The 144,179-nt window shown below is 35.6% G+C and overlaps 7 protein-coding genes, 2 long non-coding RNA genes and 1 other non-coding gene across 26 annotated transcripts in view; 4 read left to right on the top strand and 6 right to left on the bottom strand.

Moving 5' to 3' along the window:
- The window catches only part of LOC141379847 (uncharacterized), a 118,614-nt gene extending 90,208 nt beyond the window's left edge, over positions 1 to 28,406 (bottom strand). For 2 of the 4 annotated variants that reach the window (XR_012396724.1, XR_012396723.1), the window contains exons 1-2: positions 28,138 to 28,406; positions 3,627 to 3,738 (exon numbers count right to left, since the gene is read on the bottom strand). This is a non-coding gene — a long non-coding RNA (uncharacterized lncRNA). Of the gene's footprint in view, positions 1 to 765; positions 3,426 to 3,626; positions 3,739 to 28,137 lie in introns of those variants that run through there. The other 2 variants (XR_012396722.1, XR_012396721.1) reach the window with 2 other exon arrangements.
- Positions 28,407 to 31,820: 3,414 nt separating this feature from the next.
- On the bottom strand, positions 31,821 to 34,739 carry nkx6.1 (NK6 homeobox 1). Its single transcript, NM_001002475.1, is given in 3 exon segments — positions 31,821 to 32,810; positions 33,588 to 33,760; positions 33,880 to 34,739. Coding segments are annotated over 3 exon segments (939 nt in total). The 5' UTR covers positions 34,400 to 34,739; the 3' UTR covers positions 31,821 to 32,564.
- A 3,399-nt stretch (positions 34,740 to 38,138) lies between these two features.
- Positions 38,139 to 43,915, bottom strand: rpl17 (ribosomal protein L17). Of its 2 annotated transcripts, none has more exons than NM_001243037.2 (7): positions 43,879 to 43,915; positions 43,369 to 43,418; positions 43,250 to 43,290; positions 42,302 to 42,436; positions 38,758 to 38,856; positions 38,418 to 38,609; positions 38,139 to 38,219 (listed from the first exon to the last, which is right to left on the bottom strand). In NM_001243037.2, the coding sequence occupies exons 2-7, from the start codon at positions 43,406 to 43,408 to the stop codon at positions 38,172 to 38,174; spliced, it is 555 nt and encodes a 184-aa protein (NP_001229966.1). In that variant the 5' UTR covers positions 43,409 to 43,418; positions 43,879 to 43,915; the 3' UTR covers positions 38,139 to 38,171. The 2 variants fall into 2 exon arrangements, with proteins under 2 accessions (NP_001229966.1, NP_001306579.1); NM_001319650.1 differs by lacking the exon at positions 43,879 to 43,915 and adding an exon at positions 43,662 to 43,867.
- LOC137488882 (small nucleolar RNA SNORD58) lies at positions 38,315 to 38,377 on the bottom strand. The gene has a single exon (XR_011008143.1). It is a non-coding gene; the product is annotated as a small nucleolar RNA SNORD58 (small nucleolar RNA).
- Positions 43,916 to 57,570: 13,655 nt separating the features above from the next.
- Positions 57,571 to 111,901, bottom strand: LOC103909450 (uncharacterized). 9 transcript variants are annotated; one of them, XR_012396717.1, is made up of 9 exons: positions 111,754 to 111,901; positions 111,556 to 111,663; positions 108,094 to 108,145; positions 106,751 to 106,924; positions 103,982 to 104,166; positions 98,780 to 98,863; positions 93,965 to 94,002; positions 92,406 to 92,510; positions 57,571 to 59,577 (listed from the first exon to the last, which is right to left on the bottom strand). It is a non-coding gene; the product is annotated as an uncharacterized lncRNA (long non-coding RNA). The 9 variants fall into 9 exon arrangements; XR_012396716.1 differs by lacking the exon at positions 98,780 to 98,863; XR_012396712.1 differs by lacking the exons at positions 93,965 to 94,002; positions 98,780 to 98,863.
- nefma (neurofilament medium chain a) lies at positions 87,195 to 91,800 on the top strand. The gene is made up of 3 exons (NM_001111214.2): positions 87,195 to 88,299; positions 88,940 to 89,064; positions 89,865 to 91,800. Exons 1-3 carry the CDS (start codon positions 87,271 to 87,273, stop codon positions 91,258 to 91,260), a joined length of 2,550 nt encoding a protein of 849 aa, NP_001104684.2. The 5' UTR covers positions 87,195 to 87,270; the 3' UTR covers positions 91,261 to 91,800.
- Positions 94,808 to 97,554, bottom strand: nefla (neurofilament light chain a). Its single transcript, XM_021469060.3, has 4 exons — positions 96,439 to 97,554; positions 96,239 to 96,363; positions 95,788 to 96,158; positions 94,808 to 95,703 (listed from the first exon to the last, which is right to left on the bottom strand). Exons 1-4 carry the CDS (start codon positions 97,480 to 97,482, stop codon positions 95,105 to 95,107), a joined length of 2,139 nt encoding a protein of 712 aa, XP_021324735.1. The 5' UTR covers positions 97,483 to 97,554; the 3' UTR covers positions 94,808 to 95,104.
- Positions 99,017 to 103,971, top strand: pgam2 (phosphoglycerate mutase 2 (muscle)). Its single transcript, NM_201024.1, is given in 3 exon segments — positions 99,017 to 99,525; positions 99,987 to 100,167; positions 103,643 to 103,971. Coding segments are annotated over 3 exon segments (768 nt in total). The 5' UTR covers positions 99,017 to 99,108; the 3' UTR covers positions 103,813 to 103,971.
- Positions 111,558 to 129,164, top strand: LOC556594 (MAGUK p55 subfamily member 4-like). Of its 4 annotated transcripts, XM_073935202.1 has the most exons (21): positions 111,558 to 111,668; positions 112,569 to 112,695; positions 112,880 to 113,001; positions 113,077 to 113,154; positions 114,482 to 114,613; positions 116,533 to 116,614; positions 116,734 to 116,819; positions 117,323 to 117,394; positions 118,256 to 118,452; positions 118,625 to 118,683; positions 118,788 to 118,805; positions 120,010 to 120,051; positions 120,151 to 120,171; positions 120,383 to 120,397; positions 121,423 to 121,464; positions 123,403 to 123,582; positions 125,475 to 125,555; positions 125,647 to 125,740; positions 126,165 to 126,273; positions 127,369 to 127,503; positions 128,720 to 129,164. In XM_073935202.1, the coding sequence occupies exons 2-21, from the start codon at positions 112,638 to 112,640 to the stop codon at positions 128,909 to 128,911; spliced, it is 1,815 nt and encodes a 604-aa protein (XP_073791303.1). In that variant the 5' UTR covers positions 111,558 to 111,668; positions 112,569 to 112,637; the 3' UTR covers positions 128,912 to 129,164. The 4 variants fall into 4 exon arrangements, with proteins under 4 accessions (XP_073791303.1, XP_073791306.1, XP_073791305.1 ...); XM_073935204.1 differs by lacking the exons at positions 111,558 to 111,668; positions 112,569 to 112,695; positions 112,880 to 113,001; positions 113,077 to 113,154 and adding an exon at positions 114,136 to 114,282; XM_073935203.1 differs by lacking the exons at positions 111,558 to 111,668; positions 112,569 to 112,695; positions 112,880 to 113,001; positions 113,077 to 113,154; positions 114,482 to 114,613 and adding an exon at positions 116,027 to 116,171.
- A 2,377-nt stretch (positions 129,165 to 131,541) lies between these two features.
- On the top strand, positions 131,542 to 135,968 carry LOC108180740 (serine/threonine-protein kinase pim-1). 2 transcript variants are annotated; one of them, XR_012396711.1, is made up of 8 exons: positions 131,542 to 133,259; positions 133,530 to 133,624; positions 133,776 to 133,826; positions 133,921 to 134,299; positions 134,414 to 134,590; positions 134,786 to 134,874; positions 134,973 to 135,307; positions 135,475 to 135,835. XR_012396711.1 is itself a non-coding variant. In XM_068216178.2 (7 exons), the coding sequence occupies exons 1-7, from the start codon at positions 132,614 to 132,616 to the stop codon at positions 134,982 to 134,984; spliced, it is 1,449 nt and encodes a 482-aa protein (XP_068072279.2). In that variant the 5' UTR covers positions 131,542 to 132,613; the 3' UTR covers positions 134,985 to 135,968. The 2 variants fall into 2 exon arrangements, 1 of the variants encoding a protein (XP_068072279.2); XM_068216178.2 differs by having other exon boundaries at positions 134,973 to 135,968.
- The last annotated feature ends 8,211 nt before the right edge of the window (positions 135,969 to 144,179 follow it).

The following is a 144,179-nucleotide window of genomic DNA, read 5'->3' as shown; positions in this document are numbered from 1 at the left end:
TAATTCAAATGATCATGACAGAGTGACTCTCCAGCTAACAATTCACAGATTCAAATGATCAGGACAAAGTGACTCTTTAGCTAACAATTTACAGATTCAAATGATCAGGACAGAGCGAATCTCCAGCTAAAAATTCACCGATTCGAATGATCAAGACAGATCGACTTTCTATCCATCAATTCACAGATTCAAATGATCAGGACAGAGTGACTCTCCAGCTAATAATTCACAGATTCAAATGACCAGGAGAGAGTGACTCTCCAGCTTACAATTCACAGATTCAAATGACCAGGACAGAGTGAATCTCCAGCTTAAAATTCACAGATTCAAATGATCAGGACAATGCGAATCTCCAGCAAACAATTGAATAATTCAAATGATCATGACAGAGTGACTCTCCAGCTAACAATTCACAGATTCAAATGATCAGGACAAAGTGACTCTTTAGCTAACAATTTACAGATTCAAATGATCAGGACAGAGCGAATCTCCAGCTAAAAATTCACTGATTCGAATGATCAAGACAGATCGACTTTCTATCCATCAATTCACAGATTTAAATGATCAGGACAGAGTGACTCTTTAGCTTACAATTCACAGATTCAAATGATCAGGACAGAGTGACTCTCCAGCTAATAATTCACAGATTCAAATGACCAGGAGAGAGTGACTCTCCAGCTTACAATTCACAGATTCAAATGACCAGGACAGAGTGAATCTCCAGCTTAAAATTCACAGATTCAAATGATCAGGACAATGCGAATCTCCAGCTAACAATTTAATAATTCAAATGATCATGACAGAGTGACTCTCCAGCTAACAATTCATAGATTCAAATGATCAGGACAAAGTGACTCTTTAGCTAACAATTTACAGATTCAAATGATCAGGACAGAGCGAATCTCCAGCTAAAAATTCACCGATTCGAATGATCAAGACAGATCGACTGTCTATCCATCAATTCACAGATTTAAATGATCAGGACAGAGTGACTCTTCAGCTTACAATTCACAGATTCAAATGATCAGGACAGAGTGACTCTCCAGCTAATAATTCACAGATTCAAATGACCAGGAGAGAGTGACTTTCCAGCTTACAATTCACAGATTCAAATGACCAGGACAGAGTGACTCTCCAGTTAATAATTCAAATGATCAGGACAGAGCGAATCTCCAGCTAACAATTCACAGATTCCAATGATGAGGACAAAGTGACTCTCTTGCTAACAATTCACAGATTCAAATAATCAGGACAGAGTGAATCTCCAGCTAACAATTTACAGATTCAAATAATCAGGACAGAGTGAATCTCCAGCTAACAATTTACAGATTCAAATAATCAGGACAGAGTGAATCTCCAGCTAACAATTTACAGATTCAAATGATCAGGACAGTGACTCTCCAGCTAATAATTCAAATGATCAGGATAGAGTGACTCTCCAGCTAATAATCCACAGATTCAAATGATCAGGACAGTTGTAAATTTCAAGGATTCACTCATTAAAATGATCTGGCCAGAGAAAGTCTCCAGTTAACGGTTCACTGATTCAACTGATCAGTTCAGAGCAAGTCTCCAGTTTACAACCTTTTGATTTCATAAGTCTGAGCATTAGCTACATTCTTACACTGCACAATGAATTCTCACTCTGCAAGTTTGGTACCCAGTACAGAAACTGCAAAAAGTTGTGCTAATACTACTCAGAACTTCAAAATTCTAGTTTAAATTAGTGCTTAAACTTGTTGGTGTGAAATATAAATTTAATCAGAAATAAAAACTAATAAATAAATAATAATCGTTACGGCACCAGATGGATAATTTAGACATCACAATGTTGCTGTGCATTCATAAACAAATGAATAAAGCCCATCAAACCAAAACATGCACCTTCATGCATTTCCCCCGACGATATCAAAAAGCAATCTAAGATTATATGCAGAGTATATGTTTGCAGTAAAGCCAGCGTAGTAGAAAAGCAGCACAAGCCCATCTGGAGTCTGATCAAGCTGTGTGGCTGTACACACCATGTCCGGGTGACTGCTCATCTGGCACACGGCGCACCATCATTTTTCCCTGTCACGGACAGAGAAGAGGGGGGCAAGAATTTGCGGAGGAACCCCACCGTGGAATGTTTATATTTCATAAACAAAATGATGTTTTCACCATTGGCTGGGACGGGTGGTTCCAGTTGCTGAATTTCTCCTATGCCTGACGCAGATTATTAATGCGCTCGAGTAACTGTTAATTTCACTTTGGGGGAATGATTTATGGGATGGCTAAGAAGAGAGGCATAATCTAATTGAGATCAGAATAGCTGTTTCTCCTGTAGTCACGGCAGTCCCATCCAGATGGGGCACTATGATTAATGCCTAATGAGCAAATAATCCATGAAATTAATATAAAACCATTTTTTAAACAACACGGCTCACTTTAGAAGGGAATAAATAAATAAATTGAGACGGAAGCGTTGCTCGCTTGCTTTCTTTGTGTGCGAGTGCTTGTAATCAAAGCAGGGAAAAGGTTCTCATTCGGTTAAGAGATTGGATTGTTTGCTCGCCCGGTTTACAGGCAAGAAAAGTGAGATTTGATGGTAGGGCGGACCCAAAATGCGACGGCTGGAACAATTACATACGCGTTTAATAAATATCAAAATGCCAAACATTATTACAGCCAAGTTGAAAATAATCAAAACAAAATTACTGCCGGTGAAACAAATTATTTTGTGTGAATGTCTGCCAGTGGCTGTATGTGAACTCAAAAAGACAATTGTATCAGAGTTTTAACTGGAAAATGAATCCAATTACATTAGGCACCTTAACAGAGGTTTAAAACATGGACAATAATATGCAATGAAAGTTGCACGGATGAAAGTTAAAATGCTGAAAACATTCTGCAAAATTAAACTTGAGACCAACCGTGATGCACTTTTGAAGATATATGTTTAACGAAAAGGGGATTATAATGAAGAAACGTATCCTGCATCAGAAATCTCTGACGCTTGTGTCAGAAAGATCCATATTAATAAATGCTGACACCTTTCTTAGCCATTGTCCGTATTGATTTTTCATGATGGTTTCATCGGTGAGCACTATAACATACTTTAGCAGTACCTTTAGCTTGACCAAAAATCATTGAAAGTCCTTTTTTAATGCTTCATTACTGAAATGGGCTGCTCACATCATTCAGCCGAGTTGCTAATGAGGTGAAGTGTGAATTTAGGTCGACAAAAAAAGACCTCCTCATGCAATTACGTCAAGATATTTATTTGCCTAACAGCAGTTTAACCCATGCTGGCCGGTACTGTTTACACTTCATATGCAGTTTTTCCCCATTTATACAGCTGGATTTGTTGCTTTTTTGGATGGTGAAGTGTGACTTTTCCAAAATGATCATACATTTCATTTTGTGGTGCACTTGGTGTCATTTAGCTAGAAATGAATAAACATGAAATTTTTTGCAATTAATTAATGCAAACTAAAAAGCACTATTTGTGTGAAATTACATTAAATTAATAAAATTTGTTGATTTCTAATCATTATTTAATACAGCTTAAACGTAAGAAATGTTATATAGATATATATAAAAGTCACATTTCATGTTATTAATAGTAAATTCATAACATTACCCACCTGTCCAAGCGGTCATCAGTCTGAAACTTCACATCCTTTTATTCAGGTGCACAGGACACGAAGACTTCAATTCACTTTGAGAGCAGGCCTGCACTTTCCACTCCATAAACACCTATAAGGATTAAATTGGACACACTTTAACTCATTGGCTGTAAATTGGTGAGACTTTGAGGTCACCAGAATTTACTGAGCTATTATAACACGCCAGTGTGGGACTTCTTCAAGAAACACACATACAACAAGACAACTAGCCTATTGCGTTGTTGTAGGCAAGGAACTACAATCCACTGATATTTCAGGAAAAAAAAGTATTATAAAACCACTTTATCACTTTCAGGGTCAAATATATTGAGCTTTCCACCATGCTTGTGAATGGAGGAGGAGATTGATTGTGTTCTTAACAGCGGTTTTACATTTCTGCATGTTCATGTTAAGTGTGTTCAGTCTCTTATTGGTTGTTGAAAGGATTCTGTCACATAAAATCCAATAATAACACTGTTTCAGCAATTCTGGTGAACCTGCTAAAAGTTTGTACAGTGTCATACCCCTAATATTGTAATATAAGATATTTAGTCACACTTTACAATAATGTGTCATTAGTTAATGTATTTACTAACATGAACTAGTAATATATAGCATTAAACATACTTCAACCTTTACTAATGCGTTATTAAAATCCAAATTCATGATTGTTGTTAATATACAGTGAGTTAACATGAACTAACAATGATCAAATGTATTTTCATTACCTAACGTGAACAAACATGAACAAATGCTGTAATAAATGTATTGTTCAATGTTTGTTAATGTTAATTGCATTAGCTAACTATAACCACCTTATTGTAAAGTGTTACCAGATAATCTGCTGTTTCAATCAATTGTTAAAGGAAAATAAAGGAACAGTAATACAGGTTTTGATCTCATTTTGATTTGACAGAATAATCTCTATTTTGTAGCGGCTTCATTTAACCCGCTGACCAAGTCTGTTTTTGTTCAACATTTAATTTTTCACTGTGTTTTAGCTAATGTTAATCTCGTTACTGATCTCCAAATCTCTTCAGTACAGCAGCATTGCTCTCCTCGCTCTCTCGTAGCAGCTTCTGGAATTAAGTTGAGAGCCATAAACTCGACTGCCATAAAAGAAGTAAAACAAATAAAAGCTGATTTCCAAGAAAATAAAGTAAATGCACATACAGAATGTACTTGACAAGATTGATCTGCAGGCTTGTGAATCTTTTTTATACTTTTTATATTTTTATTTTGGTGTGCACCTATACAAGCCGTATGTAAAAGTTCACTTTTCATATTCACTTCAAGATATATGGAAGTATTTAAAAAGACTTTTTAATTACATTAGATTTTATTAAATGCAGCATTATATATAATATAATATAATATAATATAATATAATATAATATAATATAATATAATATAATATAATATAATATAATATAATATAATATAATATTTTGTCATTATTATATATTTTCCAGTAATCAGGTCTTGTCTACTTGGGTGGGGAGTGAATGAGGGCTCTTTTAACAGCCTGGGCTGCTGTGAGACAAATTGCTACAAATTGTGAATTTTCCATTTTAGAGGATTACAAAGAGGCCCCATTGAGGCGCTTTCCACAGCACACACACTGGAGCAGCAGGACACCAGAGCAAAGCTTCATCAACAATGAAGCAGAGGGAATTATCTGAGTGACGACCGGCGTCTTTTCAGCAGGAGATCTCACAAGACACTGATCCTCCTTCATGAATCTTGTTGCAACTTTGCTACTTTTAAAAATACACAAATTGTGACTAATTAAAATAAATAAATAAATATAATAAAGCATAATTAAAACACATTTTGAAAACGAAATTAGATTTGTAGTCATGTATTTGAGTAAATCTTAATTTAGTTTTAGTCTGTAAACTACTAATGAATTTTTTTCTGAATTTAATATAAAAACGTGTAGTTCTAGAGCATTTTTAGAAGGTTATAGTCCCCTTGACTGTCATATCTGTGACCTTAAAACCATTAACTATAGGGTATATGCCGAATAGGACTTTTAATTTGCCAGTAACCTGGGTTAAGCGCTTCTGGCGAACTGTATGCCAATGTAAAATCGTCACGTTTAAGGGCTGTTTTCTTTAAAAATCAGCTATCTCCACTAGCTGAGTGATATCCAATATAAAGTGGGTCTCAGATTGTACAAGAAGCACCGCATTAAATTACATTTTTCCCCGCCATGTCTTTATAATATGAGCATTTATTTTACCGCAGTATCAACGGAGCTTCTGCACTAGCCTGTAAAAGGAACTGTATAAAATGGGAAAAAAATTACAATAACAGGTCACCGGAAGTTTATCAGTATGGGAAAAACACTAGCTCGGCATATACCTTATTAAATTAATCAAAATAGATTTAGAAAAAATATCATTTAAAATTGAAATCTCGCTTCAAATACTCGTGCAATCTTAATTATACTTTACCTATAATGATCATATTTGTATTATACCTAATGATTGTATTTGTTTAGCCTTTTTAAGCAGTATTTTAATTTCTGAGTAACAAACAATTGATTAAAAGTACTGAGTTAACAGTTTATAGATTATATATAAACACTGATGTTTAAGAAAAAAGATTAATACTATTATTAATAAGCCCCCTAAGAATGAAATCCTAATAGCCCCTGGATACAAATGTCATGTCATGACAAAGGAATAAAATCCTTTTAAAAAGGTGCCATGTTTTCGGACATGTTCATATTCTTTTTTAAACAACACAATATCAATGTTTCAGCTTCAGAAGACTTCAGAAAAAAATCCCTTTTTGATGGATTACCACTGATTTTCCATCACAGCAAATTGAAACAAAAACAGAACATTTTTTCTCTGAAACAATTTACCATGTCTTCTCCCCTTATTAAACAAGGAATATAATCTATACTATTCTCTTAAACTATTCAACTATTCTCTTGAAGCAGTTGTAATTGTTTTCAATTTAATCAAGCAATGATTTAATACAGGTTTTTATGATCTTAGCGTTGAGTGCTTGTGTTTTAAAAGTTTCATTCATTCATCCATTTTCTCATCACAGCGGAATGAACCACCAACTTTTCCAGCATATGCTTTACGCAACGGATGCCCTTTCAGCTGCAACCCATCTCTGGGAAACATCCATACACACCCATTCATACTCATACACAAGTATGCTCGAACCAGCAACCTTTTTGCTGTGAGGCAACAGCACAACCTACTGCGCTAGAAAGTAGATTTTACATTACACTCGAACAATATACATCTAAGTAACGGTGAGCAAATAAAAGTTTATTTATACTGTATATACACTTTTCACAGACATTAAGTCAAAGTGCTTTACAATAAAATAAAACCGAAAAACATGTAAAAGAAAACATATTAATAAAAGAAAACATATTAAAACAAGTTAAAATATCCAAGAACAGAAACATAAAAGTAAAACAAGCTCACCATGCTTAATTAAAACTTAATTAAAAGCTTGACCAAAAACGGTGTGTCTTTAAAGGTTTTTTTTTTTTTTTTTTAAGTTTAACTAATCCTAGAGTTCTCAGTCCTATAGAGGAAAGAGAGTTCCAGAGCCTTGGGGACACAACACAGAAGTCACGTTTAGTCTTAAGACGTATCAGTCCAATTTTGATCCACTTCAAATGTTGTTCACTGTTGTTAAATTTTGTTTAGTAAAAAAATAAAACATAAAATAATAATAATAATAAAACAGTTGTGGTGGCTATGTAGTTTTGGATGTTTTCCTCTAATAATAAAGATTTTAATTTCAAAAATACATGAATTGTTTAATTGTATTATACTTGTTTATTTAAATTTGTTTAATGATCTGAAACATTAAAGTGTGACAAACATACAAAAAATAAGAAATCAGTAAGGGGGAAATGCAAAAAAAAAACACTATTTTTACACTATTGTGTGTTTCAGTTGCACTTTTTTCAGTTGCACTTTCATGTGGTTTCTCAGCTGTGCTCCACATCTGCAATTGTAATTAAACTAATAACTCACCACGCAACTAAAATCCTGATTTACGAACTGCCTGATTTTTTAAATCTGTTCACACTTTGGTCGAGAGTAGGTTAATATTTACTCTCCCGGCTGTCTCACAGGCCTTCAAGACCTGAGAGAACAGACACAACTAGTGTTTCCTACAAGCAAAAAGTGAGAGAAAGGCGAGACCCAGGAGAGCTTGATTTATGGTCAAACTCACACTCTTTTATGTACCTAATCCGGCCTGGGAAAGTTGGTATACATGATAGAAAGTTGTCAGTTCCACGCAGATACGACGAGCGGAACAAGGCTTAAATTGTCTGGTTTTCTTCTTGTCAATTTGCTGGCGGGTTATAATGCTGTTTTCCCATGCTCGCCAAGGCCCCGTCGTTTGTTTAGCAATGTGGCAATTGGGTGTTAATGCCTCTTTAGTTATGTCACCCCTGTCTGTGGAGGAGCAGGAGAGACGCCTCTGCTTTTCCGCTCTCAATCCTGCACTGTTTCTGGGGGGAAATGAAGACTGCAGGGTCAGAAAGCGACAGCGCAGGAATCTAATGCTCTTTACTCTGTGACTGTGAAGAATCTGACAGATCCCATGTGGCAGCTGCTCTCTACACCTTGTAAATGGCTTGCACATAAGGATGCTTCGTTTACACTCCAACATGAAAAAATAATATAACAGTTTATAGTAAATACTATATTGTTTTTTTACCATAATGTAGTATATTACATATTATATTGTATATTTTATAGTACTTAAAACACTTTATCAATACATGTTACAGCACACCTTATTAACTATAGCAAACTGATACTGTAGTATATTTTAGTTATACACTCAAAAAAATATTCCTGTTGCTTGTTCAAATGATCTGTTTAAAATGAGCTGAAACAACACAATTTGTGTCATTTATTTGGCCAATTTATTTGTTTTATGTTCAGTCCACTTAAATTTGTAAACCATTGAGTTAACTTAAGTGTTTTGTCTTGGGACAACATGAAGGAATTGTGTTGGTCCAATTACCTGGTTAGGGAATTTGTAGTTCCCATGTTTTGCGTGGGATTGAATTAAGAGTGGGAAATGTTGACAAACAAAAGTAATCTTAGGATTATAAAGTTAATAGAAAAACTTTTAAGAGTTTAATCTTCACTTTAGTTTGAAGATTTAGAAGATTTTCATGTAAAGCTTTGAGTTTTGAGAGTACCACCTTGCAGAAGCACCCATGCTTTGGGTGTTAACAGCTTAGTTAGCAAAAATGCAGTTTGTTGCTTTGCTCAGTGAGCAATAACTGTCCTAAAATGAGTTCTGAGATCAGTCTCAATCAACTGTATAACTCATGAAATATGCTTAAAAATGGCTTTTTAGTTAATTCAGGATAACTTTAAGAGATTTTAAAATGCATTACACGTAATAGACATACATGGTATTATCAGACTTTTATTTGATATTGTCCTATGTTGGACCAACTCAATTGCATTTAATTGTGTAAATAGCTTTTTTAGTTGGTGCTAAGCAAATTTATTGGATGGAAATCCTGCCCTCAATTAAACTGAGTTCATCCAATGAGTTTTTTTTTTTTTTGAAGTTGTAGAAAAACTACAGTATTGTTATATGTTTATATTACTCGTTGTGTTATCATAGCATTTATAGAATTCCCACAACTTATTAATTCAAGTTTTTTACGAATGGTTTGAAAATATTTACTATTTATCACAACAGTTTAGTGTTGGGCTGAGGACAAAGTAGTGCAATTTAATTTTTACAATAATGACTAAAGGAAAAAACAAAAATGTCTGTCGCAATGCGTCACAACACAAAAAAGGTTCTTTATTGCCATTGATGGTTTCATGAAGAACCTTTAAACTACATGGAACCTTTCAGTTCTTCAATCAATTTATTTAAAGGTCCCATGAAGTGCTTTCAAATGTGCATTTTTTTCTAATGTTTGACTTAATCTCAACTGAAAAATTAAAAGAGGGTGGAACACCAGTAACTCCTCCCGTTTTAAAGCAATAGCCTATAGTGTTTGTTTGATCACTGTTCTGTCAGTGAGAGGGGTTGATCCTATGCGCATCAAATGAAAAGTAAACGAGAAGCATCTTGAAGAGGCGGGACATGTAAAATACCAGAGAGCATCTGATTGGTCAAGATTTGATAAGAAAAAAGTAGAAGGTGACGAAGAAAACGTTGATCAATTTAGGTGGAAGAGATGAGCTTTAGATGTTTATCGCAATTTTATATTTTCAAAACGCGAATTGTTAGTGTTTTGGAGCACGCTAACTTACAGGTACACTTAAAATTAACATACTGATACTAACATTTGAAAAACTTTATTTTAGTTTTATGGGATCTTTAAAATGAGAAAATATTATTTAGATTATTAAAATGTTCTTCAGACTAAGAAACAAACCGTTCTTTGAAGAACCCTTGACACAAAGATTATTTGGAGAATGAAAATGATTCTTCTGTATGACTGTAAAAACCATTGTCATTGACATCCATTATTCCTAATACGAATGTCAATGGCTGCTTTTCCTCAACATTCTTCAGAATATCTTGTTTTTTTTTTCAACAGAAGAAACAGTTTAGAACCACCTATGTATGAGTAAATGCTGAAGATTAAAAAAAATTGTATGAACTATCCCTTAAATAATAATAATAATAATAATAAAAATATTATAAGATAAAAACCAACCTGGCAGCAGTTGTTTACAGAATCGAGAACAAAACTACACTGACATGTTTTTGTACAAACAATGGTGTCACAGAAATATCAGCTTTACATTCATTCATTCATTTTTTTTGTTGTTGTTTAATCTCTTCATTAATCTGGGGTTGCCACAGTGGAATGAACCGTCAAGTTATCCAGCATATGTTTTACACAGAGGATGCCCTTCGAGCTGCAACCCATCACTGGGAAACACCAATAACATTCACACACATACACCACGGACAATTTAGATTACTTAATTTACCTATACCACATGTCTTTAGACTGTGGGGGAAACCAGAGCACCCGGAGGAAACCCATGTGATTAAGGGGAGAACATGCAAATTCCGCACAGAAATGCCAACTGACCCAGCTAAGGCTCGAACCAGTGACCTTCTTGCCGTGAGGCAACATAGCTAACCAGTGCCACAGTGCCGCCCATCAGTTATCCAATACAATGCAATACAATACAATATAATAGAAAATGCATTGTCTCATGGCAGTTTTGTTTTCAATGCAATCTAATTGCAATCTGTAACTTTTTCATTTAGTGGCTAATTCATATTTATTTGTACATTCTCATTTGTACATTCTAGCAAAGGCATAGAATTAGCATGGATGGAAAGGACGTGTCCCGCCAACATCCAACGATTGTTAAATTAATTTAATCACCTCCAATATTAAAAAAATGCTCTGTCAACTTTCATTAATGTATATGTACAGAAAGGGTTAGGAGGGAAGAGGGGTTAAATTGTGTTACACCAAAATAAAAAGCAAATCTGCACCCTTGCATTTTAGTACACTGCAAAAATATTTCAAAGATGATTCCTTGGATTTACTAAATGTTTTTTTAAGCTAAGTGGTTGTAAACAATTTATATGGGCTGAATTTAAACAAATTAAGTTGAATATTACTAAACGTTATTTGTTTGTATAAATTCAACAATATAAATTATAAATGCAAATTGTTTGCAACAATTTGCAGAAACCTTTCTCTTCAGTTTATGATTTGCTCAACCCTCAAAGAGGCAAGTGGTGCTCGCTGCAGAGCCATTTGGGCGAGCTGAGCTCCAGCGAGGGGGAGCTTGAGCTTGAGCTCCACCTTTTTTGCACTTCTTCTACGAGTGATGTCACTGGGGGTAGGGTTAGGGGTGGGGTTAGTGTACGCATTAAAACAGCTGACAGGAGGCAGAGCAAGAGCTCATGCTTCCCCTCGCTGGAGCTCAGCTCTGCTCAAATGGCTCTGCAGCGAGCAGGAGTAGAGTTAGAAGTGGGGTTTAAATGCCTCCTTATAAAATAGTATATTCATTCATTTATTTTATTTTCGGCTTTGTCCCTTTATTAATCCAGGATTCCAGGCACACCACATCAGAATAAACTGAAACTTATCCAACACATGTTTTACGCAGCAGATGGCCTATCAGCTGCAACCAATCTCTGGGAAACATCCATACACACTCATTCACACTTATATACTATGGACAATTTAGCTTACCCAATTCACCTGTACCGCATGTCTTTGGACTGTGGGGGAAACCAGAGCACCCGCAGGAAACCCATGCGAAAGCAGGGAAACATGCAAACTCCACACAGAACACCAATTGACCCAGCCAAAGCTCAAACCAGCGACCTTCTTGCTGTGAGGTGACAGCACTACCTACTGCGCCACTGCGTTACCCATAAAATAGTATATTGTCATACAAACAAAATTGTATCATCTGAAAAGTGTTTAATTTATACATGAAATAGTCAAGTTTCCAGTTGAGATCAAGTTATGTTTAAAGTTTTGGTGATCTTCAAAATATCAATGAAGATTTTTCTCTGATGGTTATTCATGCACAGCATTCATACCTTTTTTTCCAAACTCATACATTTCTATGTCAATTCAAACAATACAGTAATATACAGGCTTGTCATTGACAACGTTGAATTATGATACAGCTATAAGTAGTGCAATTGAGGAATCAGAAAAAAGGACTGCAGAGAGCCATAAAGGCAAAAAAAGGAACATAACATTTTAAAATTCATACCAATTTCGTTCTTACTTGCCAAAAGTGAGTGTATCAATTGGAAATGAATGTTAAATATTAGAAATAATCATACTACTACAGAGGAAACAACAGAACAGTTGAAGAGAGAGAAAAAAGATTGAACCATGAAGTTATATTACAAAGCCCAAGCCCCCTGAAATAAAGCACTCAAGTTCAGTTAATGTGGATGTCTACTTGTGGGCTCTAAATGATGGTGTTACAGCAACAGGAATGTTCATATATAATCTGTGTCTTTTGTTGGCTCAGGAGCTTTGACACAGGCTTTGGAGTGTAAACTTTTGACCCCTGTCCACAGTGGAGGAGCCGATGGTGTTTGAGCAGAACGTAATGGGCCTCATTTCAGATGGAATCATTTCAAGAGCAAACAGTGATTGTGATTCCTCATCCTGATTCAGCTCACACTCGCGGACGAACGAGATCCTGGCCTCATTACAGCAGCCAGTGTGACCATTCTGCCCAGAGCCAGAGGGACTTGACTTTTTGCCCTCTTCCACAAGGAGAGCTCTTTAATATAGATGTCATCTGGACAATATTTTGCCATTGGTGCATTATATAACCAGTTGACGGATATACAGTACATAAATTCCTCTAGAATTTTTCAGGACATTTTTCAAAATGCCTAAAATTGCTTCTCTCAAAATTTGTGGCAATATTGTTAGTGTTTTGCTGTGACAATGTAGACAACAATTTTGTAAAAGCTGTCAAACACATTTGTCTCTCTGGTTTATATAAGGGAAAAACTGAAAAAAACAGTATTTATCTTTTAACCCTATAAAGTGTATTAAATCATCTAATACACAAACAGCTTATAAATCTCTGATAAGCAATTAAATAAGTAATTAAACAATTAAATAAATACAAGTAAATAAATAAATACATGCATAAATAAAAGTTTAAATAACTGTATACATGCATAAATACATAAATATATGTTTAAATACAGGTATAAATAAATAAACTTGAATAAATAAAATATGTATAAATAAATAAAATGTATAAATGCATGTATAAAAATAAGTACATGAATAAATGAATAAATAAATAAAATAAATAAATAAACAAATAAACATGTATACATAAAATGTATAAATAAACAAACATGTATAATAAAATATGTATAAATACCTGGATAAATACATGCATAAAAAAAATAAATATTTAAATACATGTGCAAATAAAAAAATATATTTAGAAATAAACGTATAAATGAATATGTTTAAATATACGTACTGTATAAATACATGTACAAATAAATAAATACATATTTAAATACATGTACAAATAAATAAATACATGTATAAATAAATAAATAAATAAATACATAAACACGCGTAAATAAATAAATAAGTTTAAATACATGTATAAATGCAAGCATAAATAAATAAATAAATGTTTAAATACATGTACAAATTAATAAATACACGTATAAATAAATAAATGCATAAACAGGTATAAATAAATAAGTAATAAATAAATGTATAAATAAACATGTATTTAAAAAATATTTTAAAATACATGCATAAATAAATAAATAAATGTGTAAATGCATGTACAAAAAAAAACAAACAAAAAAAACACGTGTAAATAAATAAATACATGCAAAATCCTGTCTCATCCTTCATCCTTCAAGGGAAGTTCCACCTCCAGCCTGGTCAAGAAGGCTCACCAGCGCCTATTTTTCTTGAGGCAACTTAAGAAGAACCAGCTCTTATCAGCTGTCTTGGTGAACTTCTACCGCTGCACAATAGAAAGAATCCTGACCAACTGAGTCACAGTCTGGTATGGAAGCTGCTCTGTTGCTGAGCGTAAGGCACTGCAGCGGGTGGTGAAAACTGCCCAGCGCATCACAGGAACCACACTGCCAGCCATCGAGGACATCCAGAAGAAACACCGTCTGCGCCGACCACGCAGTATTCTTAAGGACTCCTCTCACCCTGCTCACAGACTGTTTTCACTCCTGCCTTCCGGCAGGCGCTTCAGTCTCCAGCAGACTGAGGAACAGCTTTTTCCCCAGAGCTGTCTCTCTCTTCTTTGACCCTCACTGACTTTTTTGCCCCCCTAATACACCCCACTCTCCCCTCTAACTTATACTCCTCACAATCACAGCACTATTTAACATTTGCACATAGAATTGCACATATTCATTGCACTTATTCATTTATTTGAACTATACATAACCACTGCACATGGACATTTGTAATTATGTTTATCTATCTGCACACTTCTGATTATTAATAGCAACCTGTACATACATCCATTTATTGTAAATCTCTGTTCATAGCTAATACAACCTGTATATAATGTTCATAGTACATCCATCTGTAAATATCATCATAGTTTTTCTAAAACTGCACTTTATAACTTATACCTGTATCCTGCACTTGCTGCTTTTGCACTGCTGGTTAGACCTAAACTGCATTTTGTTGCATTGTACTTGTACTTGTACTTGTATTGTATGACAAAGTTGAATCTAATCTAATAAAAAAAGTTATAAATAAATAAATAAACAAACAGGTATAAATAAATACATGTATAAATACATTCATAAATAAATGTTTTAAACATGTACAAATAAATACATGTATTAATAAATAAAATTCATACAGACATGCATAAATAAACATGTATAAATAAATAAATACATTTAAATAGATGTACAAATACATGCATAAATAAATGAATGTTTAAATGCATGTACAAACAAATAAATAGGTTTAAATAAATACATGCATATATAAACAGCTATAAATAATTAGATTAATAAATAAATGTATAAATACATCCATAAATAAATAAACAAATGAATAAATGTTTAAATACATGTACATATAAATAAACACATGCATAAATAAACAGGTAAAAAAAATAAATTAAAGCATGCATAAATAAATGGGTATAAATAAATAAATAAATAGAATAAAATATATATATATATATATATATATATATATATATATATATATATATATATATATATATATATATATATATATATATATATATATATATATATACATACATATATATACACATACATATATATATATATATACACATTCATACACATATATATATACATATATTTATACACATACATACATATACATACATATACATACATACATACATACATACATACATACATGTGTGTGTATGTATGTATGCATGCATGTATGTATGCATGTAAAAATCCATGCATAAATAAATAAATATTTAAACATGTACAAATAAATACATGTTTTAATAAATAAAATGCATACATACATACATACATACATACATACATACATACATACATACATACATACATACATACATACATACATACATACATACATGTATAAATAAATAAATAAATAAAAATAAGTAAAACAAGTTTAAATATATGCACAAAAAAAATAAATAAACACCACAATTAAAACTAAGTTTTATCATGTAATAAGTGTCATCTTATCAAAGACAGATTATTTAGAGGTTTATAGCAATAAAATTATTATTATTATTATCAATAATAATAATAATAATAATAATTATGATGATGATGATGATGATGATGATTATTATTATTATTATTGTTGTATAATTTCTGCAAGTACAATGCTATACTATTGTAAAAACATAATGCATTTTAATTTATGGCTATAAATAACAACTGCACCATATTTCAGTCCAGTCTGAGATGCTAAGGAAAACAGAAAAAATTGCTTTCCTCTTTGCATTTCCTCTATATTAAAGAAACGAGAAATTTAATGACGGATTAAGCTGCGACAATAAAACAACAACAACAACAACAACTTGCTTGATTTTTGATTTAGCATTAAATTCTGTGATCACAGAATTGCTTAATCTTAGAGGGTCTGGTATATTTTCATCAGGTTTTTTTTTTTTGTTCATTTGAGGTCATTTAAAAAACATATGTAACTGTGTGAAATGTGAAAAACAGTGCATGTGCAAAAACATGGTTTCCACTGAATTGTCCCTCTTTTTGCTTTTCTACCTCTGTCCTTTTGACCTTGCAATCTCCATTGCAAACCAGCAATGTCTTTTTCACCAGGAAGCCAGGGTTTGTGTTTGTTTTATTGACTGGCCCCAGACCAGACTTGTACCTCCTTAGAGTTAAATGGGTTTTCATTTTTTATTGGCAGGCCACTGACAGAGGTGTTTTATTGAAGCTCTTTAGAGTTTAACAGTGCGGGGCATCAATGTGTGCTAAAGCGATGCCTGTAAAATCAAACCAAATGAAGTAAAATAAAAGAATGAGATGTGAAACACCTCAAACTTAATAGGAAGTAAAAAAAACAGAACCATTAACCTCAAGTGATTAAACGGTAGCGAAGCCTTGTTTAGTTTTATCACTTTACCACACTTGGGTATCATGATGGTGTGGAGGATTGTTTCCCGCACATGGAATAAAAATATATAAATAAATATATGAAAATTATAGTATTGTGACTCATCACATTTCGCTCAGTAGTTAGCACTGTTGCCTCACAGCAAGAAGGGCCCTGGCATTTGTGTGTGGAGTTTGCATGTTTCAAATGTTCTGGAAAAACATCAGAATTGTGAGAATCTCAAAAACATTTTATTGCACAAATAAAAGTTATAAACTCACCATAAGAAAAAAGACAAACTAGTGATACAGGTTACAAAAAACAACTCAGCATTGTGAGAAAGTCTACAAACCTACAAATCCAGCATAGAACTAAAAAAAGTTTCAGAATTCTAGCTTCTTCTCTTACAGTTCCAAATGTTTGGCAATTCTGACTTCTTTTTCTGAATTGGGCAATTTAGAAAAAGGCAAATCGTTACCTTGAATTATAAGGTTCTATCTGACATTAATGTCAAAATTGAGTCATTGACATTCTTATTAAATGACAACTTATTTACATTATGGGATGTGTTTATCATTTGTTTACATTAAGACTTTTTATTTAAAAATCAAATGTTACACACATACTTTTTGCAATGTATGGCAAAAACGTTAAAGCTCAATATTTCTAAATCATTCAGAACGCAGATAGGACCTTATAATTCCAAGGTGACGTCATATGCAAGATATAACTTTGGGAGTGCAAGAGATTTCATTTGAACTTTTTAACAGTTTAACAATTGTCATAATTCTGGCCTTTTTTTAAATTAGAACTGCCAGTTTGTTTTTCAAAGTTGCAACCTGTGAACTTGAGGTTTTAGCAGATATAAGCTTTCCTTTCTTGCAATTTTGTTTCAAGTATAAAAAAAAATTAAAAGGACTGTCAGAATGTTGAGAAAAGCGTACACAAACAAAACAACTTGTATGAAATTTTGTGGTATGAACTTGCAGTTCCTAAAAAACAATAAAATTATGGGACAACTTGCATAAAAAAATACTTTATAGTAGTTTCATTCATTCATTTTCTTTTCGGCTTAGTCCCTTCGTTACTCAGGGGTCACCACAGCGAAATGAACCACTAACTTATCCAGCATCTGTTTTATGCAGCGGATACCCTTCCAGCCACAACTCAACACTGAAAGACACCCATACACTCTGGCATTAACACCCACACATACACTACAGCCAACTTAGCTCACTCATTTCAGCTAAATATATTTAGCTGAATTGTAAATATATTAACATGTCTCTGAACTGGGATTTAAACACACACACACAAGCAGAAAAAACTAAACTGTTTTTAGTTTTCGAGATGTGCATTTATATGTGGTTTCCAATTCTCTGTGACAGCAATAGTGATAAATATCTCTATGAAAAATAAAGAGGCATGAACAGGATCATAGCCTGCTGAACTTGAGGTCTCGTCGTTATTGATTATGGAAATATGCCTGACTATGACCTAGGGATTTTATGAGCCTTAAGCATTGATTAAAGACGCACCAAAACATCTTTGGCAGTGAAATCAGGAGTCCATTCAATTAGAGTCCATCCCCCACCGACTTAAAGTCTTCCTCTTTAAAAGCATTTCATTCTTTTATGTATTTACTCCATTGTCCAAATATTAAATTAAACTGATGGCGAATGACCTCTTGTGGAACATTTGACCTCCGACTTTTGACAGAAAGGACCGTCTGGGTCTCTGGTCATGTGGTGAATCGGAGGCGAGAGGTCAAAACAATGCACTTAAGATCTTCTCTGCTCATCGTCCTTCGTCCGTTTGCATGAGCCTGCAGTCTCGGATTTGGCATTCAGATCAATAGATTCACAAAGATTGACTTCATAAGTAGGTCATAAGAAGCATTTTAGATATTAGCGCCGGTCAGCAAGAGGCTGCGTGGAGTTCATGCTCTGGTCTCCCACTTAAGCTCTAACCCAAGCTATAAAACTGTGAAACATGTACATGAATCATCCAAATTCAATAGGCAAAAGGAGAAAAAAAAGCTGGATAATAGTCTCCTCCAGCTGATGATAAACAGTTCAACATTTGTTTGTTTGGGGTGCTCTATTTGGTTTATTTTGAATTGACTTTCTTGATGTTTCTTTGATTAAATGATGGAGTTTTAAGTTCATGTGTTCATTTGTTTGCATTTTGTTAGTTGTTATATCATTTTTTTATATGCTTTGTTACTGTTATTTGAGTTTAACAATATTTTAGCAGTTTGTTTGAGATTTGGGTTTAATTTTATCTTTCCTTTGCCCTGTAGATTATTTTTTGGAATTTTTTTAGAACTTTGCTTTGTTAATGTCTTGTTGTTTTTATAACTGGGCTTAAACCGTTTTTATTTTTCCATTTATTCATGTTGTCACTTTATTTTTCTTGCTTGCTTTGTTGATGATATAATAGCTCTGTTTTTTATTTAAATATTTTCTTTTTTTGTTAAAATATTTTGGTTTGTTTCTTTGCTGATGTTTTATTAAACAGATGTGTTTCTGAGTTTAACTCTTGTTTATAGAGTTATGTTATTGCTTCATTTTTCTGCTATTTAAATTGTTTCTTTTATTTAAACTCTTGAGTTTGTGTTAACCTATTTTCAGTTGTTTGTTTTGTTTTTAGGTCATGTGCTTTGTGGTTGTTTTTGTTTGTTTGTTTTAATTCAACTATGTCATTGCTCTGTTCATATTTTAGCTTGCTTTTATTGTGTATTGCTGCTACTGTCATTTAAAACTTACATAGTTCTGACCCTGGATGCAGTCTTGTTTCATGGATAAATATTTTGTCAACAGCCAAAATACATTATAAGGGTCAAAATTATATTTTTTTCATGCCAAAAATCATTAGAAAATTTTATTTTATTATCCATTAAGATATTTAGTCAATTTTTCACTGTATATGTGTAAAAGCCTCAATTTTGTTTAGTAGCCTAGTGTGCATTACTAAGCACTATAGGCCATTTAAAATGATGATCTCTATCTATCTATCTATCTATCTAATTTTTTCAAAACTCTGATGGAAACATTTTCAAATTGTATAAGTGTTCTATTTCAACAAACCCAAACATCAATGGAAAGCAAAGGCACGAAAGAAAAAACATTGTGTGTGTGTGATGTATATATATATATATATATATATATATATATATATATATATATATATATATATATATATATATATATATATATATATATATATATATATATATATATATATATATATATATTTCCATGCAACAAGGTTCAGGGTCGGTTTAACCCGATTATAACAAGACATTAACAAATCAAAGTTCTGAAAAACTGCAAAAAAAATTGCCCGATCTACTGGGCAAAGGACAGATAAAATGAAATACAAACCCGCTTTTAGAAAAGTCAAATCAATTTTTAAAAAATGACAATGGTTTTGTGGTCTAGGGCCAATTTCAGTCAATCCCTCTGTTAAATTGTGTCACATGCTTAAGTAAGCAACATCACATACAAGTGTTTTTAAATAAAATGACATTAATGTTAAGCTGACGACAGGTTTTTTGCTTTATTTCTTCCACAGCACGTAAACACTCAGCATCACACCCTAATTTACATCAGTCTGAACCACTAGCAAAAATGTTAAATACATGTCGAGACAAATGACAGAAAAATACGGCCGAGCTCATCAATGAAATTCACGCCGCGCGTTCGCTTAAAATTCCATATTTCAGGAAGCGCAGCGCGCGGGGCACAAGAAACCAGAGACGCAGCGTAATATCATTTCCATGTTCACTTTTTCATCATTTTTCATCAGACCCGATATTTAATGCTGTTAGCCGGAACGCACCGGCGGTCACAATGAAAAGCTTGTGAATGGCCGCATGTGTCAGACACACAGCCGCTATTGAGTGAGCTGTCCCGGTAATGGAGTGACGAGTCTGGGCACAGAAAGACACCCCCTGAAACACATTTGGGTAATATGCCAGGGCAGATCCTGTTTATCATGTGATTCATTCACGGACGGCCGCGGTACATTATGTACATAATTCACTGCTTACATTTGTCAAAACATGGGTTTGTATGAGGGCTAATGATCCGCGGTAAATTAATGACACCATAAAGGAGAAAAATCCACTGTTCACGCAGGCATGACAGGATCCACTGGCCCCGCTAAAGCATTAGACTTATAAGCGGGTAATCAGGCCCCGAAAACACCGCATTCGGCCAAACACAACACGGTAAACACGTGGAGAATGTGCAGGATTCACTTTACTGTTTTTGCGGTTCATAAAACTTTTTCTAGCAGATAAACCCCTCGTTTTCTGCTGGTTTCACCCGAGGCTTCCGAATAAATAAATAAATAAATAAATAAATAAATAAATAAATAAATAAATAAATAAAGAATACTTTGCCACCTTACTTTTACTGATTTAGACACTAACATTTAAATAAATTGATTAAAATAGGCTAAAAAAAATATTGACCGTTATACGGGCCCCTAGCTAGGGGGTTGATGGTTCGAAAGACCCACCCCTCACTGACAAAGGTCCAGAATTTATCCCATACACGAGCTCATTTGTTCTATTTTGACTGCTATGCCAAAATAACAAACTGAAAATAACCATAGAAAAAGGCTTTAAGACCAAGCAGAATCCTCTTTTGATGGTTGCTTCAGCATGACTGAGGAAAGTTAAATGTGCTGGCTAGTTTGTGTTTGCCCAATAAATGACAATAGACTAGTTTTTCATTTAAAACTTGAACAGCATCCTTTTTTTCTAATGATATGATGTAATACATTTTTATTAGAAAATTTGTTTTTGTCTTTTTTTTCCAAATTTTTAGGAAATGTTTTTTGGTACATCAAAAGTGTGGTTGATACTCAAAAAGTATTTAAACCTCATAATTAAAAAGAAAATGAGGCAAATAAATGCAAAAAGGTCCATAGTTTAGGAAAAAATAACCACCTCTTTCACCAGGCTGACTACGGACATGCTATAGCTGTATATCTGCACATATGGAAGGTAGACAGAGAAAACAGTACAAATGTTTAAAGATACCATATATTAAGTGTATACAGCAATCCATTGATTTGTATATATTATATGATGAAATTAAGTAATGCACAGTGTATTACATGATATCAGACATTTAAAGAATAAACAAGGTATTGAGAAGTAAAAACCTGTAAAGGCCATCTGAAATGTCCATCGAAAATAAAAAAATTTGGTCTCCTGTTTATGTTGAGTTATTTCACTTTAAAGACAATGAGAAGGATTTATCTTCTGCCCCCAACGTGAAATTACTAAACCTGCACACAGGAGCCTGATAAAACTGCTCATTTAAGAAGAAATATTCAGACTCATTTAGAGGTTTTTGCATCTAAACATACTAATAAATCAAACAATTCCTATACCTGGCATAAATATTTAAGCCAATGGCATTTATTGGAATTAATTAATAAATATTGGTTTAAGTAAAATGATTTCTTTAAGGTCTGTTATCATGTCTAACACATTTTAAATCAAAATATTGTCATCAAGAGCTTTTTTGATAAATGACAATTGGTCATTTACTTAAAGCTACTTTCTGTTGCTCTAATTTACATTGGTTTTGTTAAAAAAAAAAACAGCACATTTTTGCTTTTAATGCAAAAAAAAAAAAAAGACTATTAATAACAACATTTTTAATTTAAATATGGACACCAGTAGTTTCAAAATCATAAACCCTGAGAAACCAAGATTCTTCAAGTGGATGGTCTCTAATTTTTTTATATAGCTGTATACTCTCTACACTATTCTGGGACGTTGTAACCCAAAATTGGGGTTAAAATTGACAAACCCAATCATTGGGTTAAAAAGTGTCATTTAAATGCAATTGAAAAACTATCCCAGCATTGGTTTATGAAAATGTTGAACATTTAAATCGCTCGATTAAAAAAAAAAAAAAATATATATATATATATATATATATATATATATATATATATATATATATATATATATATATATATATATATATATATATAAACATAAACATAAACATATACATAATACATACATATACATAAAATCAAGTGACAATCCTAGTTTTTCTCACTTCTGATTAGATCTTTGGATCTGAATGACACTTGGCTTCATCTCGGTGTCTTCCAATGACAGGAACTCTATCAGCTGATTCCTGCTCAACCCATGCTACCCCCCCCCCCCCCTCAATCACTTTCTCACTCTCCACAATGTCACTATCATAGAATGATCGAGACGTCACACAGCTCCTCCACTACTTTAATTTCATTAAAACATTTAATACATCCAGCATGCACTTTATCACCTTTTTATTGTCTTTTTAATTCATGGCACCGGTCATAACTTCCCTCTTGCACATCCAGCCACACAATACAGCTCTAAATGCATGTATAATAAGGCTTTGATTCCAGTGGCACAGGGAAATCTATTACTCCGCTGCCATTTTCCTAAGTGTTTGTACCCTGCCATGACCCTGCTACTTTATCTGTTGGTTTTTATTTTCCGAGTGCATGCTGTCCATATGTTACTCTAATAGTTGCTATAATTCTTGGCCAATAGGGCTCATGTTTTATTGGGAGTGAGTTAAAAAAAAAAAAAGAGATGACAAAAAAAAAAAGGACAAGGCAAGAATGCATTTTAATAAAAAGCCTCTTTAGCAATACACTAATGGGCTGACATTGATGTATTTGCATAGAGATGAATTATACAGGCCTGGCTTGACGTGACTTTTAAAATATGATTGAGGAGGTTATTATTGCCGCGCTGTGCGACGTGTTAGCAGGTTATTTTAGCATGGCTATTGCTAATAAAATGCAGGACTCTGGACTGGGCCGATGAGGGCAGTTTATTCATGGCCCGAGCGTCTATTGAAGGTGCTCATTTTGTCATTATTCCCCTCCCCAACCCCACCATTACCATCAGCATCATTAAACAAAATGCCAATGCGCTGCTTTATGGCTTTGGAATAAGCATATTTTATGGATTCATATATAACTCACTATAAGGTTCCATTAGTTAATGATGCTTAATTGATTGACTGATATTAACAAACAATGACCATTTGTTAAAGAATTCACTCATCTTTTTTTAATAAAATTAAAGCTGTTTGGCATTTGTTTATGTTAGCACAAGTACAATAAATACTATTAACACGTTTGGCATTTAATGTAGTGTATTAGTTAATTAATATCAACTAAGATAAACACATGTACATGAAAGTGAATTGTTAGTACAGAAAAGCATCTATAGTTTAAGCTTATACAGACCACTGTTAGCAATGACAAGAAAAAATGGACTTGAGTCCGGGTAGTCAACCAAAACTTAAATTAAAAAAAATATATGTATTTTTAAATTGGTCTAAAATGCATTTTAAAACAGTGTTAATCGAATTTTTTATTTTGTTAATTCATTCATTCATTTTTCTTCTGATGAATAAAGGGACTAAGCCGGATTCGCCACAGCCGAATAACTCACCAACTTATCCAGCATATGTTTTACGCAGCGGAAGCCCTTCCAGCTGAAACCCACTGGGAAACACACTCAACTCATACACACTCATTTACACACATACACTATGGCCAATTTATTCAAACCAATTTACCTATAGTGCATATCTTTGGCCTCCCCACTTGAACACAGGAAACATGCAAACTTCACAAAGAACTCGAACCAGCGACCTTCTTGCTGTGAGGTGACAGTGCTAACCACTGAGCCACTGTGTCACCCCAATTTGTTAACTGAATATTAAAATAAAAATAGTAAATTATTGACTATTTTTTGAAATTATACAGATAAATATTGGATAACAAAACAATATTTTTTATTATTTTTATTATTTGAAAGTGAACTTTCCATTTACCAGTGACTAAGGATTAATTTAAGTTAATTAATTAAAAAATAAAACATAACTAAACATACAACAAATTCTTCAAATAATCTAATTTAAACGTCTTCTATTTAAATTTAAATATTTTTAATATTTTTTAAAAAGTTCAAATAAAACACAATAATGTAGAGATTAACTGTCGTTTTCTATCCAAAACCCTAAACTGAGCAACAAATCAGCATGCTTTCTGAATACTATTATAGCAATTTAACACATTCACAAATGATTTATTTATATTTATCAATTCATTCATTCAGCCTCAGCTAAGTCGCTTTATTCATTAGGGGTCACCACAGTGGAATGAAACAGCAGATGTCCAGCTGTAACCCAGCACTGGGAACACCCATACACTCTCACATTCACACACATAAACTGCGGAAAATTTAGTATCCAATTCACCTATACTGCATGTCTTTGGACTGTGGGGAAAACCGGAGCACCCGGAGGGAACTGAATATTAAAATAATTAAAATAGTAAATGATTGATTACTTTTTTTTATACAAATGAATAATAGACAATAATATAATATTTTCATTATTTTGATAATTTAAAATAAAATTTGCATTTTATCGAGTTACCAAGGAATAAGTTAATTAATTTAAAACAAATACAACTAAACATACAATAAAAATTCTTAAAATAATCTGATAGCCTAATTTAAATGCCACATATATTTTAAACATAACTATTTTTTCATCTGAAAAAAGAAGTAAAAATCAAACAAAAAATATGTAGATGAGCAATAAATCAACATGATTTCTCAATATTAACATAGCAAATATTACAACTCACAACTGCTTTATTTATATATAATAATTCATTCATTTTCCTTCAGCTTAGTCTGTTTATAAATCAGGGGTCCCCACAGCGGAATGAACCGCCAACTCATCCAGCGTATGTTTTACACAGCGAATGCTCTTCCAGCCATAACCCAGCACCGGGAAACACCCATATACTCTCACATTCACACACATACACTACAAATTAATTTAGCCAATTTAGTTCATCTAATTCACCTATACTGCATGGTTTTGAACTTGGGGGAGAGACTGGAGCACCTGGAGGAAGCCTATTTTGTTAAATTAAAATAGTACACAAATAAATACTTTTTAAATTATACATATGAATAATAGATCATAAAGTAACATTTTAATTAGTTTTATAATTTTAAAGCAAACTGCATTTCATCGAGTTACAAAGGATTGATTTAAATCAAAAATAACTAAACATACAATAAAACTTCTTAAAAGAAGCTAATTTTAATAATCTAATTTAATTTTCATATTTTTTAAATCTCGCAATAGTTAAATCAAAGAAAAAACATTATATACATATATTACAACTTGCATTTTCTTTCTATTTTCTACCAAAACACTACATTCACAACTGATTTATCTTCAATAATATTTTACAATATATTTCCCAGAGATGGGTTGCGGCTGGAAGGGCATCCGCTGCATAAAAACTTGCTGGATAAGTTGGCAGTTCATTCCGCTGTGGCAACCCTGGATTAATAAAGGGAATAAGCCGACAAGAAAATGATTGAATGAATATTTTACAATAGTTTAACTGTTTATAAAGCATTTCCCAGAGATGGGTTGCAGCTGGAAGGGCCTCCTCTGTGTAAAAACATGCTGGATAAATTGGCAGTTTATTCTGCTGTGGTGACCCCAGATTAATAAAGGGACTAAGCCGACAAGAAAATGAATGAATGAATGAATGAATGAATGAATGAATATAAAGCATTCTAAAAAGTTTAAGAGAAAAGTTTTTAAACATGAATCTCAGTTTAACATGTTTAACAGAACCCACCTGTTGTTGTGTTTGTTTGTTCACAGTGTACAAATTCTACTCAGATTAGTTTAAAACTGCTTATCTTGGGTTGTTTACCACAATCTGATTGTGAGACCTGATTTTGTTTGTAAGCCACTCCAACCAAAGGCTTTGACAGATCATGAGAACATAACTAGACAAGATTACATGAGATTATAAACATCGAAGTGTGTTCAAACCACCCAAGATGCCCTCCGAAACCCCAGCTCCTGGAGAACAATACAAATATTTACTCAAGAGACCTCAAACCAACTCTACACAATTACCTGCAGCTCCAGCATTACAGACTTCAGAAGAGCAATGATTAACCAAGCACTTCATTTGCTGATTTACAACTTTGCTCTAGATGCTTAAAAGAACAGGTCATCCAAAAATTAAAATGTACTCACTATTTACTCACCATCTAAAATTAATGAGATTTTCCCCCTTGTGTTAAAGATAAAAGATATTGAAGAATGTTGGAAATCAGGAGCCATTAACTTCCATAGTAGAAAAAAAACCCACTATGGATGTCAATGGCTGCTGGTTTGCACATTCTATGAAATATCTTTTGCGCTCAGAAGAAAGAAACAGATTTACAATTGGAGGGTGAATAAATGGCAAAATTTAAGTTTGACTGAACTTTCGCTTTAAGAGTGCTCGGATCATTTTTGAGCCAATCGCTAATCACCAATACATTTTAAGTCAATAATTTTCTTTCAGCAGGGATGAATTAAATTGTTCAGAATGCAATTGTACACAATATCATTATAAACTAGGTCTATATCTTCTATTATATAATCCTTAATGACGCTGAAAATCTATATTTTCCAAATGTAAATGAAATGAGAAAATGATCTTTACATTTATTCAAATACAGTTACTTCACAGAACAAATATAACGAATTTCTGATCAAATAAATGCACCTAAGAAACTTTTTACAGAAGATTCACACTCCTACCCTCAGGGCGGAGGTAAAGGAGTGTGAGATGCATGACTGCCAGACTCAAGAACTCTTTTTTTCCCATCGGCTATCATACTTTTAAATGGATAACCAGTGGACATAAACGGTTTCATTTTTTGCAAAGTAGCACACTATATTCTCCATCTTAGTTTGCACTATTAATATGCATACACTCGCACTCAATCTGCTCCGGCCATTATACTGTTGTTTGCACATAACCCAGTTGCACTAGGCACTTTTTTTGCAAATTAAGCAAAAAATGTAACAACTACTATACATCGTTTACGCCTTGTCAGCAAATTAATATCGTCAGTTTGATAGATTAAAAAAAAAACGATTATCGGTCAATTTTAATCGATAGTTGATCAATCGGAAAATCAGGTAAAGCAATGAAATCATATCAAAGCTCAATAAGGGTAACCCTTTGATGCATTGTAAATATAGCTGCAAGCTCAGTGCACCATTATAACACCGTTTTTTTTTTATAATAGGGGATCCCAAGGTGCTCTTTATCAGGCCTCTCCAAATGGCTGGGAAAAAGATAAGGCCTGAGGCGCATGTAAGCCAGCATTCATTCTCTACGCCTGCAGCCTCTTGTGACACAGTCTTGTATGTAATCTCTTGTAGAACATGACCACATCAATGGGGCTCTTTATCCAAAACCCACAGTTATCAGCAAATTAGTCACATCGCTACATGCTAAAAGACAACTTACCCAGGGCCACAGATGAAGATGTGTGTGGAGAAAAACCCACTGTCACGGAGCCTGGGAACTGCAGCATACGGGCTGGTGGATTATTTTCTTAATCTTGCGCCTTTTTATGCAGCAGAGGTGTTTGAAGATGTATTTCGAGTAGATTTGAATTCATTTGTTTTGTAAAAACTAAAAGCAGAGCTGTGTAACATTAGAAATTAAACTGAAAAACAAGAACGCTTGCAATAAAGAACTTAACACTGGAATTAAAAGGTCACACCGTATAGGAAGTTGAACTAATGACAGGAAGTACAATTTAATGAAATGTGATTTGAGGACATGCAAGTGCATCCTGGGAAATGAAGTGTTATTCCTCCTTGGTCAATAAATTATTTCATTCATCTATCCGTCACATTTGATTAGTTCAGTTGTGCAGTAATGTAGGCCTGTAGGTTAATAAAATATATTAAATAAAAATAAATATTGATATATGGCATTTGTAATATCTTTTGGCCAATTTCTCCTTTCTTTAAACTTCAATATAAATAATAAACTTAGAAATCCATATTAGCCTATACAGCTAGGCTACATCCTTTTTCCAGCTGAATTTGAATTTAGGATTTCAGGCATTCCATTCATTTTCTCAGTGGCACGCACGCACGCACACACACACACACACACACACACACACACACAATAAATAAATAAACAAACCACACAGATCAGATAATACACGTCTTCTCATAAGGCCTGTATGAAGCAACTACTATTTATTTCTCAACTAATTAACTCGACTTCCAACAAGTGTGTGATGGGAGAGCAGCACTGACCCGGGATCATGTGGCCAGCTGCAGCCCCAGCGCTGTTTCTGGATCTGTGCGACAACACTACATCAGCAGGCACTCAGCAGATGCTAAGATCTCTCCCCTGAGGAACAGACGCCATGTTCAGCACACCTGGACCACGCTGATGGATCATAATTCTACCCAGATCAGGGGGAACCAACCAGCAAGCCAGCAGAACCAGGTCTTCCCTGTCTGTGTCTGGTCCACCTGCTCAAATGCATGGCAAACGATGTTATATGAATGTTTATGTATGAGTAGGGCCTACTTTAAAATGCATATTAATGTGTGCTTAACCTTTTTATTGAAAATAAAATTAAATAAATCAAGAGTATTGTTGGCTGCTTGTTAAAACTGCTCATTAAAAATAAGCTGAAACAACACAGTTCTTGAGATTTCGTTGAGACAGCTTAATTGTTTTGTGTTCGGTCCACTTAAATTTGTAAAAACTAATAAGTTAACTTTTTTTATACATTTTTGATGTTGTCCCAATACAAGCCGACTGTATTTGTTTACAGTGTGGTTTAAAGAGCGTGTCTATCATGCGTCTTCAAAATAAACGAGAAGAAACTTTCTTATTATGTAATTTCTTATTGTGAATAATAAGCAGAATGCTCAGGGTCACTAATTAATCAGACACCGTTCAGCATTGTTATTCTTTTGTGTCTGCTCGTTTCGAGATGTCCTCGTTTGAAATGGCTTTGTACAGTATGAGAGAGTTGATGAGCATATTCATGAATGTATTTTAATGTGAAGCAATCAGAGATTAATTATTGCAGATGAGAGTTCATTAAGCTCTCACTCAACAGTAATTTGATACCTTATTGACATCAGGTCATTGGCCTACACATGTAGCCAAATAAGGACAGATTCATTAGAGTTTGACACATCTTCAGTGCTTGAGACAAAAATAATATTAAGCAATGCAACGAAAATAGCATTGATGCTTCTGTAAAACAAAACAAATCGGGGAACGGATTTTGAGAAAAGAAATAAACATGAAGTGTACGTAATGAGAAGTCCTAAAAGTTCGCAACAAATGCAATCAAAACAAGTCGTTGACATTGTTAAAAAATAATAAAATGGAGTCAAGAAAGACTGTTTAATTTTAATAAAATTAAACCAGCCAATTTAACTTTCTGCATTTACAAACTGACCATATGGTGCGCGCTTGTATATTTAGCTTTTTTTATTTAATTCAATTAAATTTAATTCATGTTTATTTATATAGTACTTTTACAATGTAAATTGTGTCAAAGTAGCTTAATATAGAAGTTTATAGTAAATTGAAACTGTGTCAGTTCAGTTTTCAGGGTTGAAGTTCAGTTTAGTTCAGTTTAAATTAATTGCAACAAATTTACTTTTTAATTGTGGTTAATGGAAGCTAAACACGACTCTCTTTTTCCCTAAACTTGTAAAGTACAAAATTATTATATCTGTGCAAATTGAATAATATTATTTGTAAATTTGCACAACGAAATCGAAAATTTAAAAAGCCTTTCCCAAAATACCCCCTTCTTTTTTGAGATGCTTTACTACTACTACTACTATTATTATTATTATTATAATTGTGCCAGTTAATCTCAGTTTCCCCATTATTAATTACAATTTCTGTTTCAAACTAGATATTTTTCTGCTCCACGCAAGCGTATGATAATGTAATAATTAAATAATGTGCCAAATGCCCAACAGCTAAAGGCTGTCTTTCCTTATTCACACTCTAAAAAGAAAAGTTATTTTTCAGAAAGAATATTTAACATCAATGAAATATTTCGATAGCACAAATTGTTCTTTACAATTATTTAAAAAAAGAAAAACGTCCCTTATGTTATAAAAAATTTAAGGAAAAAAATAGCACTTTCGAAAACTGAAAGGTTTCATTTAGGACCGAAATAGTTCTCATAATGCATTGGAATCTCCTTTTGTAACTTATTTTATTATTAATTATTATTATTAATTTATTATTATTATTATTGTTGTTGTTGTTATTGTTGTTGTTGTTTCCCAGATGAATAATAGTTTGAAATTATTTCGTTTTTATGAATCCTTATTGGCTAGCCTAATTCTGTAGTTAAGCAATTATCTGAGCATCAAAATCTACACAAAACGAATATGTAAATGACAAATTAAAGTTTTTAAATTAATGTTTATTTTTTCAATTTATCTGCACTGCTTAATGTTGCCTAGAATAGTTAACGATGCATCGCTTCCAATAAGTGATTTATATGGGTTGAGTGACCTGTGGAAAAGGACTGGACATGATGTCCTTCAAAAATACCAGCTCAAAATATTTTCTGATTATACAAGGCTGCACGGCATGCGCATCATCTAACCATATTTTTTCTGTTGGTTTGTTGAGAACAAATCGGTTGAATGATTTCCAATTTCCAAAGAACATGGTGATTTAATCGTGCGAATCAGCTGACATATTGAAGCTGTGACGCGATCAGCTGAAGACCGCCAAAACCCGCTTTCTATTTTCATTATTTCGTCAATATTGCAATATAACCTTTCTCATCGACATTTTTTAGTTGACTGAAATTCAGTAGACTATATTTTAATGTAAGTGCTCAGAGTAATGATTTCTTCGTAATAAAACAATTATGTAAAATATTAAGACAATACCTGAGAAGCTTATTTACTTTCTGAAAAAAAATTAACGAACAATAATACAAATTATTTAATATATATAGCTAATGCTTATGCAAAAGTGAAACAACTTCTTCCCGAAGCAGATTCATAAATTGGGTCACCCAAAACAAACTGCTCAATCATAAGTAACGTTTTATGAATGCCTGAAATCTCAACTGTGATTTATTCACAAAATAGTTATATTTGGATAACAAAAAGGAAAATATCCCATACGTTTAACATTTTATTAAATAAAAGTGCAATACACACGAACCTGCATGGCGCATTTTGCAGGATCCAAAACACTGTTACAAACTTAAAATATCATAAATTAATCATGGGGGAAAATAAAAGAAACATCCTAACATTGGGAGACGAACACTATGCATTATATTACAAATATACGGTTAGGTGTTTGTATTTACACTTGTTAAAGCCAGATAAATCTTTTGACTGAGCCTCAATTTGAGCTGTCGCTCATGTCTTTTGCCATTAGTGTGGTAAATTCTGAAAGGTGTTATATATTTCTATTGTTGTTTATTTTTAAAGATCAAATGGTTGAGGGAACTTACACTCAGAGAAAAAATAAAATAACTCGTGGTGATAAGCACCTACACAAATTAATGATATGAAAAAAATGCAAATCACAAAGCCTTAACCAAAAATTAAACTGAAGCGAAGTGAACGAATTCTGTCATGTTTACTATTCAAAATATTTTACACATAAATATTCACAGTAATATAATTCCTATGCGATACAACTCACGCTGTTAATTTACAAAAAAGTACCGTTGTCTTTATGTTGAAACGTGTCTATAGCAGACACTGATGCACGTTCAGTTCCACCAATAGTGCATATTCCTCTGATCTGCATCCTTCCTCTCAAACCAGAGCTCAAACTTGGTGGGGGAAAAGTAGCCTATATTAATTTTGACACTTCTTGAAGAATCTGACAACCCATTTCCCGTTTCCTTTTTACGAGCTCTCGTTTTCCGACGTGTGAATGATAAGAGCTGTGTTCGGTTTGTGTTTTTTCAGTAACTGTGTAATTTTTTCATCGTCCGAGTTTGGGTCTAAAGGTTTATTGTAGTCGTCGTCGTCGTCTTCATTTTCCGAAGCTCCTTTCAGCCTCTCGGTTTCTGAATCTTGTTTTTTCTTCGCCGAGGCCATTTCAGCCGCGTGCCGTTTTCTCCATTTTGTTCTTCGGTTTTGAAACCACACCTTTACGATTGAAAGCGAGATAAAATTTATTTTAATAAACAGATAAATTATGATTCATTACAAAATTAACAAATAAATAAATAAAATAAACTCAGCATGCCAAATGGACATTACTATAACAGTCTGTTCGGAAATTAAAGTGATTATTCCTGTCTTAACCTGCTGGAAAAATAAATCATTTTGAATCAGCTTTTGAGGAAAAAAAACTTAAATTAAAATTATTTTCATGACTAATCTGGAGAGCTGGAAAAATATTTTAAAATAAACTTTCAAGGAAAAAACAGGGAATTACATTAAACATATTTACAGAAAAAATACGAGCAGGGTTAAGAGGTTTTCAGATCTATAGCCTATTATTGCAATAATTGTAATAAATATTTGCAAAAGAGCATATTGCATTTTCATTTATTCATTCATTTTAAATTATTTTAACGCGTGAAATAGGCTAAATACAATAGTCTGTAATTGAACATTAAAACGAGACTGCTCCTGTAAATAGCCAACAATGATATAGAAAATAAATTAGTAAATAAAAGTCATAAATTAAAGCATTGCAAACTGTTGAAGAAACATATTATGCCGACCCTCCCATGCATCATCCTCCATCATCCCCCGAATTCTCTGACTTGTATGATAGATAGATAGATAGATAGATAGATAGATAGATAGATAGATAGATAGATAGATAGATAGATAGATAGATAGATAGATAGATAGATAGATAGATAGATAGATAGATTTCCTCGTTCCTTCGTCATAAACTATTGGGTGTCTTACCTTGACTTGACTCTCTGTCATTCCTAAAGAGTAGGCTAGTCGGGCTCTTTCAGGGCCGGCTAAATATTTCGTTTGCTCAAATGTTTTTTCCAGTGCAAAAATTTGCTGCCCGGAAAACGTCGGTCGCGTGTGTTTCCTTTTCCCATCTTTGTCGAGCAGAACTGAGTTTTGATCTGTAAAGGAAGACAATCCAAATTAGCTAATGATATTTTCGCATCCTTTAATGGTGATTATGTTTGTTATTATTGTTAATAAGTTATCATTCAGACGCTACAACAAAAAGTGCACTTACGTGGTGAGCACGCAAATCTGGCATCTCTCCAGTGTGGGCTTTGCATAACTCCAGGCCAGAATATCGGGGTTCTGCCGGGAAGCTCTGTCAGGGGTTTGGGATAGCGAGCCACCGCTACAGCCGCGGCACTAGGGCTGAAATAAAGCCCTGGAGGCGGTGGGGGACTCAGGCTGCTGAAACGGGGCAGTCCAGACAAGATTCCTGCGGGAGAACAAGCCACCGAGGGTCGGCTGAGGATGTCGTTTATTCCGTGAGGTGTGGCGATCGCGCACTGCTGGGCTGATGCGAGAGCTGAAAGTCCACTGGAGGTTTTGATCCCCGGGGACGAGACCGGGATCCCACCTGGATTCGGAGAGGTAGCTGTCGGTGAAGTGGAGGATGCTGGTCCAGTGGAAGATAACGGGTAGGCTGGGTAAAGCGGCGTCTTCATCTCGGTCATACTGTGTAAAGCAGCTAAAGGTGGGGTATTGAGTAGGAAAGCGCTTTGGCGAGACCCGTCCATTTGCCCCACCGCTAACATAACCAAGACACAAACTACAACTTTAACTAAATATCGCGCAAGAAGCAGGACAGTGACCCGGGAAAACGTGAAAACAAACGCAGAATACTAAATGAAGAGGAGAAACGAAAAATAAACAAAAGACACCTTGCGATATGGAGCCAAAAAAGTAATTTCTCTAAAAAAATCCCAATCAGTTGTACTGGAGCTTCATACTCATCTCCTCTGGCCAATATCCATTCTGTTCTTTTAGATCTTGCATGATACAACAGAGCGTCGTCCTTTCAAAAGAGTGTTTTTGAAATCTATAAATAAAAAGAGAGTCTTTCTGGGTAGTTCACATGAAGATCTGGGAGATAATAAAACATTTTCATCAACCTGCTGTCTTTTGCTGCAAAAAGTCAAAACTTTGAGAGCGTGCATGGGAAAGTAGAGGGGCTCGGCGCGATCTGATTGGCCGAGGGCGGCAGTGACGCGACTCGTGTCAGCTGAGTGTCTGAACTGAATTTAGGAGTCTGTCCTCATTGGTTCTCATTTGCACATTAAAAGAGCTGCCATCCGACCCACTATTAAATACAAAAAGGGGACAAAATCAATCTAGTCAATTTGAGATCTATTTCTTAAATAAAGGGACATCTGCATGCGTGCCGGTCATGTGAGGCGCTCGGATATCTGATGAGCTGGAAAGTCTCTGCGGACAGGCTTAAACACTCCGCAGATAAATCACGAAACAATCGCACATTCATGAAGCTCGAATAAATACCTAAATCATATTTTACTTCAGCTCCGATATCCAAGTTAAAATTGCTTCCCATCATCTTCTCAGACAATCCTTTCTAGCACTTTTCTGTCAGAGTACTATTATTGGCCTTTTTTGAGTTAATATAAATTAATAATAAATTAAGTCTTAAAGGTTCTGTTTCTATCAATGTATGACTATCTGCAACGGAAATAAACAGTAGCCTGTAACCTAAATTACTGCACAAAAGATAATGAAGCTAATTTGGAGACACTATATTATTTAATAAAATTATGCAAGACAATGAAATAAAAACTATTTTGTGAGATGGTATATCTCTTTCTCGTTTTCTCAACAAAACCACCTGATATGGCCTGATGCAAAATGTAAGTGTTGCAGCATCTAGTGGTAACAGAGTGAAATACCAGATGCTGGGAAATGACAACTGGCCCCGCTTTTCATCACATAAATTGATGTAGGCCTATTTATTTTGGTTAGGATGTACACAAAACCCTCCCTAAATTTTGATTCACTTAGAGCAACAATTATTTTTAGGTCTAAACATTAAAAATATAACAGATAAGTAACATTGCACATATATATGTGTGTGTGTGTGTGTATATATATATATATATATACACATACACACATATATACACACATGTATGTATATATATATATATATATATATATATATTTATATACACACACACACATATATATATATACACACACACACACACACACACACACACATATATATATATATATATATATATATATATATATTACTTGCACTAAATGTGCTTCATATTTTGGTGATATGATAGATTTGATGTGTGAACGTGTGTGCTAAATTACGCAGCTCAATAGGGAAAAAAGCTCAACCCTTTTTTTTTTTTTGCATTACTCGTCGATGGAAATAGTGGTGCTACGTTGCCCTCTATTGGTGATTGCAGCACTGTGCAGTTTAGTAAAAATCCACAATATGAGGGGTTCCCAAACCTTTCAGCCCACGAGGCCACGACCCCCAAAATAACAAGGCCAGTGGCTTGTGACCCCGGCATTCCTCGGAGGCATAAATGTACAAATATAGCATACACAGCAATATGCCTATATAAACACAAGCATATTGACAACACAAAAAAGTGTAACAGACTAACAACGAGGCTATAATTTATATAGTCATTTAATTCAATATTACCCTCACCTAATGAGACTGGTGGGCACAATGTTTTCAGCACAAGTCTATTCTTGGTTTAATTTTGAAGACCGCCACTCAGAAATCATTGGCAATATTCAGTTGTGACCTGCATTTATTTTAATGTATGATTGCCATAAAGGTGTCAAAGTTTAAACCGGTGCTGTAAGATCAGTTTGCTGCAGCTGACGCTATTGCTGTGGTTAATTTAACAAACACACATGTTGTTGCTTTTTAATGTAACTATTAACTACTATTTTTATCTTCTGTGGGTTATGGATAAAATACTGTAACTCAAAGTATAAAACTTCTTTGACTTTTGAAAATCACCAAGCGACCCCTTAATTGTTCGCCGGCACCCACTTTATGAACCACTGTACTACAAAATGATAATAGGAAATGCTAAATATTCAGGTTTTGGAAATTATTAAACGTGAAATCCCTTTACACTATAGTTGTGTTAAGCAGAACACATTTGCTTTCTGTCAGCTACGCATATTTCTTGAAATAGAAAGTTTCACTTTCAAATGAAAAATTGATACTTTGTTTTCAGATCTTTATAGAAGAAAAAATGTACTCTCTCTTATATGTGAAAAATCCAGCAAAAACAGAAAGACAAGCCTTAATATTGTCCATAGCTCTTGGAGTAGAAATACATTTCTCATGTGTAGTTTGATTTACAGATTGTCTGGCTCAAGTTTTTTGATCTGAAAGAAACTCCTCTACTAAATGACTAAAAAGCAACTTTAACCATAAATCTGACTTGAACAAATTAACTACATGGTCAAAAATAAATTCTTTTAACCAAAGAAAACAAATGAAGATCTTTGAGTGTCCTCTAAATCTTAAGAAAACAGTATCACCAATAAATACAGCAAAAACATTTTTCCTTTAACAAGGTATTCAAATTACAGGCCAATGGAATCCAGGACGTGATTGTGTTCTGAATGTTGTTTTGCACATTAGTTTATATTTATTGAGATATTTCTGTTATACAAACAGTAATATACCTGAACTGTTAAGTCATATTTTTAAAAGCAAGGGCTTTTAATAGCCATCACACTTTTAACAGCAGTAATAACAAAGGCTGCAGATCTGGATAATCTCTTCCAATTGTGACTATCCATATTTTTTACATCATCTTTTAAAAGCAACTCCTATCTGATTGTCAGCATTTACACAGCACACTGCAAAGGCACAATGGCCAGGGGGGAAAAAAAAAAGCAGGCACTGACTATCAGCTGATAATAAATGAGCACCCTTTTCTCTGTTCCTGTATTTAATCTGTTCGGGTTTTTTTTTTTTTATTCTATTGGTCATCTTTTAATTTAGGCCTTTTAAACCAGTTGGCATTTTAATGTAATGTCCATGGTGTAACTTTTTGCACGATGTGTGCAATGGTTTTATATTAGTTTATATTGGTTACGTGGCGGATATTGCGATCCCTCTCACCCTCATTAATTGTGCTACATGATGTTATACAATATAAAAGCTTTTTTAGTCCTCGTGTATGATATTTAAAGTTTGCAACTCTGGTTTTTAAATGATGCTCGGCTCACACTGGCAGGTAAAAATCCGATCTACCTGCTTAAACTGCAGATAGGAGGGCACATCAGATTACTATCGGATAAACTTCCACATATTAACAAGTCCTGAATCTGATTTGAGTAAATCGGAATCCATGTAATTTTTTCCTGCTTACATGTACATGGGCTTTATCCGATCTGTGCCACATGGAAGAAAAAAAAATAAATCGAGAGTTGATTTACTTGAACAATGCAGTGAGAATGCAGCCTAATTAAAAAAAAAAGACTGAGTCATGGTGTAGTACGAATGTTGGACTTTATTTACATTTACTCCCGAGCCATAAGCTTCTGCTTCTTCAGTTTCTTCTGAGAAACCTGCAGAAAGACAGAAAATGAATGATTACCGTGCATTCACCAACAGCAGATCCTAATGTAAGAGTCATTTACACAAATGCACCCAACACACAACAGCTGCTCAGAAACTCGTCTCTTCATTAATTCAGAGGTGTCCTAAGTGGTGGTCATCATTACAGCCATGTGTACTGCACTCATGAGGAATATTCCTCATCATACCTTTTTCTTCTGAGAAACTTCCTCCTCAGGTTTGGGAACGATCTGCTCCTTCTCGGTGAGGATCATCTCGATATGGCAAGGGGAGCTCATGTAGGGGTTGATGCGTCCGTGAGCGCGGTAGGTACGTCGCCGCATCTTTGGGGCCTTGTTTACCTGGATGTGCTCGATCACCAGAGAGTCCACATCCAAACCCTATAAATAAATGCAACAACAGGAGATTAAATACAGCCAAGCCAGGATGACCGTAGGAGGAGGAGAAAAAAGAAAAAAGTCAAACTCATAATTGTAAAAAGTCTATTGTAATTTGAAATGTAGACTTATCCAGCGTAAATGTTCATACCTTGAGCTCAGCATTGCTTTCTGCGTTCTTCAGCATGTGCAGGAGGAACTCTGCGCTCTTCTTAGGCCAGCGTCCCTGTGTCCAATCATGCTGCTTAGCCTAAAAATTCAGATGAACAAGGTTAACCAAGTTCTTTATTCAACTTTGACATTATGCTACAACAGTCCAAAAGCTTTTTTTTCCTTAAAAAAAAAAAAAAAAGTATTTAACAAAGATGTAGTAAAACGATCAGATTTCATAATATATACGAATATATTATATATATCTAGTTTCACATTCAAAGCATGCGATTTATTTTCCAAACAACTTTTATAATGCAATTAAAACAAATTTAGACCCTACAGGAAATGTTCTACCAAATATTCCGCCACTGTTGGGTTACTTTATAGTTCATAAAAAAAAATTTAAAATTTAACAATTTCTTAAATTAAATTAAATTAAATTCTTACGTTTCAAAAAAAATTAAATTACTTGACTCAACACTAAATATCCCTATAGACCAGGGGTCACCAGTTTTGTTTTTGGAAGTCCAGTGCCCTGCAGGGTTTAGCTCCAACTTGCCTCAACACACCTGCCTTGGTGTTTCAAGTATACCTAGTAAGGCCTTGATTGGCTTGTTCAGGTGTTCGATTATGGTTGGAGCTAAAATCTGCAGGACACCGGAACTCCAGGAACAAGTTTGATGATCCCTGCTATAGACCATTTTAAGGGATGTAAACAAAAACAATTGTCCCAGCGCATTTCCTGTTTTACATTTTTTTTATTTCTATAGCTTCCGAGAATCCACCGAGCCACATATTGGTAAATTATGTTATTATGGCTGTTTTGAATTGAGTTATGATTGAATTGCCTCGTTACAGTTATGAAACGGTTTGATAACAAGCAGGATGTGTTCATAGGCCAATGACATGACCACATTGAAATGGTCAAGAAATCTCACAAACAACATTTAATCCTTAAATTTTTAGGTAAACTAAAGAAGTTTACTAGAAAACAAAAAATTTCAAATTAATGAGACCATATTTCATGCACAAACATTCCTCTGCCTGCCTGAATGAATTTATCAATAACGGCTGAATATGTACATTATGGTACATACGGCAAAGACTTACAAAAAGTTACTTAAAGATTGCATTAATCAGTGGATAAGTCATTTAACTCTAGTAACTGGTAACTTTGTAATCAGTGTAGGGTAGTTGTACCTTTTTAAAATAGTAACTAAATGTGTTACTTTAGGGAAAGTAATGTGAATGTTGTTATTAGTGGGTTTTCTTTAAGATTGGCTTAAAATTGCAATATTGCTTATAAAGTAACCTTACCCAACACTACACCAAACATTGTTCCCATACTACACTCATTACAGATGCATCTTACATTAACTTGGGTAGTTTATCATTAAATGTTTTAGTGAAAGTCCCTGCAAACTTTCATTTTACTGTTGTGAATATCGGATTTAATATATGGATTTCAAAGACTTCTAGTGGAGTGTAAATAACTAAAAAATTGGTGTATAATGTCTCTGAAAAAATCCATTGACTGAATAACCCGTTTCTTTAGAACATTCAGTTCAGGTTTTCAGCTAGTTCTACCGTTTATACAATTTGACTTCAGAGGTTTAAGTGATCACAAATTGATCATTCAAGACTTTCCTACTATCCCTCAAATTTTTAATAATGTGTAAGACAATCCTTAACACAATTACTAACAGTTTCAACAATCTCCTTGTTTTCTTGGCTAGTGTTATGCCAATATTTGGCCCTCGAAGCAGATTAACATCTTTCCCATGACCACAGGATGTGTCGCACGACATGGTTTAAGAAATGAGAAGGTACTCTGCATCAGTTAGGATTAAATAACTTGTTACCAGCTGAAACAGTCATCCATGCTGTAATTATGGATGCACTATAAGACTTTTGAAAGCGCTGTAAGACTTTAGAAAATCAGTCACAATATATATATATATATATATATATATATATATATATATATATATATATATATATATATATATATATACATATATACACACACACGCACACGCACACGCACACGCACGCCTGACATCAGATGGCCAGAAAATTATATAAAAAAGATATATAATTAACTGAAATGTTGTTTGTGATGCAGAAAGTCCAGAGACGGATTTTTGTACACCACAATTTTATATTCAATTCACTTTAATGTGTGATATGACTAAAAAATAGGGGTTTCACGATTTCGATTATAATCGAAAACGATCGAAATTTATGCTCAATTTCGATTATCGAATCAAAAAATAGAATCGTCGATGCTGCGACGCCCCCCATGTCATGTCAGCTTGGCTTGCCAAGCAAGAAAAAAACAGGCTTGTTGCAGTGCTTGTTAAACTGCAGAAGCAGGAGACCCGTCGACAGAACTTAAACTCTCTCTTTTTTCATGTTGTTATGTTGACAACGTTCGTGTAGTCGACAAAAAAAAAAAAAAAAAACAGTTTTGCAAGCTCTGCTATGTATGTACGTATTACGTATGGTTCGTCCGATAGACAACACCGGCCTCGCAATCCTCCGCCCGCCCCTGTTGCAAATCCGCTCGCGAAAAGTACACACTCAGGCCCTGTTTACAGTCTTTGTTTTTAAATGGCATTTTAGAACGACGACGATTTGACATCCACAGTGGCGTGCAGCATTTCCTGAGCAGCCCTCCTTCCTCTCTACCTCTAAAAATGCACATCACGTGACCACACAGACACAGACGCACTCACAGCCATGCGCTCGAGACAGCAGGTCCAGGCAGTCAGAGGACTGCTTCAATCTTTCACTCACTTGTACTTAGTCATTTTAGCGCACACCTCAGATACTGTTGGCTGGTTCCTGTTGGTTGTGCGTGTTTTTTACCGACGCCATTATAACGACACAGATCACTGCCTATTCACGAGTCCCGCAGAAAAAAAGTGATTGACAGGTGGTAATTATGTGTGTATCTTGCCTTTATTCATTTACTGTATGATTTGTTCATGGGTAAAACAAAGACCATGCAGGTCAGGTAGTTTAAACGGTAGGCTAGAAATAATTAATTGGTCATTAATTAATTAATTATTCATAATCGAAAATCGAATCGAATCGTGCCTTTAGAATCGAAAATGTAATCGAATCGAGGATTTGGAGGATCGTGACACCCTTACTAAAAAGCGATCATAAACATTCTCAATTCAGATGAGCAGCGGCTCAGACCAGGAAACAGTATTCCAGACATCACTAATATATCATGACTTAACAAGCGGACTTGCGTAGTGTCAGTAAAGAGAGAAATAATGAATGCTAATGGCTTTACCACCCACAAAAATTAATTTAACATTTAAATCTCAATATTACTTTTACTGTTTAGTCAAGTAAATGGAACCTTGATAAACAAGAGTCTTAATCTTAAAAACCCACGAATTCTTGTACAAGCAGCTCAGAACAATGCATTTGTTATGTCCAATTTCAAATTTAAAGCATTTCATGTTGTGCTTATGACAACGCATTTTAAACAGTCATTGTTTAAAACGGACTGGACAAAACCTGACCTGAGCACAGCGGCCAACACCACCGTTGTAGCGACGGAAGGGAACACACTGGTGCTTGACGATCACATCCTTCAGGTACTTGTTAGCCTTGCGGATGTGCATGCCCTTGATGGCCTGAGCGGTTTCACGGGTGTTCTGAAGGGAAAAAGTTAAATATTAAATACAGTTATTAAAGAAAAGAAAGAATAAACATAACATTCTAAACTTCACTGGCACTAGGGCTGCTCTACTATTACCATTATGGTCAGAATTGCAATTATATCATTTTAAACAATTATTAGGCAGCCATGTGACCAAAACTTTTATTTAAATGTAGACATACAAATAGCTTATATACAATATATACCTTACAAGCACTCAATTAACACTTATGGCTACTCAACAATGTTCTTTCAAGTGATCATCACAGGACAACCGTGAAGATCTGATTCGTTCTCTCAATGAGAATAAGCTAATTTACTAATAACGGACGACTGAATCTAGGGATGAAATTAATCTCAGTAGAGTTTGAATTGTTTGAATTTTAAATGGAACTTTTTTAAAGATAAATTACTTTAAAGCAGAAACAATTCAGGCTAAACAGTTAAAATAAATAATTGACTTCTGCTCTTTACTGATCCAAAAACACCTCACATATACCTTGGGAACAGTAACGACAGAAACTTTAGAGGTAAGTTTTTAAAACAGCAGTAAACCATAAATGCCTAACCATCCTGGATTAGAAATAATCTCATTTGTACCTTAGACGGAGAAAATAATAACGCTTTTATAGACAAATACGAACCCCATTTACAATTATGAATAACTTGAGCAATTTTTATAATTACCCCAAGCCTTTCTGCCCACTAATCACCCAAACATTAGCATGGCAGTTAGCACGAGCTTCAGGAGTGTCAATGAATGTCATTCTTCACAGTAACTCAAGTGTTCAAGAGAGTTAAATCTTACCTTGAAGTGAACACGAAGGTTGGAGCCCCTCGACTTGCATGCTGTAAAACACAAACACAATTATTTAACCAACACAAAACCATACAGACATATGATTGAAGTAGCGGTTACACACTCACATTTAGTCGGGTTCTCTGGGTCGAGAGAGTAGCGGACCATTTTCAGAGATCTACAGACAAAAAGAAAAAAAGTTAATTACACCTTAAAATAAGACACGGTCATATTAGCATATGTACGACTAGCACTGTAACCGAGCGTATGTTCAGGGTCCGCACGTTAATGTTATAACGTTACTGCACGCGTCGACTCGTGCACATATACTGTCAGCTCCGATAATACTGTTCGTCTGTCTTAATACACGTTGTAACGTTAAATTTGATTCATTCGCTCTTAAGCACATGTATGTGAATACCTCCACGGGCTCTGGAAAATGGCAGAACACTGACGCTCGTCCTTCCAGAAAATATCATCATGATTTATACCTTATATCAATTCATACTCTCTGAGATTATTGTTTATAAGTTTACTAAACGTGTCGATGTGATATTTGGATGTATATGTTTATGATGATGGCGATATTAAATGGATTATTTTAAGCATCGCTGCAGTGGATTCATACTGCCACTTACGTTCTCAGGCCGCGGAAGGGAAGAGGAAGTGAAAGGCATTCTGGGAGAACAAATCCGCTCCGGCTTCTTCGCCCGTAGTAATGAGAGATTTCATAAAGTGTAGCGCCGCACAGTGGAGCAGTGATATCTCAAATATTGATTACACCTGCTTTAAAAAATATACATATAATAAAGTGCACTGTAGGCTTCTTTTAAAGATATATTTTATGAACATATGTCAGATTCACTGATCTATAATATAGTTGATAGTAGATGGATATGATTATCCATCAGATTTGGGTCTGAAAATGTCTTCAAAATATAAACTCACAAGGGAACTTCTATTTATATGCAGAAATTATGGTTAAAAATGATTTCCCTGTAATTCATAAAGTATGTCATACTATGCTTAAGGCTAAACCTAATGGCCTTGCTCATTTACAGTTTTTCTCAGTCACTATGGTCCCTTTCTCAGATCAGTTGAAATTCTTGAAACTCCCTGTTCAATCTTCACATCCCTGTCACTTGTGCACATCAGAAAAAAAAGTGTCTCGTTATGAACAAGTTGCAATTGTATCTGTACATCCATGCAAATGATTATGTGCAATTCTCTGATGTTTTCTACATTGTCAATTGCTTATGTCATGTTGATAAAAACGTATTATTTTGATCTCTGTTGAATGGTCTCATGTTGAATGGTCTCACCCCCACAGCATTTTATATCTTGTTCATGGCATAAGTCTTTATGCAAAATGACTGAACAAGTTGTCCTGTTTTGTCAGAATGCATTTTCTACATTTTCAGTAGACTTTTTTTTTTCTAAATCTGTTAACAATTGGTAAATTTCTCCCAGGTTCCTCTTGACTTTTTTTTAATGGTGTATCTGAAAGGAGATTGTTTTGTTTTTCTTTGTGCTATGCAGTGCTGTCTTTTCCGTTCTGTATCACAATGGCATGATCTGCCAACAAATTACAGTAAAAAGAGCAAAAAACAAACAAACAAAACAAACAAACAAACAAAAAAGGCATATAGTAAATTGCCAAAATTAAGTAATTTGACTGTCTTATCCGTGCAAAATGACAATGACTTGTCATTCTGATGGCATTGATAAGAAATTTAGTTTTCAGCGATGAACTAAGGATTTTGAGCAACATACTGGATTTTGTTGGTAATCCATGGTGTTTTCCTATTTGTATGCAATGTTTTGAGAAATGCACTTACTGTTTTGGAAATTTCAATTCTAATCTGAGAAATGCTCCAGAGTGACTGAGAAAATCTGAAATGAAATGCCACTTGTCATTTAAAGGGATTGGTAAAAAAGAACCAAAGTTTTTAGTTGAAGACCTTAGACTGACCCATTTACGACCTAAAATTTAGTAATAAAATGATAAGAAATGTGTTTCAGTCAAAGAAAAGAATCACTCCAAGGGGAAAATTTCTTTGGAATTCTTTAATCGATAAAATTAATTTGAAAAAAGCTTGGCTCTCAACTTAAAGATTTTGTGTTCCCAACAAAGTTAAAGAAATACATTTAAAAGTGTTCATAATATCTACCCCACATTATATTATGAGATTATATCTAAATTTGGTAATCCTTATTTAAACTGTGTATTCTCTAACACAAGTATCGAATCGATTGATCATCTTTTTGTCAAATGCCCAAATGTTAAAGTGTTTTAGTCTGATTTATTTGTCTTTTTTTTTACATAAAATTGTAAGTTTAACACAGATTTTTCCATGTGTGATATCATTTGTTACTTTTCTTATGAAAAAATAACATAGAATTTTAGGCAATTTATTTACTTTATTGGGTAAATATTATATTCACAAATGTAATTTTTTTTCATTCTTACCTCATTTGCTTAATTCTCTTGGTGACTTAAATTCTTCAATTACTACTTTACTAAATGTTTACAGCAAAAAAAAGTGTAAAAACTGTCAACTTTTAAAAGAACTCATTTTCATTTTCTTGTCGGCTTAGTCCCTTCATTAATCCGGGGTCACCACAGCGGAATGAACCGCCAACTTATCCAGCAAGTTTTTACCCAGCGGATGCCCTTCCAGCTGCAACCCATCTCTGGGAAACATCCACAAGCACATTCACACACACTCATACACTACGGATAATTTACTACCAATTCACCTGTACAGCATGTCTTTGGACTGTGGGGGAAACCGGAGCACCTGGAGGAAACCCACGTGAAGGCAGCGAGAACATGCAAATTCCACACAGAAACGCCAACTGAGCCAAGGGTCGAACCAGCGACCTTCTTGCTGTGAGGCGACAGCATTACCTACTGCGCCACTGCCTCGCCCCTTTTAAAAGAACTTTTAAACATTATTTAAATTGATAGTTTTGCCTCTGTACTCTGTTTTTATCATCATATTTTAGTTTTATATATATATATATATATATATATATATATATATATATATATATATATATATATATATATATATATATATATACTTGGTGTCATCCATTTTTTATGGTTAATATGATTGTATTGTTAAAACATAAAAAAAATAAAATATAAAATAAATGTTTTGAATGTGTATACATAGGTTATATAATTATTAATATAGCTATTTATTTAAAGATGAAATATAATTGTATCAGGTTATAACTAAAGATAAAACACTAAAACGACGATTATTTATTTAACTTTAAATATTTTGTGTATATATCTATGAGTACAATATAGATAATTGGCAAGCATATACGTTTGATGTTTCATTCTTACATGATTTCACCAATATTTTTATATTTTAATCTCACTAAAGTTCTTTGAAACATAAATATGTTTTCTCTGTGTATAAAACGAGACTATCCATCAGACTTTGGTTTACTGAAACATATAAACGTCTAAAAAATATAAAATAAATTTGTTTTCAATATAAGTCTCGAATCATTTATATGATTATTGGTATAAAAATGTTTAAATAAGGATATAATTTTAAAATAGAATACTGAAAGCTATTATTTATTCAACTTTAAGTCTTTCGTGACAGGACTTTGAAAATGACGTTGCTCATCTTTCACCACTAGAGGGCAGAACAGGACAAACTTCAATGCTAAATGCTTCATTTTTGAATCACATTTTCTAGTGCTTTCCCTGAGATGGGTTGCGGCTGGAAGGGCATCAGCTGCGTAATAACTTGCTGGATAAGTTGGCGGTTCATTCCCCTGTGGCGACCCCGGATTAAATAAAGGGACAAAGCCGACAAGATAATGAATGAATGAATTAATTAATTTTCTAGTGCTTTAATTTGATTTTACATTAAACAAATGTCTATTTCAAAGAAAATAAAAAGTAAGTAATCGTTTATGATAGTCAAAATTCTGATTATTCTTGTATTATTATTATTATTATTATTATTATTATTAATTGTTAATATAAAGTTTATATAATAGTTATTTATTTAAATTGCATGATTCAATGATTATCATATTTATTCATTAGTTTGCATTAATTATTCTATAATTATAAGACTATTTTAATCTAATTTGTATGCATTTGACTTTTTTTATGATAGATAGATGGACGGACGGACGGACGGACGGACGGAGACAGACAGACAGACAGACAGACAGACAGACAGACAGACAGATAGATAGATAGATAGATAGATAGATAGATAGATAGATAGATAGATAGATAGATAGATAGATAGATAGATAGATACAGTAGATAGATACAGTAGATAGATAGATAGATAGATAGATAGATAGATAGATAGATAGATAGATAGATAGATAGATAGATAGATAGATAGATAGATAGATAGATAGATAGATAGATAGATAGATAGAACTTAATATTATTGCTTTCTTTCAGAAAATGCTATGCTAAAGTGGTATTGTCTGTCTAATTGCATTTTCTGATTGGATTGTAAATAGCTTTCTATTTTACTTATTTACAGCTGTGTGAAATGATGTAAAAAGAGAAGTGCATTGATTAAATTGCATGATTAAATTGTTATCATATTTATTCATTAGTTTGCATTCATTATTTTATAATTATTAGATTATTTTTATCAATTTGAATGCATTTGTTTTATTTGCATTTGCTTTAATAAACACTGTGATTATTGTCTTATTTTTCTTAAATTATAAAATGTTTACCTAATAATATTTTGTACTAATTATCAATATTTGATCATTTATTTTGACCTTTTTATTTTAATTGACTTCTAATTTGAATAATTTTTTACTAAGTTTATTTTCTTTTTGAATCTAACTGATAGCTCCTTTTTTAGCCTTTTAATAGTTTGAATTTTTACATTTAGTTATAAATGTTACTTGTAATCAAATTTAATTGGATATGTTCAATTTTATTAACTTAAAATCCTAGATTAATCATAATTTGTATTCATTAATGTATAATGTATCATTGTACAATTTAGTTAGTATTTATATATTTATTTAATTGTAATGTGCTGAATACATTTACATTCTATTTTTATTAATTCGGTTATTTTATTTAATTAAAAAATTTCTGACTTTCTTCATGGCCCAAATAAGCAAAGAATATTAAAAGAGACTTAATTGTTCATTTATCTCATCATAAATCTGCACATTGACAAAGTAATCTGTGAAAATGAGACTACAGCAACCACTGTATTGCATCAGTAAGATCCTTTATTTGGCACAGAGCAGAGAGCACTAATGCAAGAGATCAGAAAACATATGAGATGTGTAGCTAAAATCAAAAACTGCAACCACATTTCCTGTCAAGAGGAATAATGTAAGCTCTGCTTTTCCTCAGTGTGTGAAATGAATCCCACTGCTGCATCAGTCAGACAGACGCAGGCTATGGCAAGCCATTTTAACATTTAATATATAAACTCTCTCTCATGCAATAAGCACTTTTTAGATTATACAAATATTAGATTATTTACCATTAAATACTAGTACTTATCAGCTAGTGCTCAATCTTTAAAGAATAGTGCATATCTTTATGGATTTAAAAGAAAGATGCCAAAACTTCTTTGTGAAATATAGTGCTGTTTTTATTAGATATTTCTTACAAAATATCTGTTTATTAGATAGTATTTATTTATTAGGAACTGTAATTATTATTATGAATACATTTTCATCAGCTTCTATCTATTTATTACATCCTCTTATCTGTTAAATAGATACTAGTTCTTATTATATTACCAAAGATTTAAATTTGTTACTGATAACAACAGAAAATTTACTCATCACTATTGAAATATAGTGCCTATAATATTTAATCAATATTTATTATTATCAAATGAATATCTAATGAATCTAATCAATGTTTCTGATATATTTAATGAAAATATAATTATGATGACTAAGATTAGGTGGCGCAGTGACGTAGTGGGTTACGATGTCGCTTCACAGCAAGAAGGTCACTGGTTCGAGCCTCGGCTGACTCGGTTGCCATTTTTGTCCAAAGACATGTGCTATAGGTGAATTGGGTAAATTGGCTAAATTGTCCGTAGTGTATGTGTGTGAATGGGAGTTTATGGGTGTTTCCCAGTAACGGGTTGCAGCTGGAAGGGCATCCGCTGTGTAAAACATATGCTGGATATGTTGCCGGTTCATTCCACTGTGAATAATAAAGGGACTAAGCTGAAAAGAAAATGAATGAATGAATGACTAAGGTTTAAAATGCAGGAGTCACATGCGGAAAAATGTGGATAAACCACACTACATTTTCATGCTACTCGTCCTTCATTTTTTGGTAGTATCTTTTCCATTAGGCCTATTCTTATTACTAGTACTTATTTATTACATCCTAGTTCTTATTCATTAGATAACAGTACGATATTTTTAGATCCTGATAACTAATAAAGTGAAAACAGAGTGAATGGTACGTCTGTGCTTTTTCATGCATTTAATGTAATGCTTATTTTGTTAACATACCATTTTTATGCAAGAGTCATTTTGAGTTCACTGTGTTTTGATTCTCCAGATTATTTTATCTTTATAATATTCAGCCTTTAGCATGTAATACAGCTGTGGAAATACTCATCTGAAGGTTTTGAGGTTGTTTATGGTCAATGAAAGCAATTTGCTAGAAAGTCAGGCCTGGCTTCAGCTTTGGAATGCAAGGAGGGCCAGGAAAAAAAATAGATTGTCTATTCAATCATTTATTGATTTACTAATCATTTGAACAGAAAAGCAAACTAACAAGAAAACACTTGAACCTTTTTTCTACCAAAAGTTTGATATTTGTACTGAAGACTACATCTCTGCGTGTTTTCTCACTTGTGTATGTGTTTGTGTTTGTATAAGAGAGATTTTTATGGGAAAATTATGCATGGCTCAGGGTAGAAAGTGCTTTGAATGTATATAACAGTGTTTACAATAATTGCAACAAAGAGCTTTGGATGTGCAAGTTGTTGGATGTTGAATGTACAAACAAACTTTGTTCCTGATAATACCACTCGGTGCTGCTTACTGTTTGTTTTCTTTCAGATTTTCTACTTATTTACAGCCGTGTGAAATGATGTAAGAGAACTGCATTTGATAGTTGCACGCTGAGACGCTGAGTGCTTTGGGTGTTGTGAACAGAAATCAATGTGCAATGCTGAATTAAATTCTCTTTCTTCTAAAGCGGTTTAATTAGATTAAAATCTTTAAAATTGCAATACTTTAATCTAGCCTGTATACCTAAAACACGTTTTTAAAGATCACCAACCAATTTCATGCTGCTTTCTCAGTTATAAATCACATCACAGAAATGTTGTTATCTGATGTTGGCTGGTTGGCTGGTGACTGGCTTTTTTGATAATTGAACTGTAAAGAGAATAAAGCCACTTCATTGTATTCATTTTAATAAAACACCCACTTCATTGCTTTATCACAGTTATTCACGCAAACATCAAGAGGCATAGGAAAAAAGTAGATACCCTTTGTCAATTCTCTTTAGCTTGAAGGTGTAGGGCTAAGGGTTAGGGGTAGAAACCCTATTAAATGAAGATTTTTCAGAAGCACACTTGAATATAAGGGGTAAGAAAATCTCCCACAATACACCATCTACAACGGCAGCATGGCTGCAGTCAGGAGATGCACAAATTAGTATTTTTTGTCATTATTACGAATTTTTACAACAAACAAGCACATGTTGTAATATATGCATAATCGCGTTCATGTTACCATCGTGCTTAAAAAAACCCGCAAAAATAAAAAGCGTTAAATTTCGCTATTTATAATCCATAATAATAACTCCTGTACAGCAGTCCCACAACATTCTGACACTCATTGACACTCTGATACCCTGTCAGTGGCTGGAAAGGACCTTTTTACAGTCTGGTATAATGTTAATCTTGTTTTGTGTGTTTAAATAGATGAATATGGCCACGGTGTAAATGCACAGTACTGTTACAATCGTATTGCCACATTATATCGTTATGATAACATAATATATGCCTTCAGTGATTTCCTGCTGATAAATATAAAAGAATAACGCAACTGGAATAACTACAGCAGTCTTTATCATCTGATCTCTTATGAAGTAAGAGATCGCGATGACATATAAGGATGATGTGTGCAGGGGTTGTAGTGGTGGCCCATTTCTTAAGGCTAAACTTTAAAGCCCTTCCTCTTCACACTCTATTTCAAGGGGCAAGGGGAAGGGGTAGAGGTGCAAAAATAGAATTGGGATTGGGCCTTATAGTTGGCTTTCTTTTGCATACCATCCCCTTAAAGCCTACTTATAGTAAGATGGGCGTACTTCAGAATACTGCAAAGAAGACCATCAAGTTGACGTCAATAGAGAAGGACTGCCACTCTGAACGCAGAAGCGAATGGGCAGACCTTGGTTGAAGATTATCAAAACCAACATTGTTCTTTATTATATTATCTTGCACAAATTATTTATTCACCTTAAGAATAGTAATATATGAGCTAGCAAAATAATCACTGTAAATTTAGATTTCACACAGACTTTAAAGGGGACCTATTATGCTTCTTTTAAAAAGATGTAAAATAAGTCTCTGATGTCCCTAAAGTGTGTATGTGAAGTTTCAGCTCAAAATAACATATGAATAATTTTATAACTCTTTGAAACTGTGCCTTTATAATTTTTGATGCAAATTGTGCTGTTTTGATGACTGTTGCTTTAAATTCAAATAACATTGTGCTCCAAGCCCTCTTTTTAAGAGTATAGGCAGAGCTACAAATGTGTCATTTTGGAGCAAAATTTTCAGATTCTACTCTAAAGCTTCTTCTTGTGACTTCGCCCCTGATCCAGCACTCACTGTTTTTGGTTGATCTGACGTGGGTGCAGTCATCAGATTAAAAAAAGCTGTCCAATATAGAATGATGATGATAGCTAAAAGAAATATATATTCTTTGTCTATGAAAAAAGGCATCACAACTACTTTTTAAATTCTGGCTTTCAGAATTTTTATAACACTTTACATTTAGAGAAACTTAGACACAATCTTTCTGATAACATTGATGGCTTCGAAGGCATCTGGAAACCCTTTTTTAATAATCTGTCAAATGCCAAGGATAACAGTTTAAAGGTATAACCCTGTCATTGTGTGCAAGATCACCATATTGCCTGCGTCCACTGGCCTAGAAATATATGTGTAACATTGTTAACCTCTGTATAAAACTGGAGGAACTGATGTAATAATGGTTTTTAAATCTTTTTTGTGTATGTGTATAATACTCTACTAAAAAGTGTTTCAGCAGACTGTTTTTATGAAGTGTGATTATAAAAATGTAAAACTAATACGGCTTGCCATTTATCTAATCTGTTTTCACATCTCTCTCTCTCTCTTGGTCTCTCTCTGTCATCGGGGCTCAAACTCACGCTTGAGAGTTTCGCGTTGTTCCCATTAAGATGGCTGTGTTTTTGCAGAGGTAACGGATCGGGCCGCTCTGGAGCCTCGTCCTCCGCAGTATCGAGCCGCTTCTCGTGTCTCCTGCTGGGAATCTGCTGAAGCTCTCATGCAGCTTCAATTACGACGCCCCTAGAGAACAAGCCGGGATGATGTTAGTGCTGCGACCGCCCTGCTGCATCCAGCATTACATTACAGCTGATTTGTCAGCCTTGCACTGCCTTGTTCAGAGCCACAACAATATATTGATCCATTAGACCTGCAGGCTTCAGATTTTATGCTGAGCTCATAATAAATCTGTTTTTTTTTGCCACTATAAATATAGTATTTTGCTATGCATTGGGCAACTGAATGTTGACGTAGCTTGAGTTTTTGCTCACTCATATCTTTTTTCTGCTCTATTAAATAGGAAAGCTCATGTATATTTCCATAGAAGCTTTTTTAATCTAATGCATTTGTCTTTTAGGAAGAAGCATCTAAATCTTGCACAATCTATTCTAATCAGATCTCCTGAAATATCTTCTGCAGTTTTCCATTTCATTGATGGCTCATGTTTGCTAATTCAATTTAAAACCAGGCCTGACTTATTTCATAGCACGAACTGACCAGAGCTTGTTCAGTAGATGTGAACTTACAGGCCACAAACCTATAGTATGGGAAAACCAATAGGCATTATAAGGTCAAGCTAATACAATCTTAAAATGAATGTTAACATAAATAAGTAAAACTAAACAGAAGTATAGCCTACATAAAATAATGTTATACACAAAAGAAAACATAATGAGGAATACTGGAAAATGATAGCCATTGCGTTTAAAGGCCTAGTGAAGTGCTTTGAAATATGCATTTTTATTTGATGTTTGACATAATTTCAACTGAACCACGATGTGAGGGTGGGACATACAGTAGCTCCTCCCCTTTTAAAAAAACACCCAATCGTGTTTTGTTTAGCGCTGCCCTGTCAGTGAGAGTGGTTGAGCTCAAGTGCTTCAAATGAAAAGCAAATGAGAAGCGTCCTGAAGGGGCAGGACTTAATTTGTGCCAGAACACGTAAGATCCGGATCCAGCACTTCTGAAATATGATCCGGCACCTCATTTTACTGATCCCCCTCCTCAACAGCCCTCCTCCTCCGTCGAGAGGAGTCTGGATGCAGATCTGGGGCAGTGCAATCTGAGCTGCATTCAATGCTTTTTAATGCACTTACCTAACCCCACCCCTAACCCTACCCGTCACAGTGACGTTGCTCACTCCATTGAGTGCATTGTGTCTGACATTGCATCGCTGAGTGATGCAATCTCAGCTTGCATCATAAAGGCTGCATCCAAATCCCCCTGTTCACTTTCATTTCTTCCGCGACTCCACAACCCTCTTCACTTTCATCCTTGACAGCCCTCCGCCATACACCACCAAACATCCCCCCTCCCCCCACCGCTCTCCACTTTCATGTACGACACCTCTCCATCCTCGGGTAACATGCCAGATCCGTCACCCCGATCTGTTCTGGGACCTCGCAATTCACAAATTAAGCACTGGGCGGGCCATATCAGACCCTGGAAAGCATTTGATTGGTTATAATGTGATGAGAAACTGTAGAATGTGGTGACGTGAATAAAACTGTTAGTCCATTTAGGCAGAAGTGACAAACTACAAACTACAATGTTTATATCAGTTTTACATCATCTAAATGCAAAGTTTGTTACTGTTTTGGAAAACACTAGCTTATAAATATCTTACAAAATAGTAATACTGATACTAACACCTAAAAACTGTATTTTAATGTGACCTTTAGGAATTTATTATTTTTATTTTTTAGGTTTTCACCTTTTTGTATAGGACAGTAGAGAGCATTGCCAGGAAAGCAGAGAGAGGGGAAGGATCAGCATAGGAGTGCAAGGCAGGAACTCGGGTCACGAGCACCAGAGTGTATGTGTCGACCCACTGACCACTACACCACTGGCGCCGACCAACCAATAGCATTTGAATTTAGTAAACTATCTCTTTAAAGTGTTTGGTAATAAAATCTCATATAAAAATAAGACTGATATATTTCATGAATAAATCATATTTATATTAGAAAACACATCAATGTTTCATGCTTCAGTAAATCAGTGAAATCAAATCATTCTTCTTTAACCACAAGAGTTCAAATTTATTGAAAAAAATATTATCTTTGCATTTTGCAGTAAGAAGCAATTTAGCCCTGTTTAATTTTTTATCTAAGTTATTTAGATCTGTCACCAGTGTTTATGATGGGCCCGCTTAGAGTTGTTTTCATCCCATACTCTCACAAATAAAGGTACAAAATCTTTGGGGTGGTACCTTTTCAAATACTACAATCTTGGGCTTTTTTGCTGAATGCAGATAAAAATTAATCCTTGAACATGATGACTACTGTTTTAATATGGATATACCTAGTACATCACTGTATTGAGCCTGCTCTCTCACAAAATGACTGGTCATCAACTTCGATGCTGATGCAACCCAAAACATCACTCACCCCTGATATCACCCACCACCAGACTCACCATCACTCATGGCATTCAATGCCTCTAATACCTGTTTGACATCCATTAATCACAATCTTTATCCATTGTGACTAACCTGAATACCACTATTTCAGTGGGAAAAAGGCATTGCTTAGCATAATATAAGCAGTGCAAAAATATAGGCAGATCTCCAGCCGCCGATGGGATTGTAACAAACAAACAAACAAAAAACACAATTGTAATCAATGACTGGGAGACTTGGATATTGAAAAATAGCTTTAGGTAAATTTGACCCTGTGGTGGTTCTGTTAAAGGGTTAGTTCACCCTCGAGAGTTCCCTAAATCTCAATAAGCAGCAATGGTCCCGAGATGATCAAAGTACAAAAAGGAACCAAAATCATTGTCACAATAATATGGTTCAATTGTAATCATACAAAGCTCCTTGAACACCTGAGGGAAAAATTTAAAAACGGCTTTGTTTGCCAGAGTCTTCCTTGTGAGCTCAACAGGGTACATGTTAACTATGAGCAATAATGCCATTAAGTTCCTGGTATACCTCAAATCAAATTGAAAAATTAAGTGAAATGACAAAATTTTGATTGTAATCTGACCAAAACAGTTCTTTTGAGCAGTTTGAAACAGCTCACCAAAGTTAAATTTGGAGATTTGTTTTGGATCCTGAACAACTTTGAACTATGCTTGGTCTGTAACAATTATGCAATCAGTCGGTGTGTACTGGAACTTCACCTTCTTTAAAGTCCTTCATCACTTATATCCACAGGTCAGAGAGGACATCAACATTTAAAACAACAACATCAAGTAAGCAATATGAATCACTTGAGGGTATGTACACTACGCATTACATGATGTATCAACTTAGTTTGAAGTATACAGAATCTTTAAATGTAAGCAGCGCAACACACAAACATTATATTGCCTGTAGTAAAATCACATGATCTGATAAAGAAGACATCGGTGAACAAACTAATTTTTTACAGTTTTTTGGTACATAAAAGTGTTCGTTATAGCTTCGTATGACTACAATTGAACCACTGAAGACACAAGTTTTTGGTTCCTTCTCTGGACTTTGAATGACCCTAGACTGTAGCTGTCTATGGAGATGGGAGAGCTCCTGGATTTCATCTAAAATATCTTCATTTGTTTTCTGAAGATAAATGAAGGTCTCGGGGGATTGCAATGACATGAGAATGAATAACTAATAACAGTGTTTTCATTTTGGTTTTCATTTTTTTACCCTTTAAGTTTTCCAAGTTAATTTAATCTTTGTTTCTATAACGTATTTAGGATGTAGATTGTGTCAGACCAGCTTAACATACTGTAGATTGAGACAGCTTTAGCCCAGTTTTCACAGTTGAAGTTCGGTTTAGTTCGGTTAAGTGTAATGTAAATGTCACTGCTGAACTCCCAAACACTGAAGAGCAAATTCAGTTATGCTCAGACGAGTTTGAACTGTTTATAAACAAACATGGACCGTTTGTGACAGCTATTTTCCCTTTATTTGTGCAAGCTATCCAAGATGAAGAGGCAAGGTTTGGATGGCTCTCTTCCAGTGAGAGATCAGTGGATTATGATTAAGAGTCTGGTGGCCGTCAGTGGGACTAGAGCAGTGATGGAGAGAAGGAGGAGGTGAGGTTTGCTCTTCTTGACTGCAGATGAACACGGAGGGATCCAGAGGAGGGGTGAGAGTTTTGGAAGACTCGGAGAGACTGCAGTGCTGCAGAAGCAGGGCGTTGCCTGTGAATATGAGGAGAGCGACGAATGCAAGACCATCAACAAATGAGGCCCTGTGGAGCAACTGAATGTAAAAGAGCAGATCAGACGAGAGGGATTTAAAGAGAGAGAGAGAGAGAAGCTGCATTAACACTTCAGAGCTGCTGTGAAAAGACTGGAACTGACATCTTTAAGTCACCAATTTAATTGCTTATTGATGATTTACGCTGACCTGTTTCACCTTTGTGGAATCAGTAACTCATTTGAATGGCACAGGGTGCATGTGTTAAAGAAATATGAAGCAATTACAAAATTATTAGCATTTTAATAAATAAAGAATATAACCGAATTACACAAGAAAGTTTCATTTAAAAAATAATTAAAGAAAAAAATGACAATAACAAATTACAAAAATTTACGAAAATAAATTAAAAAGGAATAATAAAAAATTAGAATAATAAATTAATGAAGAGTAACAAATAGCAATACAAATAAATTAAAACAATAGATAGAACAAATACGTTGACACATATCCATGGAATTTTAAACAATAAATTAAAAAGTATAATCTCAACAAATAAATATATAAATAATAAAGAATAATAAATTACAAACAAATAATAATTTCTTAATTAATACAAATTGGATTAAAAAAAACTATTTTTTACAACTTTTTATTGATTTTTCTTATTTCAAATAATGCAGTTGAATATAAAATACAGACCATTAGCATAAAAGCAAACTAAAACAAAATAAATAACTACAAACAACAAATAAAATCATATAAATTGAGTAAGTAAACCAAGCCAAAGCACATACAAGGGAAAAAATAAATAAATGTAATCATTTTTTTAAAAAGGTTTGGGGGTTGCTAATATCAGCTTTAATTATTATTTTGTCTTGTTACATGTTTGCTAGCATTGAGGGAATGAAATTGAAATGAAATTTAAAAATCTCCTCATTTATCAAGATAAATTTCAATCCTTCCATGTAAAATATGGGAGAATTTTTTCAAAAACTGAAACTTGTCCTAACTCTGAGATCCACTCAAAAATTGGAGGTCTACCGGAAGATTTCAAGTTTTTAACAATCACCTGTCGGCCTAGCTAGCATGATACAGCTCTGTATCCACTGTGATTCAGCTTTATTCATGTGGCTTAAGGGACAGGGATTACCAAGGACACGCTTGGGCAAAAGTCATACGGGGTCTGCAATATCTTTACAAGGTATTCATGCACCTCTCTCCAAAAATGTTGGACTTCTGGGCATTACCATAATACATGAAATAGGTGACCTGCTTCTTCTTGGCATCGCCAGCATTCTGGATTGTTTTTAAAAACCTAACACACTCTTAGGAGTCCAGTAAAATCTATGTAAAACTTTAGGACGTAAAATTTTTAAACAAATGGTTTTAACATCTCTAGACATTATTTTTAAATTCCCAGCAAATTCCCCCAGCTCTTATCTTCAAATGTGCATCCCAAATCCTTTTCCCATGTCTTAAACTTTACAATTTTTACAAATTACAACTGGAAACTGTCTTATGAACACTTATTTCATACATTTATTGAAAATGGAAATAATTGAATTTTTTTTATTTTTTTACTTTACTAAACAATTTTGAAAATTGCGTTTATAAACCAAACTTTTGATCGTTAGGAAAAAGTCTGCGACAAAATTATAATAAATATAGGTTTTAAATAAGTTAAGAGTTTGCAAAAGCATTATCTTACTGGTCAGAATTAAGACATATACCTCAAAAAAATCTGGGTAAAGTTGAACACAAAAAGACAATTACCTTAACTGAATGTACAGTGCTTAGCTTATATTAAGTACACCCCTTACAAATCTCTCTTTTAAATTCATATTTCTAATAGGAGGCTGTACAATATGTGTATGTGTATGTACAAAATTTGTGCAGATTAGTCAGTATTGAAGCCAAATCTGGAGCTTATCTAACAAAATAACTTATGATAACTGTCCAAAAACCAGTACACCCAAATGTATATGTTAGAAAAAAAATATTAAATACAAATTTTAAATAGAGTAAAAATCAAGAAAAGCAAAAAAATAATAATAATAAAACATTTAGTTGAAAATTTTTAGGTACATTTTTTTTTTGCTATATTGTGCTTGAATTTAATTGTATTATCTTTCGATTTCTAAATATTTTTGGTGACTAAAGTATTAAATATATCTGTTTAATAAATCAGTTTTGTTTAAATGCACCAAAATATATTACCTATATTCACTGAGAAATGGAAAAAAATCTTCATTATCAAAATGTGCTGTACTCAATTATGCAAAACACTGTATTAACGCTGAGATATTATAATGACCAAAATGAAAAATAAAAAATTCTCAACTCTTAATTTATTTCAATTACTTGTCAATGCAGTATTGCTTCCTCACTATGCAGCATGAAACTGAAAAAGTTCCTGCAGATCTAGAGGCATTTTACCAGCACAAGGGAAACAGGAAGCATTGTGTATCTCAATTACTAATAGCAGCATTTAGAGTTTTGAATATTTAATGAGAAGAATCAGCAAAGTCCAGTGCAGAAACCTGCATTCATCAGATACCGCATGAGACGCTCAGAGCTTCAGCCGGCTCTTCAAAACTACAGCAAGTGTGAAAGGCATTCAGACGAGCAGCACAAAAGCTCATGTCTCCCTAGAGAGAAAGAAAAAGGCTCTGTGATACCAGCGTGCTTCTGATCTCAAAGCAGCACGGAGTGAATTAAACAGCAGGCAAACTGTGTGGGATGAAAGAGAAAGAGCTCCTGCTTAGACTCTATTTATACATCGTTATACTCCAGAACTCTGACGCTTCTCTTTGGTGATGCAATAGAGGCAGAGCAAACTGACTGAGAGGACACTAAAAACTTGCAGATAATAAACTTGCAAATAAATGAAAAGAAATAGTATAATGTTCTGCACTGTTCATTAGTCTAAACAGTAAAGTTGGTGAACTCATTTGCACAGACATTCAGATGTTTTTGCAAGTGTTGTCTGTGATTCATTTTTGTTCATGTTGGATCATCAGATTTTGAAAAGTACACACAGTTCATGGAGATTGATAAATTACCTGTTTACATTTTTTCACTTTTCAAAACATATTATTGATAATACAATTATAAAAAACAGTGTTTCAAATTATAGTCAAAATACAGCTAATTAGAAATGTAAAAATAATTATTTTTAGGAAATGTCTGTTCTTAGCTCAAAACTGACAACACAAATAACACATTTATTATATACGCAACTTTAAATAACTGAATAATTAAATGTTGTATGTTGTTTGGTCTAATTTATTATTATTATTATTATTGTTGTTGTTATTATTATTATTATTATTATTACAATAAAAACTGCTGAATTATTTCAACCCAGCTGTGGGTGTAATAGGGACTAACTCAACTGCTGGTAATTTTTTTTTAATTAAATTAATTTAAATAAAATTTAAATATTAATTAAATTTAACCTAATTTTTGGGTTAGTCCATATTTTACCCAATTTGGGTTTAAATAACCCAGCATTTCTTACAGTGTATATAATAAATAATATGAATAACAATATATAATTCATTAATTTCCTACAGCTTAGTCCCTTTACTCATTAGAGGTCGCCACAGCGGAATGAACCACCAACTTATCCAACATATGTTTTACTGGGAAATAATAATAATATATAATAAATTATGTAAAATTATAATAATATATAATAAATAATATATAATAAATTATGTAAATATTAAAATACATTGTTATAGTACTTGGTGTTTTGTGTTGATGAAAAGTGAGTGACTGGGTGTAATATAATATAATATAATATAATATAATATAATATAATATAATATAATATAATATAATATAATATAATATAATATAATATAATATAATATAATATAATATAATATAATTCCTTACATTTATATAGCACTTTTCTGGACACTCAAAGCGCTTTACACATTGGGGAGAATATTCTCATCCACCACCACCTGCATGATGTGACAGCAGTCATATTGCGCCAGAGAGGAGACAGAGTGATGAGGCCAGTTATGATATGTGGATCGTTAGGAAATGGACAGGGGCCAGTGTGGAAATTTGGCCAGGACGCCGGGGTTAAACCCCTACTCTTTTCGAAGGACATCCTGGGATTTTTACTGAGAGTCAGGATCTCGGTTTAAGATCTCATTCAAGATACAGCACTCACTGACTGATTCCCCTTCACTATACAGGGGCATTAGGACCCACATAGACCTCAAGGTTAAGCGCCCTCTGCTGGCCTCACTAACACCACTTCCGAAAGCAATCTTGCTTTCCCAAGTGGTCGCCCATCCAGGTACTGACCAAGCTTAGCCCTGCTTAGCTTCAATAGGCGACCATGTGAGAGTTGCAGAGACCTATAGCTGCTAGTTTACATAATAAAATATCAAATAAAATAATATAATGGTATATCTAATAATTAAAAAATATAACAACAGAATCACAATTATAATCATAACTATTATTAGTATAAAAGCTCTTAAATATCATTACTGTTTTACTGTTAGTATTTTTTACAAGTTTACTTTAGTCATGAGAATGATGAAAGAGCTTTCTAAGATCATTAAAAAGCTAAAGATTCAAAAGAGAAATAGAGAAAAGACCAAATAGAATCACGAATAAGGCATCAAATCTGGCAAAATAAAATTTCCAATAATGAAAACAGGCGTGTTTTTACTGTTTTTCTATTGTTTTTTACTCCGCATCAACAGAAATCATTTACCTCAACACCTATGTAACAGAACAACACAAACAACAACTCTTAATAATCAGCTAGTCAATACCACCTTCACCTCATCCCATCCTTTTCTCCTCTCCCTCCCTTTTCCACTCAGCAAAAATTCCTCCCCTTTCTTTGCATTCCTACACGACAACATGCCTTTCCCCCAAGGTCACTTCAAACCAGCTCACAGCCCGCGGACACCTCTATAACCAATGCTCTTAGGGCAGAAAAAAATGCAGTTATGTATTGAGAAACAATTTTGGAGATGAAGCCCGTATCTCCCGCTGCCTCAGCAAAATCCCTCGAGTCTGCAAGTCAGCATTTTTGAGTCGCGTGTTCTTGTGTTTGGCCGACAGAGGGCAGCATTAACTGCTGCTTAATGTAACAGAGCACCACCAAAACAAACAGGCGCTCGGATGAACAACACACAGGAAGGAAAGCAGCTCTGCAGTGCAGAAAAGAGGCTGCACCATTATCAATTACACCTCCATCTCACATCGGATATCAGTGAGCGGCCCTGCGGACGCAGCACATTTCCTCCAGCCCAGACCGGCCCAACCAGAGCCAAAAACTAGAGCCGCAGGCCACTCACTGGGCATTTCTGCAGTACCTCAGTTCACTTTATAATAGAAATATCTTTATTTAAAATGAATTTCAACATTATACCCTGGTTTCACGGACATGGCTTAAAGGGATAGTTCACCCACAAATTAAAATGTTCACACACCTTTCAGTGGTTCCAAACCTTTACAAATGTCTTTATTCTGTATAACATAAAAGGAGATATTTTGAATAAAGCTGAAAACCTGACACCACTGACATCCATGGTAAGAAAAGCAAATAATTTAGAAGTCAATGTGTACAGCTTTCTTTAAAATATCTTCTTTTGTGTTCGGCAGATAAAAGTCAAACAGGTTAAGTGAAGGGTGAGTAAATGATGCCAGAAGTGCTGTTTTGTTTCAAGATGCATAGTAAAAAATCATATGAAAGTCAATGGCTGCTGCTTTCCAACATTCTTCAAAATATTCTCTTTTGTGTTCAACAGAAGAAAAAAAAACTGTTTTAAATCAAGTGGAGTAATTCTTTTTTGGTTGAACTCTCTTAAAATCCCACAATTGCCTTAACAAAGACCTTTTTCTGGATTAAACTAAGCTCAATTGTGGAACTGAGCCTATACATGTTGGAATAGTGAGATTAAAGTCTCAATTGGGAGATTAAAAAGTACATTCACAGTTACTTTTTTGTCTAACGACTATTTAACTAGATGTCATAACATCCGGTCTCCCTCAGTTTTTCTCAGTCACTTTGGTACATTTCTCAGATCAGAATTGAAATTCTCTTCATTCTTCACATCATTGTGTCACTTGTGCTCATCAAAAAGCAGTTTCTCATTTATTTGAACAAGTTGCAAATGCTTTGGTTCATTGCATGCAAATGATCATGTACAACTCTCTGATGTTTCCTAATTCCTACATTATCAACTGCTTATGGCATGTTGATCAAAGAGCTTTATAATAGGTATCTGCATAGTCTCACACTTGTCATTCTGACTACTGACATGTTCATTGACTCCAATTTTTATTTTTTAGAGATGAACTAAAGATTTTAAGAAAAAGACTGGCTTTTGCTTTTGTTTGTACGCATTGTTTTGAGAAATGTACTTGCAGTTTTGCAAATTTTAATTCTGATCTAAAAAATGTACCAACCGACTGAGAAAATCTGCAATGTAAAATCCATCACCCATATTATTTACTGTAAATAAATGTCTTCAAAATTAACTAATATCAATCAAATTGCACAATCAGTTTCAACTTAGCTTATGACTTATTTTTTATATAGGAAAACAGGTTATTTAAAATACTATTACAGTTTTTTCTCAGTCGCTTTGATGCATTTCTCACAACACTATTTACATTTGCAAAACAGTTAATGCATTTCTCAAAGCAATTAGTCATTTGTGCACATCCTAGTAGCAGTTTCTCATTCTTTCCAACAAATTGCAGATGCTTTTGGTCATGCATCAACTGTTTTCATACAACTCTCTGCTATTTATAACATTATCATTTGCTTATGTCATGTCAGTCAAAATTAACTAAACTTGTAAATGCTGTATAGTCATTGCATATAAAACTAATAGTCCTCATCTCATTACTTGAGTCATTACATTAAAAAAATGTTGAACTAGTTGTCAAAATCTGTCAAGCAAATTTTATAAAAACCAATTTAAATCTTTATTTTCTTGAAAATGTCTTTAAAATTGAACAATTTGATGAATGATTTACAGACCTGTCTATGTTGTAGGCTAAGTTCCAATATGTACTGCAATATTGTGTACAGTTGTGCACAATTCTACCCAAAGGGAGTTTGTTTGTTGTAAATAAGGGTGTGTTTATTCTTTTTCCCAATGCTGTGAATAAATTAGAATTGCAAAGAGCATCTGCAGTAAAAATATAAAGCATACATATTCAGTGTCTTGTACTCAGATACCTCACTAAGCAGTGATGTCTAACTTTACTGTAGTTTTCAAATGGCTGTGGAAACAGTATATAGCGCTGTCTTGAGCATTTTCAGGAAGTGTCACCAAAATCAGACTTTTTGGCAATGGAAAAAATGTACAGAGTAAACTGTCATAATGAAAACATGAAAAAGCCATTTGACTATCTAGTTCATAAACAATGGTGTCAGGACTTTTCATTTTGATGATACTGACACTTTGATTGACATCAATACTTGCTTTTGAGGAATGAACTATCAATTTTGAGCATGTGACGCGCTTTTGCAGGTTATCAGCTAGGTTTTGCAGATTGTACTAATAGTTTTGAGAAATGCATTAACTGTTGTGCAGAAATGCACTGGTGTTGTGAGAAACGCACCAAAGCGACTGAGAAACACTGTAATATGGTAAACCGACATAAATTACTATTACAAATTAATAATAATAATGATGATGAAAGTGAATTGATTAAGTTGATTTGGAAAACAAACAGTTGATGGTAACCATTAATTTCTAATATAGATAGCAATATTATGGAAAACAATGGCAACCATCAGCTGCCCAATGTAATAATTTTTTTCATATGATTAATGTTGGGATGACAGATAAACAGTGTTCCACATAATTTCTTCATGTTGTCCTCATACAAATTAAGTTAGCTTTTCACAAAATTAAGTGGACTGAACATGAGACCACCAGCCTGAACCGTTGATGCGCAAGGCAGGATGGAAATTCTGACCCTAGATAGATAGATAGATAGATAGATAGATAGATAGATAGATAGATAGATAGATAGATAGATAGATAGATAGATAGATAGATAGATAGATAGATAGATAGATAGATAGATAGTCATGTTGAAGTGTTTCACTGTTTCAGCACGACTCATGTCTCATTAAATCATATTATATTTCTCTGTTTCTGTTTGTTCTCCAGCTGTGTGTTGTCGTGGGCTGGTCAGGGTTTCTGGGTGCGACTCAGGGCTGCAATGAGACAGGCTGTCTGCCCCTTTCTCCCATAAAACTAATCACATCCATATATCTCCCTCACCCCACGAGGTGAGACAGCATTGCATTACAGCTTTTGATTAAATATCAGATACTGCGCCTGCAGGAAGGAGACAGAGAATGTAAATATCTAAAGTCAGTCCGGTGGCATCTATAGAAAATTCAATCGTTGATTCAAATCTCATTTACACACTCAGAAAATACTGCAAAATATATATTTTAGAGTTTTTATTATTAGATAGAGGTAGACAAGAAAGGACACGGTGATGCTGCAGTTAAGAAAACAGTCCATTTGAGAGAGCATTTGAGAAACTCTTGGCACATTGAGCTCGCCTGTGTAAACATTCATTATCTAATTGGCCCTACCAGAAACAAAAGCAAATGACAGAGGGAAGTGGGGGAAACTGCCCGTTCTGTAACCTATTGTTAGATGCTGCTGCCAGGCTGAGAGTCTTTACAGTGCATACAGACGCAATGGGGATATACATATAAGGCCGGCTCTTTAACAATTACGAGACAGGCCAGCACAGCAGGGCTAAGCACAGTATAGTACAGCACAGCACAATATAATACATACAGAAAGTGCAACACAGCTCAATACAATCCAGGACATCATAAAACTGCAGCAGTATAGAAGAAGAAATGCAGTGCCATAAAACACAGCACAGTACAGTGGCCACAAAAGGGTTTAATAAGTTCTTTTGTTGCTCTTTTCTTAGGGTAAAAATAAGTGTGCCAAACCTAAGCAGCGGTGAACACCCATACAAAGCCAACTTGGCTGAGAAATGAATATGTAAATATATGAAACAATATACAGATAACAATAGAAACACAAACAAGTTTACAGAAGTTAGAAAGCAGAAGTTAGAAGAATGTAATGATTTATATACACTTTCTGTACAGCACAATGGTCAATGACTATTGTATTGTGCTACATAGATAAAGTAAACCCAGGCTCATTCTGAAGACGTACCCCATATACATTTGTGGAGAGTGCCAAATATGTCTTATGCTGCCTTCACACCAAACGTGGAAGAAGCGTCAAGTGCAAGTGATTTACATTTTAAGTCAATGCAAAGACGCGAATAGGCATCCTGCAGCGCGATACATGCAAATGAGGCGACACAAATGACACAATTCATGTGAATGAAGCTGCGTGAGCGTTTTGCATGATTGAGTTGATTGACGCACTTAACGCCCGTTTCGCACAAATCGCTCAAGTTAATCTATCAGGAGCTTTCTCTTGTAGGGGCGTGCTTATAATGTAGCGCCTGTTGTTGGTGTCCCGGGGGGAAATCCTACTGCCGACACCGGACAACGGTAGATCAAACTGGGCTTGGCTCAGTCGGAAGCACCATTGAAAGCTCCAAACAAATCGACGCTGTTTTCCAGCCTTCAAAAAGCACATAAACACAGTTATTCTCGCAATAAAATCCATGTTAGCCATTTAGCAACGAAGCTAGAGTCCATGCGAATCCACATCTATTGTGAAGTGAATTTGACGTGCGAATGAAGCGGATTTGATGCTCGAATGAAGCGAGTAAACTCAAAATGTTTACGCACCTATTTACACACGAATAGCCCAATTTATCCGGGTGTGCTGCATCTGATGTAAACACAGCATTAGAAGGTATGTTTTTTGCAGTTTTTGTTTTCGCGAATCTACCAGAGGCCGCTGTGTACTCTTTTTGAAATTGAAATTTCTCTCGTTAGTGCCATTCATGCCTACCCATCTAGGGTAAATCCCCTACACGCCGCTGTCGACTGACTGACAGACTTACTGCTTGACTATCAGACCAAAAGTGTTTTCAAAAGCACCGATTGAGCCATCCAAAGGAAGGTAATCGGTCAGCTGGTAAGTGTGAAAGGGAACAGCGTCAAACTACCCTGTAGCGTTCATTTTAAAGAATAAAACAATGTAATGTAAAATATGTACCTCTGGCTACATAATTTGCACTCTCCAGAAGGGGTACATTTTAAGAATGAGCCTATGTTGCGACAACTGTATGAGCAATGCAGAACTCAAGTCACATCATATTTATTTATGTTGTTAATTACATTAAAGAAGATAGCTTTACAGTATTAAACATAAAAACAGTGTCAGTATTGCTTTAAATTAAAATTACACTTTAATTTCCACTATAAAGCAGATTGTATGTTTATATTTTTAAATGGAGAGGATTTCTACATTTTAAAAGATGGCGTGCCAAAGCTACACCTATCCCTTATGTAATCACCATAGTCCAAATGAAATTCAAAGATGTTTACCAGCCTATGCAAATTCCTCTGAAGGATAGCTTTAAAAAGACTTTAAAAGTTCACATAATTTATTATGTCTGTTAATGTAAACAATTGATGAAGAAACTGCATGAATATCAGTATATTATATCTGTGAAACAGCATCTCTCAGATTTAAAATATTGTGATGTGTTTATTACCTGAAGAAAACTCTAGGATACAATCAAGGCATTGGAGGGAGTTCAGAAACTGCTTTTACTTAGCGGATAAAAATTCAGTGAAATTGTTTTGTAAAGGTATATATAAGTTTTTTATTTATTTTATTTTTTGAGCACCAAGATTATGCACTTAAGTAAGAAAATGCAAAAAAAAGCATAACATGATCTTATTTAACTCCATCTTTAAAAACATGGTGCATGTTCTAGCATCACAATGTAAAATACAGGTAAAATCTTATGCTGCATGTGGATTAGTTATCTTATAATTGAATTAGAGATCAAATCAGAGTATTGTTTTGGGCTGAATTCCAAAACTGCACAGGAGAAGTAGATTTATTTTTTAAATATATTAAGTATGCACTGCACACTCTTTATCTACCAGCATTGTAAATGTTTTTATATGCATTTATATGCATGCGGTGTAAGGCCAGGATTGATTGTTTTATTGTTTAGATGATCATCTGATTTAGCCTCCTATATAGTCTCTAAATGCATTGGACCCGCTACCGTTTAAAGGAAGATAGTGAAAGATTTATGAACCCCATTCTTCTTATTTTATTATGCCTTCATTTGTGGTTTACTAATAAGCTAAACAAATGAACTATATTGTATAATCAATAGTTTATCCCTTTGTTTAATATAATTATTTATTAATCTTATTAGTTTTACAAGCTATGACCGAGAGTTGGGTCCCTGCCAAATATATCAACTCTGACCGGCAGGGCAAGTATGCTTCATATCTTTGAACTTTTTCAAGTTGCTCTATTTTTGGGGTTATTTGATGCAAAATAAATAAAAACAGGGCCTCATATTGCAGTTACATTGAAAAGTAACAGTACCAACCCAGGTTCATCCTGAAAACGTACTGATATATACATTTCTGGAGATCACCAAATGTGTCCCAGGAGGTACATTTTTTGTAGTCTTTCTTTTTATGAATCCACAAGAAGCTGCTGTGTATGCTTTTTCAGATCTCAAATTCACCTGCTGTTTCACCACCCTCCTTCTTCCCTAAACCCCTCCAATAGTGTTTTCAAAAGCACTGATTGACCAACCCATGCCTTTACTAAAACCAACCGACAGTTTTAAAAAGCAATCCAAAAAAAGAAAAGACCTCGCCTGATTTTTACAACATTTTCAGATTTTACCACATTCTCACCTTGTTATTTACTTGTTTACTTTATTTTTTGGCTTCTGTTTTTTTCTTAACTGCTTTCTGAAACCGTTCTTCATCATGCTCAAACCATGTCGTCATGTTCAACATGGTCTCAAGTCCGCCAACGTACATGGCAGGCTAACTGGAAAAACTGACAACAGTGGGAAAGCCGTCCATGCGAAGGTAAGCGGGCATGCTGGTAAGCGCAAAAAGGAACCTCATATCGCCCCGTAGCATTCATTTTAAAGAGGAAATGCAGCTATATGTACTTCTGGCTCCAGAAATGTATATAGGGCTATGTTTTCAGAATGAACCAAAGTTGAACAGTACTGTGAACATGAGAAACATGTTCAGTTCTTTTTTGCCTTTTTATGGCATAGATTAATTTGAACTGATAGGTTATTGAATCAATACTGGAACCTCAACAGCTATGCTATTTATTTGATTTTACTTAAAAACTGAATATGATAATTAATATTAAAGGGCACATATAGTTTACCCCTTTTTTCATGATTTAATATTAATATTATGGTTCTTCTGAGTGTGCCAGTTTAGGTTCAGTTCAAATCACAGTTCAGATGTTTTTATTATAATGTGTTCAAAAGTGTCATGTTGGGGGCGTTTACACAGTTTGCTGTTTTAGGGGCGTGTTGCTTTACAGTTTCAGCTTCCCGCACAACGTAACAAGGGGGCGAAGCCAACAGCTCCCACGCTCTGTGTTTGCAACAGACAGGCTGACAGACAGAGAGAGAGAGGCTAAGCTAAGCTAGTATGAGCATTCAGTAGTACGACTAGGACACAGACCAAGCAGAGATAACAAAATCATTTCTGTCTTTGTATAGTCTTGGTGTAAAAGTGCCGAGCTTGTACACTGAGACTAATAACCACAAACACTGAATTAACTTTGACTGAGGCACAGAATGCCCCGCAGCACGGCACACCGGACACTCTCAGTGACGCGGCAGAAACATGAAGTTTCCCGAATCGTCCTTTAGTGATATCGCTTTGACTCACACGCTGAAAATGGCGGACATGTAACAAAAAACTGAGGATATGATAGTGACGCACGGATGTCAATAAATATTGGTGGGCAGGCGGACCGCTGTCCTACGTAAAGTTGCGGTCGGTCTGAAAACCGCTCCAATTGGTCCACCGTTTTTATGTTGTTAAACTGAAAAAAAAAAGGACTGTGTGTGTTTATATCACCCCAATATGACGGTCTATACACTATACTTACTCACATGTCTGTCCAAACAGCTTGAAAAGTAGATTTTTCACCATAGGTGCCCTTTAAAATTGACATGTAAGCTTACCTTCTAGTGGTAAAAATGGCAGATTTTGTGGCTCTATTATAAATAGCATAAACAACATTTTTATTTTATTATATGCAAATATCCTTTGATTGGTTTAAGTATATTTATTTATAATTTTACTAATGTTATTTTTAAATGGACATTGAAACACTGTATTTTTTAAAACTGATGTCTCATTAAGACTTTTGTCTTTGCAGAAATTGTCTTGCACTTTTGACTCATCAATGATAATGACAACCATCTGCTCTGGATATGGGCCGGATCCAAGATTATGTGAACTTTGAGATAAGGAGACTAACAAACTAACTTGAGTGTAGATGCCAGTGTCTTTTTTGGAAGTGTTGCTATCTCTAGTTGGCCTGATTAATGGAGCCTAACAATCCTTTAGAGAAGTTGGATTTCAAAGTTATGTGTTTTTGTTTTATGTGAATGCTATTGCAAAGAGATTCGTCTTTAGTCTAGATTTAAACTGAAAGTGTGTGTCTCTGCTTCTTGAACTGTGCGAAGTTTGCTGTTCCAGAATTTAGGCACTAGATATGATAAGGGATCTACCGCATATAGTAAATTTTGATATTCTAGACATAATCAATAATAAGGAGAAAAGTTTTAGCACTCAGAATTTAAATCTGAATTTTAGATTAATTTCTGACAGATAATGTGACATTGAAGATTAGTAATAATGTGCATTACAAATTTAGAGATGAGATGTTAGAGAAGAGGTGTGACTGTTTTCAGATCCCTGCTTTCAAAAGTATACATTTTCATTCATTCATTTATTTATCACCACAGCGGAATGAACCACCAACTATTTTAGCATATGTTTTACATGGCGGATGCCCTTCCAGCCACAACCCTGTACAAGTAACTCTCACCTTCAAACACACTCATACGGCCAATTTAGTTCATCCAATTCACTTATACGTCTTTAGACTTTGAGGGAAAGCCAAGCACTTGGAGGAAACCCACATGAAAATGGGGAGAACATGCAAACTCCACACAGAAATGACAACTGGTCCAACCAGGACTTGAACCAGTGACCTTCTTGCTGTAAGGCGGCAGTGCTAATAACTGAGCCACCATGCCGCCCTCCCTTAATGCTGCTGCTGCTTATAAATGGTCAAAACACATGATTTTTTGTTACAATGGTCTCATATAAATGCCACCTTAAAAAACAAAAATACAAAGCAAATATCTCAACAAATCTATCTTTTAGATCTGGACAACTAAGTACTACTTCTGCGTAATAAAACACCCAAAAGAACACATAGTCCCAATAGGAATAACTACTCTCAAGCCCAGCAATGGCAGCATGTGGCAGAATGTGATTACCAGCCTCGACGTCTCAGAGAAGCACATTCTCCCTCTCATTTATCATTGCTTTATTGCTGTCATTTGTTTTAGTCTGCTGGATAAAGTCAGGCCTTCCACAGTCCTATGACACGATGACTGATCAGTAGGCATGTGTTTAGCCACATAAACCGCAGTCATGTTTAGAGAAGCAATAAAAACTAGATGCAATCATAAACATGATTTAGACCGTTGCACATAAATCGCAAGGATAAGATAGACCCATGAGCACGAGCCTGCTGGTGCATGAAAGTGTGTGTGCATGCATGTTTCTTGGTATTTTGTTTTTTTTGCTGAAAGTCATCTTTTGTTGGCTAATCTAATCTATGAAGGGTAAACGGACTCCTTTCTGTCCCCTGAGAGACACAATTTGTTGACACAGACATCAGCGAAATCCTCTCACCTGATGAAGGACTCAAGTTTGGATTGGTCAGAGGATGATCACATGATGGAGGGCTCCACCCATAGGGCTAACTTTGGGTCAAAAATAACATATTAAAAACTCGTTTAGATTTGATGCATTAGTTGCAGCAGATTTGACAGAGACATTAACTGCTATTTTTCATTATCAATATGTGAAGTATGATTATTAGAAAAAGAGGAAGGGGAGTAGGGAAATGCATGAGGAAGCTGCTGATGCATTGCAGATAAACTGCGTATGCTGGGCAACCCCTCCCTTTCCAATCCACACACGCACACACACACACACACACACACATGGTTTCTGGATGACATCATCACATCACGTCCTCCAACCTGATGTGGGCTCATAAGGGAGATGTGACTCAGCTTAGAGAATCATGCCTGCGCTTGTCTCTGTAAGATCTGGCAACCCTAGAACAATCACAACCAATCTCTAACTCTCTCATTTGATAGCTAAAAAAGTACTAAAGTAATATGATGTGAATAAGAGAAACAAATATGACACTGAAGACTGGAGTAATCCTAGCTGAAAATTCCTATGAAATTTGAAACATTTAGGTAAACTCTTTACTGGAAGGGGTGTTCATAAGAAGTCATGAAAGCTTCATATGAATGTAAAGGAGAATGTATGTATGCTTATAACAACTGTCATAAGTTGTGATTTGCTCAGTTATGTCATTTTAAAAGCAAAGACAACCATTACCATTGACATTACCAAGACAACAAAACATTTTATAAACAAAGCTGTATATGTCATAAAGCCATTCTAAATATATGTCATTATTTTTTTACCAACTTCAACAACAGTGATACAAACTGAATCTGTCATTAAAAATTTATTACACTCATATTTAATATAATAGTTTCCACTAAACACGTGATCAGAAAATTATTCATGACACAGTAATAATGAACTCATGACAATCACGTTTATGACAGATTTATGACAAGTTATGTTGTTTTTGCTAAGTTATTTTGTCATGTTGTCATTACAAAATAAAGACGAGCTGTGATGTATTTGTTTATGTTAAGTTGTCGTAACTAACAATGTCTTGTTTGCATTTGTCTGGTGTAAACACAGCATTAGGAGGTATGTTTGTTTTTTTTTGCAGTTTTTGTTTCCGCGAATCCACCAGAGGCCGTTGTGTACGCTTTTTAAGATCTCAAATTTCTCTCTCGAGTGCCATTCGTGCCTGCTGTTCTCGCGTAAACACACCAAAGGGCGCTGTCAACTGACTGTTTGACTGACTGAATGACTGACTGACTGACTGATCGACTGACCCTCCTCCTTACCTAAACCCAATCAACAATTTTCAAAAGCAATCTAGAAAAAGGAAAGCCCTCGTCTGATTTTTACCATGTTTTCAGATTTTATTTAAAATTGTTATTTACTTGTTTATTTAATTTTTTTGGCTTCTGTTTTTGTCTTACCTGCTTTCTGATATATGAGTGTCACAACAAAGGGTCTAAATACGTACTGTAGGACCATAAGATATTTCAGTTTTTCTTTTTTAATAAATCTGCAAAAATGTCAACAACTGTTTTTTTTTTTTTTTTTTTTGGCAATATATGGTTCTGTGTGTACATTAATGAGGAAAAAATAACTTAAATGATTTAGCAAATGGCTGCCACACAACAAAGAGTTCAAAATGTAAGGGGGTCTAAATACTTTCCTTACCCACTGTATCTATTAAAAACATCGTAAAATCATCTCAAGACTGAAGGAATCAGTATTTTTCTCCTCTTCACTGATGTTTGGAGTCCTGCATTACTCTGCAGAGATAGTGGATTTGAGCTACTCATCCCTTGCAGGCGTTAGGTCAGAGAGTACGTTCAATAACACCCGAGGAAAACTGCAAATAGTCATTCACGCTCCTGAGGGTGAGCTAAACGAACACAGTTTCTCCTGTCATCATTTTAGCCCAATAAAAAGCCTCTCCTGAGACGTTTAAGCAAGCTTTCTGATCTAACAGCTCTGTTTGCCTTTGCGATGCCCACGTGTAGGATAGATTGAGTGAGAAAGAGAGAGAATTGAGCTGATGGTTTAGAATTTGTCTGTTAATAATGCCATCAGAATAATGACACCCTTATTTGCTTAGTTTAAAGGAGCAGTTTGCCTGTAAATTAAAACTTTGTCATCGTTGATTCAACCGCATGTTGCTAAAATCTGTTTTTTTTTTCTCTATATCAGACTTTTCCATTCAATGACAGATCGTCACTCAACAAAGTGCAATAAAAGTGGGCTTTGTAATATGAGTCGTGCCTTATACTCCACATCCTCTAGAGCCATGCAAGGACCAGACTGTCAAACTCTTTATTTTTTTCATTATTTGGAGGTCTTAGAGGGTTTCTTAAGCCTGACTAAAACTGTGGGACTTTTAAAGGGACAGTTCACCAAAATTAAAAATATATTCACTGTTTTTACCCCACTGAAGTAAGAAAACATTTTACAGCTGGAAAACTGTAATCAATGACATCCATAGTAGAAAAAACAAATACTGTCAATATAGGCTCAGTCTGAAAACGCAGCCCTATATACATTTTGGGATATCGCAAATTATGTAGCCAGAGGTATGTATGGCTGCATTTCATCTTTAAAATGAACTATATGGCGCAGTATGACGCTGCGCCTTTTTGCGCTCAGCAGTTGACCACTTACTTCCGTGTGGATGGTTTTCCCGCTGTTACCAGTTTTTCCAGTGTCTTATCACGTACTTCAGAGGATTTGAGACACAGAGTGGAGTTGACTGTGACAATGAGATTTGAGTCTGTCAAAGAACGATTCCAGAAAGCAGGTAAGACAAAACAAAAGGCAAAAAATAAAATAAACAAGTAAATAACATGGTGAGAATTTGGCAAAATCTCAAAACGTGGTAAAAATCAGACTGCCACGGGGGCTTTTCATTTTCTGGATTGCTTCTCATATATTACGATCTCCAGAAATCTATAAAGGGGTACGTAATCAGAATGAGTCTGGGTGGAATATTATAGAAGACCATAGTTTCCAGTTTTGTGCCATGTGAAGGATAAATGGTTACAGAATTTCTAGTTTAGAAAGAACTATCCCTATAATAGTCTGCTAGCTTACCAGACTGTTCAGACATGATCCTCATGTCACAGTGTAAGATCTCAGTTGCCACAATGTTAGACTCTACAACAAACAAGATGTCAAATCAGACACACGCAAGAATATTCATCCAGAGATTCATCAAGTAATCAATTTAAAATAAAACGAAAGTCAATAAAAGCCATACAGCACATTAGACTTAACATTAGAATATAACTTCTTACACTTTTTAACAGTGACCACATTGCGTGAAGCTTTTTATATGCATGATAGTTACATACGGTCTATATGACCCATTTCAGCATTTTTCCTGTGGAGGTTTGCAGGTGATTTGCTCATTGTCAACATTTGTGCTAATTTTGGTTCTTGCTGATGATGGTTAAAGTCACATACACTCTCAGAAATAAAGGTACGAGATCTGTAACTGGGGTGGTACCTTTTCAAAGGGTACACTTTTGTAACTAAAGGGTTGATATTAATACCTCAAGGGTACATATTAGTACCTAAAAAGCACAAAAGCGTACCTCTTAAAATTTGTAGGTATGCTTTTGAAGTACCAATATAGATCCTTTAAGTACAAATGTGTATCTTTTGAAAAGGTACCACCCCAGCGACAGCTCTTGAACCTTTATTTCTGAGAGTGTACAGAAAAGTGATCTTCTGATAGCCAGAGTTTATATCAGGGGAAGGATTTAATTTTAAGAGACAATATTCGGCTCTTTGTGAACATACTAGCAAACATAGCTAACAAAGATGGCAGATTCTACAGGATTAAAGAATTTTTTTAAAATGATTTTCAACATTTGTCTCAGGTGATCAAATCGTGGCCAAAATCACAGTCTGAGCCCAACTTTACTCTGCTAATGAGTGAGACAAAATGTGCCTGGGTCTTTTACAATTCACAAAGTGTCATCACCAACTACTGGCTTGTCACAACCCATTAAGCGTACCATTAAGCTGTGGACCCTCAGTAGAAATAAAGTCCAATAAAACAAATGGACTGATAAACTTTTGATAAACAGTTTTTAGAGATTACATTTTTTATGTTCCATCCATAATCTATAATCAGACAAACAAACATTAGATTAAACAAATCAAATTAATTATTTTATTAGCTTTTAAGGAATCACAGCCTTGCTCATATCTGAACTATTGTTTATTAATTCTTTCACTTAGTCCCTGATTTAGCAGGGGTCACCACAGCAGAATGAACCACCTGAACTGTTGTTTTGTATTTTTTCAATTATGTATTTATTTTCAATAGAAAAGAAAAGAAATAATAAATAGATGAGGAATGAACCAAAGAACGAATGGCAAAAATGTTAATTATATAATTGCAAACGTTGGACATCTGTTTCTTTAAATCTCTATCATATATGGTTATATGTATATATTATTATATTGTCAATGAATAAATATATGAATGAATCAATCAATCAATTTATTAAACAATCAGTTAAACAGACCTACACCATAAATATTCAGTTCAGTATCAATCAAATTATCTTCTGCTCAGTCATTATTATTATTATTCCTTTGATGACATATACATTACCTAACAAAAGTCTTGTCGCCTATCTAAGTTTTAGGAACAACAAATAATTACTTCTAGCTGATCATTTGGTATCAGAAGTGGTTCATATGAAAGGCAAACGCCTCTAGATTATGCTTATTTTACCAATATAAATTATGATCATGCCTTGATTTTTAATTATTTAATTAGGACAGTAAGGTCTGACTTTGCTTAGACAAAAGTCTTGTCACTTAACAGAAATAATGTACAGTATAGAATATAAAGTCATGGTACAGTGGAAAAAGAATTAATATTGTCTATGACTCCCATGAGTTTGGAGGACTGCATCCATACATCTCTGCAGTGACACCAATAACTTATTAATAAAGTCATCTGGAATGGCAAACAATGCAGGACTCCCAAGTTCATCAAGAATCTTTGGATTCATCTTCAGTGCCTTCTCCTTCATCTTACCCCAGACATGCTCAATACTGTTCATTTCTGGGGACTGGGCAGGCCAATCCTGGAGCACCTAGACCTTCTTTGCTAGCAGGAACTTTGATGTGGAGGTTGAACTGTGTGAGTAGGAGCGCTATCCTGCTGAAGGATTTGCCCTTCTCTGTGGTTTGTAATGTAATGGGCAGCACAAATGTCTTGACTCCTCAGGCTGTTGATGTTGCCATCCACTCTGCAGATCTCCTGCATACCTCATACTGAATGTAACCCCAAACTATGACTTTTCCTTCCCCAAACTTTACTGATTTCTGAGAGTCTTGGGCCCATGCAGGTTCCAATAGGTCTTCTGCAGCATTTGGGATGCTTGGGATGCAGTTCAACAGATAATTCATCTGAAAAATCTACCTTCTGTCTTTTTTTCAAATGATCAACTAGAAGTTAGGTTATTATTTGTTGCTCTTACAACTAGGATCAACTACAAGACTTTTGTCAGATAGTGTATGACAAAATTTTCTGCATCGCTATATAAGCTACTCTGTCCTCCAGCATCATATCATCCTTCAAACATAATACAAATACGTGTGTTAATTTGTAACAATTTTTTTGTAACAGTATAACAGTCTGCAGTGTCACTTATCATTAAACGTAATACATATTTAAAATATTCTTAAAGAAATCTTTTAAACTTTATATTTTCAGCCACGCCGATTTACAAAATATTACTTCAGACCCTATAACATCTACTGCACTTTTTCTCCTGCAGAATATTAGCCGACATGTTGTCCAAGCACTTTTCCCTCTGCATTGATTGCATATCCACATGTAGTAAGTGTGTGTAATGAGTGTGTCTGGTAAAGGCTCGTATGATGCGGTTCTGCTTTCACATCGATATGCTGACTCTGCTAAGCACCTCCAGGGACTAATGAGAACATACAGTAATAAATCACAGCTAAAACAGACCAGCAGGGGTCTCTCTATCACTTACACACACATATTCTGTGCCAACACACACATTAACCCGTTCTCTAACGCGTATGAATAAAACATGGCCGGCAGAAATAGAAGTAAAAAAAACACACATTTGGAGGGCGAGGAATGGAAATTGTTTCAGTTGATGTTTGCTGGGTCATTGAATGAGTCATGAATTACGCAGAAGAATGTGTTTCCAAAAGCTTTAAGCGCTTCTCTTACACATTGTCTCCAGATTAATGCTGAGTCATGCGTTCTCTCTTCAGGACAGGAAATCGAGCAAAATAATTCCTTCAGGGCTGATTTAACAACACACTGTCCTCCAGAGATTTCAATCAGCTTTGACTCTATTTCATGCACCGCCATTCTACGTTTGTGCCAGAGTTTATCTTGCAATTTTTTTGCGACCCACATTTTTGTGTTTCACACATGTTGAACTTTAATACATTTAGAGTTAATTAAAATTTTTAAAAAGATTATATATATATTATATTATTATACATATATATTATTATATTATTATTATATTATTTATTATTATATTATTGTTGCATTTTGTTTTTACCATTTTTTAAGTATTTGTGAAGTTATTTACTATTTTGACCCATATCACTCTTTTTGGGCAGATTTTGTTGATAACTGACATCAGGTGTCGCCACAGCGGAATTATTTGCCAACTTATCCAGCTTATGTTTTTACACATACTTTTGCTGGATAAGTTGGCGGTTCATTCCGCTGTGGCGACCCCGGATTAAGCCGAAAAGAAAATGAATGAAATATTTTTTAACTTATTAAAAAATATATTATTACATCTAAAAACATATTAATAACGTGTGTATGTGTAGGCTTATGGACTGTGAGCAATTATTCATTAGGAAATTAAAAGAAAATAATATTAGATTTTTGCATTGGTTTAATATAGGTAATTCTCACATTTTATGAATGAATTAATAATTTTTTTTTTCCTTCAGCGCAGTTGATCAATTTAAAATTAACATGATTTAAACCTTTAACATGATTTTTTTTAAACATTGATTGTTGAACATAGCATGGTTTTGATTGAAAAAATATTAAGTTGTTGCTGTTTAATCAAGCAACAACTCCAAATGGACTCAGATGTGAAAATCATTCACTTTAAATCCATTATGACAGCAAAAATGCTTCAATTAAACTATTTTAATGATTACTGATTAAATTTATATCCATTAAAGCTAAAAAAAAAAGTTGTTGCATCGTCTCTTTTTCTACTATATCTGAAGTGGTTTCAGTCACTTAAACCAGGGGTTCCCAAACGTTTTAGCCTGCAACCCCTAAAATAACAATTGCAGTGACTCGCAACCCTCACTTTTCCTGAAGGTGGTTATAAACATTCAAACATTGCACACAACACACACCAGTAGGAACTATATAAACATAAACATATTGACAACACAAAAAAGTGCAAAAATGCAACTTTGATTGGTTTGATAACCCTGTCTGTTGTGATTGGTTCACTGTGTCAGAAACAAAATGACCATTACCGTATTTGAATTTCAACTGTTTCATCAGCTTTTCATCAGCTATTTCAACAATTGCATCAGCTTCAGTTAGAGACAAAACCTTCATCCTTTAAAAGTGCAAAATGTATTTGCTTTTTTAGGCCAGAAAAAAAGTGTCTTCCCAACATGTCAACTAGATGAAACAACCTCATCAACCAAAACCAAGCATGAACCAAATAAGAAGTTAAAGTTTAAAAAAAGTCCAAGTAGACATCTGCGAGGTTTCCAGCACTCTCTGTGCTCATGTGCATAATGCATCGCATGAGAAAACAGCAAATTTCAAATAAAATCCATTCGTTTGCAAAAAAAAGTTTTTACGCTTATTTTAGGTGATTTTGGACCGAATCAAAAAAAGGGTTAATGCGAATAATGGGAGATAAAAAACACATTTGCCAAAAACTCTACTGTAACAAACATTACACTGTAAAGTCTAGATAGGATTCAGTTGAGGATACGCTCATTAATAAAGCATCCTTTTAAAACAAACTCTACAACAATAATTAATATTTTTACAGTACTGTGGCGATTGGGTTTAGGATTGGGGTGGGGATAGACATTAATAAAATACAATTTATTGGGTAAGTTAATAAATAACAAATAATATTTAGTACTACTGTTTTTACATTACTATGACGGTTGGGTGAGGGTTGGGGCAGGGGTAGACGTTAATAAAATACAATAAATGGGGAATTTAATAAATAATCTAAAGAATTCTTATTACCTTCTGTCCTCAACTGTATCTGATCTAGCAACAACCACATTTGCCTGCTTTCCTCCATGTGGACAGCTTTTCAACTGTTACCAGTTTGTTCGGTAGTGTGACACATACGTGGGCGGACTTGAGATGCAGAGGGGAGTTGACCGCAACAATGGGGTTTGAGTCCGGCGAAGAACGGTTCTAGAATGTAGGCAAAACTAAAGCCAAAAAATAAAATAAACAAGTAAATAACAGGGTGAGATTGTGGTAAAATCTGAAAATGTGGTAAAAGTCAGGCTGCCATAGGGGCTTTTCTTTTTTGGATTGCTTTTGGAAATACTGCGGTTGGGTTTAAGGAGGAGGTGGGCAGGTCAATCAGTGGTCAGACAGTCAGTCGAGAGTGGCCTCTGATAGATTTACATGAGAACAGCATGCGTGAACGCAGAAATTTGAGATCTGAAAAAGTGTGCACAGCAACTTCTGGTGGAGTCACAAAAACAAAAACTTAAAAAAAAAACATAGCTCCTGGGACATATTTGGCGCTCTCTAGAAATGTATATAGGGGTATGTAATCAGAATGAGCCTGGGTTGTGTAAAACTGTTACGAAGGCAAAATTGTTACAAACTAAAAGTCATTATGGGCAATTCAGAATCAGCTCTTACTTTTGAGAGCCAGTAACTCCATTCACAAACAGCCATATTACAAAAAAGGTTTACATATACAAAGCTTACTTTTAAAGGCCTTATCTTATGTCTACATTCCTGCTGTAGGCAAAAATTCACTCACATGAGCATCTGCCTTCACTAATGCACCGTATATTCTGTACCTCCCCAAAGCATTGTTTATTAATAAATCACGGGCAGTTTTTTCCTGCGTACGTGCCTTATCACTGTCATGCAGATTTGGAGCTCGCTGCCTGTAATATAGGCAGATTCTGGCTGGATCTCCACTAATGCATCACAGTGGGCTGGTACAGTAAGGGCGTTCTCTGCAGCATTAACTGTGGCCTGCATTGAATTTTAAACTGCGCTGCATGAGCACAAAAGCACCTTGAGCGACAGGCACCCTGCTCCTCTGGGATGATTTGCACATTTTTTAAACGGATGGTCTTCAATGTGAGACATAAGGTCAATGAGTTCAGGAACTCTTCTTCGAAAGATTGCATGCAGGCTAAAAGCGGACACAGCAAATCCAATGACAAAGCAGATAGAGAAAGAGGCCTGTAATGAAATAGGAAATATCTCATTTTAGTCCTCTCAATTTCACCGTTCTCTCGATTCAATAGATTGAAGTATTGCGATGAATAATTTTGAATTAGTGGTGATGCTGTTAAGCTGTGCTGAGTTGATGGGAAATTAGCAGTAGCTAATGCCAGATGATTTAAGGTCAGAGTGACTTTCAGCAACGCAAAGTCTCAATCGAAGCACTTTAGTTGAATTATATATAAAAACTGCAGGTCTGGATCAATCAGATGGCAACTCAACACACTCACGATGAAGTTTATTGTTAAGTGTTTGTAACTCTTAGATTTTATTTATTTTGTCAGTTTTCTAAAATGTCAGATTCCTTAGAATCAATCTAAATCTGTAAAAATTGAATACTGTTAGATTTGATCAGCTAAAAGATATTAACAGGGTACGAACATAGCTGTAGAAAATGCCAGATCCAATGGTTTACTTACTATTAAGGAGCAACATTGATGAAGCTCCATGTTCCACACAAAAGAAGAATTAAGAAGAAGCTTTTAAACACATTGAATTTATTGATATTATAAATCTTGTTCTCATTCATTTAATTTGTTTAACTAACACATATTTATTCATTCATTTGCCATTGGCTTAATCCCTTATTGATCAGGGGTTGCCACAGCAGAATGAACCACCAACTACTCCAGCATATGTTTTACGAAATGGATGCCATTCCAGCCACAACCCAGCACTAAGAAACACCCAAACACTCTTGCACTCACTACGGCCAATTTATTTTACCCAATTTACCTATAGCACGTCTTTGGACTGTGAGGGAAACTGGAGCACTCCCACACAAACTGGAGGAAACCCACACAAACACAGGGAGAACATGCGGTCGGGACTAGAACCAGTGATCATCTTGCTGTGAGGCAACAGTGCTAACCACTGAGCCACCATGCCACCGTAATTAACAAATATCCATCACATAAAGTTGATTGGTTGATTAGTAATGTTAAAACTATGTAATCCAAATGGATGGATATTTTATGTGCAATCAGTATACAAAACTTATATTAGTTAGGCCTAAATATTTTTGGAGTGCACTCTTAAGTTGTGTTTTCATAACTGAAATTCATTCATTCATTTTCTTTTCAGCTTAGTTCCTTTAATAATCTGGGGTCGCCACACCGGAATGAACCGCCAACTTATCCAGCATATGTTTTATGCAGCGGATGCCCTTCCAGCTGCAACCCATCACTGGGAAACATCTATACACACTCATTCACACACATACACTACGGACAATTTAGCTCACCCAATTCATCTATAGCGCATGTCTTTGGACTTGTGGGGGAAACCAGAGCACTCATAGAAAACCCATGCAAACACGGGGAGAACACGCAAACTTCACACAGAAACGCCAACTGACCCAGTTGAGGCTCAAACCAGCGACCGTCTTCCTGTGAGGCGAACATGCTGCCCACTGCACCGCCATGCAGCCCCATTACTCAAATGTATAGTAATAAAGAAACTGATAATAATGACTTGGGATGTTTGCATTTCTTAAATGTCCCAGTCATTTTTCTCAGGTTTCATTGGAAAGGCAGAGGTTGGATATGCAGATTTGTCAAAAACCTTTAGCTGCACCACGCAAGGCATATAAAGACAGAAAGGCAAGTGATTTTTAAGCATAGACAGTTATTTGTTTGAAATAGTCAGCACTATCTAACACCACCCAGTTGATGATGAACACTTTGTCTGAAAACCTAGACGTAATTCATCAACCTGCACAAAAAGACAAAGTTAGAATTGCAGTCTGCCAAGAAAGGTGTACTGACAATTATTAAAGGGGACAGTTTTATGAATTTCTTTGTTTGGTTGAACACAAAACAAGATTCTCTGAAGAATGTTGGGGGAAAAAAGCAACCACTGTTATCTATAGTATACTGTTAACGATATTTTTTTGTAAATTACAAATTATTTAACTGTAAAATAAACTGTATTTTAATGTAGGACTGTTATGCAGCATACTACTGTATTTTTAAGTTGCATTGTGAAAATTACTGTACATTTACTATGTGTATATAAAATACTGCAAATACATATGCAGCAAGATAAATGGTGTTAAAGTAAATACAGTATTTTTACTGCAATTGGTTTACAGCAAGTTATTGGCAAACTGCTGCCAGCAAGTTACAGTAGATTTCATAGAAAACGGCTGTTTTTTCCTCAATCTTCTTCAGTAAATCTTCCTCTGAGTTTAACAGAAGAAAAAAACTCAAACAGGTTTGGAACAAATGGAGGATGTGTGAATGACAGGATTCTAATTTTTTGGGTGAGCTATCCCTTCAACTTGAAAGAAATGCAATAAAAGCATATATCTAGATTTTATTGGAGCGAAGATGAAAGTGAGGTTTTGAGCATTAAGCGAATAATACTTTATTCTTTATTAATGCTCTATGTAGAATGTGTACAATATCTTACCATGGTTTAAATAATTTGTTAACTTTAAAAAAAAGCACTGTAAGTCTAATGGAGCAATAATCATTTGAAGGCTCCATTTAAGAATAATAGTGCAATTTAAATACTAATTATTCTTTCATTCATTTTCCTTCGGCTTAGTCCCTGATTTATTATGGGTCGCCACAGCGGAATGAACCACCAACTTATTCAGCATATGTTTTACGCAGCGGATGCTCTTCCAGCCACAACCCAGTACTGGGAAACACCCATACACACTCACATTCACAAACTCATACACTACGACCAATTTAGTTCAATTCAATTTACCTATGGTGCATGCTTTTGGACTGTAAAGCAAACCTGAAAACCAGGGATCCACGGCAATACAGGGAGAACATGCAAACTCCACAACGGAACCCTAACCGACCCATATGAGGCTCAAACCAGCAACCTTGTTGTGAGGTGACTGTGCTAACCACTGCACCACTGTGTAGGACATTTTGAGTCAAGATGCAGCATCATCACCTTCTCTTTTATTTATTTTAAAAAGAAGAGGTCAGAACGAGGAGTACAGTCAGCTATGCTGAATGATGATGGAACATTTTTTACCCAATTTTTGACATGATTTTCTCAGATTATTTCATGAAAAAGTTCACAACTTACTTGCATTTGAAATGCTTTCTTTCTATATAAAACCACTTTTGTAAATTTAAATTTTATAGTAAATGTAAATGTTACTGTAACTGTGTAGAGAACACATTAAACATCAAATAAATATAAATTTAGTTTGTGTAAATACACTATACAGCATAACAATCTTTTAGATGAAGTAAATACTCATTAAAATAATGCATTAACTTGACTATTTAGCTCTTGGAAGTTCTAGGTGCATCATGTTTACCAGGATATTTGTCTTATTATACTTAATCTGATACAAAGATGACAGCTTTTTAACAATGTCAACTTTAAATGTTCAAAACAAAAGGAACACTTCTTCCCAAAATGAAAATTTTATCATTATTTACTGACCCTTCTGTTATTTGGGTTTCTCCCCTCTGTTGAACACAAAATAAGATCTTTAAAATATGCTGGAAACACTTAATTATTGACTTCCATAGTAGTTGTTTGGAAAAACTACTTGAAGGGGTGTTCATTAGACTGTCCTGTAACCTTTATAAGCATGATATGAATGTTAATGATCGGTTATCCATGCATATGACAATTGACATTAAGTTTCATTCACTCAGTTATTTTTAGTTTTAAACGCAAAGATGACATTGCTTGAGATTTCTTTGTTATGATAGCTTTTTGACAAAGTTGACATTACCGAGATGGCAAATCCTGTCAGTGTCTTTGTCAGTACAACTTGACATTATCAAGACACAGTTGTGTGAAGCAACAAATTACAAATACTCTAATTACTGTAATTGAGTAGTTTTTTTTTTCAGGAATTGTACTTTACTAAGTAGTTTTAAAAACTGATACTTTTACTTTCACTTAAGTACAATTTTAGTGCAGTATCAGAACTTTTAGTCCACTATTTTCCTTCAACCTGTAGGCACTACTTTATCATTTTTCTTGTCTATGGTGACTGGCTAGTAGAGAAGAAGCAGGAGTAGAGTGCTAGAAGTACAATAAACAGTTTTGTGATTGCCATCCAATCAAATCGCACAAAGAAAACTGCATTATACATGCATTATACAGAACAACCTTATAACAAAATTGTCACATGGCCTGCATTGAAATCACAAAAATGACCACATAAAATCACTAAATGCACTACAGGATGTTACGTTTTCACACACACATGCACAAATTGATGCATCAACCATTCACAGCATAATACTCACTACTTACTTCTCTTGAGTATTCTTAAAAGGTCTCATACTTTGAGTAATATTTAAAACAGATATTTTTACTCTACTTGCACTACATTTTTGGGTAAGTAATAATACTTTTCCTTAAGTATGAATTTTCATAACTCTTTCCCCCACTGTCAAGACATCATATTATAATTGTGTCATAAATTTTATAACAGTGTCAATATGTTTTTTGACCTACATTGGTACAAATTAAATTTGTTTTTAAATTGTCATTACATTTTGATACTGCATTATAAAATTATTTGACAGAATATTGACAATTTTACTGAGACTTTTTAATGCCAAAAGACCAATATTCATAACAGTTATAATAGTCTCATGATGATCGTGTTTATAATAAGTTACATGTGTCATGCCATGATTATAAAGGTGTCATAACAGTATTATGAACACCCCTTAGTAAAGTCTTACTGGTTGTCTTTGATACAATGGATGTCAATGGTTACTAGTTTCTAACATTCTTTAAAATATCATCTTTATAGTTCAACAAAAGACAGAAACTCGTCCATTTTTGGAACCACTTGAGGATCAATAAACAGGGAGTACATTTTCATTTTGGAGTGAACTAACCCTTTATAAACTCCAAAATGCATGCAAAATTTTCCCTTCATTTTTCAAATCTACACATTTTCCCACTCTGCAATGCATATTAAAAAACATGCCTGTTCAGTGTTTCATTTTTAGAAAATGTCAAATTTGTAAAAGGAAGTAGTCGTGTCATTCGACAGTGAAGCTAGAGCTGTGAAATGCCCTTGAGTGTGTGAGCGAAGGGCTGCTGTCCTTGGTGCTGAAAGTAGATTCTCAGACTTTGGCCAGAGTACTAATGATGTCACGTCCACTGTAACTCGAGCCATAAAATCTCCAATGAACAAGACAAACGAGCATTCTTTGGCCATTTATATTCAAACCAACATATCTGTTAGTACAGCTTGTTATAGACTGTTCTTTGAAGTGTTGCACACAAATACCCGAAAGCGATATTAAGAGTAGAGGTTGGTTAGGGAGCATCTTAAAATGATGTATTATTAAACAGCTTAATAAATGCAGATGTTTAGTCAGAGCATGCTATATATAGCAAACAGATATAGAGGTATAACATTTAAATACTATAGATGCATAAACTTTTAGTCTCTTGTTAAAAAAAAAACTTTTTAGAGGTAACACATTAGATTAGTCAACACATTTACTACTGCATGAAACCGTCTAGATCATTTAGGCTACCCCATATTTAAACATAACTACTACTTACATCAATGAGCAGTAATTGGGTCTACTGAGGAAAACTCTTAAATAAATGGTAATTGATTAATATTAAACAAAAATATTATTGTATTAGTTATTAATTGTATATCGCACACTTGATTAGCCACCCAAGCACTCGTGATGTGTGACCAGGAAGCTGAAAGTCAGATAAAGATAAGTGTAGCAGGCAGGACCCTCCCACATCGACGGATCAATGGTCCAGTCAAAACAAGCCTGAGTTTCTTCGCAACAGCGCCTCGAGTATATAAAGGCAGGTAGAGCGGCTATCCAGCGCTGAGAGAGCCACACACACCGCACCTGTACACTACTTTACCTCACTCTTCTGTTCATCTGCACCTCCACTCCCCGTCAGTTCGGCCGGATGAGTTATCCGATAGATACTATAGGAAGCCCCTACCGGAGGGTGATGGACACCAGGACGAGCTATTCGAGCCCCTCCAGCGGGTTCCGCTCCCAGACCTGGTCCCGGACGAGCCCGAGTTCTTCCTCATACAAGAGGAGCTTTAACGTCCCGGTTGCGCGAGCCTACGGCTCGGCAGTACTGAGCTCCGCCGACAGCCTCGACTTCACCCAGAATTCCATCATCAACGGAGACTACAAGCGCTCCAACGAGAAGGAGCAACTTCAGGGGCTCAACGACCGATTTGCCGGCTACATCGACAAGGTGCACTTTCTGGAGCAGCAGAACCAGCAGATCGAGGCGGAGATCCAGGCACTGCGGCAGAAGCAGGTGTCGCAGTCTCAGCTGGGCGAACTTTACGACCAGGAGCTGCAGGAGTTGCGCTCCATGCTGGAGCAGACCCACCACGAGAAGGCGCAGATCCAGCTGGACACTGACCACATCGAAGAGGACATCCAACGCCTGCGGGACCGCTTCGACGAGGAAGCCCGCATCAGAGAAGAGACGGAGGCGATCGTCCGCGCCCTGAAGAAGGACATGGGTGACTCAGCACTCGTCAAAGCAGAGTTGGAGAAGAAAGTGCAGTCCCTGCAGGACGAGATCGCGTTTATCCGCAACAACCACCAAGAGGAGATCAGCGACCTCCTGGCGCAGGTGCAGGCGTCGCAGATCACCGTGGAGAAGAGGGACTACCAGAAGGCGGACATCACCGACGCGCTGCGCGAGATCCGTTCCCAGCTGGAGGGCCATTCGACGCAAAACCTCCAGCAGGTGGAAGACTGGTTTATGTGCCGCTACAGCAAACTCACCGAGGCCGCCGAGCAAAACAAAAGCGCCATCAAATCCGCGCGGGACGAGATCTCAGACTACCGCCGCCAGCTACAGTCCAAAACCGTGGAGCTGGAGTCTGTCCGAGGAACCAAAGAGTCTCTGGAGAGGCAGCTGAACGACATAGAAGACCGACACAACAATGACCTTGCCAGCCTGCAGGTAGTTACTCACTTACTCACATACTTTACACATTTTTTAGAATTTAAACAACAAGAGCTGATCCTCCACAAGTGTGTGGTGTTTTATAAAAGTGTGCTGGAAGTTCTAAATAGTGCAAGCTATTGTTAATAAGATGAAATCGTTGTTTGACCACTATTCTAAATATCGCGGTTGTGCCTCATAAATCAGTTTGGCTTGTAAAATGCATTGCAGCTGTTTATAGATTAATCAAATCAAGCCGCAGTTAAGCAGGCTGGTCACCTAGCAGAGGATTTGCATATGATGCTTGATTACATCATAGGTGCAGTGGGCTGGTGTGAGAAAGGGTTAAGGAGAGACAGACTCCTACATTGCAGTCTCTCCTCATGCACTCTTTGCTGAGTCAGAGCACAGGCAAGATTAGCTCATTGGCTCTGTCCTGGAATCACCTCATACACATTGATCCAATGCACCTACTGAGTGCCCTTGAAGCCTTAGTGATACAGTGAACTGTAACTCAGTTATTGGCTGTAAAAATATCTGCATCACAAAAAGATGCTTGGAGAATATGTATATGCATGAAATATCATCTTGAAGTATTCTGTCTTCAGCAACTGTTTTGTTTGACTAAACTATGACAACATTATGTCTAACTTATTAGGAAACCATCCACCAGCTGGAAAATGAACTCAAGAGCACGAAATGGGAGATGGCACGGCATCTGCGTGAATACCAGGACCTCCTGAATGTCAAAATGGCATTAGATATAGAAATTGCTGCATACAGGTAAGATAATATGCATAAGAGTAAAAAGTAAATGCTGAAAAATTAAAAACTGTTATATTTATTTATTCTGAATATATTATTATTTGTCAAAAAATCATATCAATATGCCATAATATATTATCAATATAATAATGAATAATAATTAGTATTTTAGTGTATTCCTAATATTATATTAAATAGTTTTAAACATTTAATATGTAATAATTACTTAAACATTAAGTAACATTTAACATTTATTTATAATTATGAATGGCGGTTCATTCTGCTATAGCGAACGCTGATTAATAAAGACAATGAATGAATGAATTTTTAACACTATGTATTTGTATTATTGCTCTCAATGTTTATTTTATATTAATAAAAATTTTATTCATATTAGAAAAGTAAATTCTTTTAGTTAAAAAAACATGTAAATAAGGATGTTGTCTTCCATTCAATTTACAAATATGTAAATTATAATGCTACATTAGGCAAAAAGCTTGATTTCTGTGTAATTTAATTTAATGTAAAATTTTATATATCAAATAGTGATTATAATAGTCATTTTATATGATTAAGAATGCAAATGTTTAAAATCTTATATTCTATGTATATATTTTATATATACATTTTGCATAACATTATTAATAATAATAAAATAAATTCTCTGATTTGTAATCGATGCAAATATGTAAATTAGATGAAAAATATTCATTTATTTATTGCATTTATTCAAAACTCTGTTTTTTTCACATTTTAAAACACAATTGAAGATCAATTTAAGCCTAAGTCTTTTATGACCTTTCATTGTCTTCATTTAGAAAACTTCTTGAAGGAGAGGAGAGCCACTTTAGCACTTTCCCATACCGCCAGACCGTCACCAAAGGCCCCAAGGTGAAAAGTGAGCCACCCAAGCTTAAAGTACAACACAAGTTCGTAGAGGAGATCATTGAAGAGACGAGGGTGGAGGATGAGAAGTCTGAGATGGATGAGGCTTTGGCTGAAATGGCAGAGGAGTTGTCAGCTGCCAAAGAAGACGAGGAAGGAGGAGAAGAGGAGGGAGAGGCTGAGGAAGGAGAAGAAGGAGGTGATGATGAGGAGGGAGAGAAAGAAGATGAGGGTGAAGGAGAAGAAGAGGAGGTGGTGGCATCAACCCAAGCCAAAGTAGCCTCTGCAGCCCCTGCTGAGGAAGAAGAGGAGGGAGAGAAAGAGGGAGGTGACGAAGAACAAGAAGAAGAGGAGGAAGCTGGAAAGGGTGATGAGGAGGAAGAGAAAGGAGAGGAGGAGGAGGGTGAGGAGGAGAAGAAAGAAGAGGAAGCAGAGGAGGAAGCAGAAGAAAGCAAGGCACCTGAAGCAAAGGCCTCTCCTGAAAGCGAGAAGGCAGAGGAGAAGCAGGCCAGTGGAGGAGAAGAAGAAGCAGAGGAAGAAGGTGATGAGAATCAAGAAGGAGATGCAGGCAGCGACAAAGGATCAACCGATGAAAAAGAAGTGGAAGTAAAGGAGCAGCCTAAGAAAGCAGAACCAGAAGCGGCCAAGGAAGACAAGAAGGGAAAAGAGGAGAAGGAAGAGGCTAAATCCGAGAAAGAAAAAGCAACTGTGACGGAAACCAAAGCAGAGTCTCCTAAAGCAGAGTCTCCTAAAGCAGAGTCTCCTAAAGCAGAGTCTCCCAAAAGCGAGAGCCCAAAGAGCGAAAGCCCTAAAAAGGAGACGCCTAAAACCGAGGCTCCCAAAAAGGATCCTCCCAAAAGTGAGCCTCCCAAAACTGAGAGTCCTAAGAAAGAGGAACCCAAGGCTGAACCTTCCAAGAAGGAGACTCCGAAGTCAGAACCATCCAAGGCTGAACCTAAAGAAGATTTCCCAAAACCAGCAGACGAGAAAGCCACAAAGAAGAGCGAAACAGAGAAGGAGCCTGAAGATAAAAAGAAAGAGGCAACCGTGAACGGAGACATGGGCAAGAAAGATGACAAGAAAGTGTCTGATAAGAAGGAGGTGATCTCCAACGGAGTTGACGAAAGCCCAACCAAAGACGAAAGCAGCCAGAGGGTGGTGATCACCAAGACGGTGGAGACCATCACCACTGGAGAAGATGGAGTCAAACAAGTCACAAAAACTGTTACCGTCACCGAGAAGGGGGAGGAAGTGCAGGAGACCGTCCAGGAGAAGGTAGTCTCCAAACCAGCGGAGAAGCAGGCAGTGAAGGCAACCGAAGCCGATTAGATCCGATCGAACCCCTATAACTGAGCGAAGAGGAATAAATCCCAGGGGGAGGAAGCATATCAAGCAATCAACACAAAACTAACATAATGAAGAAATCATAAAGCTCAACAGATGTACTTGCATTAACCACACCAAAACAAAACAAGCATAGAGAGAAGCCATAAGATGCGGCAAGCTAAAAAAAATGCATGTTGAGTGACAGCTTTAAATGGGTTTTGCTGCATATGCGGTCCGGGATGCTGGGGATTCACTTTCACTTTCGTTCAAACTGCAATATTTGGGGGAGGGGGGGCGGTCACTTGAATGTGGCATCTGCATGCCAGCTCTGGGATGTTGGGGGGGTGGAACATGCTACTTGTTCTTTGGGATAGAAAAATACCTATGTATGACAGTAATATACAATCGAATGGTGGCGAATGACATTTGCTTCGAATAATGGCAATGAGGGTTGTAGAGAGACGTGTTCTTCTGACGAAGTAGCCTTACAAATATTAGCGCGAGGACACCAACTGAGCCAAAAATGTAAAAAAAAAAAAAAAAGAAGAAAAAAAAGTGGGAGGGTGGGGTGGATGAAGATGATGGTGAAAATAGCTCATGGTCATATACACTCAGTACATAAAGCAACTAAGAAACTCTTAGCCTTAAACATGCTTTTTACCTTTGTCAGTTATGTTTACCTGATGAGTGCATTTGAAAATGAACCTGTCAATGCGCACATACATTCTTGTATGCATAGGATTGACTTGAATTCAACTACTTACCGTTAATGAGGTGCTACCGTTTGCAGTCCCATGTCTTTGTTCATCTGAATGAATTTCTCAGCAGCATTTGCTCAATAAACATCATATTAAAATACTGCATTTATTTAGTCGTCTGTTCATTTGGTATACTTATGGTGTATGAAATTGTCTTTTCAGTTGTTAAATTGAACATCAAATTTTAATTATTATATTTAAAGTGTTTACAGAGACAATTTGACAGTATTCTCAGTTCCCCTGGATTTACAGTTATGTTTATTCATATTTTTATTAAGTATATTTGGTAACTACTGATGACATTTTTTTCCCCAATTTAAGATAAAATTGTTGGTTGGCACCAAAAGCCTAATGGTTAAGTGCATTGACATGTAGCACTGAGGTACTCACATCAACCTGAGTTTGATTCCCAGCTTGAGGTCCTCTTCAAGTCCAGTTCTTCCCTTCTCTCTGCCTCTGCCATGTTTCCAGTCTATACTTTCCACTATTATGTCCCTTCAAAGTAAAAAAAAAATATATATAAAATAAGGGAAAATGTTGTCGGTTACAGCATAAAATATTAAATGTAATGTCAAATATAATGTATATGAATATACATTTAAATGATTTTGGCATAAAAAAGTAGTTTGTTTTCAGACATGTTTATTATCATTTGTAGACAACACAATGCCAGTCTTTGACTTCAGAAGACTTAAGAAATCAATATTTGATGGGTACAGTAACTCTGATATTGAATATTAATATATATATATATATTTTTTTTTTCATAAAACAACTAATAGCAACTTAAAAATCGCCAATAATATAATACAATAAAAATACATCAGATTTTTAGACAAGATCAGCAACCCAAAGATTTGTCTAACATTCTGAATGTTCTGAAAGTACTTTTATTCAGTGAAGCATGTGTAAGTATGTGCAAAGTGCAATAATATGACAGTTATTACAGCAGCAGCTGTGTGCGAGACTTTAATGAGAAAATGTTGCTGCATTGCAGACAGTGTGTGCACCATCAGAGATATATGATACCTACTCACAAATACATGTGGTTTTACTGCAGCATTTATTATGGACAGCTCAACGCATTAGTAAATGGTCCATCGTTCCATGAAATATGATATATAATGAAAAATAAAAAGCGATAAAATTGCATTAATTGCATCAAAGTGCATTTGTCTTTTCGATCTATAAAAAAAACCTTACGGAATTATTTATAGCAGCCCAGAGCACAGTTTCCTGATTTTGCAACAGGAACTTCTAAAAATACTGTCGTGAACTATTTGTGCAGTCTTCATTACTGCAGCAGTTTGTGATGCACTGTATGCAGTATAGAATTGCAATTTATGCTTAACTTTGGCTCTTTGTGTCACAACATTAAACATAAACCCAAAAGACAGAACACTCGGAAAAAAACATTCACATCTATGTCAAATTGAAACTTTACTATCAACATCTAACCAAAATATCACTGTGATGACAAAATTATACAAACTTGCATCATATGAATATATTTCATATTTGCAGCAACAAACTAGTGTACTTCATATAAAACACTGCAGTCTTTCATTTTTGCACTGTTTTATTTTTAATTAATCAGTTAGCATTCTGTAAAGCTCAATGAGACTCTTACAGTATTTATGTTTTTTCATACAAAAGGTGCTGTGACCAATACCAAAAATTGTACTGAAAGGTTAAAATAGAAAAGAAAACACACACACACAGTCACACAGACACAGTCTCACACACACACACACACACACACACACACACACACACACACACACACACACACACACACACAAATGCACTACTGTAGATACAGAAATAACATGCCAATTGTGTTTTGGTACTTTGGTCTAAGCATGTGTCTAAAGTGTTCAAGCAAAAACTGTAATACATGTAAAAGAAAAAAATATCAAATTCATTCATTTTCTTTTTTGGCTTGGTACCTTTGTTAATCAGGGGTTGCCACAGTGGAATGAAACGCCTGAAAGGTAAAGGAAAATGCTTTATTTACAGGTGATAATGATGGTTTGATTTGCTATATAAAATGATCTTAGTACTCTGAAGGACCTCTGAAACTTCAGGTACATCTGCAGCTTCTAACAAGGTATGAAATGTACAGGGAGAAATTATTTTATATTCATTCATTCATTTTCTTGTCGCAACATTGGAATGAACCGCCAACTTATCCAGCAAATTTTTACGCAGCGGATGCCCTTCCAGCCGCAACCCATCTCTGGGAAACATCCACACACACGTTCACAGACACTCATACACTATGGACAATTTAGCCTACCCAATTTACCTGTGTCGCATGTCTTTGGACTGTGGGAGAAACCGGAGCACCCAGAGGAAACCCACGCGAACGCAGGGAGAACATGCAAACTCCACACAGAAACGCCAACTGAGCTGAGGCTCGAACCAGCGACCTTTCTGCTCTGAGGTGCCGCGACAGCACTACCTACTGCGCCACTGCTTCGCCCTTTTTTTATATTATTATAAATTATTATTTTTTTATTTGTATATTTAGAATAATTAAATCCTTTAGAAATTATTTATTAATTAAAATTAGTTTATGTCTTAAATATTAGAGCCCTTAATTATTGCCTCGGTGATATTTGATTTTCCTGCATGAGATTTTCTGCAGCTAATTTGGTCTTTTTACAAAGCACCTTTTATATTTTCAAGTTTAAAACTTGGTTTAATTATCTGAGATCTGAAGAACGTCTCTGTAATGAATTAACACAATTATTACACCCACAAACAATGAAAACAAGAATCAACACATGTTTTCAGTCATCAGGAAGCCTGTTTTTATTGCGCTGACATTCACTTATTGCAGAACTGATGCCTCATTCAAAAATAGAATCTACTACACAAGTATACATTCACTGGGGTGTGTAGATCAGCATCTCAACAGCATCAGACAATCATCAATTGTTTTAAAAGCAGATAAGGTTGATTGTAGTTTCAAACATTGTATTGCAATTAACTGTGAGCACCATAAGTCAAGGGACACTGCTTGTAACAGACTGAAGGTAGACTAAAGAAGCGGGTACTAATATTTGTGCTGTTATAGATCCTCATTACTTCTTTGCTTTAGGTTTCTCTGCTTCCTCTTTTCCCTTTTCCTGTTTCACACTTTCCTTTTTCTCACTCTTGGCTTTTTCACCTTCATCTTTTCCCTTGGGCTTTTCTGGCTCAGCCTTTTCCTTTGCTTTGGGTTTTTCTGGCTCTTCCTTGCCTTTATCCTTTGACTCCGGTTCGGGTTTCTCCTTGGCTTTCTCCTTGGCTGGTTCTGGTTTTACTTCCTCTTTGGCTTTTTCAGCTTTGGGTTCAACTTTTTCCTTCTCTACCTTGTCTTTTTCTGCCTTTGTGTCCTCCTTTGAGTCTTCCTTTGTGTCTTCCTTGTCTGTTTCAGTGTCCTCTTTGGCTTGATCAGCACTTGTGTCAGCTTTCTCTTCACTTTTCTCAGCCTCAGTTTCCTCCTCTGCGGCCACTTCCTCCTCATCAGCTTTCTCTCCCTCTTCTTCCTCTTCTCCCTCTTTCTGCTCACCCTCTTCCTCATCTCCCTCTTTTTCATCTCCTCCTTCCTCATCTTCCCCTTTAACATCTTCCTTTTCTTGAGTCTCCCCCTCATCTCCTTTTTCTTCTTCTTCTTCAGCTCCAGCTTCCTCTTCGGCACCTGTTAAAAACAACAATTAGTGATGCAGTTCTTGTTTATACTTCAAATAACACATACCAAATTACAGTAGCATACAAATCTTACCTTCTTCTTCCTCCTTTGTTTCTTCTTCTTCTTGGTCCTTTTCTTCCTCTTCCTCCTTTTCTTCCTCTTCTTCTTTTTCTTCAGCTTCCTCTTCTTCCTTTTCTTCCTCTTCCTCTTCCTTTGCTTCCTCCTCCTCCTCTTCTTCTTCCTGTGTTGGACTGGCAGCAGCTTCTTGAGCTTGACTGGATGTGATGGCCTCATCTGCTGAGAAGGATGAACTGACTAGACGAGAGCTGAGCAGGTAGGGGGTGCCAGAGCTCATGCTGGACAGGGAGAACATGGGACGGGAGTAGACCGGTCCAACAGAATAAGCACCAACCAAACCTCCAACTCCCACACTGAAGCGAGATTCCTCCCCCTCAAGCAACTTCCTGTAATAATAAGGGGGAAAGATTTGCCTTAGAAGCACTAACATAAATCTGAATGCCTGTGGTTATATTTGTGATCTCACCTATAAGCAGCTATTTCAATATCAAGGGCCATCTTGACATTGAGAAGATCCTGATACTCTTTAAGATATCTGGCCATTTCGCCCTTAGTGGCTCGAAGTTCATCCTCAAGGTCACTGATTGTATCCTGTGGAGAAGGATGGATGTAAGAATGATGATTCGAGGGGATTTAATAGGTAAAATAGTTGGCAGTAGTACTAACCTGCATGGCTGCAACCTCAGCACTCTGCTTGTCCTCCACCTCCCTCAGCTGCTTCTCCAGGGACTCATTCAGGCCCTTGCAGGCATCGATCTCAAGGACACAAGCTTGAAGTTGACGCCGATATTCTCCCGCTTCATCTTTGGAGTTCCTTACTGCATCAGTGTGATGGGCTACACTTTCCGTCAGGTGACCCATCTTTCCTCTGAACCATTCTTCAGCTGACTGGATGTTCTTAGCAGCCAACTTCTCATATTGAGCTCTGATGTCACGTAAGGCGCTGGACAGATCAGGCTTGGCGGCCTCTGCTTCAACAGCGATCTGAGCTCCATATTGAATTTGGGCCTGCAGCTCTGATATCTCACCCTCGTGGACTTTCTTCAGGAATGTCAGCTCATTCAGCAAGGTATCCACCTTCTTCTCCAGCTCCACCTGAGCCAAAGCACCATCGTCGGCCTCCTTTCGGGATTCCAGAAGTCTGCCCTCGGAGTCCTCTCGGGCGACAACCTCCTCTTCATAGCTGGCCTGCAGGCTCCGCAAGGCATCTTCCATGCTCTCCCGGTGGCTCAAAGCGGCCTGCCTCTCCATGCGGGCCTCCTCGACAGCGGCTCTCAGGGTACGAATCTCCTGCTCATACAGGCCTCTCAGGCGGGACGGTTCTACATGCCTTTGTCTCAGCAGGAGCAACTCAGCCTGTAGGGCACGGTTCTGCTGCTCTAGTTCATGAACTCGCTCGATATAACCAGCAAAGCGGTCATTTAAATCTTGCAGTTGGGCCTTCTCCTGAGTTCGCACAGCCCGAAATTCAGAGCTTACCTGGGCAGCATGGCTGATGTCAATATCCACGGAGCGACCGGGGCTGCTTAGCAGCAGACCGCTAGACGTCCGGCCGGGGGAGGCATAGTGGAGGCGGCTAGAGGAGAGAGATGGTGGGTGGGCAGAGAACGTGGTGCGAGAGCGGCCACGCTGAGAGACCCGAGGGCTGCTCTCCACATACCAGCGCTTGTAAGAGGACGAGAAATAAGGGTCAAACCCGACGGCACTCATGGCTCCAAGGACAAGCTGCTCTGTGCCTTGGTACCACAGTCAGCTCGATCAGCCTTCAAGCACTGATCTGCTGCTCCTACTGCAGTCAGTGCAGCTTATATAGGCAGAAAGGAGCTCTGACGCAAGTGATTTTCTAAACTCTGACAATGCAGTATCAATAGCAGAGAGAGAGAGAGAGAGAGTGTGTGGGGGAGAGAGAGATGTGCAGCTGTGTGTGCAAGACAGACTATGACACAAATATCTGTAGAAATGTTAAGGTTTTTGATCTAATAATGTGATTAAAATGCAAATTTTTATAAGTATACGCTTAGCGACTGCAACCAAGGTCATTCTTTGTGTAAGAAGCTAAAAATAAACAAGTGATGATTTGCACTGAGTTGTCACATTGTTTAAACAATAATTGAATTCTAAAGCAACACAGAAGTTAAAATATAAGCACATAGCAAATTCATCTTCCACTGCAGATGCGGAGATGAATGCTGGAAAAAGAGTGCAAAGAGGGAGGGGGATTGGAAAAGAGGTAAGGAATGGCTATAGCTCTATTTTCAGTGCTTTACCTGTGGAAACACACCATCACCTCTGCTGGTTATGAGAGGTACTTCATGCAATATGGGCCACAGAAACAAAGATGTGAATATTGTGCTTTTTAAAGGCTTTTATACCTGTAATATTCTAAAAAAACTAATAGTTTTTTTAGTTGTATGTAATTTTTACATTTTATTTAATAGTTTGTTTGCAATGTTTAAAGTCTGAAAACATGATTTAAAAAAAAATTTAGAATAACATAGAATAGAGAAAGGGGAAAAAACTATATATAACTATGTAAAACTATGTATAACTCTGTATAACTTTACAGGATCTCTTAATTTTTTCCAGAGCTACACACACACACGCACACATATATATATTAATGTATATATGTGTGTGTGTGTGTGTGTGTGTGTGTGTGTGTGAGTGTATGTGTGTGTGTGTGTGTGAGAGAGAGAGAGAGAGAGAGAGATAGAGAGAGAAAGTTCTTACTGGATACTTCAAGTAAATATGCTTGCTTTAGGCAAAAAAGTTAGCAAACTCCTGCTATACTGTGCATTATGGGGCCTCTATATTCTCTCTGTCTTTCTCTCTCTCTATACATATATATATATATATATATATATATATATATATGTGTGTGTGTGTGTGTGTGTGTGTGTGTGTGTGTGTGTGTGTGTGTGTGTGTGAGCTGCACTGTTCACTCGTAGGCTCTTGTTAGCCGTTAGGATCTAAGGCTTACTCTGATCTTTGCACTTTTATTCCACACCTCTCAGTTTAAAAGTCATGTTGCTATTTTGAATCCCTAAACGACCTCTGCCCTTCGAGTAGTAGATAGAAATCCGGTCCTCCCCTTAGACACAGGAGGCAATAGGCAAAGTCATCTGTCAGTCTGAAAGCAAAACACTGATTGGCTAAAAAGCAGCAGAGATATGACATTCATGACAGGCCACATACCAGAATGCTATAAAAAGAGCTTGGCAAAGGCACGCAGGGCTCACTGTCTGTCACAGAGTGTGTGCACAACAGCAAGGAGGGCTGTGTTTGGTGGGTTTTGTCAGACAAATACTGTAGTGAAACCCAAATATCCTTTTCATAATGGCTGCTGCTCATCGTCTAGTGATTGTACGCCATGGCGAGAGCTCTTGGAACCAAGAAAACCGTTTCTGCGGCTGGTTTGATGCAGATCTCAGTGAGAAAGGCCTGGAGGAGGCGAAACGCGGCGCTCAGGCCATCAAAGATGCTGGAATGAAGTTTGATGTTTGCTACACCTCTGTTTTGAAGCGTGCCATCAAGACTCTGTGGACCATCATGGAGGGCACAGACCAGATGTGGGTGCCCGTTGTGCGCACCTGGCGTCTGAATGAACGCCACTATGGTGGTCTGACTGGTCTGAACAAGGCCGAGACAGCAGCCAAACATGGAGAGGAGCAGGTTAAGATCTGGCGCAGATCATTTGATATTCCTCCTCCACCTATGGATAAGGACCATCCATATCACAAGATCATCAGTGAGGTAAGAGAAAGCCTTTTTTGTTATAATTTGTATAAACATATACACAATTAATATATCTAATAATTAAATGGCATGTTTTGTATGTTTATATGCATAATTTATTTAATATAACATAATATACTTACATTATATTGTATATAACATGTCAACTTTATTTTAATTTATTACTTATATTATATATTATTAAACTGACGCACTAGTAAAAAATTTAAATATAACATTATATTAACAAAATAAAAAAATTACATTTTTACTATTATTTTTTTATTTGCATGATTTTTTAACTTAATTGATATGTTGTTGTAATAAATTGAAACATACACATAGAATATTTCAAACTAAATATCTTCAATTAAATTAATACCTTCTCTGCATAGCTTTCTTTATAATTCACTGATGTTTGTGACAGCTTTCACATCACTGCAAAAAGTTTAAAGTTACCCCATTTCCCTCTTAACCAGTCAAGACGCTACAAGGGTCTGAAAGAGGGTGAGCTGCCCATCTGCGAGAGCTTGAAGGACACCATTGCTCGTGCCCTGCCTTTCTGGAATGAGGTTATTGTACCTGAGATAAAAGCTGGCAAAAACGTCATCATTGCAGCTCATGGAAACAGTCTGCGTGGCATCGTCAAACACTTAGAGAGTGAGTATCATCCTGCCAAACATTAAGTTAAAAGACCATTCAGAGACTCTATTACAACAGAACTGCTAGTAAGCCGACCGTGTCAAGACACAAGGACATGCAGCATTCAGACACACAGAATGTGTCTGACCACCAGGCTACAATGATCCCTGATGGCACAAAGACTATTTATAGCACTCATTCATGCATAGACTAGAGAGGGAAGGGAATGGTTCCTGTTACGGGCACAACCTTTCAGTAGAAAAGGTTCTGCATTCTCTCTCAACAGCTAGAGAGATGCACTAGTGCAAAGAAAGGTCACAGAGGTCAAGGAAAGGTCAAGAAAGTCCATGTATGTGTCAAAATATTCACCAGTGGTTGCAACCAGAGATGGGCAGTATTTGATTAATTGTTTGTAAAGAATTAGATGCAAATTATGAGTCAATTTGTCATTTTATTTTGCTGAAGCAAACATAATTGGGTGTTTTTGTTTTTTTATATAATTTTATGGCAAATTACAGTAAAAAAAAAGACAAACAAAACAATTATATTTCAAAAAGTATAGATCAGAGATGCCCAATGTAGGCCCGGGGGCCAAAGTTGGTCCATTGCAACCTTTGATTTGGCCCACTATCCCATCTGAGAGGAGAAGTGAGTATGATGGAGAGGGTTAGGACGAACGCCTTTAGAACAGAGATTGCCAATTTGATGTAGCTTTTTTGTTTGTTTTATTGCTGAGCTACAAAAAAGTAAACAAAAATTAAATCTGATAAATAAATAAAATTTTTTAGTATGTAAATACTGTCACTCAACAAACAGAGAATTATGCAAAAGACAACTGGCAAGAAAATCAAGGCAAAAGAAATTGTTTTGATTTTATTGTAATAAGTTTCTTAATAAATGTAAATAAAAACCTGCAATAGTTAATATAAATAAATGTTTTCTAGTAATTTCTAAACATTATAAAATACCCGTGGCAACCATATTTACCTACAGCCCACTAGCCTCAATGAAGTTTGGTTTTTGGCCCTTCATAAGAAAAAGTTCTGGCACTCCTGGTATAGATAGTATCAACTTAAGGGCATACAATGAAAGGTAAATAACTATGTGGCTTAACAAAAACTACAATTGTACAATCTGTATCACATACACTCTACTTTGAACTTAGAAAATAAAAAGAATCCATTTTCTGGAACAAGGACTTAGTCTATCCACAATAAAACATGTTCTTGGATATATTTCCTAAATGGGTCCCAAATTGTCTTAAGCTAGTTATATGAACCTCTAGACAGTCTAATTTTTTCCAACTTTACAGTTTGTAGTATAAATACACACATTAGACACTTGATGCTATTATAGGATAGAAAAAAACAGCTGTGTTGCTTTAGAGAAGGAGTGCCCAGCTAAATTCCTGGGGGGCCGCAGCTCTGCAGAGTTTAGTTCCAGCCCTGCTTTAACACACCTATATGTACGTATCAAACAAGCCTAAAGCACTTAATTAGTTTGATCAGGTGTGTTTAATTAGGGTTGGAACTAAACTGTCCAGAGCTGCGGCCCTCCAGAAACTGAGTTTGAAACTGCTGCTTTTTATTACTAGCTGATGAGTGACCTAGGTTGCTAGTGTTAGGTATTTTAACATTTTTATTTTCAAATGCATTGTAGTACTTACTTACATACTTACTGGGCCGTTTATACCAAAGTTAATATTTAGCTGCACCATGTTGGAGTTTTGTAACATCAAATTTTTATGAGGTGAGATGTTAGCCCAAAACAACCATAGCGCATGTCTTTGGACTTGTGGGGGAAACTGAAGCACCTGGAGGAAACTCACATGAACACGGAGAGAACATGCAAATTACACACAGAAACTGACCCAGCCGGGGCTCAAACTAGTGACCTTCTTGCTGTCAGGCGTTCATGCTACTTACTGTGCCACCATGCCCTAATGCATTGTAGTAGCTAAATAACTATGTATTTTTTTATTTACCAGTTACTTTTTTTTTTTGGTCATTCAAATATAGTAGAGTAGATGTAGATGATACGACAATAGATGCTGTGGCACAGAACAGCTTAATTTTTTTTTTTTACATATTTCTGTGATAAAGAAACATGTATGATAAAGAAAAGGAAATAGTCACTCTGTAATAACCAAATACATAATTAAATAAAGAATCACAGTACCATGTAGTGAATAGTATTGAATGCAGTCATTTATGTCTAGTAAGCATAAACAGTTATGGATCATTACATTGGGTCAATCCTAAACTGACAGCAGCCTAATATACCTAGTACAGTAGTTTTAATAACAAACAAAAAGACTAAAACTACTGTATTGCACTTTTTTTAAATGATTGCTTGTACATTTTGTATTTTCAAATGACAAATTACTTGTATTTTAGTTCAATAGGGTATGAGGAAGCATGCTAATAGAACTTTTAATTTGCCAGTAACCTGGGTTAAGCACTTCCGGTGAACTGAATGCCATTGCAAAATTGCAAAATTTAGGGTCTGTTTTCTTTAAATATCAGCGATCTCCACTGGCTGAGTGATATCCAATATAAAGTGGGTGTCAGATTGTGCAAGAAGCACCGCATTAAATTACATTTTCCCCGCCATGTCTTTAAAATATGAGCATTTATTTTACCCCAGTATATTCAATTGAGCTTCTGCGCTAGCCTGCCGATTCTGACGCCGCGAGTGCAAGTAAAAGGCTTTTCGTCTCGTTTTGAGCAACTAAATGAATGCCAAAGTCTATTTAACTGATTGTATTTTAATTACATTACAACATCGATGCGGTAAAAGGAACCGTATAAAATGGAAAAAAACTCAGAATAACAGGTCACCGGAGGTTTATCAGTATGAGAACAACACTAGCTCGGCATATACCCTATTCATTTCTCAGACCAATATTATGTATTGTCGTTACATTTTAATAAACAAGTATTTGTAATAACTATTTCACCCCACACAAATCTCTCTTGTAGATTGATATTTTTATTAGGAGGCTATACAATATTATATTTGTGCATATACATTAGATTAGTCGGTACTGAAGCCAAATCTGGAGCTTATCTAACAAAATAACTTACGATAATGGTCCAAAAACTGTAAATCCAAATGTATATATATGTATATGTATATAATGTATATGTTATAGAAAAATAGTAAATACAAATTTAAAAAAAAGAGGAAAAATCAAGAGAAGAAACAAATGAAAAAATGTAGTTGAGATTTTGTAGGTTGTAATTTGTTTTTGCAATATTTTCTTTGAATTTAATAGTATTATCTTTTAAATGTTTTGTGACTAAAACATTATTTTAATAAATATATCTGTTTAGGAAATCTGTTTGGTTTAAACGCACCAAAATGCATTGCCTATATTCACTGAGAAATGGATACAAATATTCATTTTCAAAACACGAGGTGTATTCAATTATGCTCAGCGCTGTATAATAAAATACTTTCAATGTATTTGTGACCATATCTATGTCCGCAGGCATGTCAGATGCAGCAATCATGGAGCTGAATCTGCCCACTGGCATCCCCATCGTCTATGAGCTGGACAAAGACCTGAAGCCCATCAAACCCATGCAGTTCCTGGGAGACGAGGAAACAGTGCGCAAAGCCATGGAGGCCGTGGCAGCCCAGGGAAAAGTCAAAAAGTGAACACCAGACCCAAAACCCAGAGACTAAATGAAAGATTACACATGACACGGACATGAACATCACTCTTCCTCCTGAAACACTCTCACATTACATCCCGATTTGTAAACCCTCTTGTATTGGACTGCCCCGCTCTGACACAGCAAATAAATGCGAGCACCATTTTGTGTACCTGCTTTTTTCACTTGAGTCATTCCTCCTCCTCTGCATTAATTGAGGGATTTCAGCAGAACGGCGCGCTGCTGTGTAAGCTGACCCGAAGGGCACACCAAAGAGGTTGCAGAGTTCGTTTTGGCAGGCGTCCCGCTCTGTGGTGCAGTGGCGGCTCATCTAGCCATAGTTCTGAACGGGAGTCTGCTGTACAGACAGACCATTATGGTGAAGGCTTCCTGCCAGAACTACAATTAGCAAGAGCTCAGGTTTTCTGGTGACAGAAGGACAGATGTGTATGTGTGCGTGTGGGCATGAGCGATGGTCTGTGATTGGAAAAGGACAAAGTCAGATCTAGACAAGTCACAGTACCCCAAAATTGCTCAGGGACTAATTCATTATGTAGGAAGACTAATTTTAGGTCTTCACATTGACAGCACTGAGTAACCTATTATTTGAATCTATTATTTAAGGGTCTATCCAAAAATAAAGACTTGTTAAATAATTACTGAACACGTTACCAAAAAGGACAAAGGACATATGAAGACTCAAACACATAAGGATTTGCATCAGGCATGCACGTGTGTAATTATTGATTAATAAACTGTATACCTGTATTACTAAATATAGGACTAAAACATGCAGGTACATTTGTATACACATTTATTGTTTCATTTATTATCAAACAAAAATTTATATTGTATTATCATTCATTCATTTTCTTTTTGGCTTAGTTCCTTTATAATCGTGAGTTGCCACAGTGGAATGAACCGCAACCCATCTCTGTGAAACATCTGCACACACACACTCATACACTACGGACAATTTAGCCTACCCAATTCACCTGTACCGCATGTCTTTAGACTGTGGGGGAAACCGGAGCACCCGGAGAAAACCCACGCGAAGGCAGGGAGAAAATGCAAACTCCACACAGAAACGCCAACTGAGCCGAGATTCAAACCAGCAACCTAGCAACCTTCTTGCTGTGAGGCAACAGCACTACCTACTGCGCCACTGCCTCGCCCACTAACTGCAACTCATCACTGGGAAATGTATTATAATTTATTACACATAATTATTACATTAAAAATATATATATAACTCAACAATTTGTGGTACTAAGTAGTACATAAATAGACGATTATATCAAATGTATATAAATACGTAATTGTACATAGAAAAAATATAAATCTTATTCATAGGGTGACACGGTGGTTCAGTGGTTAGCACTGTTGCCTCACATCAAGAAGGTCGCTGATTCAAGTCCTGTCTTGGTCAGTTGGCATTTCTGTGTGGAGTTTGCATACTTTCCCTGTGTTGGAATGGGTTTCTTCCAGATGCTCCGGTTTTCTCCACAGTCCAAAGACCTGCGCTATAATTGAATAAACTTAATCAGTGAGAGTAAGAGTGTATGGGTGTTCCCCAGTGATAGGTTAAAGCTGGAAGGGCATCCGCTGCGTAAAACATTTGCTGGATAAGTAGGCGGTTCATTCCGCTGTGATGACCCCTGATGAATAAAGGGATTAAGCCGCAGGAAAATTAATGAATGAAAACAGATACAATTCCATAATATTACACTACTTTTAAGATATATATTTTTTCATAAGTTTCATAATATGTGCATATTTTTATGTATAAACTGTATAAATACAAACAAAAATTCAATAACACACAAAAATATTTACATTATATTTATGTAATGCATTAAGTTTTTTAAATATAAATATATATATATATATATATATATATATATATATATATATATATATATATATATATATATATATATATATATATAAATATGTTAAGCTCAAATACTTATCCTGATTTTTGTTTTCCTAGTTTGATTCTTGTCTAACTGATCAATTATGTTGTCATGCTTCTAGCAATTGTGAAAAAAATGGCTTTTCTAAACTAAGCTGGGCAACAGTCTCGAACTCTTGAAAGGCCAAAAGAATATTAGTAGTAGGATATGAGGTAAAACACAATGAGCTATCAGCAAACTATCACAAATTTCAAAGCAACAATAAAAAATTTTTAAAAAATGATAAAGTTTTGGATAAAAAAAAAAAAGTAATTCACAGTAAAAATACTACAAAAAATAAATAGAATTATAAAGATGTGGGCAAAAATTAAGTTCACTATAAAAAAAATACTAAAAATAAAATAAAATGATTGTTACGAGTAAAAATTTAATTCACTGTAAAAAATACAATAAAATAAAAAAATACTACATTTCATAGTAACTATACTGTTAAACAATGACATGGTGCATTTAATTGGCAATTTGAGTACAGGGTAGTTGTCTTGCCCAAACTGCTTTACTGAAACAGTACTGCCATCTAATGTTTAACTCGCAATATTGCATTATAATCTGAGATGCCACAAAAACAAAATAAAAGCACATAGAGCTTGCTCATCAAACATGGCAGCTTAAGTGGTTTATTTTAAATATATATTTTTAATCTGTATTTATTCATGAAGATTCATGAAAAAGTTAGAGGGTATTAACAAATACTGCCAAACTGGCAATAAAACATAGGTGGTATCTGTCCTGTAACAACTGTAACAAACATCTACTGCCACAGTCTTTAAAATAAACCTCTTATCCGTGTTTATTTTTTTAAGTCTTGTAAAACTAGATTTGCCAGGTCAAGTAATGTCATTTCATAAAGCAAAAATGTGAGTTGAAGAGAATGAGGATGTTTTTATGGGTTATTGTTCAAACAGAAAACCACTTCCTTTTAGTAAGCTCTGACTTCCACAGTCAGGTCTGCTCAAAATGTCTTACTGTTGTTGATAGGTGGAGTCATTCCTGTTCAAGGCAAGAATTCTCTCCTTAGGCACAATGTGAATTCCAGCTCTTTAGGTTATGCTGATTTCAGGAGAGCTGTTTCTACATGCCGCTCTGCTGAGCTGATTCTTGGAAATTTGTTGGTTTCCTCAGAATCATTAGATCTCAGTCCTGTGTTAAAGACAGATATCATATCAGGATAAAGGGACCAACATAAAACTGCTATCACTGTCCCTGAAATCTAACATGTATATCAAAGCAATTGATATTCAAAGGCTCAGCAAACAGCAATAACTAAATTTTATCAAGTCAAATGTAGAACATTTTAATTCCCTTTTTAGACCATTATAGATGAAATTTAAGACTTATACATGGCTAAACACTAAGGATTTTTAATGATAGCACAGTTGGGCCAGTCAAATTTTTTGTTCTGCTTGCCACTAAAATCAAATGTAGTTATTTCTTAGCGACATATTTTAATGTGTCAAAGAAAGAATACAAATATACACTTTTTTATTCAACATAAATGCTTCTTTTTACATTGTTTAACATTATTAAAAGTATATTAATGTCTTTTAATAGCATCTAGATTGTTGTATTCTTCAAATTGTGTTAATATCTTCTAACATAAATTAAAATAATACATATATTAAGGGTTATTTTAAGATAATTTTCTTGCAATTACTTCATATTTCAGTAAATCCAATGAGACAGGCATTATAAATACACTATTAACCAGCATTACTTATCTTGTGAGAGAGGAGAAACATACAGATATAAGCAGTACTATATCAGCATACTGGTAATATAAACAGGATTAGCATGTAAGCTAAATTAGATGTAGCCTGACATTTATTTTCTGTTTTAGAGACTTACTTTATTCAGTTTAGGAGAAAAGCTCTTTGTAGCCACTCGTAAAAAAGAGAGCCGAATCTAATCAGAGTTGTCTAATAACAAACATAGTATATTATATTTCATGCCACGAAAGTGTGATCGACTGCTGAATTGACTCAGATTGATTGATTGCCTGTCGGTCAACAGGCCGCTGTGGATATAAGTTAAGACCTTGTGGCTGGGTGAAAGAAAAGGTAAAATTATACTTTGCTGTCTAATATTATTAGCTAATTAATATTTTGCAGGTCTTTAAGTTTTAATAGAGCCTCATAATTTTACAACAGCAAACTATATTACATATAGGGCTAGATAAAAAACGTCTTTTTCCTGCTAAAAAAATTAACGTTTTTTTCTGTCACAACAATACCTCATATGGGCAAACATATACAACATGATTTAATAAAGAGTTAGATTAAAGTTATATTGTGGTTAATTTGTATACATACCAGATATACCGATCATTGGTACGTGTTAGATCACCAGAAGATGGCGGCATTTCTAAAAGAAAATTAGGCCTGCAGAATTATCGCGAGATTCAACAAAAAGGAGACTTTCCGTTTGCGGGCCAGCATAAAACGAGTTCGTTTTTGGTGAACTGGACAAATAAGTGTGTATTTTATATCTTAAATTAAGGGTGCACAAACTTTTTTATATAAAGGGCCAAAAACCAAATAATATGAGCCAGGGCCGGAGTGGGATTTCTTTTCAGCCCTGGAGTTTCAAGCCTTAGATCGGCCCACTTCAGTTCACGACTGACTATGTTAAAATAACGTCAGTACTTCAGTGAAGATTTATTTGACCAGTTAACACAATGTAATGTTTAACAGTATCAAAATCTATTTTCGGCAAGAACTAGCGCTCATAAATATCCAAACCCTGAAATTAAAAAATATAAAATAAATACAAATATATAAGCTATATGTAGAAAATAAAGATTAAAATTAAATGTATTGAATTTTCAAGGACACAGCTGTTTTAAAACTTCAAATATTTTTCTTAAATATGAGAACATTAAAGGCCCAACAAACACATATACGTTGTAGCGATGTCTGCACAACGTTGTATTTTTTTAAAGGCAACGTTGTCGCTTACGTGCTCGCTACATTGTCACAACGTAGAAATGTAAGACGTGAGAAGGCTGTAGCAACGTTGTCGTGCGACATTCAGCAACCGCGAGGCGGCGTTCTTACTACTTGTATTAATATTTTTTGTGGCAGTTTATCAATACTGCCTAGAATACAGGATAAGCAGCAATTCTTTTCCAGTATTGCTAAATATGAAATATTATTCATTTATTTTTCCTATTTAATTTAAAAATTGCATGTGTAAACTTTAAAGTGTAAAAATGCCACACAAATAAATATAATCAAACTTTTTATTATATATTTCACAACATTTAATACATACAGTACACATACAGTATCTAATTATAAGCAAACAGTATAAAATAAAGTTTACATTATATATATATATATATATATATATATATATATATATATATATGTATATATATATATATATATATATATATATATATATATATATATATGTATATATATATATATATATATATATATATATATATATATGTATATATATATATATGTATATATATATATATATATATATATATATATATATATATATATATATATATATATATATATAAATATAATTAATTAAACTAAAGGGTAAACAAACAAGAAAAGTAAACAAGAAATCAATAAAATGTAAATAAATATATAAATAAATATATAAATTAAAATTCAAACACTGTGCAGTGAAGCTCTGGACTGGAGAATACAGCAGACCGGGGAGCGCAGCTGAAGACCAGTCGTAGTTGTTGGTATGGAGAAAGCAGTCAGAGGAAGAAACAAATTCAACGGATAATCCAGCTTCAGAGATCCACAGCAGACACAAGTCAAAATAGGCAGTGAACAAGAGAGGACAGATCAGAGCTTGACACAACAGCACTACACAGGAAATGACTATGACTAGCAAGTTATTGAAGTTTCAGACATTTATTGTAATTTCATTACATATAAAATCTCCAAAGTAATTATGTAGCCTACTGTATTTTAATGTTTTAATAATAAATCATATACCAAAATGACACAATTAAAAGAAATTTAGAGATACAGGGAAAACAGGTATGAGTTAACAGAAGTCAGAGTTAGTCTCCGAATACTTACTTAAACTATGAGAAGAGAAAGAACAGGCCCTGTAGTTGTGGCGTTGCTCGCTGTAAATGGAATGTTAAACTTAGTGTCATTTCAATAACAGCTGTACAAAATAATAAAGTAATTTTTCATAAGCATGATCTATTTTCCACATTATAGACATGCTGTTTTAGGTAACATAACTACATTTAATAGTAAATAGAGTAGTATACTTCTTACCTTATCCAATTCTTCTTTCCATAGATCAGGAATTACAGCAACACTGATCTGAGGTGAATTCAACAGCTGAAAACATTCTGAAAGACAAGTTACATGAGTAATTTGAAAACAACAGTGAGTGATTTAACAATAGAGTTTTATGCAACTTACACATAATTAAAATCCAGAAATTATCAATAGAAGATTACCTCCATGTGAAAATAGCCTGTTGAGTAAAGAAAAGAGTGGGTTTTAAATAAAACATCAAAAGACCAATCAAAATAGAAATTTAGACTAGCAGACCTTTTAATTACTATCTATATTAATTAGACATAAGAACCTCAATTTATATACTTTAACTTATAGGGATAGCTCACCCAAAACTGACAATTCTGCCATTTTAGCCTCATCCTTTATTTGTTGCAAACTTATTTAGTTTTTTTCTGCTAAACAATAAAGAAGATATATTAAATAAAGCTGGAAAACTGTAACTATTTAATTCCATAGTGTTTTCCTACTATGAAAGCAAATGCTTACAGTCTTTAAGTGTTCAACAGAATAAAGAAACTTAAAGGTTTGGAATCACTTATTATTTACAGGGCAAATAATTCGTGAGTACATATTATTTTTGAGTGAACTGTTCCTTTAACGGGACGCAATCTACACAGAGATGTTTTGTTTTTAAAAGTTATTTTGTGTGTTTTGTAAAACGTGGGTCGGCTCGTGTGATGAAGTATCAAACTAACTGATCACGATGGATAAGGAAAAAACTGAACTTTAAAAACATATTGTCCATTTGACTAAAGACAAGGCGTAGGTAAATAATCAGGAAATGTTTTATCGAGAGATTTAACATGTGATATTGGAACAGATTGTTGTCGAAATCGTAGGTTTGTTTGAATATTCACGATTTACGTATCTTATTTAGCAAGAAGAAATAAAGCAATACTCACGTCTCCTCGGTCGTTGATGAATGAGACGACGGCTTGTTGAAATTTAAACTGATTCAGCTGTGACCAGTAAATGTTGTACAGTGGTCGTCCACGCAACCTAAGCACAACCTAAAGCATGCGACCCTCATGATGTTTAAATGGCAACCTTATGACATCGTTGTGACAACCTTTAGCAACAACGTAGAATCCTCAACCTTTTTGCAATGTTGGTACAACGTTGTAGGAAGGTCGCTACGTTGAGGCAACGTTGTGTGTTTGTTGGGGGGTAGCTAAATCTCCAACACTATTCTTTAAAACATCGCAATGTCCTTTTCTGCCATATCTGAATATATATTCTGTGCAAGATTATTTACAGTTATCCAGTCCTTAAACACAAATAATGAATAAAACAAGTATTGCGCTGTTTTTAACTACAGTATTACTTTCTAATGATGTTAATTTTTACCCCTTTTTAGCTTTCTGATCAAGTTAAGTCAGATTTATTAATGCAGTATTCTTATTTCATTAAACGTCTCAGGGCATTTTTCATTGAGCATTAATTATTCAAATTCTTATATTCAATAAATAACAATCCTACCTGCCCATTTCAGTGTGTTGGGCTCATGACTGGTGCTTTGTAACATTACGGGGCCTGGTTCTTCGCTGTTAGCAGAAAGCTAGACTAGAGGCTGCTGCTGCTAATGAGCTATGGTACAAGAAAACGTTTGGTACATAAACTGTGGTTTGCAGACATCGTTGTTTTGCACTGCTCCTAACTAGTTTAACGTTAACTTACCGGCCGTTTCATCGTCTTCATGTGTTGTACTCTCGCTGAGGCTGGTTTTAACGAAAAATGTCCTCAGCTTTTTTTAATTATGCCCATTTCTGCGCTTTTTATTATAATTTTTTCATCTCTTGCGCATCTCTTAACAAACGATTTTGCTAATGAGCAAGGTGCCGCTGTTGGGTAGTCGAATAATAAGTACGTCATCATTAACCAGCAGGCGGCATTCAGCTAATGGGGCTGCGAGAAAAGAAATAAAAAGTGTGCAGCTGCTGCAAAAAAAAATTTAATAAAAGGTAGAGGCTATGGTAAAATAATGAATAAATAAATAAATAAAAAAAGTCCGACTGCTGAGAGTGCAGGCAGCTAGGGACCAGCCCACCAGGAATTCTTCCGGTCCTGCCAATTAGCCAATACAGGCCTGGTTCCAATCCTTTATGAGTCTCTTTTTCTGTTGAACACAATATATATTTTGGAGAAGGCTAAAAACTGGATCATTGACAAATACTATGAAAGTGATTAACGGTTTTCAACAGAAGAAAAAAATAGTGAAGTTTGCAAGAATTGAAGTGTGAGAAAATTATGAAAGAATTTCCTCTTTGATTGCAAATTAAACCAGTATTACGTTACATATTACCCAGAGTTAGGGTGCATTTACTACTACTAAAAGAATCTATCTTTCTCAAAAGCAATGTAAGGTTAAGTAGATGGTAGAGACTGGTTCTGTGGTTTAGGTTTACTAGCTCGAGTTATTTACAATTCACTTATTTACAACAGGCAACAACTATTCAGTGGTTGTACTTAAGTTCATGTGCTTTTTCCAACAGCTCTACATGACAAGGTTCAGTGCATTTTTCTTTTTGTTCCCTGATCCTTAAAACTGTCCAGGATTGCCAATGAAACCAGACATGGAGACTGATCCTGGATCAGCTCCACTGGAGGTGGGAGACAAAGGTAGGAAGCTAAACATTGCTCCTTAAATCTGATGGCAGCCAACTTATCTATTCAGTTTGCCTAGCTGATTAGAAACATGTTAATATTAATACTATTAAGGCTGTTTAAGAAGCCAAACAGCATGACACATAACTGAAACGTACTGAGTGTCCAGTCCTAGATGTTTTTGCTTTGTATGTTTCAGGTCTGGCACAGATCTTGGCACATGTGATTGCTGAGGTGAGAGGCTCTATTAATAAAGATATAAATGGAGCTGAACTATTGTATGGTCTTCTCAACGCCCCCTGGTTGCAGTCACTACTAAAGGTAGAGTCCATCCAACATATATTATTTGTAATTAGTACAAATTGAGAGCTCATTGTCTGCTTTTTTTCTCTGCAGGTGTATGAATGTCTACAGAGGCATCTAAGGGGTCCAGCCAGGCCATATGTCTCATATTCATCTGGACTTTCTCTACAGGTTAGCTTTAAAGTTTATTGGCATAATTTTTTAACCAGTTTGTTCCACTCATAACGTTTGCATCTACTCTGTCAAAGCCAATAGCGTATAGAGCTGTTTCCTCTGCTAGCTGTTACTGTCCATTTTCACATCTTGCCAGTCTATACCAGGGATCACCAAACTTGTTCTTGGAGGTCCGGTGTCCGGCAGGTTTTAGCTCCAATGCTAATCAAACACACCTGAACAAGCTAATCAAGGTCTTAGTAGGTATACTTGAAACACCCTGGCAGGTGTGTTGAGGCAAGTTGGAGTTAAACCCTGCAGGGCACCGGACCTCCAGGAACGAGATTGGTGACCCCTGGTCTATACTGCCCTTTCTCAAAAAAATGTCAAAAACCTCCCAGTGTCTTAAATGTCTTAAAGTAAGTGAGGACTTTTTAAATAGTACCATTTAGAGTTGTAATCTTGAAGTGTGTGTAAAGTGAGTATTGTCAAATATGGTTACCTGTACTTGGAATTCACACGAGTGAAAGCACACACAGTGACCGTAAACCCAGAGCAGTGAGCAACTATTACTTCCAGTGCCCAGAGAGCAATTAGATCATGGGCACCTCAACTGGGTATCGAAGGTAAAGAGAGGGTGGGTGGTTCATTCACTCCCCTGCTGGGAATTGAACCTCCAACCCTTAAAAAACAAGTTCAAATTCCTAACCATTAGGCCAACTGCCCCCTAGTTGAATGAGAGGATGATCTTCAGAGTTCATTCATTCATTTTCTACCACTTTTCAGGGGCCGAGTCAAGGGGGTAGCAGTCTTAAAGAGAACTATCCTAATTTTCCCTAATTAAACACATGTAAACCAGATAATCAAGATTTTCAAACTCAGTAGAAACATTCTGTGCATCGAAATTGCATCCAAAAAGTTTAAAAGCAAATGTAATTACTCAGTCTGCTAATTTGGATGCAGCATCCCACTCAAGTGTGTTGTTGCTAAACTCTGTAGGATGCTGGCACTCCCAGAGCAGAATTGGAAACCTACAAAATCTTCATATATTTTTTTTTATTCTGCAAGACAACTAATTCTTGAGGGCCAGAGTTTGCCATCCCTATTTAGAGAACTATTGACCTCCTTGGTCAGCCACACCTACAGGTGAGCATTCATTTAAAGGATTGAAATATATGTGTTTTTTTTTTCAAACAGTTTACAGAGGCATGTTTTTTCCTCTTTTGTTGGCCATTAGTCTATTTATAAGTAAGTTTGGCAATGATTCAGGCCAATCTTTATGGACACTTGAAGTATTTGATTGGTTGTGAATAGAAATATAATGTAAACCATGTGTTTTTTTCAGGCTCTGCTGTCGGCTCATGACACGGTAAGCCTAAGGGACTATGAACCAGATCTGCCACCATTGCCTAACGACTTGCCTGAGGATGAGGAGGCCATGAGGATTGTTTGCTTGGTCAAAAACAATCAGCCTCTGGTGAGCATGACCAGAAGAAGGGAGTGGCAGGCAAACCCAAGGCTTGCTTTTACTGACCTTTGCTTTATTTCAATGTACATTGTTGGAGTCTGCCTTTCAGATCAGCATGACAACAGGGTACAGCAATAAATACTGTTAGTGGTATAAAGTCTTGTTCTTAATACGAATTTTAGCAATAACTTCTTTCCTTCTATTATTTATGGTTTTTATTTCTTATCTCACTGATAGCTGTTCTTATCAGGTGTTCTGGTTGGTAACTAACACTCTGAGCTGTGTGTTGTCATGGATAGACCGGAGCTGGTAAAGAGGTTCAAAACCGCTCGGAGACTTTAAGACAGGCAACCCACTGTGGATTATTCTCAGCCAGAGGGCGGCTGGCCGGAAGCTTACATGCCATGTTTAAAGGTCCACGAGTTGCTGGTTCCACATCCATCAACACTCCCTCCTCCCCAAGGATTGTTTCTCCTGCCAGGCCAAGCCACAGCAATGCTTGTAACACTTGCCACCAAAGCAGTGCATTATGGAGACCTAGCCTCAGTAGCTCCACCCCTTGTGTCTGTAGTTCAGTTGTGATTGGTAAGGTCCAAACTTGTGGATTTGTAGACTTCCATTATTACATTCATCACTTGAATGGTTTTGTTGATTTATTTTCTCTAATCTTCCTGTTTCCATCCCTTTAACCGTTCATGTCTCTTTCGTTCTCTGAAGGCAATTTAATTGAGGATTTAAACAGCGGGGAAGAGAGTGATGTTGGTAACTCATTGCCACATACATTCTCTACTCCAGCCCCATGGGTATCCTCGTCATCCTGCTGCTATCGTCCCCCTCCAGTAACTTGCAGAACTGCTCCCCCTAGTCCAATGCACTGTCATGAGTTAAGAGAGACCATCGCTTGCTCCCAAAGAAGGCTGGAAACCGGAAGTCTGGATGAACTGCGGAGTACATTGCGGCAGGCCGCCAGCTGCATGGAGCGCAGTTCTGAAAACGTCCACCTGCTTAGTGAGAGGATGACCACTGCTACTGAACGCATATCTGAGAGCGTGCAGGAGAATACCCATGCTTTGGCAATGCTATCGCATGTAGTAGAGAAGCTCCAGGAGCTAGTCTCCTCAAGCAACCCAACATCAGTATCAGCTCATTGTTCTGGGGCTCCAAGCGCTATTGTTGACCAGATGGACAAAAGATCGCTAAGTGTCCCCACCAGTCCAGCTAATGCCTCTTCCTCTCGCTTTTCTCATTGCCCCACCTGCTCCTCTTCTTCATCGACTTCCTCATCTGCCATCAGTCTGCTAGAACAGCCGGTGCTAGCTAAAGGGGGATCATTTAATCCCAACGCAAAGTCATCGCCATCTTCTCAAAGGAGACGTGTTGATGTACAGCACTCAATGACCAATGGCTCCTTACCGTCCAGCCCTGCCCAGAGCCACAAAGTGAACAGCAAAGCATTCAGATGTTTCTTTAGCCAGAAGAAGAAAAACAAGAAAAAGGAATGAAGCTGCTTCCACGTTTTGGATGGTTACGAACATCCTTTCAGATTCTTGCTGGCTCAAGCATGCAGGTTTTCAGATGTTTAATATGCATATATGCATTTCATATGACACCACCAGTCCTCACTGTCACCATTTGCACATCAGTGCTCATCCAACCTTTTTGGAAGTCATGTGTTTTTCTTTTTCATGGGTCATTCTCATTGGTTTTCATATCTTTGTTTTCTCCATGACTCCGTCCCTTCTCATATCATTTCTCTTCTTGATTATTTCATTCTTCATTTGACTTCCTTCTCTTCATATAAGGATGTTGTTCATTTTGTGTTTGGGTCACGTGCATGCCACTTCCATCAGATAAACTCCAGTTTTGTACTTGATACATAACGAATAAGGAATTTATTTTGACTGATATCTTGTTTTTTTTAAATACAGGGAGCGACAATCAGGAGAGATGATGTTACAGGGGAAATCTATATTGCTCGAGTTATACATGGAGGACTGGCGGACCGCAGTGGTGAGGCTTTACTGGTTTTACTCTCCGTTTTTTCTTAAACCCATGCTGGCACATCATAGTCTCTAAGTCAACATTACCTCTCAGAGTCCTGTTTGTTGTCCTTGTGCTTCTTGTTGAAGGTCTCTTGCATGCTGGAGACAGGCTGGTGGAGGTGAACGGTCAACCTGTGTTTGGACTAGAACCAGAGCAGATCATACAGATTCTGGTTAGTATACTTAGTAGTATACTTTTGCAGCATATCCAGAAGTCATAATAGGAATGCCTGAGGAAATTTAGTGAGTGAGTAATCAGTTAAATGTTACTGAAACATCTCATGTGACATACGAGCTAGTACAAGGGTGTCCAAACTCGGTCCAGGAGGGCCAGTGTCCTGCAGATTTTAGCTCCAACTTGCTTCAACACACCTGCAAGGATGTTTCTAGAAAGGCTAGTAAGAGCTTGATTAGCTGGTCCAGTTGGGTCTGATTGGGGTTGGAACTAAACTTTGCAGGACTCCGGCCCTTCAGGACTGAGTTTGGACATGCCTGACCTAGTAAAAACATGTGATGATGTGCTGGTTGAGTACTGGTGTCCCATATTAGGAGAATATTGTCATCCCTACCTCTTCACGATCTCTTTCAATAATAAAACAAAAACAGTCTACAAGAAATTGATCAAGAAAGTAATAAATCATCAGTATTCATGAAGTTTTGTGTCTACTTCCTACAGGCCCACTCACATGGAACTATAATGTTTAAGGTGGTTCCCATCACTGACAGGCCAGTCAACAACCAAACCATGGTGAGCTATCAAACCTCAGCACTGATAAGTTTTTAGCATACATAGCTAGGAATACCTAGATGAGCTATTTCTTCTGTATTTGATCAGTAAAATGACATGGTATCAATCATGCATGCAGTTCTCTGAATTAAATAGGCAAGCCGACTCACCAGGAATTTCCAAAAAAGTAGGAGTAAACTAGGTCATGCTTATAAAAGTGATTTAGGATGCAGCTGTTTGAGTATTCAGCTGGAATTGAGCAGCAAAACAGCTTTTTGATATTTTATTCAAGCACATTCAACACAGCAACCAGTGCAACAGCGACACCTAGGGGTCAGGAGTGTAACTGATACTTTTACTTACTTTATAGGGTAAACCATCTACTATCCTGATAAAGATTTATGTCATCATATAGTACCATGTATAAATAAAAAATATAGAACACTTTTCAAACACTGACAATACAGGTCCAACATAAAAATGAAAAAAAAATCGCTAAATAAACTGCAAAATGAACTTTATATAAACATCTTTATATAAATGTACAATATTGCAACTCACAATACTATTGTTTATGTTTTTGTGTGCATCTTTTGTCATCTTTTATCTTGTCTAATATTGCGCTTGCATAAATTATGAAAAGGTATGTAGTTTGTGACACCACAAAATATACGATTGAACATAATATGAAATGATAGACCATTTATTTTCTCTATGCTATATATATATATATATATATATATATATATATATATATATATATATATATATATAAATATATAGAGAGAGAAGGAGAGAGAGAGAGAGAGAGAGAGAGGTAAGTAGATATATGGTTAACATACTTAAAAGTCATCTGTGATGTCTTTGTTTTTTCTCTACAAGCTGTATGTGCGTGCGATGGTGGACTACAGTCCTCAAGCGGACCCTTCCATTCCATGCGCAGATGCCGGCATGGCGTTCAGAAAGTGCGATATCCTAGAGATTGTGGATCAGTCAGACAGTCTTTGGTGGCAAGCTGTAAAACTACCCAGCACCTCTGCGTGCGCCGGTCTCATTCCCTCCACCAGCTTGCTGAAAAGGTCAGTTCTCAGTAGTCAGGGGTTAAAGGTCACTGACAGAGTAGTTGCGTATTCGCATAGGCTATGATGTGATGAGATTTGGCAGCTTGAATATGATTTTGCGATTATGCTGATAATCACTGCTGTCCCCAGTCTTAAAGGCCAAATGTGATCTGTGTGTGTGTGTTTGTAGGAAGCAGAAAGAGTTCTGGTGGTCTCAGCCTTATCATCCTCACACTTGTGTCAAAAGCCGTAAGTAAATAGTGTACTTGATTTTTTTTTATTTGTGCATTGTTCAGCATGTATTTTTTTATTCAGCTGTTGCTGTTTATCTTTTGTTTGCATGCAACCTGCAGTGAGCACAGTAGATGAAGGTGAGCATTTCATTTGGGGAACAGTGTCATGCGCAGTTTGTCAGTCAAGCAGGCTCTGTAATCAGTAATAAGCCTTCAGCTTCTGCTTTCAGATGGAGCTGCATTTAATACAAAGAGTCATAGTTCACTGACATGCTATGCAGGATTGGATTCATGATCATAGATGATTTAATCTGGAGTTTATGAAATTGAAGATAATCATTCTGCGATCTGCTTGTTAAGTCGTGATGGATCAAATACTGTTCCCAGATCCAAACCGCTACTCATTTAAACTGAGAAAATATTCGTTCATGACCTTTTTTTTAGTCCTATCACACATTAAAGTGAATTTCATTTAAAATCATGATGTACACAAGAGTCTCTGGACTTGCTGCATCACAGACACCATTATTTTTACAATTTATAAAAAAATTATCACTTTCTGGCCATCGGATATTAAGCATGGTTATCTATATTGCGATCATGATTTTTTTAAAGTATTACAGCGCTTTGTAAACATTTATTATTACCATTTGATGAGTCTCCCCATTCAGTTTGATAGAGCGCTTGGACCAGGAAAGCGCTTCGCGTGACGTCACACTTAACAAGCGGATAGTGACAGCTGTTTGAATAGATTCTCAGTGAACTACCACTCTGTTGCTGCTAAATCTGAAAGCACATGAAAATACCACATTTTAATAAGATGTCTTTACTTCAAACTCACTAGATAACTACAGTCGAGTGACTGAAATAAATCCTTCTGTGATTTGATTCTATAGTCATGTGGTGAGGTTGAATCAAAGAAAACAGTTAAAATTTGTGTTTATCCAACAAACGCTTTAGCTGTTTGAAGTTTCTGTGCGCAGGAGCGCCCTCTGGCCTTTGGAGGACATTTACTATTGATTTGTGTTTCTCAGACAAAATGTGAATGACCAACGCAGCTTTTGATTAATTGCGATTGTGATTTTATTTCAATTGATCATGCAGGACTAGAACTAAACCATTCAGTATTAGGGAAATAGATCGCCCCAAAAAAGAAAATTCTGTCATCCATTACTCACCTTTTACTTGTTTCAAACCTTTATTATTCCCAATTAGTTTAATTACCACAATAAGCTATGCCTTTGCAATTCTGGTTATTTGTTTTAATAAATGATTAGCTAATGATGTGCCAAGATACCATAATATTCTGGTTAAGGCACAAAACTCTGTCTTCTTACTACAGAAGATGACATGATTGCCATAGATGAAAAATGTGTAGAGGCAGGTATGTATTTCTTTTCTCATTTAAATGAGTATTGAAACCTCATCTATATAACGCTTGTTATAATATGATAATAAATGTGTCTTTGTTCAATGTTTACAGATGAGGAGGCTTTTGAATCTGGTAGGTAAGTCCTGAACATATCAGGAGCAAAAAAAATGTACTAAATTCAGCTTTAACAGAATCTTTAACTTCTGTGACGATGTCTAGTAACTAGATTTCAGAAGTTATTTTATTGTGATTCATAATATTTAGTTTAATACTTTAAACTTATTGTCTCCGATAACTGTATTTCTGTTTTTGTTTTTGTTTTTGCTGCATGATGATTCATTAGAAGAGCTAAAGGATGGTGAGTGTACACATATAACTCAAATCTGTGTTTCTAATTAGTTGACTTTAATGCAGTGTTTGATCTAGCAGTTTGGGAGAATGAGTGAAGGTTAACCGTCTAAAGTTAAACCCAGCTATTTTGTAATTACAAAAAGTAAACCTGTAAGAGGGCGGCATCATGGTCGCTTAGTGGTTAGCACTGTCACCTCACAGCAAGAAGGTCACTGGTTCGAGTCCCGGTTGGGCCACTTGGGATTTCTATGTGGAGTTTAAATGTTCTCCCCATGTTGGCGTGGGTTTCTTTCAGGCGCTCTGGTTTCCCCCACAGTCCAAAGACATGTGCTATAGGTGAATTGGATGACCTAAATTGGCCGTAGTGTGTGTTTGTGTGTGTGTGTGTGTAAATGAGTGTTTATGGATGTTTTCCAGTACTGAGTTGTGGCAGGAAGGGCATCCGCTGTGTAAAACATATGCCAGAATAGTTAGTGGTACATTCCGCTGTGGCAAACCCTTAAACTGTAAATAAGGGACTAAGCAGAAGGAAAATGAATGAATGAATGAAAACTGTAAGAGTTAAACTGTAATTATTTCTAGTGCCTGGAATAGTTTGGCTTTGGTTGTTGAGAAGATGCTATTTACCCTCTTTGGAAATCAGTACATGCACTTCCAAAGGAGGACTTGAGGTCAAACTGACACCATTGTTATTGTACACATCATTGTGTTCACAAGTTCTGCTGTATATAAACCTATAGACAGGCTCTATGAAAGAAGGAGGAGTTTAGAGAAACTGAATCCTCAAACCATCTGTTTCAGATCCTGTGAGAAAAGAGCTGAACCTGCAGTGTGTATAAGCAAAAATTTATTTTGACCTTGGATAGATGTAAATGTTTTTGAGGATATATCCAGAACACAATTGGGACACTTTAAAATAGCCCATCTGTGGTCTTTAAATATTATTTTCAATTGCTTGTGCTCATTTTATACTATTTTCTTCTCGCAGTTGTTGATGATTATTCTCTAATTGTGTCTTTTGTTTCGTTTCAGAGGCGAGTGAATTCAGCACCAACATTGAGGGGATTTATTTGAGTGAGTGACTCTCAGATCATTTCAAGATTTACTGATTCATGTTCACAGCATCAAGACTTAAAAAGAACAACTGGTCTGGTTCATCTCATAATAAAATGTTCAAATTTGTCAAACTCGCCAGCCAGATGACAGGTAAAAAAAAATGTGGTGAAATAACAGCTTCTTTACAGATACTCTTACACTGGAAAAAAATAATAACTCTTAAGATTTACTTTAAAATCCTCGTAACAATTTTCTCTTACAAGTTTCAAGTAAATTTTACATTCTTATATCAGATACAATTACCTTAATAATATCATGTAAAATTGACTTAATATTTGATCTAACACTCCTTAATTAATGATGTAAAAGTTAATTGATTATCTTTAATTATGAGTCTATATTTATTTAAATAATCAAATAATGTCAAGTTCATGTTTTAGCAAAAGGAACACTGCTTTTTTATTTAAATAAATAATATTAGTTACAAATTAGTACATCTGGCATAACTTTTTTAATTAAAACACACATTTCCACTGACTTGGAATTTGTTATTTTTACTTTAGTTAAAGCAAATTGAACCCAAGAGCAAATTTACTATAAAAGTCCCTACTGATCTCAGAGTTAGCATTAGCATTAGCATAGCTATGGCTCTTTGAGTGAAGCATCAAACAATAATGTTGAAAAAATGCCAAGATCCAAAGCAGGAGTGCTACTCTTCTTCTAACCGCAAAACTAAAAACACTGCCTCAAAACTCTTTCTTAATCTTCGAACTAATAATTATTAAACTCTAACAGGTCTTTCTCTTAAATCTGCACAACTAAGATTGCTTTTATTTACAAAATGTTCTACTGTTAATTCAGTCCCATGCAAAGCATTTTGGGAACTACACATCCATCACGACACATCAATTATTAAAATTTACTTTATATTTTTTAAGTTTGCAACTATTTGAAAATATTTAAATATTACAAGTAAATTGATATTAATATTTAACTCCTTCCACTTGTTTCATTTATTACATGAAGTAAATGTGTAAATATTCATTATTAACTTAGAAAATTCTAGTTATTGACACTTTATATTACTAGTTAAAAATTATATTAGATTTTAAATTTATTAAATTTTACCACAGCAAAAAGTCAGCAAAAAGTTCTTTCTGTGTACAAATAAAGGTACAAATGGACATGATACCCTTTTAAAAGGGAAAGTTTTGTACTGTTTTTAATTAGTTCAGCCAAAATGAATTCATTTACTCACCCTTTGCAAACCTTTAAAAGTTTCTTTCTTCTGGTAAACACAAAAGAAGATATTTTGAAGAAAGTTGGATGCATGTAACCATTGACTTCCATAGTATTTGTTTTTTGTACTATGGAAGTCAATGGGAACAGTTTTGTAGCTTTCTTCTAAATATCTTCTTTTGTGTTCAACAGAAGAAAGAAACTCATAAAGGTTTAGAACTACTCGAGCAGGGGTGGACAAACCTTTTTCCTGGAGAGCAACCCATATCAAACACACCTGCCTGTAATTATCACATGTGTTCAGCTCCTAATTAATTGGTTCAGGTGTGTTTGATTTGGGTATCAACTGAAATTTGCTGGAAGGTGGCTCTCCAGGAACAGGGTTGGCCATCCCTGCACTAGAGGGTGAGTAAATACATTCATTTTTGGGTGAACTATCATTTTACGTACTGATATGTACCTTTAATGTTGCTTTAACGCACAATATGGGCACTTTGGGTACGAATATGTACTTTTAAGTACAAAAGTGTTTCTTTTGAAAGGGTACTGCTCTGGTGACAGCATTTGTACATTTATTTCTGAGAGTATATTACATGCATTCATTATACTAGATTAATTACAAAATACAATGCATTCCACTTACTGCTGTATCTCTTCCTGATTCATTAGCCTGTTTGCATGTTTGACTGTGTGTTCAATGTTTCCTTGTCATATTAGCTGGATTTCGTAGAAGTTTGCGTCTCTGTCGCCGGCGAAGGGGTCAGGCTTTCGGAACGTCTCAATTCTGCTCCCTTCGCTGCCCCGCTAGCTGCTACAGTTCACTATCAAACCCTTATGAGGACGTGGTGCGATACCAACACCATCCAGAACACACACACCGCCTCATAGCACTGATAGGTGAGTGTGTCTGAAGAGCTCTTCATAGTTCTATTAGTGGGTATCTAAAGGGTTAGTTCACTTAAAAAATAATGTCATCATTCTAAGTATAACAATTCTGTCATATCCTTCACTTGTCACAAACCTGTTTTAAAAACATTAACCATTGACTCCATAGTATTTGTTTGGAAGTCAATGGCTAGTTTTGGGGGAACTGTTCCTGAGGACATCTAACCGTAAAATTCTCCATTTAAACAGTAATATTGTAGTATATATATATATATATATATATATATATATATATATATATATATATATATATATATATATATATATATATATATATATATATATATATTTAGTCAAGCCTGAAATTATTTATACCCCTGGAAAATTCTCACTTAAAGTTTTTGTTCAAATGTAAATAAAAACAGCGATGCGTCTTGTACATCGTCTTAATCGTTTGATGCCACAAGCTTGGCATATCTGTCTTTTGGGAATTTTTACCCATTCCTCTTTGCAGTACCTCTCAAGCTCTATCAGGTTGGATGGGAAGCGACGGTTACAGCCATTTTCAAATCTCTCCAGAGATGTTCAATAGGATTTAGATCTGGGCCCTGACTGGGCCACTTAAAGACATTCACCCAGTTTTTGTGAAGCCACTCCATTAATATTTTGGCGGTGTGCTTTGGGTCATTGTCCTGCTGAAAGATGAACTGTTGCCCCAGTCTGAGGTCAAGAGCACTCTGAAGCAGGGTCTTATTCAGTATGTCTCTGTCTGTTGCTGCTTTCATTTTTCCCTCTATCCTGACTGATCTTCCAGTACCTGCTGCTGAAAAACATCCCCACAGCATGATGCTGTCACCACCATGCTTCACTGTAGGGATGGTATTAGACTGGTGATGAGCGGCACCTGGTTTTCTCCAAACAAAACGCCTGGCATTTACTCTAAAGGGTTCAAGTTTAGTCTCATCAGACCAGAAAATTTAGTTCATATGGTCTGAGAGTCCTTCAGATGTCTTTTGCCAAATTCCAGGCAGGGAGTGGCTACTGTCTGGCCACTCTACCATACAGGCCAGATTGATGGATAGCTGCACAGATGGTTGTCGTTCTGTAAGGTTTTCTTTTCTTCACAGAAGAACACTGGAGCTCAGACAGAGTGACTATCAGGTTATTTATCACCTCCCTGACCAAGACCCTTCTCCTTGATCACTCAGCTTAGATAGCAAGCCAGCTCTAGGAAGAGTCCTAGTGGCTCCAAGCATTTTCCACTTTTGGATAATGGAGGCCACTGGCTCATTGGAACTTTCAGAGCAGCAGAAATGTTTCTGTAAGCTTCCCCAGCCTTGTGCCTCAAGACAATCCTGTCTCTGATGTCTACAGACAATTCCTTTGTCTTCATGCTTGGTTTGTGCTTTGACATGCACTGTCAACCCTGGTACCTTATATAGACAGGTGAATGCCTTTTCAAATCATGTAAAATAAATTTAAATAAATACATTTACAACAGTTAAAAAATATTAAAATACATTAAAAGTTAAAATAAAAAAAAGTTAAAATATATTGTCATTATAAGGTATTGTGTGAAGAATTTTGAGGAAATAAATTAATTTAATCCATTTTGGAATAAAAAAGTGAAGCGCTATGAATACTTTCCGGATGCACTGTATCGTTTGGTAAAAGCCTGTGTCATTTACGGTCAAACAAACTTGAATAAATATAACTTCAAGTCAGATTTGCCAGGTATATGATGAAATTCGGGCTCGTCGGCTCGACTGTACATATTTTTATATTCAAATAATCTTTTCACATCTTTTAAACACATTTTATGCAATACTAATGAGCAGTGATGTAAAGTTCATTCATCCCTTGCACATTTTTCTGTATATTCTGAGCCTGTGTTTTTCTGTCAGGTCCATCTGGTGTCGGTGTAAATGAGTTACGCAGGAAGCTGATTGAGATCAATCCAAAGGTCTACCAAGGACCCGTTCCTCGTAAGTTTCTCATTGCGAATCTAACAATGCATTTTATTTCTGTTAAACGTGTATGCATTTGTTGATTATGAAGTCTTTAATTTCCGCTCAGATACCACACGGCCACCCAAATGCCATGAGGAAGCTGGCAGAGAATATCATTTCGTCAGCCGAGAGCAGTTCGACAGCATGGTGTGCAATCACAGGTGCTGGAATACACATACCGTTGAAGTCAGAATTATCAGCCCTCCTGTATTATTAGCCCCCCAAATCTTTCTGTTTAATGGATTTTTTCAACACATTATTAGACAAAATAGTTTGTTCTTTAAACAATCAGAAAAAAATGCTTGCGATGGCTAATAATATTTACCCTAAAATGGTTTAATAAAAAATCTTACTGCTTTCAATTTAGCCGAAATAAAGCAAATCAGATTTTCTCCAGAAGAAAAAATTATTTAGGAATTACTGTGAAAACTTCCTTGCTCTGTTTAACATCATTTTGGGAAATATTTTTCACAGGAAGGTGTCAAATACAAACATTCAAATTCAATAAATATTTTAAGTTGTGCATACAAAGATATATAACAGCTTTGGGGTGATTATTTGACAGATTTGCTCTGTTTTCCTCAGGTTTATTGAGTTCGGGGAGTTGAGAGGTCATCTCTATGGCATTAGTGTGGATGCAGTTAAAGATGTCTTGACAAGTGGGAAGATCTGTGTGATTGACATTGAGCCATATGTAAGTTTCCCCTTGGTATTAATTCATTTGTCGTTTTAATAGTGTTTGTTTTTGCAGGTGTGTTGCTAACTTTTAGGCTTAGAAAAGTGAACTCTTTCTTTAATATTTGCCGCATGTTGAAGAGAAAATGTGTGTGTTTTTTAGTATTACTGATATACTGTTATGATTTGCATGAATATTTGTAGCTTTTATTGTAAATATTCTGTTTTCATTTTAGTTGTTTTGTGCTATTAATAATTTTATTACTCTTTAGGTTTAATTTATTTGAAATTTGAGTACAGCATACTTTTAACGCAATTTTGTAACTTTTTAATTTAGTAGCTAATTCATTAGCGGCACATTTTAGTATCATTTTCTCATCCTTCAAATTTTGTTCACTTTGCTGATAATACATGTACAGTATTACATCTAGTTTCATTTCCCCATTAGATTGGCCTGCTATAAGAGCTTAAAGGGGATCTATTATGAAAAAATAACTTTTATAAGCACAGTTGCGTGGCTACAGTCAGTGAACATAACCAGCTTTTAATGGTAAAATATATTAATTAATTATTTTTATAATGGCACTTTATAAAAACAGTCTGCAGAAACACTTTGATTGACATTCTCCCTTTGTACGTGTCATCAGAGGGGGAAAGCCCCGCCCATTAGTGACAATCTCTCCCTCATTAGCATATGATGTTAGTCTTAATTTTGAACTGCCACTGTATTGATACACAGGCATTTTTTAGCTTCGCCCTCTTTTGAAAAGAGCACAATCTCATTTGATTTGATCTCTCCCCCCAAAGTTGTGAATATTTTTTTCATCTTCTCACAGAAGCTCTCATCAACATTAAATATTTTATGTTTTTTACTAATTTTAGCAGTTTACTGTTCTTGTTTGTACTTTTTCTGTAACAGTGATGAAAGTTATGAAGTCTTTTCGGCAAATTAATTAATGCAAAAACCTTTTATTTGAAGTGCATGTGCAGGATGCATCATTCACAATGTAATATGGAAGGATATGGAGGCAGCAAGTCTTTAAATGAAAAGTCTGAAATTTGACTTTGTCAACCAGCACAATTGCCACTGAACTTACTCTTTTACTGTTTTCAGGCACTGGAGTCAGTGAGGACCCCCGAGCTGAGGGCCTACGTCATCTTTATAAAGCCTCCTACTGTTGAGCAGATGAAGCGCACTCGGATGAACTCCAATATCATCACAAATTACTATACAAGCCGACCTTTTAGGGTAACTGTTCATCTTTACCTTTGCCTACTGATTAGCTGATGTTTATTAGATATGTACTAGTAACTTTTTTTTAAATACCAGTACTTGTGACATACTATTTTAATTTGATCTGATTTTGATTTCTTGCTTATTACATATAAATACTTATTTAATAGACACTAATAGTTGTTCATGATTTCCACTTAACGGTATGGTTCTGTACAGTTCAGGTCAGCATGGTTTACTACTGAGCACAATCATTGTAGTACAGTGTCATGTTTTTACCTGTGTATGTTCTTTAGATTAAATATTAAGACTGTCTTACCATACCACACCATACCATATTTCGGTGCCCGCAGGGTCTAAAAATGTCCTAAATTTCAAAAACTAAATTTTAGACCTTAAAAAGTCTAGAATTTGTGCATTGTAGGTCTTAAATCGTTTTAAACAGGTCTTTTAATGCCCTATTGTAATGTGAATAGGACGCTGACAACAGAATTGCAGATCCAAATGCAGGTTTATTAGGAAGAAGTCAGGCAAGCAACATTCAACACAGGGGCAATCAGGTAGATACAGAGAATCCAGAGTCATAGTGAAAATAACAGGCGAGTGATCAGAAGGCAGGCAGCAGGCAGGAATAAACAATAAAACAAGGCAAGGGTCTAACACGGCAGGGCAAGGCAAGGAAAACACGTCGTAATGTTCACAATACAGCTAAACAAGACTCAGCAGTGAAGTGTGTGTATGTGTGTGCTGTATAAATAGTTCTTGTAATCAGTCTGTAATGATCCTCCGGCTATGTGTGGAATCCGGAACTGGTGTATGTGAGCAGTGCATGACTGGATCTGTAGTCCATATAATTGCAGATTTGTAGTCCTATGGACTCTGCTTGTTTCCCAGCAATCTACAAGGATTAGATCGCTGGTAATTGTGACACCTATGTGCAAAGATACCCAATCAGGCCAACACTCATCAATCCATCCAAAAAGATATTAAATCAAGTTACATTTATTACCTACATTTTTAAGTGTATGCATACAACAAGAGTTTGCTTGTTTTGACACATTATTGTACATATGTGGCTTAAAAAGTAACTAAATTAGATTTTTATGGTTTTGTCCTGTTTAAGTCTAAAAATTTCATTCATAGTGGTCTCGAAAAGGTCTTAAATTTGACTTTGGGAAACCTGCAGAAACCCTCGTTTCTATTGTTTTATAAGTTCTCTCTCTTGAGACAGGATGAAGATTTTCTGGAGATTGAGGACGCGGGACGCAAGATGGAGCAGCATTACTGTCAGTTCTTCGATCATGTGATTGTAAACGACGGGCTCCAGGCGGCGTGTGTGCAGCTGCTGACCGCAGTGAGAAGAGCTCAGGATGAGCCGCAGTGGGTACCGACCTCATGGATCAGACCAACTGACCAGTCCTAGCATAAACAGACACGACCAGAAAAGCTCAGGGATACTACATGACGACAGATGGACATCAATATGCAAAACAAACTGTTTTTTTTTTTTTTTTATGTTTTATAGACGCGACATTGTGTGTTTTGTCTGTAGTAATGTTAGTCTTAATAGAAAGGTTCTGTTTGTCCATATTTTTTTCAGGTGTCAATCTTTTGTTTGGACATTGTGTTTGGCCTTGTGATAAATCAAATAATAAAACCTATCCTTTATTAAGCTGTCCAAAAGAGATTTGGTATTTTTTAACACTCTTAATCCGGTTTTAACTGTGGTTGATTTTGAGGATTTATAGGTTAATGAGAACAACAGAACTAATGTCGCTTGACTTTAGGGGCCTTAATAGGGAACTGTATCATATCAAAACTTGTCACTTTAAGCTTTAAATGTTTTTAAAAGCATAGTCAATCTGAAATATAGCATAATTTACTTGGATCATAAAAAGATACTTTAAAAAAGTTGACAACCAAACAGCATTTTTCACTCACCGGCCACTTTATTAGGTACACCTTCCTAGTACTGGGTAGGACCTCCTTTTGCCTTCAGAACTGCCTTAATCCTTTATGGTGTAGATTCAACAAGGTACTGTAAATATTTCTCAGAGATTCCGGACCATATTGACATGATGGCATCACGCAGTTGCTGCAGGTTTGTTGGCTTCTCATCCATGATGCAAATCTCTTATTCCACCACATCCCAAGGTGCTCTATTAGACTGAGATCTGGTGACTGTGGAGGCCATTTGAGTGCAGTGAACTCATTGTCATGTTCAAGAAAACAGTCTGAGATGATTCACGCTTTATGACATTGTCAGTAGATGGGTACACTGTGATCATAAAGGGATGGACATGGTCAGCAACAATACTCAGGTGGGGTGTGGTGTTGACACGATGCTCAGTTGGTACTAATGGGCCCAAAGAGTAGCAAGAATATACCGCCCACATCATTACACCATCACCACCAGCCTAAACTGTTGATACAAGGCGGGATGGATCCATACTTTCATGTTGTTGACACCAAATTCTGACCCTACCATCCAAATGCTGCAGCAGAAATCAAGACTCATCAGTACAGGCAACGTTTATCAGATCATATTGACCATGTCTACTTGACAAAATGCATTGAGTTGCTGTCATGTAATTGGCTGATTAAAAATGTCCAATAAAAAGCAGTTAGACGAGTGTACCTAATAAAGTGGCCGGTGAGTGTATGTTGCAAGTATAGTAACATATATTTCATTTATGGGTGTATTATTGGTTTAAATACAAAACCAAGATATTTTGATTGATATTTTTAAATGAACTATCCTTTTAAGTCTAACCATAAACCATTTAATTTTTTGTTATAAATTATATTCTTGTGTGAAATTTTGATAACGCGTTATCAGTAATTTATAACCTTAATAAGTACAAATGAGTATTACCATGACTTTCCATTGCATTAATGGGACAGTAAGTATCGATTAAGCATTAAAATGGTTTTGAAGGCAAAGACAGACTGAAATTTATGATTATTTTCTGTGGAACATGAAAATATTAAATGTTTGAAACCAAAACAATTTATTTTCCACTGAAGAAAAGAGTTACATAGAGCAAGTAATGAGTAACATAAGTTTACTTTTTGGGTGTTTTTATTGGTTTAAATAGTACAAAAACAAGATATTTTACTGATATTTTGTAATCATACAATTGCTGCCAACTATTAACTTGATGGCCACTTTTTACTTCGGTTAATGTCAACTCTCTGGTTACCAATTTCCTTTAAAATATCTGATTTTGTGTTTAGCTGAAAACATATTCACGATGAGAATAATTTCTTTAAGTCTTACTATAAAAATGATAGCAATAAATCAATTTACTTGTTTTTTTTAGTTATCAGCACCACTTGTATTAAAATTACTCGTAAGTTCTTTATTTTACAAATCACCTTTGTTTCTTTTAAAGTTATTTTTACAAATATACAAGACATATTAAAGATATTGCAAATAAGAATACAACTTTTTATTAAAACAATTAACGTATGCCTCCTCAAAATTTAAAACGGGCTAACAATATTTGCTTTTAGAAGAAAACGTATCTTTAGGTTAAGCAGACATTTTGATTGAGATGTTCTGTAAATAAATGTTTTACTGATAATATTCTTGTGTGAAATGTTAACGGCATTTATGACATAAATACACAAACGAGAATTTTGTGAATTATTCAATTTTCTTTAAAATGTATGGGACAATTGCGTTTTCAAACTCATCAATTTAACATCAAAATGGTTTAAAAGGCACAGACAGACTGAAATAGATCATTTCCCGTGGAACTTATAAAGGTACTTTTAAAAATGTTGGGAACTAACCTTTTAATGTATCGCTAAAAAGAGTTATGGGCAAGTAAAAACTAACACGTTTCATTTTCGGGTTAAGAGTACAAAAACAATATGTTTTAATTCATGCCTATTTTGAAACCAACAGTTCACTTTAACCATTTACATGATATATATATATATATATATATATATATATATATATATATATATATATATATATATATATATATATATATATATATATATATATATATATATATATATATATAATATTTTTTTATTAATTTTGTATAATTGTTTATTTTTCTTCTGTGGAATTCGGCTAATAGTTGCCAATTTCCTTTAAATGATCATAAATTTTGTGTTTAGCTGAAAATATATTCACGATGAGTAAATTTTCTTTTTTTTCTGAATGAACAATATCATTAGGTCTTGCTATATAAGTACTAGCAATAAATACACGTTTAGTTGTTGTTTTTAGTTAAAAACACCACTTTTATTAAAATTACCTATATAAGTTCTTTATTTTACAAATCACTTTTGTTAATTTTAAAGTTATTTAATATATTTGACATAAAATTATAAACATGTTTTACAAATAAGAATAAGACTTTTTATCATTATTTTTTAACAGCATTTGCCTTTAGATCATTGCAGGAAAAAGCCATTAGATATAAAATATTCCGTGTTTTCAGACTAATAAAAAAGCAAAAAAAAAAAAAAAAAAAAACGAAAACATCTAATAACCTTTATTTAACGAGGTAATTCAATTGAGAACCAGTTCTCATTTACAATGAGGACTTGGCCAAGAGGCAATCTGTTCAGGTTTAGCTTATTGAGTTTTTCTGCAAGTAAATGTTTTAATGACAATATTCTTCTGTGAAATGACAAAGACGCCTTAGGCTTGTTTATGACATTGATTCATAACACAAACGAGCATTTCAGCTCTATTAAATTTTCCAGAACTGTATGATAATGTATTACAGCGTTTTTGTATAGATGTAACATAAGAAATATAATTTTTTAATTAAACTACAGCAGCCCAGAGATGGTTAATTGATTATTTATTTATGTTTACATGGACATAAATGTAAAATATGTATATGGCTTATAAAAAAAAACTAAATCGACCACACAAATAGAGTGCATGCAATAAAACAAGAATAGAACTTATAGTGTAGGCCTATTTAAAGGCCTGAAGCAATTATAAATTTTAGCATATTTTTAATGTAAAAACTTTAACTAAATATTAAAACATTTAACTGTATTGTGTGTGTATTTTATATTTATATAGCTTTTCTGTTTAATTTGTCCAGAATTATTATTTTATAGCTTTAATTAATGTGTTTTCTTTGGGATGTATAATTTCTCCCACTGCGTTTCAAACAATAACACAAACCTCTGCTGTTGCGTCATAATTAGAATGGAACATTTAGAATGTCTTGCATTCTTAAACAGCTTCTCTGTACAGATTTGTCATTTGGCTCGATATTTCTGTCTGCATTACACGAACTCAACAGCGTTAGTGTTTTATCCAAATTTTGTGATCATGGGACAGAAGAGAAAGAGAGATTGTTTTTCTGACAGCGATTGCGTTATTGCGCACAATTTCCATCAAGGTGCGCAAACAAACTCCTGCCCCAACGAGGCGTTCGACCATCTCGAGCCCGTTGAGGAGAGGCGACCATCAAAAAAGATGAGGAGCGGGTCGTCTTCTACTTACTTCTCTGCTCAAAGTGTCACCTCTGAGGAGAGAAATTCAGAATATTATGATACTTTCATGGATTTCTCTGTGGAGAGTCATGAAGTTCTGAAAACTGACACCAGCAGCGGCCTGAGTCTTGACGAGGCCAGCTCTAGTTTCAGCTCCAACAGCAGCTCCAGCGGGGCGTCCAGCTCCAGAAGCAGCTGCAGCAGGTCTTCCAACTCCAATAACAGCTCCAACAGGACTTCCAGCTCCAACAGCACCTCCAGCAGGACGTCCAGCTCCAGCAGTCTTGAAGGTCAGGAGGTTTAACATCCTTTATCCTTTTGACCTTTAAATGATCTCAATAATGTTCATGCTGTGTTCCAACAACATGTGTTAATATAATATGTGTTAATTACTTACTTTAGGTGTATTAGAATCCTTTTACTTAAATTGAGTTGTGAAGAAATGTGAAATATTCAAAATAATAGACAAATATTCTGTCAAATTATGAATTAAAATGTCAGCTTTAATCCTCTTGTTGTGTGTTCTCTTCTATAATGTTTATTCATTTTATTTTTTGCAGAAGATATTTTGGGCCGCTACAGAATTGTAAAAAAGCTCGGCCAGGGAGGATACGGGACAGTTCTTGAAGCAGTTCGTCTGACGGATGGTCTTGAGGTATATTTTACTCACTACATCTAGCAAAATATTTCTCTCAGTGTCTGTTCAAGTCTGGTTATTGTGTCACATGACATTGAAAAAGTTGAATGACTGTGATGATTTGAGCTCAGAGCAAGAATTACTAATGTTTTTTTTTGTTGTTGATCAGGTGGCAATGAAGGTGGTTGTGAAGAGCAGTGACATGGATTACCTCAGCATTGTAAGCAGCTCTCTTGGTTTTTACTTCAAAATTTGTTAATTAGAGCCAAAAAGGATTTTAAACATCACTGACAACAAATGTCTTTCCTCTACAGCCTGGTCATCCTACACCCCTTCCGTTAGAGGTTGCTCTAACCATTCTTGCCAACAATGGTCCGACCGTTCCTCAGATAATCCGGATGCTGGAGTGGCAGGAGAGGTCTGACTCCTACATAATGATCTTGGAGCGTCCCTCACCCTGCGAAGACCTGTTTGATTTCCTGGAGCGGCACAGAGGAACCCTCAGTGAGAACATGACACGGCACATCATGTGGCAGGTAGTGCAGGCTGCCCACATGTGCTGTCAGCGAGGGGTCCTCCATCGGGACATTAAATTAGAAAACCTCCTGATAAACAAGGAAACTCTGGAAGTGAAGCTCATCGACTTTGGCTGCGGTGACCTTCTGAAGACCTCAGCATATACAACATTCTGTGGTATGTATTGTCCTTCAAGTCTGCAGTTTGAGATTTTAATTCTTCAACTCCATATTTTGAACAGCATCAGCTTTCTTACTGTCACTAATGAAGAAAATCTTCTTTTTTTTTTAGGGACAGAAGATTACTGTCCACCTGAATTTAGATCCAGTGGCAGGTACCATGGAAAGGCGGCAACCGTTTGGTCACTGGGGGTTCTCCTGTATGAGCTGCTGTGTGGAGAACCTCCAAAACACAGTGACCTGGACTTGACAGACGAAAGAACTTGGATCAAATCTGGATTGTCAACAGGTGAGCTGGCCATTTATTACAGCAGAGAAAGCCAACTGTAAATCTAAATGACACAGAGGAATAATTCAGTGATGTTCATCAGTTTTGGGCTTCATGTTTCAGCATCATCAAATCTTATTGTTAAGATTTTGATTATTAAAGCAAGTAGATGTAGTTTAGGTAATAATAATCAGACTCCTCCATCTTTTTCCACAGAGTGCTGCCAACTGGTCCAGTCCTGCCTGCAGAGGAGCCCCAGGAAGAGGATCGCTTTGGGGAAACTCAGCAGCCATCGCTGGTTCAAGGTATTCAATTCTACATTTTCTTCCTTGAACATTTTTATACAGGAGGTGTGTACTAGTGTAACATGGAGACCAACATATGTGTGTGTTGCTTGTTTCAGGTCACCAGATAAAGAACAACAAGAAGTTCCAGAGCCCTCCATCAAGACGATTATATCATCTGATCTTCTACATCTTCTTGTCATGAGACTCAAATAAATTATTGCTTTATAAACACCGTTGTGCCTGAACTTCCTGTGATGGATTGAGGAGAAAATGTGCCTGCAAGAAGCAAACCAGAGCTGATTCTCAACACTTACCCAGTGCCAGTGCTGTGTGCCAACACTGTCCTCATCTGTCAACACTTACAGATCCTGACAAAGCTGTAGCTGTCTTAACTTTAGCTTTAATCTCTCCATCCCGAACATGCTTTATAGAGGGACCCTCAAGAGCACAGGTGTCAAATCCAGTTTGTGTAGGGCCGCAGCTCTGCTCAGTTTAGTTCCAACCCTGCTTCAACACACTTACCTGTGGGTTTCTCACAAGCCCGAGGGACTCAATGAGTTTGATCAGGTGAGTTTAATCAGGGTTAAAGCTAAACTGTGCAGAGCTGCGGCCCTCAAGGAACTGGATTTGACACCTGTGCTCAAGAGCATCCCGAGCAGCTGCATCAACTGAACTACCTCCAAACACATGCACTTATTCAGAGGAACTGTGTTTACTGATAAATGTAATGTTTCTGCTTCTGTTTCTGCTTCTGAATTGTTTAATGCACTTTAATGTCTGTCTTGCACTGTTTGCACCAGGTTGCACTTTACATCGTCAGGTAGTTTACTCTTTAACCCTTGGTTCTGAGGTGTTTTGTGTTGTTTGTGTGTCTCCTACTGTTTTGTGTAGTTGTGTGTGATTTTTATGTGGTAACTGGATAAACATGGTCTCATTTCACTGTGTACTGTTGAGATGACAATAAAGCTCTTTGCACTTGAACTTGCTCATCTCACTGTCTCAGCCGTCATGGTTTTAAAACAGTGCCTGCTGCAAGGTTATTTTAGTAAACAAAGACAGAAAGTAGTGGTCAAACAACTTTTACATGAACTGAAAAGAAATCAGAATAAATGAAAAACACAAATTAAATGAAACAACAGTTACTGAAAAACAAACTGAAATGCAATCATTCACTCACTCATTCATTTTCCTTCAACTTAGTGCCTTATTTATCAGGGGTTGCCACAGTGGAGTTAACTGCCAACTATTCCAGCATGTTTTATGTTTTACAAAGCAGCCGCAACTCATTATTGGGAAACACTCATACATTCTTGGATTCACACACACACACACACACTACAACCAATTTTGTTTATCCACAGTTCACCTATAGCACATGACTTTGGATTCTGGGGGAAACTGTAGCTCCCAGAGGAAACATAAGGAGAACATGCAAACTCCACACAGTTCCACAATAATGATGATTTTACAGACAAACACATCAATCAAATGTGTGTTTATGTACATTAAACATCTGTTCTATCTTTTCTTTAAGCTCTCTGCCAAAAACATGCAAACTAGGCATGTTTAACTGCAGATAAACATATAAAGTTATCTGAAGAAGTTTCTCTGAATTCTTTCATAAATTCAAGTTCAAAAAATAAAGAATTTGTGGTTTTGGGATAAGTGTTTGTTAAAACAATAATTTTATTTTTATTAGCCAGAGCCATATCACCCTGCAGCCCAAGACCGGTTACTCACTGACACTAAAGCTAAGCAGGGCTGAGCCTGGTCAGTACCTGGATGGGAGACCACATGGGAAAACTAAGTTGCTGTTGGAAGTGTTTTTAGTGAGGCCAGCAGGGGGCGCTCAACCTATGGTCTGTTTGAGGTTAATGTCCCAGTAAATTGAAGGGGGCACTTTACTTTCCTTGAGCGCTGTCTTTTGGATGGGACACCAAGGTCCTGGTCCTAATTAGGTTATAGGTTAGAGCCGTATGCCGACATATTCCAAACTGTATTACATTAAAGCTGCCATGGTTAAATTTTCTAATTTTATTTCATAATAAAAAATAAAAAAACACATTTCTTTAAATTGTATTATCTAATAAAATGATAACTTTTTGCAATAAAAGCATAGGCCTAACAGTGAACAGTGCATGTCAATGCTGAATACACTACTTAGTCAGGCTAAATCGGCCTTTGCCTTGATTTGCTGGTCTCTGCATTGTCCTCTATCCATCAGGTGACAGCATGGGCTACATTTAAACTAAATCTGGTTAATTTACAATAAAATTCAGTTAGCTTTTACCTTACATTACATTTGAAATGACAATCTCTAAACCATCCCTATCATTATTCCACTCTTTTCAGATGGTATGGTGGGCCGAATTAAAGGTTACCATGGGCCTAGTTTGGGCATCTCTGTCTTTGAATGAAACATATTTTATTTTCTAAAACAACAATCAAGCAGATTTGATGAAACAGATAAGTGTTTTTGTTAAATTACAAGGGACTTTTTATTTTAGTTACAAGATTAATTATGCTAAATAACCCATTTGTTTATGTGTTTATCCTTACTACTTTAAGTTTATTTTATTAATTTTACTTGATTAAGTTTTAGTTGGCTTTTCCTAGTATACTAATATGATGTATCATGTTAAATATAAAATAATATATAGCATTTTATTTATTTTTATGTATATACAATACTATTTTACTAGTGAATAGTGGCCAGTGATCGATATTGGCCGATAATCAAATTTCATGACCTAATCGGTAGTCGCTAATCTGTCCAATCTCAATAAACTAAAATGGCTGTAGTGTGTGTGTGTGTGTGTGTGTGTGTGTGTGTGTGTGTGTGTGTGTGTGTGTGTGTGTGTGTGTGTGTGTGTGTGTGTGAATGAGTGTGTATGGGTGTTTCCCAGTACTGGTTTGCAGCTGGAAGGGCATCCGCTGTTTAAAACATATGCTGGATAAATTGGCGATTCATTCCGCTGTGGTGACGCTAGATTAATAAAGGGACTAAGCTGTAGGAAAATGAATGAATACTTTTTATTCTTAAAACATACCTAAATTTGAAGAAAATCTTTAAGTGCACTAATGATGATGGCATGCTTATTAACATTTTAGACATTCATCATTTGCGACAACAGACTCAGACAACAGTCTGCTCTTGGATACACTGTAAAACATTGGTGTTCAAGGTTATAGCTATATTTACACTGTACTGAATAGTAGCTATAACAAAGATAATGCATTATTATAATAGTGCTTTAAATCTACTCATAGTAAAACATTATCCTCATTTCAGTTTTTTATTAAGTGAGGGCAGAGAGAGGCAGAGATGAGCCAGATCTCTGGAGCCTGAATGAAGCCCTGGTTCTGACTCTTTATTTGACCCAGATCCCACAGAGAGCCAGTGGGGAGACACCATAACTCAACATGGCCTCATTTCCACAGCAGAAGGCAGCGGCGTATGTCCCGTAAATGTTTAATCCTCAGTGCTCCAAAGTGGGCCAGGATGATTCTAAAAGTGACCAAGATTGATTTAGACAACACAAAGAAAAACAACATTCTGCTAACATTTGCCATGCAACCGAAGCAGGTTTGAGAAGCAAACGTTAAGAATATGTTGGTTGGTATCATTTATGTGTTATTAGCATTACTAAACAACTTCATTCATATATTTTTTTTCAGCTTAGTCCCTTTATAAATCTGGGGTTGCCACAGCAGAATGACCAACCAAGTTATCCAGCATATGTTTTACACAGCGAATGTCCTTCCAGCTGCAACCCTTCACCGGGAAACATCCATACACAATCATACACTATGGACAATTTAGCTTACTCAATACACCTATACCACATGTCTTTAGACTAGGGGAAGCCGGAGCACACAGAGGAAACCTACGCAAACACAGCAATAACATGCTAACTCCACACAGAAATGCCGCCTGAGCTGAGGCTCGAACCAGCAACCTTCTTGCTGTGAGGTGATTGTGCTACCCACTACGCCAAACAACTTTTTTTTGTTAATTTGCTTTTTTAAAATTAATAAGACTAATCAAAATACTAATAGTAAATGCAGACACCTACAGTAATAATAGTAAAACTAATAAACTAATTTCTTATTATTTTTACTATTTGTTTTAACATTTTATTAGTTGTAATAATAGAAAGCATTTGTTTCTTTAATGTTGTTCCACTTAAAATGCTTTAAATGATTACCTTGCACAGATGTGCTGAAGATTCAGCTGACCATAACTAATTGAAAGACTAAATATAGACACATCTGTGTTTCTGCCATTCTGAGCACACTGAATGTTTTTGCGCAGAGCGTCTCTGAAATGAGGTTTGCTCTGCAGCATCTAAACAGAAATTAGCGAAGGTGAGATGAAGTGATTTTAAACCTGAGGAAAGGGCATGTATAGTTTTTACATTTTAATTGGCGATTTGATACCGGGGCTCTCTGTCCCTTTAAGAGCAGGACACTCCATCATTATTTTAAGGTTCAATCTATAGTAGCAGATTTAGCCTTGGGACAAGCTGGTAATGGACTGAAATGGACTTGCATCGACCTTTGTTGCAGTGGACTAGTGGTGGTACTCAAAAAAATCCATTTCCATCAATCCTGATGAGAGATGTAGATGTACATTTGCAGAATTTGCCTGCTGATGATGAGAGAAATCACAGTAAACCTCATGAAACAACTACCACCATCCACCTTTTCAATCTGTTGTTGCAATTTTATTTTGCTTTTAAATAGATTTTCTAAATCACCGTCACTATGGGTAGTTAACTTATGCATAATTATTCTTTCATTCATTAAATATTTTCCTTTGGCTTGGTCCCTTTATTCGTCAGGGGTCGTCACAGCAGAATGAACCGCCAACTTATCCAGCATATGTTTTACACAGCGGATGCCCGTCAAGCTGCAACCTAGCACTGGGAATATACGAAGAGTTCAGATGAAAAAACCTCTAAATGACATTTGAAATTTCCCCTACAATGAGCTTTTTTATCAGCCTCCTATGTTTATGTTCAGTAATTTCACTTTAAAGGCAATGAAAAGAACTTATTCATCACTATTAAATTAAAGTTTCTGAGCCTTTACAGAAAAGTCTGAAAATAATGCTAATTAGAAAATATCAAATGGCATTTAGAGGTTTTTGCATCTAAACTCTTCAGACATAATTATGTCTTATATTTGTCTAGATATTTAGTCTTTATAGCAAGCCAACTGAATTTTTAATAAAAATCTATAATTACCTAATTTCATCTAACAATAATTTATTCAATTATTCATTTATTTTCTTTTCACCTTAATCGCTTTATTAATCTGTGGTCACCATAGCGAAATGAACCGCCAACTTATGCAGCATATGTTTTACGCACCGGATGCCCTTCCAGCTGCAACCCTGTGAGAGTGGTTGTGAGGTGACAGCACTTCCTACTGCGCCACCGCGTCGCCCGCTTTAAAGTGATAGTTTAGCCAAAATAAAAATGTACTCACTATTTACACAGCCTTAAGTCATTCCAAACTTTTATGAGTTAAACACAAAGAAAATTTGAAGAAAGCTTAAGTGCCATGTGAACCAGAAGTTGTGTTTTTTCAGTGTTCATTTACATTTAACTGAAACAGAATATTAAATATGGAGCAGGGATTTCTTTTTGCACATAATTCCCTCGAGAGAAAAAAAAGGCACGAAGGGCGTGGTTAAGAATATAAAAATATTGTAACTGAAACTGTCAAACTGACATCAATGGATGTTGATTGAAGATGGACCCTTTCCACAAGACATTTATGACGCATTTACCAGTCATCATAATCTTAAATCCTACAAAGTTTTTAATATTTTGATTAATAAAATGCATGAACATTTATATGTATTTATTTACACCCACCGGCCACTTTATTAGGTACACCTGTCCAACTGCACAATAAGGCAAATTTCTAATTAGACAAACACATAACAGCAACTCAATGCATTTGGGCATGTAGACACAGTCAAGACGATCTGCTGGAGTTCAAACTGAGCATCAGAGTGGCGGTGAAAAGTGATTTAAGTGACTTTGAATGTGGCATAGTTGTTGGTGCCAGATAGGCTTGTCTGAGTATTTCAGAAACTGCTGATCTACTGGGATTTCTTAGGCACAACCATCTCTAGGGTTTACAGAGAATGGTCTGAAAAAGAGAAAATATCCAGTGAGCGGCAGTTCTGTGGGTGCAAATGCATTGCTGATGGCAGAGGTCAGATGAGAATGGCCAGACTGGTTTAAGCTGATAAAAAGGCAACAGTAACTCAAGTAACCACTCGTTACAACAGAGGTATACAGAAGAGCATCTCTGCATGCACAACACATCCAACTTTGAGGGGGATGAGCTACAGCAGCAGAAGATCACACCAGATGCCACTTCTGTCAGCTAAAAACAGGAAACTGAGGCTACAACTCACACAGACTCACCAAAATTGCACAATAGAAGATTGGAAAAATGTTGCCTGGTCTGATGAGTCTCGATTTCTGCTGTGACATTCAGATGGTAGGGTCAGTATGTAATGGTAATGGTAGGGTTGGTGGTGTAATGGTGTGGGTGATATTTTCTTGGCACACTTTGGGAACATTAGTACCAATTGAGCATTGTGTCAACGCCACAGCTTACCTGAGTGTTGTTGCTGAGTGTTGTCCATCCATTTATGACCACAGTGTACCCATCTTTTGAAGGCTACTTCTAGCAGGATAACGCACCATGTCATAAAGCATGTCAAAAGACTGGTTTCTTGAACATGACAATGAGTTCACTGTACACAAATGGCCTCCACAGTCACCAGAACTCAATCCAATAGAGCACCATTGAGTTATGGGAAAATCGTACTAAATTGTAGGAATTAGATCGTACGAATTCATATGAATTAGCCACTAAATAAAAAAAGTTACGAATTGCTGTGAGATTGTGTTGCAGATTCACAACATGGATGTGCAGCCAGCAAATCTGCAGCAACTGTGTGATGCTATCATGTGAATATGAACCAAAATCCAGGAGGAATATTTCCAGTACCTTGTTGAATTTATGCCACAAAGAATTAAGGCAGTTCTGAAGGCAAAAGTGGATCCAACCTGGTTGGAAGGTGTACCTAATAAAGTGGCTGGTGAGTGTTTATATTATATCATCTTTGCATCAAATTACAATAAATGAATTACAGATTGTGTGAGGTGTTACTAATTCAGTATCCATGGGGAGGACAGTAAATTTGACGCTGTTCTCTCTTCTGCCGTTATCAGTTTCTCACTATATTTTCCTTTCTCCGAATGTCTTGTTAATACCATTGTTGAGCTGTTTTATTATTTCAGCAAATGGTACTGAAAAATTATTTGTTGTATTCTCCCATTCACTGCACTCTAAGTTTAACCAACTATGACTAATGCTGTGGAGAAACCTAGAAATGTGAAAAAGGTCCATTGCCAAAAAACTTTTTTTCCCCAGTGAATAACCTTGCATGGGTGAATTGTTCACGTTAAGAATTACAATGTGCGCTAGAAGAAAAAAAAAAAGCTAATTTAGATTTCACACTGACTTTAAAATCAATAACCACTGGCATCCAAGAAAAGCTATTATATGCATGGAAGTCAAATTATAATTTTTGAAAGAAGAAAGACCCTCAAACAGGTTTGTGATGTGAGAACAAAATGATGGTAGAATTTTCAGTTTTGGGTGAACTATCCATGTAAAGGATTATTTGGAAGAATATATCTTCAAACAGCTTTTAAAACAAAACACCAATAAACATGTTTTCTAATTCCCCAGTGATGGTGAACACTGCACAGTAGAGATTGCTGATTTAACTAGATAATTTGAGCCTGCATCAACTTTAGAGAACTATAATTGATCGACCCCAACCTAACAAGAACACATCTTTTAAACACTCATTTATACATACACGTATTGCACAGCTGTAAGATCTCATCAAGTACCACAAAGTAAAAAAAAATGTACCAGTAAAAACATGCTTTAAAAGTGAATAAACCTGTCGCCCTAAAAGTGGCAAGCTGACTTTTCTTAAATTTTTTTTTTTTAAAGAAGTGAGAAAGCCTATTGTACATGCCCAAAAATAAAGGTATAAAAGATGTTACTAGGTGGTATGTTTTTAGAAAGTAAACTTTTGTACCTTAGGGATGCATAATTGTACTTTAGGATACACCTTTTTACCATTTAGGATACTATGAGGTACACATTTGTACTTTTTAGGTATAATATGCTCCAACGGGGACCTGTTAGGTACTGTCCTAGTGACAGCTTATCTTTAATTCTAAGTGTAAGTTGACCTTATTTTTTTTAATTATGCACATACCTAATAATGGGTTAACTCATGTTTTAGTAAAGCTAACTAATTAGTTTTAGTGTAAGCACACTCATTCTTGGAAATGAAATGTTATGTGGGATCATTTCATATGCAAGAGTTTTCCGCACACTAATTTTATAGATGTGTGTAAGCTGAATTGTGTAGAATAACTGTTTTGTCTCAATAAATCACTCAACATGATGCTGACAACTCAAACCAGCTCCAGAGTTTAGGGGGAAGTAAAAGTATGCAAGCAGCCAATGAAGGGTATAGGCAGGTATGCAAATTGGTTACAGATAAAACTATGAATACCTAGCAACACATTTTACAATAACTTCAGAATGGACTTTGATCTTTAAAACTTTGCAGACGTTCATAAATACATCACATACTACATGACAATTTGAAAAATCGTAAGATGGGCGCTTTAACCACTGCAGTAAACTAAACATTTTACTGAAAGTTACAAACCTTTAAAACAAAAGTAAATCACACATAATTAATCTGGAGTCCAGCCTGGAAGTTTGCCATTACAACAAACAAAAATATCTCTTCTTCAATCTTTACTGCAGTCTTAACATGAATCATGAAATACAGAAATGTTGCTTCTGTATCTGTGACACAATGTCCAGCAGAGATCAAAATGAGCTCTACATTCCTCCCTCTAAGCTGCATAAAGTAAATGTCAATAAATACATATCAAAGCCCAGCAACAATTGCGCAATTTGCTTTATTTTTAGCTCCTCTATTGCAGTGTCTGTCAGGCGTCCAGAAAGCGCACACACAGTCCTGGGCTAACGGTTTGATGCTGTCAAGCTTATCTGCACCTGTTTGCAAGAATCATTAGACCAACACAACCAGCGAATGCCTTTCAAACTGTACATCTGGCTTGAGAGAGAGAGAGTGTAGTGCATTTCTCACTACAGTAAAACCTTTTATACTGTTGCATGTGGAAAAAAATCCTTAAAAATTGTGTATGTTTACATGTGCACCAATAATGCGA

This window comes from Danio rerio, chromosome 21 (genome assembly GCF_049306965.1).
Source record: "Danio rerio strain Tuebingen ecotype United States chromosome 21, GRCz12tu, whole genome shotgun sequence".
Classification (NCBI taxonomy): Eukaryota; Metazoa; Chordata; class Actinopteri; order Cypriniformes; family Danionidae; genus Danio; species Danio rerio.
The sequence above is the reverse complement of the archived record's forward strand: the minus strand, read 5'-3'. Positions and strand labels throughout refer to the sequence as shown.

Excerpts from the sequence above, each read along its gene's own strand:
- nefma (NM_001111214.2), top strand. The coding sequence starts at position 87,271 with ATGAGTTATCCGATAGATACTATAGGAAGCCCCTACCGGAGGGTGATG. Across the intron at positions 88,300-88,939 it reads ATGACCTTGCCAGCCTGCAG|GAAACCATCCACCAGCTGGA; the intron begins GTAGTTACTCAC and ends CTAACTTATTAG. Across the intron at positions 89,065-89,864 it reads ATAGAAATTGCTGCATACAG|AAAACTTCTTGAAGGAGAGG; the intron begins GTAAGATAATAT and ends GTCTTCATTTAG.
- nefla (XM_021469060.3), bottom strand. The coding sequence starts at position 97,482 with ATGAGTGCCGTCGGGTTTGACCCTTATTTCTCGTCCTCTTACAAGCGC. Across the intron at positions 96,159-96,238 it reads ATTGAAATAGCTGCTTATAG|GAAGTTGCTTGAGGGGGAGG; the intron begins GTGAGATCACAA and ends TTATTATTACAG. Across the intron at positions 95,704-95,787 it reads AACAAAGGAGGAAGAAGAAG|GTGCCGAAGAGGAAGCTGGA; the intron begins GTAAGATTTGTA and ends TGTTTTTAACAG.
- LOC556594 (XM_073935202.1), top strand. The coding sequence starts at position 112,638 with ATGAAACCAGACATGGAGACTGATCCTGGATCAGCTCCACTGGAGGTG. Across the intron at positions 114,614-116,532 it reads TCAAAAACAATCAGCCTCTG|GGAGCGACAATCAGGAGAGA; the intron begins GTGAGCATGACC and ends TTTTAAATACAG. Across the intron at positions 117,395-118,255 it reads CAGTCAACAACCAAACCATG|CTGTATGTGCGTGCGATGGT; the intron begins GTGAGCTATCAA and ends TTTCTCTACAAG.
- LOC108180740 (XM_068216178.2), top strand. The coding sequence starts at position 132,614 with ATGTATAATTTCTCCCACTGCGTTTCAAACAATAACACAAACCTCTGC. Across the intron at positions 133,260-133,529 it reads CAGCTCCAGCAGTCTTGAAG|AAGATATTTTGGGCCGCTAC; the intron begins GTCAGGAGGTTT and ends TATTTTTTGCAG. Across the intron at positions 134,591-134,785 it reads CAAATCTGGATTGTCAACAG|AGTGCTGCCAACTGGTCCAG; the intron begins GTGAGCTGGCCA and ends CTTTTTCCACAG.
- rpl17 (NM_001243037.2), bottom strand. The coding sequence starts at position 43,408 with ATGGTCCGCTACTCTCTCGACCCAGAGAACCCGACTAAAT. Across the intron at positions 43,291-43,368 it reads CCCAGAGAACCCGACTAAAT|CATGCAAGTCGAGGGGCTCC; the intron begins GTGAGTGTGTAA and ends TGTGTTTTACAG. Across the intron at positions 42,437-43,249 it reads ACCTTCGTGTTCACTTCAAG|AACACCCGTGAAACCGCTCA; the intron begins GTAAGATTTAAC and ends TTTTCCCTTCAG.